The 122,262-nt window shown below is 42.4% G+C and overlaps 7 protein-coding genes and 1 long non-coding RNA gene across 12 annotated transcripts; 4 read left to right on the forward strand and 4 right to left on the reverse strand.

Annotated features, from left to right (window-relative positions):
• Nucleotides 1-15,425: 15,425 nt before the first annotated feature.
• On the reverse strand, nucleotides 15,426-21,000 carry prdm13 (PR domain containing 13). Its single transcript, XM_069140348.1, has 4 exons — nucleotides 20,833-21,000; nucleotides 19,278-19,409; nucleotides 19,029-19,149; nucleotides 15,426-16,912 (listed from the first exon to the last, which is right to left on the reverse strand). Exons 1-4 carry the CDS (start codon nucleotides 20,998-21,000, stop codon nucleotides 15,426-15,428), a joined length of 1,908 nt encoding a protein of 635 aa, XP_068996449.1.
• Nucleotides 21,001-27,715: 6,715 nt separating this feature from the next.
• Nucleotides 27,716-31,568, reverse strand: LOC138192741 (glial fibrillary acidic protein). Its single transcript, XM_069140362.1, has 12 exons — nucleotides 31,345-31,568; nucleotides 31,062-31,215; nucleotides 30,768-30,917; nucleotides 30,154-30,273; nucleotides 29,958-30,053; nucleotides 29,743-29,877; nucleotides 29,528-29,638; nucleotides 29,334-29,444; nucleotides 29,067-29,191; nucleotides 28,360-28,976; nucleotides 28,032-28,074; nucleotides 27,716-27,809 (listed from the first exon to the last, which is right to left on the reverse strand). Exons 1-12 carry the CDS (start codon nucleotides 31,566-31,568, stop codon nucleotides 27,716-27,718), a joined length of 1,980 nt encoding a protein of 659 aa, XP_068996463.1.
• A 2,313-nt stretch (nucleotides 31,569-33,881) lies between these two features.
• Nucleotides 33,882-36,072, reverse strand: tstd3 (thiosulfate sulfurtransferase like domain containing 3). The gene is made up of 4 exons (XM_069140373.1): nucleotides 35,810-36,072; nucleotides 35,544-35,711; nucleotides 34,971-35,130; nucleotides 33,882-34,473 (listed from the first exon to the last, which is right to left on the reverse strand). Exons 1-4 carry the CDS (start codon nucleotides 35,946-35,948, stop codon nucleotides 34,419-34,421), a joined length of 522 nt encoding a protein of 173 aa, XP_068996474.1. The 5' UTR covers nucleotides 35,949-36,072; the 3' UTR covers nucleotides 33,882-34,418.
• Nucleotides 36,073-36,718: 646 nt separating this feature from the next.
• On the forward strand, nucleotides 36,719-71,859 carry usp45 (ubiquitin specific peptidase 45). 4 transcript variants are annotated; one of them, XM_069143400.1, is made up of 18 exons: nucleotides 36,719-37,011; nucleotides 38,248-38,358; nucleotides 38,649-38,818; nucleotides 39,607-39,707; nucleotides 40,130-40,230; nucleotides 50,433-50,584; nucleotides 51,952-52,047; nucleotides 52,823-52,953; nucleotides 60,009-60,096; nucleotides 63,040-63,121; nucleotides 63,611-63,702; nucleotides 64,389-64,445; nucleotides 64,662-64,793; nucleotides 66,109-66,769; nucleotides 68,494-68,591; nucleotides 68,737-68,823; nucleotides 69,041-69,185; nucleotides 69,852-71,859. In XM_069143400.1, the coding sequence occupies exons 2-18, from the start codon at nucleotides 38,256-38,258 to the stop codon at nucleotides 69,980-69,982; spliced, it is 2,427 nt and encodes an 808-aa protein (XP_068999501.1). In that variant the 5' UTR covers nucleotides 36,719-37,011; nucleotides 38,248-38,255; the 3' UTR covers nucleotides 69,983-71,859. The 4 variants fall into 4 exon arrangements, with proteins under 4 accessions (XP_068999501.1, XP_068999502.1, XP_068999504.1 ...); XM_069143401.1 differs by having other exon boundaries at nucleotides 50,436-50,584; XM_069143403.1 differs by lacking the exons at nucleotides 36,719-37,011; nucleotides 38,248-38,358; nucleotides 38,649-38,818; nucleotides 39,607-39,707 and having other exon boundaries at nucleotides 39,712-40,230; nucleotides 50,433-50,495.
• Nucleotides 71,860-71,937: 78 nt separating this feature from the next.
• LOC138194564 (uncharacterized) lies at nucleotides 71,938-77,205 on the reverse strand. Its single transcript, XR_011177932.1, has 5 exons — nucleotides 77,045-77,205; nucleotides 74,402-74,477; nucleotides 73,758-74,293; nucleotides 73,412-73,638; nucleotides 71,938-72,205 (listed from the first exon to the last, which is right to left on the reverse strand). It is a non-coding gene; the product is annotated as an uncharacterized lncRNA (long non-coding RNA).
• Nucleotides 77,206-77,215: 10 nt separating this feature from the next.
• Nucleotides 77,216-84,237, forward strand: pnisr (PNN-interacting serine/arginine-rich protein). Of its 2 annotated transcripts, XM_069143398.1 has the most exons (11): nucleotides 77,216-77,303; nucleotides 77,407-77,583; nucleotides 78,130-78,365; nucleotides 78,737-78,899; nucleotides 80,004-80,194; nucleotides 80,378-80,518; nucleotides 80,635-80,734; nucleotides 81,324-81,377; nucleotides 81,752-81,946; nucleotides 82,119-83,238; nucleotides 83,826-84,237. In XM_069143398.1, the coding sequence occupies exons 1-11, from the start codon at nucleotides 77,216-77,218 to the stop codon at nucleotides 83,857-83,859; spliced, it is 2,499 nt and encodes an 832-aa protein (XP_068999499.1). In that variant the 3' UTR covers nucleotides 83,860-84,237. The 2 variants fall into 2 exon arrangements, with proteins under 2 accessions (XP_068999499.1, XP_068999500.1); XM_069143399.1 differs by lacking the exons at nucleotides 80,378-80,518; nucleotides 80,635-80,734; nucleotides 81,324-81,377; ... (1 more) ...; nucleotides 82,119-83,238; nucleotides 83,826-84,237 and having other exon boundaries at nucleotides 78,130-78,301; nucleotides 80,004-80,094.
• Nucleotides 84,238-85,137: 900 nt separating this feature from the next.
• Nucleotides 85,138-94,243, forward strand: coq3 (coenzyme Q3 methyltransferase). The gene is made up of 6 exons (XM_069143405.1): nucleotides 85,138-85,408; nucleotides 87,708-87,845; nucleotides 89,636-89,735; nucleotides 91,452-91,718; nucleotides 92,459-92,618; nucleotides 93,851-94,243. Exons 1-6 carry the CDS (start codon nucleotides 85,236-85,238, stop codon nucleotides 94,021-94,023), a joined length of 1,011 nt encoding a protein of 336 aa, XP_068999506.1. The 5' UTR covers nucleotides 85,138-85,235; the 3' UTR covers nucleotides 94,024-94,243.
• A 2,563-nt stretch (nucleotides 94,244-96,806) lies between these two features.
• faxcb (failed axon connections homolog, metaxin like GST domain containing b) lies at nucleotides 96,807-116,113 on the forward strand. Its single transcript, XM_069143406.1, has 6 exons — nucleotides 96,807-97,320; nucleotides 102,975-103,110; nucleotides 104,124-104,320; nucleotides 110,086-110,303; nucleotides 112,147-112,263; nucleotides 112,740-116,113. Exons 1-6 carry the CDS (start codon nucleotides 97,061-97,063, stop codon nucleotides 113,069-113,071), a joined length of 1,260 nt encoding a protein of 419 aa, XP_068999507.1. The 5' UTR covers nucleotides 96,807-97,060; the 3' UTR covers nucleotides 113,072-116,113.
• The last annotated feature ends 6,149 nt before the right edge of the window (nucleotides 116,114-122,262 follow it).

The raw sequence follows: 122,262 nt of genomic DNA on the forward strand, positions 1-122,262 counted from the left end.
TACAGTTTAGCTCCAGTATCACAGGGCCTGTAGTCTCTCACAGCGTGCATTTGTCATCACTGTTCACTAGGTGCAGACTCAAAATGACCTCTGTCTCCACAGACTCCAATTCAAATTCTGTAATGAAATACAAAGTCTAAAGTTTTTTTTTCACGAGTGATTTTGGTGTCATTCACTAAATTCACTCTTCCTAACCCAACCTGGTATCACAGCAAACCAAACGTGTAACTCTCACATCCTAACAGCCCCAAACATAGTTATCTTGTGTTTTGCTTCAGTGGATGGGTTTGTCAATTTCACGCTAAAGTGCAAAGAGTTGTTGCAGCCAGATGCTGCACCTGAATTAACCAAGAGTGTAGAACTTTGATATTACTGTCAAAAACCACCTTGCGTTTTTCACAAGCACAATCATCTACAATTGTTTACTCGCATAAAAATTATGTTTGAACACTGCTGGCAAACAAAACCTCTTCAATTCTGATTAAAATTTCCCAAATAACTGAAATTAGAGCAAAGTACAGAAATGATACACTGAAATTGCAACTGTTCCCACTAAAACCCATCTTTTCCAATGCGTAGTCCTGAAAGCTCAATGGAAGGCGACTTCAGAAAATAGAGACACAAGCAGACAAAACAGGAGTGGACTGACTAACCCTCTTCACCAATCGTGCAGAATTTGGAAAGAATGCTGCAAAGTGTGAAAAGTAAACCAAATACCTTTTATACAGTACAATCAGTTTTTAAATGCTGTGCATGTGCTGGCCGATTGGTGAGGCTGTTGGTGAGTGTTTTATCTGTTTGTTTGTTTTTTCTTAGGTTGCACTGTGTTGAGCTCTCAGGGCCATCTTATATATGGTTTTCAATGCAGAAGAGCTTAAGAAATTCAATGTGAAACAAAGGTTCACAGCTGAAGTGTTTGCTTTGACTAAAAGTTAAACCTCTGCTGTGATTTTCATTGTGTAATGTAAACTTGGCACACGTAGTGCAGAACAACCCAGCCGTGAATGCCCTTGGGGATTGAAGGGAAAGGTTTGCCTTCAGAGACCTTGCCCAGCATGCTGAATGGTAATGACTAGTGCATTAGCAGTCGCCTGGTTGTTTAGTAGGCTGAGGGTAATGAGGAAATCAATGGACCGCATTCAACACATCTTTAGAGCTTTTCCAGCACTGGAGCTTATTCATCCTCAGCTCTGTGAGCTTCTTCTCGGCAGTCACGTGCCAAACACACAACAAAGAGCAAGTTAAGTTGAAGTACCTCGGTCGAGTCGCGCTTCAGTCCTGACGACTAGGATGAGAAGTTTGTAAACTGTCTCTCTCGTATAGACCGGCCTGAGCAGCTTATCGATTGTAGCTTGTAGCAGCCTGTGGGCTTCAATTAAATCCAGCTATTTACCCGCTAGTGAGTCGATGAGTGCTAAACCTGCTACTTTAATGCCTGTCTGTTTATATCCACTTACAAGCACAGTGTGGTCCATAATGTTTCAGTTCAACCTCACAATGTTACAATTTTTAATCAGCCATTAATGTGTGATGGGTTTAAGAGAAACCTGTGTTTCAGTTTGACTTTTTACTTACTTGAATAAAAGGATGTATCTCTGTAAAGTCTTCTCTGAAAGAAATAGATACATTTAAATGTAAACTTATTTTTCTTTATACTATGAATGAGGTCAGAAGATTGTTATCTGTCTGTTAAATATGAGGCCACCTTCAAGACAGCTAACGTAGCATAAAGGCCGGATTTTATTGCTTTTCAGTGGTTTGTCTCTTTGTGCATGCTGTGCGCGAGGCGTCTTCTGAGGATGTACAAGGTGCCTTTTGTTTTGGGCACCAAAAAGGCACATGGTTGGGGTTAAGAAAAGATCATAATTTGAGTTGTTTAAAAGAAATCCATGTTGACCTAGTGTCTTTCATGGACTCAAACACCGCTCTCCCGGGTAAAAGGTCTGGATTTCTTCTATCCAACCACCTTCGACCTCCCCTCCATACATGGACTTTACATCACTTTGTGGTTCCAACAGCCTCGTCATAGTGCATAAGACATAAGGTACCTTGTGTGCATCTCCCTGGAAATGAGAGCAGGCTGATCTTTCCATGGTTTGTGGAAAATGCTTTGTTTACTTGTTTACCTTTATACGTCACTCAGCTGTGTGGACTGAAAGCAGACTGACTCTCCTCAATAAATCTAGTTATTTTTTTACCTAGCATCTAGCATTAGCATTTCTCTCATCCAGTCATTCAGAATCTCAGTTCATCCACCTGTTCTAAAATGATCTTTACTGAGGGAAGCTAAATTGTCACATTACAGAAATACAGATATATTTTATTAACGAATATTAAGAGGGCGATTTAAATGAAGTGATGTCATTTATCCTGTAACTTCCTCATTCTTTCTGACATCAATATGAAAGATATCATACTGAAACTGACATTCACATCTGCAGCACTGGATAATGTTCCATTAATTTAACTTTTCAGAAATGTTGACATGCTGCCTGCATTTTCCTGGTTTTGCTGTCTTGTTGCTGTAACCCCTTTCCCTGGTTGTATTTAGCTCTTGTCAAGAAAGAGAACGCTTACATAAGTGCATGTTGCACAGACTGCGACCTGAGATTCTTTGTTGTCATTGCACCTGAAATGTTTTTGCTTCATGTCTGTATGTGTATCTGCAGTCCTTCCGTCCTGTTGGTGTGTGTTTCATTACTCACGAGTGTGGATGAATTTAAATGTTTTTCTCTTTTGGTTTTTCCTCATTTCTCTGACAATGGAGAAAACAGGATGAACTATTTTGAGACAAAGGTCTTAAATTGGGTCCAACTGCTCCTTTATTGTTCAGATTCATCACGTGATTCATATGAATGAACAGGATACCTTTTTGTGTACTTGGCTTTGTGTGTCCTCCATGTTGTGTCATCAGTAGGTTTACCTGCTCCAGGAGAGGCAGCTGCCAGCAGGTGAACTACCACTTCACATCCACTTTGTCAGACGTCCATCACTACCGGAGGACCTCCTGATTGCACGATGCGGATGATTCGTATGAATACCAACCCCCAGAGAGCCTCTTTTTATTGGACTTAGTTACAGTATTTAGTCTGATATACCTATAATATCTGAATTTATTTACCATTACCTGTCATTATTGAGCGCATTTGAACTGCCTGTATTTCTAACTTGGATATGAATAGACTCCTGAGCTCACAGACCTGACTGCTTGATGTGACACCCTAAACAAAAGGCATTATAGTTTTCAGAAACCTGTGCAAATGAAAATTCATCCTCATTATTCATGACATCAAACGGGGCTGAGGCCCGGACGAGGCTCATTTGCAGCTGAATATGGGAGGCAGCGGAGACGGTGGCCTGTTTAGCATGTGTTTGTGTTGCAGAGGTGGTGGAGGGATGGAAGAGGAGAGGGTACCAGCGGGCCACAGCTGGTGTGACACAGTCTAAACCTTCTACCTGCTGCCATCACAACTGACAGGCCGAGCCACGATCGGGGACTAATGGTCTCTCTGAGTGAAGTTGAGGCGGTGGACTCGGCCCACACACCGACCTCGTTACCTTCATGTCTGCTTGTTTGTCCAACTGAGCCAAAGCTGTCAGCTTCTTTATTTTGCTGTATACTTCGTGTATGTCCATCTGTCCACCTTTCTGACTTCAACTTGTCTCCCTGTGCCTCGTTGTATAACTCTGTTCAGTTATGTGCGTGCATGCCAACATGCGTTTACATCCTCTCGTGCTCCTTCTTGCTTTTCTTCTTGTATGTGTGTGTTTCATCTCTCTCCACGGCTCTGTGAAACCAGCTGCGTGTGTTTACTCTACCTGGTTTACCTGCTCCAGGAAAGCAGGCAGCCAGCAGCAGCTCAGTCACTTCACATCCACTCTGACAGACTCCAATCATCGCCAGGAGGACAGCTCGTCTGCTGCATTATTTACAGGCACGAGGCGTACATCTTGGTAGTGTGTAAGTGTTTGCGTGTATGTTGTGTGCACATGAAGCCATTTGTTCCATTTCTTCTGAGCGCTGTCTGACCAGTTGTGCATGTTAGCTCTACCTGCATTCATTTCCTGGTCTACCTGCTCCAGGAGAGCAGGCTGCCAGCAGCACAGCAGTCAGGCAGCATTACCTGTGTCGGGTTTAAAACCGGCTCCGAGACTGAGACAGGCTCTCGCTTTCTTCTTCTCCGAGACATGTTTTTGTTTTACCAACCATGTTTGATAAAAAAAAAAAAAAACAAGTTAAGTGAAATATTCAGTTCTGTATCAAAGACAAATTTAGTGCTTAACGCTTGAAAAAAGCTTCAGCAGTGTTTTTTTTTTTAATTTTTATGTACAGTTTAGTGAACACGAAACGTGGATTGTGGCCTTGAAATAACAACATTGTAACATCCCATAATGTCTATTAGCTCTTCTTTCCCTTTTGTCTGCGCTTCATTGTTAGAATGGTAGGTGCTGCTGTAATGTGAAAAAAGCATTAATGGTACTGAAAAATAACTTTTGTTCCTATTTCCCCTCAAATTCAGATATGGCAGATACTGTAAACTCTGATGAGGGGTTCCTCAAGGTTGATTTTTGTTATCTATTTAGTTACAGACCTTCACCTGTCATCACAGCTCAAATCACTGATTAGAAAGCCAAAATAAGGTGCAATTGAGGACATGAACTTATCCATTTAATTTGTTGTATAAGATTATAGGATTTTCATTTTGTTTTTGATCAATCTTCCCTGAGTATTTATTGCTGTCATGTATTCCATTAATTGGCCACCATTCCCACGCTGGATTTAAATGGTATGCATATGGGAGTCACAAGAAATGAATCGAACATGCTGGTCGAATTTTTCTTTTCATCATCCTTAGTTTTACAGGTGTTTGGACGTAAATCTAAGTTTTGTCCTGATGGTGGCGCTACAAGAAATAACGTTCACCAATGGTATTACAATTTCTCCTGAGGGGAACTTGAATCTCAGTATCATTACATTCCATCCAGTAGTTGAGACATTTAACCAAGTCATTTGCTGATAGCAGAGGAAAGTCGAGGTCTGTTGAAAAGGCCAGGCTCACTTGGACTATTCCGGCACACCCCCTCGGAGTGGTACGTTCCGTCACTCCGGTGTGAGCCTGCAGACCTGCGCAGGGCAGCTTTCCTCTGCCAAAGTTAGAAGTTGTAGTCATTAATGTGCGTTACTGCGTTTGACAAATTCATGTGTGCGTCCGTTGATCTGCAAGTAATACAATCGCGCATACGTCCTTACGGTCACTCTTCCGGTTGTACGTCTTAATCTTATTTTGTCGCAGCCTGTAATGTTAAATGTCAGCGCGATGTCAGCATGCACTCGTTCAGCCCACGTGGCTGATTGAACACACTGCGTGCTTTTCTTCATGGCTCTGTCGAGATCTTGTCCCGACAATGTCCACAGTGAAGATACCCACTAATGTGTTCCTGTGTATTGCTGTTTCAAGTACACTGGCTGTGTTGTATTTCATGAAGTGTTGTAAGCACCTTGTGTTGGTTTATCCTTCATAGCGTGAGTGTCCCTGCAGAATACGATCCGCTTCATAAGATAGTCGGTCTCGTGTTAACACCACTGTGTGTGTTAACACCACTGTGTTAACATGTTGTGCACAGCTGGTGACGGGTTACAATCAATCTATTCTTTATTGAGTTGCATTATTGTTAAGTTGTGTATTCTTCTTCTGTTTTCAGCAACCACACAAACACAGACGCGCATATGAACGCCAACAAACCCCTCCGTTCTGTACATGATCATCTAATTTTGAATAAAAGTTCTTTCACTGGAACCTCTGGACTCGGGGAGTGATTTGACCGGTCGCTTCAGTGGTGGGCTGCGATCTTCCGGTACCCCAGTTCATAAGAGAGGCCACAGTCTCTTCTTTTTAAGGTCAATCGGCCTCATTATCTGGGGATCATAAAAATCTGACCAGAAAGTCAATCAATCTAATAGTTGCCGAGATATTTCATTTTAAATCAAAGTGGAGAGCTGACTAACCGATTGGGAGGCTGGCAGTACCGTCCTTAGAGCCACAGTAGTAGCATGGCTGGACATTAAAGGGTAAACCAATGTTGTACTGTAAACATTGCTGTCTCCGTCTTCCAAGAAAATCTCTCCCTCTTAATTTCAAATGTGTAACCTGTGAGTCCCAACAGTGGTGTCAGTCAAAATGGAGAGGATGTTTTTTGTACCTCAAGAAGCGTTCTGAAGCTTGGTGAGTGTCTGACCGCGGCTCTCATTGGAGAGGGCATGGTGAACTTCTCACAGTGCCACAGTGAGTTGCTCTACGGGACCGCAGTCGACAGCTGCCCTCGATATAGGAAGCCTCGACCAAAAGTCCAGGCTGTGGTCCGAGCTGCTACTGAAGAGCGTCTCTGTCTGTTGATGTGAAAATTTGATCTTTTCAGGATTTAGAATCGGTGCATTACAAATATTCATTCGAAAGATTCGTTCACCGAGTCATTGACCAGAGCTGTGACGGCGTTGTCCCAGTTGTTCAACTGAAACATGACCAAATGGTGTAGTTTCCATGATCCCTGGCGTCCAGAGCCGGAAGTGCTGTCAATTTGACAATCAATGTTTACAGGTTATAATTCATTTAAAAAAAATTTTAAAAGAAGTATATTCTTGCTGAATATCAGAGGTGATCGATGGTTTTAGTAACGTTCAAGTCATTTAACTGATCTACAGTACGGTCTTACTCTTGAACATGTGCCTGATTGCGTCAGTTTTAGCCGCTGACTGTTACCCAGACATAACGTTCACGTTGTGGTATGTTCAGCGAACGAATGGTTTAACATCCACCGTTCCCTTGCAGTGAGAGGATGGTCTCCTCTACACTCGCATGGAAAACCTAGCATTTGAAGTTTGTGCTTATCGGGAAATTCCATATCTTGAAGGTGTGCGCGTTTATGTTCGTAGGGTTCAGTAAGAGGAATCACTCGAGGAATTAGGCCGTCGATTATCTTGTGCTAACTTCCCACAACTTTAGCTGTTAGCTCAGAGTACAGAAGGACCTCCACATGGATGTATTCCCGCTAATCGATGACTTGCATCCATAGACTGTATATGAAGGTGTACTGAGCTTTCGGGTCTGAAAAATTAGGCTGATGCAGAAATGCCCTAAAGTGCAATAATGCCGGGTGCCACTAGGGGTTGGCTCCATAGACTCAAGTCATTTCGGTTTTGCTGGCTAAAGTCACTCCTTCTTAATCATTTTCTGGCCGTCCATCTGAAAATGATCCCGTCATTATTTATAAAATTTGCTTCAAAAAAAAAAAAAGTGTTTTTGGGGGCGTGTCTGTTTGATTGACAGGGCTGTGTTGCAGTCAGGTTCCAGCTCCAGGTGGGCAGGACGTAGTATCGCCGGGTTTCCAATCAGATCAGTCAGATCCACCGTTGGCTCTCCCCCGGCTCGTCCAAATATGGTCACTTCCTGCTCCGAACTAGCAAGATGGCACCGTGAAAAATCTGAACTTGAGGCTTCATAACAGCCGTTCACAAACCAACGGGTGACGTCACTGTTGGTGGCCGCTTGCATCATTTACTCAGTGAGTGAATGTATCGTAAAATGTTGATGAAACCGAACTGAGGAAGGAACAGGAAGTGGTTGAGTTTGTTCCCCAAAAAGATCAGTTGAATGAAACGTATGCAAACTGAAAACTATCACCATCAGACTTTATAGAAACATTTTAAATTGGCATCTGTAGACATACTCATAGAATCTCGAGTTTTTTTTAAGCATAGAAAATGTACTTTTAATGTTCTTTGGCACTTCCTTCAAGTTGTATCAGAAGCAGCTGAATAAAGGTTACATTAACGTATGAGACTCTGATCATAACATCAGCCATCTTTTAGGATCATTCAACCATTTAAACCATTCAAACATGGGGTTAATTCTGAGAGATACAGGCTGCCACGTTTTCACTCCAATAATTGATGTTTCTGAAAAATAAATTAACCATCTTGACAATCCGAGTGTAAGCGAAGTTCTGCATTATCCAAACTTTATGTTTTACCTTTTGTTCATGTTTTCAAGGGTGTTTGTTGAATAGTGCAACGAGATTTCATTCAGAAGTTCGTCTTTAAAAGACTTCTCGGTTGAACACTTTCAATTTAACAAATTCTTCAACGAAACATTTGCCTTTCAGCTTTCCAGTGCAAACTTAACAATGCAATGCGTACAGTGGGCTATGTATGTTAATTTTACCTTAATAAAGAGATAAATACAGTGGGTACGGAAAGTATTCAGACCCCTTTACATTTTTCACTCTTTGTTTCATTGCAGCCATTTGCTAAAATCAAAAAAAGTTCATTTTATTTCTCATTAATGTACACTCAGCACCCCATCTTGACAGAAAAAAACAAATGTAGAAATTTGTGCAAATTTATTAAAAAAGAAAAACTGAAATATCACATGGTCATAAGTATTCAGACCCTTTGCTGTGACACTCATATTTAACTCACATGCTGTCCATTTCTTCTGATCCTCCTTGAGATGGTTCTACTCCTTCATTGGAGTCCAGCTGTGTTTAATTAAACTGATTGGACTTGATTAGGAAAGGCACACACCTGTCTATATAAGACCTTACAGCTCACAGTGCATGTCAGAGCAAATGAGAATCATGAGGTCGAAGGAATTGTCCAAGGAGCTCAGAGACAGAATTGTGGCAAGGCACAGATCTGGCCAAGGTTACAAAATAATTTCTGCAGCACTCAAGGTTCCTAAGAGCACAGTGGCCTCCATAATCCTTAAATGGAAGAAGTTTGGGACGACCAGAACTCTTCCTAGACCTGGCCGTCCAGCCAAACTGAGCAATCGTGGGAGAAGAGCCTTGGTGAGAGAGGTAAAGAAGAACCCAAAGATCACTGTGGCTGAGCTCCAGAGATGCAGTAGGGAGATGGGAGAAAGTTCCACAAAGTCAACTATCACTGCAGCCCTCCACCAGTCGGGGCTTTATGGCAGAGTGGCCCGACGGAAGCCTCTCCTCAGTGCAAGACATATGAAAGCCCGCATAGAGTTTGTCAAAAAACACATGAAGGACTCCCAGACTATGAGAAATAAGATTCTCTGGTCTGATGAGACCAAGATTGAACTTGTTGGCGTTAATTCTAAGCGGTATGTGTGGAGAAAACCAGGCACTGCTCATCACCTGCCCAATACAATCCCAACAGTGAAACATGGTGGTGGCAGCATCATGCTATGGGGGTGTTTTTCAGCTGCAGGGACAGGACGACTGGTTGCAATTGAAGGAAAGATGGATGCGGCCAAGTACAGAGATATCCTGGAAGAAAACCTCTTCCAGAGTGCTCTGGACCTCAGACTGGGCCGAAGGTTCACCTTCCAACAAGACAATGACCCTAAGCACACAGCTAAAATAACAAAGGAGTGGCTTCGGAACAACTCTGTGACCATTCTTGACTGGCCCAGCCAGAACCCTGACCTAAACCCAATTGAGCATCTCTGGAGAGACCTGAACATGGCTGTCCACCAACGTTCACCATCCAACCTGACGGAACTGGAGAGGATCTGCAAGGAAGAATGGCAGAGGATCCCCAAATCCAGGTGTGAAAAGCTTGTTGCATCATTCCCAAGAAGACTCATGGCTGTACTCGCTCAAAAGGGTGCTTCTACTCAATACTGAGCAAAGGGTCTGAATACTTATGACCATGTGATATTTCAGTTTTTCTTTTTTAATAAATTTGCACAAATTTCTACATTTCTGTTTTTTTCTGTCAAGATGGGGTGCTGAGTATACATTAATGAGAAATAAAATGAACTTTTTTGATTTTAGCAAATGGCTGCAATGAAACAAAGAGTGAAAAATTTAAAGGGGTCTGAATACTTTCCGTACCCACTGTAAATGGCACAACACCAGTGACCCACAACTATTTGTCCCTGTACCTCCTTAATATATAAATATATCCAGTCCAACATTACCTTTTTCTCTCTTATGATTTCAGCTTTTGTGTCCGTGCTGTAATCATACTCATTTTTTTTTTTTTTTTTTTTTTTTCCTGTACACGTGCCAAGAACTATAGATTGGGTTACGTATAATGATTGGCTCTCAGTTTAGAATAGCTTTGTATTCAGCCTGTTGCATTGAAAGAATATCTTAAAAACTGCCGCAAAAGTTTTTATTTTGAAGTCATTAAAGACCATTTAAAATTGATTTCTTAAAAATCGTACATAACTGGGGACCTCTTTCTGACCTCGTCATAGCACTGAATGATATTTTTTAGTTAAAAATGGCAATGTGAAGTTGAAACATCCACTACCTTTATCATGTGTCAGTCATTGCTTGGTCAGTGGAAGCAGGAGGTTGAAAAGGATTCCTGTGATCAAGGATACCCGCACCAGGCTTTAGAAGAGACTCCGTCGTAGCCTGGAAACAAGTCGACCCTGATGTGGTGGTTTGCCTGCCGGTGAAGTCAGGTTTTGGATCAAACTCTAGGCTGAGAGTCAAACTCCCTCATTCAAACTCTTTTTTCCCCCCAATGTTCCCACTAATGAACGGCACTAATTGATTGAAAACGCTGGTGGGAGGGGATGAGCAAGCAGGGTGTTGCAGTGTGAGAGAGTGAAGGGGGTTTGAACGCAAACAAAGTCTGGATCTGATCCAGACTGATGCGGGGGCCCGGAGTGGAGAGCCCGGAGTATTGTGCGCCGAGGGGAGAATATAATACAGAGTACAGTGAACACAAGGGAGCAGACGCATAAAGGGACAGTCAGCTCCGACCGTCTAAAGCCACACCCCTGCTGAGTGTGAAAACACTTTGTGGTAAATTACAATAATTCCTGTGGGTTCATTTGTGGCCAATTAAAATGCGAATGCATGTTTGGTATAGATTCTGGTGAATGATTTCATGTGCACCACACTGCCCCTTTGTTCCTCTTGTCTTAAACTCAGAATATGCTAGGGAATAAATTCAGTGCGAGGCACTAAGACGGTCAATGCATCGCATTAAATTCAACTGCAAAGCACAACACTTCTTTTTAAAAGATAATTCCTTGCAGCCAATGCTAGCTTGGGTTTCAAATCACTGAGCTCCCCTTTTGGGGAAAAGTGAGGTCACCATCCCTTTGGAAAAATCCCATTTGATCACTTGTATGTGCCGTCACATTCTTTCTGATGCTATCCAAAGCTTGTGACCAGTAGGTGGACAAAGATCAACCAACAAATCAAATGCTTAGCTTTGTTGTTCAGTTGTATCTGTACCATTGCAGGGACCTGACTCTCACTCAACCCCACCAACCATTTCAACCTCACTAATGGGAAACCCTCAAGAAATCCAGCACTGCTGCACTTTAGGCAGCTTTTAGCTGGATGGAAAAAGCCAAGATTTTCTGAGAGAGAGTCAAAGCTCAAATCCATTGAAAGCCAAACACGCTGCTTGAATCGGTGTAGTACTCGCCAATATGGAGTACCAACACATTCGATTTCTACTCAGCTTGTTAGTTGTAAGTATTCATGGTGTAGTTACTGGGAGAGATAAACAGGCCCGTTTCTTGTTCAAACAGCCTCCAAATGAGGCAAAAGTGGGAAACTGTATGTGTGTATAGTTTACTTTGAAAATCAGCCTAAGTGGTCCATACATAGCCCAACAGCTATCTGGTGGGAAGTTGTTGGTGATTTGTGCACATAAAATACTGCATTACTTAGTAATGTGTTGAATTAATATTATTACTTTTACAGTCATGTGAACTGAGAGGGATTAAATATTGAAATTCAGTCACTGATGGACATTTTCCTTTCTGCGTTTGTAGAGGATATTTAATTAATTAGCGACACCAGTGCGGCCTTCACATTTTTAACATTTTCACCATCTTTACATTTGATTTTTTTGCTTTAAGTCTTATTAAATACCTTTTTTTTTTACTTCTCCGAGATCATTTTTTGAGAACCAAGGTACAGTTACATTTCACTGTACCAAGACTCTTCATTTTTTTTGTATGGTATACTTTATATTCAGGTACATTATACTAACTGAATCCATACATCAATCCATTAGTGTTGATTTAAATTACCAAGTATGAATTGTCCTATTGAATATGTGAGAGAGATGAGATTTCCAACCCAGACAGACAGAACAGTGAAGGGGAATCAAGTCTCCTCTTGTCAGAGTTGAAGTGTTTTTCTTGTGTCACCACCGTCCTAACATTAAACAGAAGTGGCAGGGACAGAGGCGACGCTCTATAGGCAGATTTTTTTTTTTTAAATTCTAACAAAGTGGCTTCAGGGTGGATCCATCCTTTACTGCCTTTAAATCATATAAAAACGAAGCAGTAATTTTTCTGCAGCCAACTGAAAACCACTGGCTTTCTGCTCTTATTTCCCTGCTGTACTTCTTTGTCGACCACAGCCGAGGAGGACTGTGTGCAGAACAAAGGTTGTGTAGTGGAAGGAACTCTGTTGCATCTACTGGTCTGGTGTACAACAGGGGTGTCTCTTAATACTTTGGCCTGCACTGCTTTAGAGTTCAGATTTGGCCAGATTATATCCACATCTGGGATGTCTCAGAAATGGCTGCAGCCGTCTCCGAAGTGGAGGTTTGACGGGCCGGGGGAGCGTGAGTGTGTGAAGAGCAGCCAGGGGAGGACAGGGATAACAAGCCTGTTGGAGTCCACCACATCCAAATAGAAGGTGGCAACCCCCTCACCCCTCCACCCCCACCCTCACCCGAAGCCTCAGAAAGGTCAGGCTTTGATAATGAAATAGATCTGCAAAACCTTGTGGGAATACACATGTAGAAACACGTAATGCCGGCATTTAAGAGATACAAATTCCTCGGCACCAACTGGGAATTTTCAATATTCATATTTCAGATTGTATTTAAATAGCTTCTCAGGATTTTTCCTTCAGAGATGAGTTTCTATATGATTTTGTGCAAACTCCTCTGAAGAGGATGTATTTCTATAATTTTCAGTAAAGCTGCACTCACCCAAAGATGTGACTGTGACAGACCATGGGTTACATTTGGTTTGAGTTCAGCTCACTCACAAAAAATAAAAGCAAATTGTTCTCGAACCAAGTTTTTTCTTTTTTTCATATATATTTGACCGTACAAAAGTCCAAATTAATTACTTGTACTTTACATAATTGTTTCAATTTTTCCACTTTTGCTCCAATATATTCTTAAATATTGTACATTTTACACAGTTGCATTTACCTGACAGCTGTAGCCATTTTTAGTATTTCTGTATTTTGGATATAAAATATATGATGAGCTTGTAAAATATATAAAATAGTTTAGTTGTAATATGTAAGGTGAGATACAGGACCAGGTATTTTGCTATTTTCAGTACCATTTGCAAATAATACTCATACCTTTACTAATTGCAGGAGGTGATTGTGTAACAGTGTTTCATATTCTTTTCTAAAGTTCTTCCATTCAAGTTCCAAATTACTTCACTTTAAATCGAGTAACTAAAACCAGTAACTTTAGATGCCCCTTATTTGTGCACCAGTGTTGGCAGAACTGGTTTCAGACACTGAAAATATTCTACCGATCTAATAGCTTTCCTCAAACTGGAGTCTTACATAATTTTTTTTATTTTTTTATGATTCGTGTGACTTTTAATTAATTTCGTGTTGTTTTGTTTGCTGGTTGTGAATGTGTATTGTTCTGTTGGTCTTCCTTCGAAGGGGTCTTTATCTCAATGACATTTTAGGATTAGATCAAATTTAAAGTAATTTTTCAAATTGAATTGTAGTGTGGAGGTCCTATTTTTAACTTTTTCCTCGATCACCAGCAGAATGTCGAAAAATGTTCACTTGATGAAATGGGTTTTATCAATTTAACCACGTAACAGACAGGAACCAACACTGTCACTTCCGTTATTTATTTATTTGTTTATTTTAAACAATGAGGAACAGAAAAAGACATTGCTGTCAGCTGTATTAACGTTGTTCTTCATGGCAACAGGCCGGTCGGACTGAGCATCAATATGGATTTATTGACGCTCCATAACTCGAGGATTTCCACTCAGTTAGAAGGCCTGCAAAAATATTTAATTCTAATATTTACAAAAATATTTATTGATTAATGCTGATCAGTTCAACTTCTGTCAAATAGACCTGTAATCGTTTTTTACGTGGAAATATTTGGGTGGGTTAGAGAACTGTCACCACGTGGACATAGAGAACCAAACAACTTTTATTTTGGATGTTTTAAATTAAATTTATTCAAAAACCAACGACTCAATTGACAGGAGTAAAATATTGTCCTCCCAGACAATATCACTTATAAACAAACATACAACACTTCTCCACTGAAATGTGAAATATCATAATTTACAACTTCTTTACATAACTGCAATCAATACATCTTCTTTCTCTAGAAATAATTCCTTAAATAAACTGGACGCTGCTGGCTGCTTCTTTAAGAGCAGCATGCCTCGGCAAGAAAGTGCAAATTTAGTGTGGTACTCAGTGAGGCGCAAATAGGTGTGTGTGTGTGTGGGGGGGGGGGGGGGGGGGGGGGGGGGGGGGGTTTCATTATAATAGTGTTTGCAGCAGTTTTGTGGAGATGAAATGCCCATTGCTGTTTTTAAAGTGCAACCGACCGTTTAGAGGGGAATATGGGGATTTTATTCACAATAAAAATAAAATAAAATGCGAAAGAATCGCGGTTTTTTTTTTTTAAGCTCATAATTTCCCAGAATGTGTTCATATCTAGTCTGATGGAATGTAGTGCTTTTATATCATTTTAGGGGGGGGGGGGGGGGGGGGGTATGACTTTAGTTAAATAGCTTGTAAAATCCCTTATCCTCTCTCAGGGGTAGACATATTACAAAAGATAGTGTTACCTTTTCCCACTGCAAACAATATCTAACTTAAAACGTCGTTTAGTCTCATATTCAGCCATGACAGCTTTTGTTTTTGTTCTGAGGTTGGATCATTGTTTTTCTTGTGGGTTTTGTAGAAATGTCTTTTTGAAACGCAGCAAATGAAGACAATTTCTCCGTTTGCATCAAAAAGAATCTGAAAACAATTGTGGTGATTTGCTTTTTTGAAACAAATTAAAATGTCTGCAACATAACCGGCTGACTAGCTCATTTGTTATTATTATTTTTGTTTTATGGTGAACGTCCCAAAACGCAAAGGCCACATTTGTTTTCTTTTTACTCATCGGGAAAAAGTGTTCTTGAGCAAGACACTGAACGTTTTACTTTCAATTACTGATACTGAGAATATGAATCATATTTCTTTATGTCAACGTCTTTTTTGTCTGAATATATTTTTGAAAAGCTTTTTTTGGAGGCCATATAACAATATTGTGAATCATGATTTCGTTCAGAGATTTTGGGTCTAAAATTTAAAAAAATGCAAGACTTCATACAATACTAAATGACACGTTTTGCTGTGTATAGCGTTTAAAGACAATGAGCAGTCTCTGTTGACATGAAAACATCTCAGTCATTGTTCTTGTTCGACTCCTGGTCGCTCTGGTCGTCGGTGAAGCACACGTCCACGTCGCTGTCGTTGTCGCTCTTTTGCTCCGCGTCCTCAAACAGGCCGCCCGGTTTGTCTTCCAGCTTCTTGACGGTCTGTCCGGGGTGTCTGGACTTGACGTGCCTCTCCAGGTCCCGCCTCCGCACCAGCACCTTCCCGCAGAAGTCGCACCTGTAGGGCGTGTTCCCCTCGGCGTGGAGCCGGATGTGTTTGTTCAGGTTGCTGGGGTCTCCGAAGGGCCTGAAGCACACCTTGCACTTGAGCGGCTTGTAACCTGTGTGAGTCCTCATGTGGATTTTCAGGCCGTATTTCCTCGAGTACAGCTTGCCGCAGTAGAGACAAAGGTGTCCCTTTTTGGGTTTCCCTGACCCGGCGTTGCTGGCGCTCCCAGCGGGCATGGAGTCCAGCCTCGTCCGGTTCTTCTCCGCGGCGATTTCAGACAGCTGTTGTGTATGCATAGCGATCTCCCGGTCAATGTTTGTGATTGAGCCCAAGTCTTGGCTCAGTGAAGGCGCGCCAAAGTAGGACATGGACTCTGGGTACTTGAGGAGGTTGCTGAAGTGGAATTTCAGCGGATAGTAGGGTGAGCTATACAAAAGCTCCCCATTGTAGACAGTAAAGGGCATCAGAGGGATGTTACAGTCTCCACCGTAAGTCTTGACGCCGTCAAAGTGAGGGAGAGAGAACCTTTCAAAATGGAGTCCTGGGGGCATCTGGGGGTAGCGGGACGGAGACAGGCCGGAATGCATCCGACTCTCTACGTGCTTAAAAGCTGAGGTCTCCTCCACGTGAGGCAGCAGCGGGAAACCTCGGATAGCGTTTGTGCACGGCACCATCGGAGATGTGGAGTCCATAATTGCAGGTGCACACTTGGGAGGGTGGCTCCCTCCTCCGTTTAGGCCCTCGCCCACGTTGCGAATTGGTTTCATGTTCCCTATGAGTTTGCTGAATCCGAGGCCGCTCAGCTTCCCGTTGGCCTCCTCTCTGGAGGTGTCTGCGCCCGGGACTTTGGAGACGCCGGTTGGTTTGAAGGCAGAGCGCACGCCCGGGTGGAAGCCCATGCTGCTCAACACCGAGGATGTGGTTCCCAGGCCGAGGAGGTGTCCCTGGTTTCTGGCGGAGGTAACGCTCATGTCAAGGGCCCTGTCCTGCTCCTCAGAGGTGCTTTTCTTTGTCAGCGTTTTGTTTAAAAACGGCGAGGACGACACTGTCCGCCTGCCAGAGTCCGATATGGAGGAGTTACTGTGACCGCTCCTCGGAGAGGTGGAGGTGTTGGGAATGTCTCCAGATTTTGGTGACCTGCTGAAGGTCTCGGTGCCTCTGGCCTGCTCACTGCTCACAAACCCCCGCCCGTTGCTCAGAGCGCAGTGGAAGTGGACGTGGGCCTTGAGTGTGTTCGGGTATTTGAATATTCTCCAACAGTACCAGCAGATGTAACGCTCCTCACCTGTAGAGACAAAACACGAACATTACATTAATAATGAGACAAACATGGATCAATAAGTCATGCAACACTCCGTGAAGCATGAGAATACATTGAAATTAGCACTTTATTTATTTTTTTTTAGCGTAAAACGCCGGGTTCGTGCGTAAAATGTAAATAACAGTTCCGGTGACCTGTAGAAAAAAAAGACCTGTGAGCACCACACAGACAAGTAACCTCCCACCCCTAACATACACACACATACACAGAGAATATGTATTAAAAAAAAAAAAAAAAAAAATTAAAACATAATTATTCCGTAATTCACAGTTTCATTGGAAATAAGGGACTCTCATATTTAAACGGACCGATGTCCTTTAATAACAGGTTGTCATCAGTCACTGCTGCACATCACTTGCAATTTAAAATCAGGCCAAATTGATACGATCCGTGTTCTAAGATGTGGTGCCAAATGGTAACAGACACATGGAGCCATCCCAATGACCCCCAGTCGGGCACTCAGAGGTTAATATAGATGTAATGATTTTGTAATCCTCATACTGGCCGTTGTTTATGCTCACCATCTAAAGGCCAAACGCCCTGCCCAATCTGGCGCTCAGAAACCAATGCATTGAATGCGGGACTTTTGCTCTCTGCGCTCTTTCTCGTGGAAGTGACAGCAGCTGCTGCTTGAAATCGCAAGTCTCCAGAAACAATGGTGCTGGCCCATCTGTTGACGCCTAATAATGGGAGGGAGCGTATGTTCAGGAGCGCACACGGTGTGTTGGGCCGGAGAATCAGGGCAATATACACCCCACATAAAAGTTAGCATTCATTAGGCCACAATACCTTAACGCACCCACCTAATTTACCGTGAAGCACTTGTTTTTGAATTTATTTGCTTTTGAATACATGAATATTAATGACCCGATGACATTTGTTAACCTCCGTCTCGCGACTGAATCACCAGCCTCTTCTTCTTCACGCTCGCCGAGACTCGTCAGTATCTGCTTTTAATTGCTTTTTTTATTCTGGTTAATGCACCGTAATTACTTCATCACAATTCGATTTTTTTTTTTCTATCAAAGCTTAAGAAACTATTATTTGAAGCTGCGCGGTTTTGCTTTACAAATCATTAATAATCCCTCACAGTTCGAAAAAAAAATATTACAAAAAAAAAAAAAATCAACGTCTGTTGAGGGAAATTCCTGCAAATAATCTGTTGATAATCTTTTTAATAAACGGATTAGTTCCTGCTCAGATGCTGTTTTACCAAGATTAGACATTAATCCCCAAGCGCAAACACCAAATGATCTTCACAACCCAAACAAATGGATTAAAAGTCCGAACATAGACTGATGACAAAACTCACTCAAACAAGAAATCATCAAATAGAAACTGATATCTCTGCTAATTAATATTCAGATTTTACTTTAGTGCTTTAATTTTGCTTTATGTTTTATTTATTTTCTTGTCAATTAGATTTAATTTGTAAAAAAAAATATCAAGTCAAATTATATTTTCAGTTCGAGCTGTTGTCCACTGTTTTGTCTTCATCAGTTCTTCATCACTTTCAAACGGATCAACGCCGCTGCAGTTCAAACTCTTTCCGACCTGAAATATTTCCATATCCTTCAGGTAATTTCATTATTTTCTTTCTCCCCAAACGAAATTATTCTAAAATGTATTTTATTTTTTTAACGAAAACTCTTTTGCAGAATAAATTATTCATTTATTTACATGTATATACATAAATAAATAAAAAGCCTAAATAGGCTGCCTGAGGAAAAAACAAAAACAACATCCAATTGATTTCCATCTCTGCGCAATGAAGCAGGGCCATCACGGGTATTGGCAGTCATTTAACTGTCATCTCTCTGTGTGAAGCGGGGGGGCCACAGTTGGTATTTGTTGCATCACATAAAAATTAAAAGTAAAATAGAAGTAGAAAAATGAAAAATAATTTGAGATAAAACCGCTCTTGTTATTATTATTATTAGAAATAATTGAAAATATGAAATGCTCCACATCATCATTCCCACCGGGTTTTTTTTTTGTTGTTGTTTTTTTTTTTATCCACAAGCGCTCACAGACCGTTAAACTTCCCCCACCCTGCACCATTATTAGCAGTCTCATTTACCTTTCTCGTCGTGCGTGGGGGTGGCCGTGGTGGGGATGTCGTACCACTGGGCCAGAGCGTTGGAGTACCAGACACTGAGCTCCTCTCCTGCTTGGATTTCTCTCAGCACGCGGTAAAAAATCTCCAAATAGAAACATGGGGAAAAAAACGACTTTAACTGACGTATTCAAATACAACGAAAGAAAAGTGACATTGAGAAACTTCACGAGGCCTGACTAGTGTGATGTGATGGGAAGGGGGAGCATTCACCTGTCCGCCAGGTAAGTCCGACACAGCCTCCAGGTTTTGCTCTTGACTGTTCCTAGCGGCGCGGATGAATCCGATCCAGTCTGGCACGGGACAGCCTGACTCATCCACGAACTCCCCCCTCACGAGGCGGATCTGAGCCAGAGAAGGAAACATGATGATGGGAATATGAACACTAAAGGCTCCCCAGACAAACAAAAACAAGCACATGCTTAAATGAACACCGGAATGAACAGCTGCCTCTTTCAAATACGTTTTACACTTTCCCCTCTGAACCTGTTTACTCAGCCTTTATTTTGTGTTTATATTTATTTATTTGTTCATTTATGTTTTACTTATCAAATATTCTGGCAAGTATGATCACCATATGACTGTGTTTTATCTGTATAGTACCTGGAGGTGCTGCGGCCACGCATGACCAAAACGCGCTTAATGTGTCTTTATCCGCTCTGCTGATAATTTACTAAAGAGAATGACACACGGGCCTAATTGAGTTGATATGAGAAACGAATTTGAGGAGTGTCAGAGCGTTTCTAAACTGTTCAAGGACATTAAAGATCGAAGCGTGACATTTGACACAGAGATTGCACCTGATGATCGTCGGCAGCCCCGGGGCCACGCATTTAGACGCATCAATCACACGCGCTGACAGCTTCAACAATAACAGGGTGCAGTTATAGATGCACTTATGGAGACACAACTTGTTCGATCCTGTGCGTGTAAAAATAAATGTTTGCATGTTGGATTTGTTAAATTTCGTTTTTTATTATTAGCCTTTTTTTTTCCTTCTACTTTTTTTTTTTTTTTGGCGGTTCTAAACTTTAAATATCAAATTTTGCACCACGCTGCAGGTAATCTAAATAATCCCTGTCCTATAACATGAATGGAAATTGTTCAGTTCGATCTTTTAGCACGTTTGTTGTTATAAATATTTTTTTCTTGGCCTCGGGATGCGGCTGCAGCCTCAGTGGCATCTTTCTGTGGCCGGATTACATTAAAATTAAACGGCTCATCGGGATAACAGGCCCGCCAGGCAGTGAAATGTGAGGCGGCTGAGGGCATGAAATCCCACACAGCAGACCCGGGCCGCCCATTAGGCCGGTTAAGTAGAAGCACAGACTGACAAGTCGGCCACTAATGGAGCTCAATTATTTCTAACTTGACAGGCCACACCAATTAATAACTCAGGGCCCGATGGAGTTTGACAGTGCAGCTTTGAAAATCCAAATCCAGATAATGTATTTGTATTATTATTGCACCTGCATGTATTTAAAAAGATTCCAAAGTAATGGGTTCAATAAGAGACGTACACTTTTCTTTGGGGAAAAAAAAAGGGTTAAATGCATTTAAAATAGTTCAAATTCCTAACGTGGTTTCGGAATAACTGAATTCATAATGAAAACATAGAAGTTAACAAATTTAGTTAATCAAACTAAATGCACCATCACTTTTAAAATATTTCAAAATAAGACGCATTTTTCAGCTTTTTAAAAACATAAAATCATCCCATAATTTCTAGGCAAACGTTTTGTTTTTAGTTTGAATATCCTAAACTTACTTTTTTCTTGGGTCCAACTTCCTTACGGTCCGACACGTACTTCCCCAGTTTGAAGATGCCCGGTACCGGTCCTAGCCGGAGCCCGGCCGGGATGCTGCAGTCCGCAAACACACTGACGGTGGTGGACGCCCGGGTGGCTTGCATGGCGTGGGGTGAGATCAGAACCATGAAGACTGATGGAGTCCGAGTGGGAGAGCGCGCAGGGAAGAGGAGGAAGAGGAGGAGGAAGAGAGGATGAGGACAGGCCGATATCCGCCCTCGAAGTGACGCGGTGGCGTTATGCTCTCCGGCTTTTCTAGTGAAGGAGCAGGGGAAGGTAGCGCCCCCCCCCCCCCATACACCCTCCCACCCCCCTTCCCTCGCGCTCCACCCTCCAGCCTCCACCCGACCTCTCTATCTGAGGATGCAAGTGTGTGAGTGTGTGCAGCCACGGGAAGAGGGGAGGGTGTTGCAGAGAGGTGATGCTGTGCTATAAGGTAGTTTAAAGGGGGAGAAGAGGGGAGGAGGGGGTCCTGAGTTTGCAGCAGCAGTGCGTGTGTGTGTGTGTGTGTGTGTGTGTGTGTGTGTGTGTGTGTGTGTGTGTGTGTGTGTGTGTGTGTGTGTGTGTGTGTGAATGAGTGTGAGAGAGTTGGGCTCTCTCAGCAGCTGTGCAGAGAGGGAAAACGGGCCGGCCTGGTCACATGGAGACTTTCCCTCACCCCACCGCATAATGAATTGCTCCAAAACGGTCAAGAGACACAAAGGGCCAGGCGACCTTCCCATCCCCGAAATCCAATTTGTCAAGGGCAGAGAAAAGAGGGTGCAGAATCAAAGGTCCAGAGCGGCCATTAATCCTCAGCATGTGGCTTTGTCCTCCAGACAGTTCCGATATTTTAACTGACAAATCCACTGTATAATTTATCCATAAATCCTCACCCTTTTCCATTCTTCCCTTTCACGCAGGTTTTTTGGAAAACAGTGGCTACTTTAAATCTACTTGGCTGGCAGTCTTTAGGTTTCGGACACTTCAAAGGGCTTTCTTCTCCCTCCTCCTTTGTGGCCGTAGTTTAACAAAAGGAGCAGGAAAGTTTAGAGGACTTGTTAACTTCTATTGACTCTCGGCGTGTGCCGGGTTGAGATCAGGCAGGTACTGAAAAGGGGGAACCAGCAGCAGGAGAGAGAGAGAGAGAAAATAATCATCACCATCTTCCCAGGGCACACACACACACACACACACACACACACACACACTAAGACACACATACACACTTGTGGGTTTCTTGTCTCATCTTGCAGTATTCAACACACGTTTATTCTTCTTGGAAAAAAGGAAAAAAAACACAAAATCATTGTATAATATATTTTTTTATAAATGCATAATTCATATTTAATTTATATTTCTTTTTTAGATTTAAAATTAATAACCAAAAACTTTATTAATAGTAGGCAAAAATTACAACAGCAGCAGTCATCTTTATGTTATGTTGCCAATTTGAGGAGAAAAACATGTCAACATTTTTTTATTTGATATTGTCTCTATAAGTTTATGATCAGATAGAAAAAAAGTCATATTGATTGAAGGTGTTTGACTGATTGATTTAAGTGAAATGATTGACAGATTGATTGATTAATTAATTGGGGGATTGTTGGATTTGCAGGGTTTTTTAAATTATTATTATTATAACTAGTGCCCTATGAACAGCATGTATCTCCAGAAGTTTGCATAAGTGCAGAAAGGCAGCCCTGCATTGTTTTAAGTTTTGGGCCAGTTTTCTGGTTGTATAATGGCTTTTTGTTTTTGTAACTTCAGAAGTCAAAGGAGGGGGATCATTTCACCTGCTCATGTATCTGAAAGATATTCATATAAATTAAACTGTAGGCTGTCAATAGCTAATGCAATCAGTCAAATGCAAAGCGGGATCTTTATTGGATTCATGACATTAGACCAACTCTAACACCGTTCATATTAATTACATATTACATATAGGCTATGTTACTTCAGATCACATCAACAACAACAGAACCTACATTCCCCACATATTTGAGGCTCCATGATATTCCAGTGATGGGAGATATGAGAGAAAACTGCAGGATGAGGCTTCTGTGCAGCAGGTTGTTTCAAGTCATTGGAGGCTTTTGATGCTGTGGTGATGAGTCTGAACAGAGAAAGAGAAGAAGAACCTGTGGACGATCAGTCCAGACCATGAACATGTTGACCTCTGACCTCTCCACTGTGACCTCTGTGTGTGTGTGTGTGTGTGTGTGTGTGTGTGTGTGTGTGTGTGTGTGTCTGAATCTGAATCATGGCACGTTGCTTACAATTTGTGAGTCAGAAATCTCCCTGGAACAAGTAGTTATGATAAACATTTGAGAAAAATTAAAGGTAGCACACCTGTATATGTTATTTGATGAACTTTCAAAATAAAAGAATGAATCAAACAAGAATAAAGGAGTTTAAAACAAAAAAGAAAATACAAATCAGTTAAAATGAACGCATTCATTATTTTTTGGAAGACTTATGTTTCCCCAAAGAAACATTAAACAATTCAGGTACTAAAAATCTCTCTCTCTCTCTCTCTCTCTCTCTCTCTCTCTCTCTCTCTCTCTCTCTCTCTCTCTCTCTCTGCAGGCATCCCATGTTGCTCCTCTCACTCCCTCTCTTGCCTCTCTCGTCCCAGCGCTCCTCCACAGTCCGCCCAAAGAGCCTGAACGACACGCGAACAATCTCATCAATAGGCGCAATGTTTGCGCCCGGCTGTGCGGAGGGGTTATTTATTAACGCCTCGCCATTCGCGACTGGTTCCCATCCACCCCTGCGCTGCTTTAAAGTCCCGCACTTCTCCACAGTGAAATTAATTATTCTCAGAGGAAAGGAGGGGAGGGAGGGAGGGGGGGGTAAATAAGAGAGGCGAAGACGTTTCCTTTCTGTTTGCGGAGAAGTCCCCGCTCCACTGTGCGCTCTGAAGCCCTGAAGAGCGAAGTGAAAAGGCTCGGTGCCAGAATGAAGGCAGTGTTGGAAGCAAATGGGATGGAAAATTAAATGAAATTAAATGGCTTGACCGGCGGTATTGTCCCTCCTCCTTTAGAAAAAAGAAAAAAGAAAAGACACATTAATTACATGCTTGGATCTTTATTCCGGGACAATATTGCGGAGTCAATCAACAGCATTCCGCAAGTGCGCTTCTCTTAAACCAACGCCTCATCTCTTTAGTGAACTTAAATAACGACCTGAGAAGAATCGGAGCTTGGAAAAGGAGGGAGACGTTTTTATGGGCGGCTCTGCCTGACTCTTGCCAGCCTTTTTTGGATTTTAACTGTCTAAACGGTGGGGCTCTCTGATTTAACTGGTTGGCCATTAATGAGCCATGAATATAGAGGAACAACCTGTCAGCAAAGCAACGCGGTAAATACAGAGAGCAATGCCCCACCAGGGATCTCCATTCATGCGCCCTGACTATACTTCAGGGGTGCCAAGGGTTCACCACCACCTCTCCTGGACTGGTTTCAATGGCCTACCATTTAAGAGCCCTCCGAGCTCGAAGAAAACACATTTTTTATGTCGACCCATAAACTTTGTTTGGGTCTATTCAGCAGAGCCCAATCATTGTCCCACTTAGCAATGTGGCCTATTTCTCACAGATTCCCACGTTTTAGAAATGACTTTGTGTTTGTCTAGATCCATTTATTTCTCTTCCTCCTGTACCTCTCACATCATTTGGTCACACTTCTTTTAATCAAAAAAAGGAAACTTAAATCCTCATGCTTGTGGTTTTCTGTGAAACAATAAGAACTTATTATTATTCCTTTCAGATCTGAGCCCGGGAGAAAAAAAAAGCCTTAGAGAGGCCTGTTTATCTTGTTCTGGCTTCTCTTTTCTTTATTTTAAAACAACCCCCAGTCATATTCAAGGTATTTTACTCTCTGAGAATTGTGGGGAAAGATGCAAGCTGCACCGTGACCAGCTGCCTTGATGCGGGTGGGACATTAGCGAGGCGTTTGAATAGTAATTATGCTTGTATGGGACTCCCACCAGATGACATGATTGGGATTTTAACCCAGACTAATATTCAAATTCGCATTAGAGAGGAGCAGAATAAACGGCACCTGATTCAACGCTGTTCATGCGTGATTTCATTCCAAACGCTTTCTCTCTTTTTTCCCCCCGCGAAGTGGGCTGCACCGTTTTGGTATTCAAAGTCTCAACAAAGTTTTTGCGTCGGGCTTTTTCAGGCCACATTTCCCTGACTTAAACTCACTTTGTCTCGCATGAGGAGGCGCGGATAAAAGCGTGTGAAGTTGCGTGAATTGATATGTTTCGGTGTACCTTATAAATTCATACCTTTTCTCACTCGAGCGCCTCAGAAAGAAAGTGTCAGTCAGGCCGATTCTCTCTGCTGTCCAACGCATTTAGCAGGAGATCTATTTGAGGAGTTCATTCCTAAGCAAATGTATGCAGGCAGGGCTGTGCGTGAATGGAGCAGCGTGTCAGCCGACCCTAATTGGGATTTAGCCACCCAAAGCATATGCACAAAGTGACAGAAAATCACAGATTCCAAAGAAAGTCACAACTTTTGCCCTTCTTGGTGAATATAAGGAGGTCTTTCCCGCGGCTCGAAGAGAAACTGCATTTTTCTTATAGGATGAAGGTTAGTGACCCATTTGGCGAAACGGGTTGTTTCTGCGAACTAAAAGTGTGAGCAAAACAACTATAATGGCAAAGAGCACGTTTAAAGACATGCAACCTTGACTTGCCTGTGTGGTTGAATATGACGAGATGTTGTAGTCATGGTTATTATCTGAACAACTGTGTGAATAATTTAATAGCTTTGCTCCGTTTAATTTATATTTTAAAATAGTAAAAATGTATAATTTTTTGAACGGGATTTTGTCTTTTTTTTCTGGTCATATTGCAATAATAATAATAATAATAATGGTCATTTTTTTATATATATATAAATTTCCGTTTCCTTTTTTATTTTCAGAATTTTTTTTATTTTGAAAGGATGTATTTTGCCACGTCATTGATTGTGACAGTGAATGTAGCATTATGTATGAAATTTAAAACATTTTGCGTTTTATTTATTTAATTAAGACACACTCGCCTTTTCCATTGCGTCAGTTTGAAGACGAAGCACCATGGAGAGCTCCGCGGTCCACACGAGACACAGACACAGACACAGACGCGCACTCCTTTGCCTTTTAATTATATCGTTAGTAAATTCCATCCCTTCATAATGCCGAGATGAACGTCTCATTTAACCCCCTGGACTTAAACTTTAACGTAAAGCTGCTTGTTTATACCTCTTTCAGGTCGGGTGCACATTTGTAATTCGCCGTTGTAAAATGTAATCTGATGATAGGAGCGTCTCGCGGCTCCTCATTATATCTCCGATTGACAGTTCTGGGTTCAAACTAATTGTCTCCAGAGAGCTCGGGTGGGATGAGCTTGTGGAAATGATGTCCGGGACAAATATTGATTATTTTAATGTGAAGTCTCTGCATAACAATCACACAAATTATTTAATATTGCAGTGATAGGGTTTCAAGATTTTGGTCCAAGGGAGATGCAATGGCTTAACAATAAAGTGGATTTGAGGTGATTATAATTTCTTGTTTTTAATTTGTTTTTGCTTGATTTTCCTTTTTTTTTTTTTTTTTTTTTTTTTTTACTTGAATGGCAACAGTGAATTTGTGTAATTGTAGTTGAAAAACAAGTTGTATCTGTATTGAAATGTGACTGAATCATATTTATTATATTTATTTCTGACTAACCTAATTTTATTAATTTCTTTTCTATTACTCATTTAAATACCCCACAGATACTCAGAGTAGGTGATGCTTTTGTGTTGTTGCATATTTTATATTTCAAGTTCCTTTGTCAAAATTAAATGGTGTCACCTATAGAGTATAATCCAGCTGAATAGTTGTCTAAAATTGGAATAAAATAGTGCAAGAGAAGCTAGAAATATTAAATAAACAAAAATCTTGAACAAAAGCAAAACACTTCAAAGTTCCACTGTATTCAGTGAACTGAAAGCTTTTCTTCATGCAATGATCTTTTGTTGACTTCAGTTAGATGTGTCCTATTATAATAATAATGGCACAGTAATATTATTGCTGCCATAACGGCACTGGTCCTGCTCCGGCCTTTGTTGCAGTTTCTGTCAGAGGATCGGTGTGTAGCATGTCTCCACTCTTTGCCCCAGAGCAGGACACTGATTGTGTTTGGCATCTGCTGGCCAGATCCAATCTCTCCCAATCAGCAGCAGGAGGAAAAGGTGTGGATGTGGATGGAATGAGGACAGGAAACGGCTGTGTGCCGTCACTGTGCTGCAGGACAAAATTTGACAGACGGATTTTCTTAGCCCCCCAGAAAGTGTCAGAGCTACCACCTCGGCCCTCAGGTGACTCTATCCCTCTCTCTCTTGCTGTTCCCTCCCAAATTTCCTTTAGCTTTTTTCATTCTTTATCATTTCAAGCCAAAGCCGTGAGCATATGCAACATCTCTCTCAGCTGAGCAAAAATGGACTTTTACCAGCATGAAAATAGTATCTGGTCACATTCCCTGCCCTCAAACAACCCCCCCACCCCCACCCCCACCCCTCCCCCAAATGACATCAAATAAAAGAAAGACAGTGTAATTGAATGCTGATAGCTTTATTTGCAGCAAGTAGGGGGAGTGTAGGCAAACAAAAGTTGAGAGAAGATGTTGAGTGTTCCTGGTGAGGCATATTGTAACCCTATGATCTGAAGGTTTCACTCTGAAGCAAAGGGTCATTCATGGTCCTCTTGTCCAGGGCAAAGGCCGAAGGTCAGTGTCCAGACATGGGGCTTGGTCAGTGCAAAGCTCACAGGGGCGTGGAGGTTTAAGGAAGAGAAGAGGTCACTTGGGAATTCATGTTTCTTATTCTTCGTCAGAGTCATCGGCAGCACCGGTGATGGTGTAGGTCTGTTCTTGGTGGTCCATCTCGAGCACATCATCCTCATTTTTAACGGTTCTGTAGGGGTGGAAAAAAAAGGACAGGGCTGAAGTGAAGAAAAGATCACTTCATTTAGGTAAGCTAGCACTAACCCTAACTCTGTCACCAAGCAGATTAAAACAGTTGAAGTCATTACCTCTTATTTAAGGGCATGTTTGGTTATACGTTCTGAGACTGAATGCTGCAATTAAAAGAAGCTCTGCTCCAAAAAATATAAAAGATACCCAATGGTACCTTTACCTAATGAGTACCGTCCTTCGCTCCGTCAGCTCCACAGCCTGCTCTGCAAAAGCATCGGTGTTGCCATCATATCCATCGGATCCATATCCAATTCCGCCACCACTCATGTCACCCTTTTCTCCACCTATTTTCCTCAGTCCACCTGCACCTGACAGAGCAAGACCTGCATCATCACCGCCTTTACCCTCAATACCTCCAGTGCCTCCAGGACCCATGCCACCAACTTTACTTCCATCTCCACTAATTCCTCCACCAACTCCATCCCCCTTCCCTTCACCTACACCACCATATCCTGCACCAAATCCGTTGGCAGTACCGCCCACGCCACCTACACCGGCAGCGTCACCACCTGCACCCATTCCAACACCAGCGACACTGCTGTCACCCGTGCCGCCAGCACTGAATCCCAAGTTTCCCACACCTCCAGCTCCAGTTCCCAAACCTCTGGCATCAGTACCTAAAGCTCCAACAGCTTTACCTACACCACCAGCACCAGTACCCACTCCCCCAACACCAGTATCAATGCCTCCATAATCCAAACCGTCAGCACCCACTCCTCCACTGCCACGACCAGTTCCAACACCTCCGCCTACACCCCCCGCTCCCAATCCATGACCACCAGTCATGTCGGCCCCACCTGCCCTACCAGCAGGACTGTTCCTGTCATTGATACCTTCAGCACCCATTCTTCCAGTCAGGCCTCCGGTGCCTGGACCGTCTCCCATAACGCCTCCAACCATGCCCCCACCCATTCCTAATCCAAACCCCATGCCTCCAACACCTCCACTACTACCGCCAATCAATCCGCCACCCATTCCACCTACACCGCCCATGCCTCCTCCGCTGAAGCTCATCCCAGCATCAGTGGTGCTCATGCTGCAGCTGGTAAGTGACAAGGTTTGCATCATGCCAGAGAGCCGCAGGTCCTCTCCCTCAATCAGTTTTCTGCAAAGAAAACCAACAAAATGATCATTTTTATCACTATTAATTCCAATACATGTCAATAAGTCAGTTATCAGGTAGTTTGTCCTTTACCTGTAAGTAGTGATCTCAATCTCCAGAGCCATCTTGATATTCAGAAGATCCTGGTATTCACGCAGGTGCAGTGCAATTTTCTCCTTGGTGGATTTCAGCTCAAGCTGCAGGGCCTCAATCCGAGCCTATTAGGTGAACAGAGTTATGAAATGAATGTGCTGTTGTGGTGGCTTTGTGTGTGCATGCGTGAAAGTGAAAGTATGTCTTCATGACTGACTCTGGTGTGATCAGGTGTGCACCCTGGGACAACACGAGCACAGTGTTTACCTGCAGGTCTTCCAGTTCCTTCCTGTACTTTTCTTGTGTCTCTCGGATCTGAACTTCAAGAGCTTCGTTCTTGGTTCTCAGGGTGTCCAAGTCGCGTTCTTTGTTTTGGATCTGGGATTATTTTAGCATGATTATAGGCATTCTGTATGAATTCTCGATCAGTCTTGATTTTGTAATTTACTTTTCATACTCACATCCTTTTTGGCACCTGCGATTTCTTCTCGAACACTTCGAACCTTATCAACGTGCCTTGTGGTCTTTTGGGTTAGATCTTCAAACTTGTTTTTATACCATGAATCCATTTCCTAACAATGAAGACAGTAAAATTGGCACTGATATAGATTTGATAAACACAGAGGACTGTATACTTTTATCATATGACAATTGTATTTGTGTGTGTGAGTGTTACCTGGAGATTTTTGGCTGCAATATCATCATACTGGGTTTGAATTTGTTTCAAGGCAGCGGCCAGATCAGGCAGAGTAAATGCACTTTCAGCTGAGGCGTGAGCTGAATAGATCTGTTTCATGAGCTCATCGATTTCCTAGACAAAAAGAGATCTTTAGTACCATCAAAAAAATAAATAAACTAAATATGTAATTCTTACATGAGGATGTTATCCACCTGCTGATGGATCCGTTTTAGGAATTCAATTTCAACTTCCAGCTGCTCCAGTTTCTTTTCCAAGGTTATGCGTGAGGAAGTGGCTTTGTCGACATCCTGAGGAACACACACAATCATTATCATGTGTGTTTATGCCTGATGATTATTTTGAAGGAGATGTACATGGAAGAGATATCGGCTAATTAATGGCACCCACTGGACGGAAGGCTTCGATGTCTAACTCAGCTTTCTTCCTCAGCTCCACTGCCTCCTCATATTTGATTTTGATTGCCTCAAGTTGAGCAGCTGTGGACTCCTTAGCCACGAAGGAAAGGTCCTGAAAACCAAGAAGCCATAAGTAACATGCTTGTCTATTAGATTTGAAGGTGAGTACCAGGGTGTGTGCAAAATGTAGATCAGCCTCTTTTGCATTTCATATTTTATTGTCATTCGTGTGTGTGTGTGTGTGTGTGTGTGTGTGTGTGTGTGTGTGTGTGTGTGTGTGTATGTGTGTGTATGTGTGTGTGTGCGTGTGTGTCTGTGTGTGTGTCTTGAAACGCATAATCAAGTCATTTCCCGTGTGCATAAAACGTAGCCGATGATGGCTGTACTCCATGAAACCTAAACAGACTGAGGCACCTCTCCAATTGCCTGCCAGAAATAAGCCCGTTACCAGGTAAAGAACCTCGTAAACACCAAGTTGACGTCTTGTATAGTTGCTTGGCTGAATCCTCTGCAGATTGGTCAGGTGTTAACTTCATGCCCTATTGAGTCTCTGAATTGTAAAAAAAAGGAAACAGGAGGCATGCAACTTGGAGAATTCTGTCTCACCCGCTGAACTCTCATCTGGTCAGCAATCTTTTTCAGCTCCTTCAGTTGTTCCTCATACAGCAGGCGCAGACCTGTTGGCTTCTGAAACCGGTTCTGGTACGCCTCGATCTCTGTTTCCAATAACTTGTTCTGCTGCTCGAGTGATCGGACCTGTGAGCACACAAAAACACGTCCTGAACCAGACACCACAATGTGCTGCCTGTCTGTGTGCTCATAGTGGTAAGAATAAGATACCCTCATTTTCTAAGGAGCATTTTTAGCCTGGTGTGACGATTGCATCTCACTGTGCCTTACCTTATTAATGTATACAGCCAGTCTGTCATTGAGGACAACCATCTCCTGCCTCTCGCTTGTGCGGGTGTTGAGAAAGTCATGGTTTTCAGCGGCAGCTACGTCCAGGTCTATGGCAGGCTCCCCACTAGGCCCAACACACACCATGGCTCCTGCACTCACACTGAAAACACACACTGATACACATTAACAGGAGAGCCTGAACAACATCACAAATTTGATGCAGTAGGAGATGCATATAGGAGTAAATGATCTTTCAACTGTCCTTATGAATCTGAGAGCTTACCCTGCTCCGACCATGCGAGACCTGCGTGCAGCAGAGACGGTCCTTCGCCCCACTGAGTCCACACACATGCTGCTGGCCCTGGCTCTGGAGGAGTAGCCGGTGGAGGCATGACGGGCCTCTCTCCTGGTGGGGGATGGGCTGGACACCCTGACCTGGTAGGACAAGCTGCTGCTGTCCTCAAAGTGACGGCGATAGGACGAGATCCTCTCCGGGCTGCGGCTCATGGCAGCTGTGTCTGTGTCGTCTCCGGTTGTCTGAAGGGAGATACTCAAGTTCTCTGTGGTTAACTTCTTTGCTTCACCTTCCTTTTTTGCACTCCCTGATTGTCAGCCCTGTCTCTGGTTTTATAGCCCCCATTGCCAGTCATACATCTGCTCAGTACATGACAGTCCAGTTAATGAGCAAACACCTGTGGAATCTCGAACCTCTGCACCAAAGCAGGCTTGACCTGCTGCTCAGATATCTGTCAGCAGCTTGTGAGGAGCAGAGCTAGTGGCTGAGATCATACATCTGCCACCAAAATACAGATCGTGATCATGTGTCAGTCTCCCTTTTATCAAATTCAAAATGTCTAAGTTACAGCACATCCACCACCTCAGTGTCCGGCACTGGGCAGCAGACAGACAAGCAGGCAGGCAGGAGGCAGGATCCAGTCATTCGGTGCAGCCAGTAGGTGCAGCTGTGATGTGATCTGCTCTGATGGGATGAAGGACTTTAATTGAATGCTAAGCAGAAGCTGGAGGGTGACCTGATGAGGCCGCGGCCTCAGAGGAACAAAGAGCCGTGGCAAGATTTGACATAAATTAGTACTTATTAGTCTGGTCTGTTTTCAACATATTAAAACTGGAGTATGCAGAGAAAAGAAAATGGAATTAAGTGCTTCAGAGGGAAAATAAGGAGGCAGAAGAGAAGGAGGGGGGGATTATAGTCTGGAGTTTACGGTTGATATGGCACAGTGATAAGAGGGCACAAAGCAGTGGTCCGGCCTGTTCAGGGCGATTCTTCATTGACGCCTGCAGGGTCACTTGGTCAGGGGTCAGACAGGGCTGCACTTTACTATTAATAGGGACCACCAGCAACATTAATCTTTACATAAAAATACTCAGATTCCATAGAAAACCAAAGAATACCACCAAAACATAGATTGCTACCCGTCCAAAGTCCTGATGATAAATGTTTTAGCACTTTTAAAATGTAAAATCCAGCTTTTAAAATTCTTTTATTTATCGTTCCCTTTGAGAACATGTCTTAATGGCTTAAATAAGCATCTATTCCTTTCCATTGACCTCATCTTGCAGCAGCGTGGGACTTCAGGGAGGAGGTGGAATTTCTGAGTCATGCGAACAATCATCTTTCCACTAACCAGCTCTTTTCATGTTGCAACCAAATAACATTGCTCATCATTGTGGCATTTCTATTATAAGACAGCTAACACCCTCATCTCCCATATTTCATCTCATGTAACTACTGACCCTTCTGTCTCATTTTTGTCCTTTAAATATTTTCGGACCATTTCTTAGGCCCTTCTTTTGACTTTATAAAAATCAAATAAATAAAACATAACACATGATAATACCTAAAATAAAATATAAAAGGCAAAATTATTTCTACAATTACCAGAAATACCACCGGTTAAGAAAAAGTCATAAAATAAAGGATATAGACATATACTCAAAAGGAAATGCTTTCCAAATACTACTTGTAAATTTTGATGATATGACCAAAAGTATTTATGTTGGCCTAAATATGGAAATCCCGTATTGTATGTGAACATATGAAACATTCAACCAGTTCAAACTCGTGTTTTAAACTGGTCTCAGGATTTATTTAAAGTCATGAATAACAATGTCAGGTATATTTTCAAAGGTGTTAAACAGGGCCTTGTTTATCCCACCAATGTTTCTATGGAGTGCTTTTATAGTCACAAATCTGCTTTTATAATTAAATATGAGTGCGAAGGAAACCCTTTTTTTTTTCTTTTTTTTTTTTACCAACTGTGAGAATACAGTTTGATATGAGCAGAAACAGTGTTAACACTTCTGATACAGTTTATGTACTCATCAGTCTGAGAATTCTCCAAGAGGTCAGTTTCCTTTTACTGACAGTGACTCAGTATCAACAAGCTGTCTCTAAGTTTTGGGATGAACTTGAGTCATTCCTAAAAATCTTGACCAAACTGAACAAGACAGAGATTAATATCTGTTGATTCTGTTTGGACTTTCAGCTCAAGCTGTAAAACAGGAGTTAAATAGGTAACAAGGTGCACATACTGTAGGAGAGGCATTCTTATCTGGTGAAAAAAAACATTTACTTTTACAGATGATGACGAGACCTGTTAATGTTCCCTGGAGGGTCGGTGGCAAATTAGACATGTCCCTTCAATACAGTAAATCATCTCAGTCCCAGTGGCTGTTGCCTCAGCAAGCCTCTCTATGCCTATTTACAGCTCTAATTATCCAAACAAATATCCTTTGCTGTAATTTTTTACACTTGACACTCTCCCCAAGTTGAAAAAAAAAAACCACACAAACTAAATATTAATGCTAATCAAAACTATTACTATTTATTTATTAAACGATGTTGGCAACAACTGACCTGACTGTTAAACGATTTCATATTTACAATACATCAACATGAAATGTTTAAACAGTTGATATTATACAATGGAGGACTTATTTATTCACAATCGTGCACAGTTATGAAGTCATTTGCATAGATAGTGTGGAAACAAAATCTTCAGCACTTTCTGTTTGGTAGTTTATAGGAATCACTGGTTATGTTTTAGCTTTTTAAGAAGCTGTAAATGTTTTGTAAGTAGTCGTCATCCTGAAACTAATTGACACGTATGCAGACGAGTTTATTGAGCCCTCTGGTTTCATTATTTCAGCTTCACATATGAGGACAGCTCAAAACTAAAATCACAGCTCATGAAGCCACAAAACAAGTGTAGGATCTTTCTAAAAACCCTTTACAAGACCGTTTGTTATGCACTCTCACTTCACAATCTGATCTCAAGCCATAAAAAAAGAACTTTATATGTATTTATATATACTCTCAGTTCCATTATTCCTGAATCAGTTCTGTTCATTCTTCACCCAGTCTTGCCATCCACCGGGGTAATGCTGAACACTGAAATGAGGAACAAAAGGAAGAAAGTGAATGAATGGTTGCTTAAACAAAAGTACATCTATGAAATTAGAATACTAATGTTTTAAGACTTTTGAAAATAATACAATACGACTGTGCTGCTAAAAACACAGGAACAAATATAGTTATTTCACGGTTACAACATTAGCATCCTACGCTGGGCAGCATTTTTATTTATACTTTTCAGTCAGATATGGAAAATGTAGTTTACTTTCCAAAGAGCAATGCATGATGGGAGACACAATTGGAGAGACTAAAGGTTGTCACATGATGAACTATAAACGTCAGATGTGAGGTTCAGTGAACCAGAGTTCTGCTAATCTAATATTTACCCAGACTAAAACAATTTTAACTTTAGCAAGAAACAGCTCAAGAATTAAAGTTTACATGACTTTCAGTGCTTGAGTAACTCGTGGATTTTAATGGTGACATGAGCACCAATCATTTTAACAGACATACGCCAAGGAAACATGTCTCACTCTTTGTATCCCAGCGAGGTGGCCGTGTTGAGTGCGTTCTTGCTCCTGATCCCCGCAAGACAAGTGAACACAATGTTATCTGTCTGCTGGGGCATTTCACCGTTGTACTTTTCTTTGAAGTCCTCTGGACACAGCTGGAGGGCAGTGTCCACTTGTCCCACTGTAAAAGCCAAAGAAACACACAGGTCAAGTGGTAAATATATATATACTGTACTGTATGTACTGTGCATTTTTATATTTAATATATATATATATATATATATATATATATATATATATATTTTACTGTTATTTTATTGCTTTCCTGCATCTATAAATGCTGCTGTACTGAAAAGATTAATAAAGTAACTACCTACCTAAATATGTGCTATTAGATAAAACACAAAACATGAATGGGTTGTAAGGAACTGCTGTAAGTGGTCAAAGTTGTGTAGTGTAATATTTTGACAACAAAAGCAGGATCACCTAAGGCATGTTCCTCATCAAGGAAAACAACTACGGTTCACCACGTTAGTGTAACATTGAAACAAGAGGGTCTAAATCCAACTCCGCACCGGGCAGGACACCACTCACAGGGCACGTTGATGGAGCCGGGGATGACGCCGTACTCCCGGAGCTCCCAGGGCTCCCGGACATCGATAACTGCGCCTTTCCGGGCAGTCAGGAGCTGCTTCAGCTGCTCGTAACTCACGTCTGTGCTCGGCGCCTCTGAGCTGAACCTGCGGAGCACCAACTCTGTGTCTGTGAAAGAAAAAAAACAAAAACAAAAAACACGTGTGTTTGAACCGGTATGAACCGTTTCAAAAACATGACAGTAAGTCGCTCAAAGTAAAACTGACTTCGGCAACCGGGGCTCATGTTGACAAAGGTGGACACATGGCTGCGTCCTCCCGGGAAGGTAGTCCCAGGAAGGACAGTGCTGTCCCATAAGAGCCGCGGGACAGTACCGGTAAATCTCCAGCACCTCCTGAGAGCCATTTGTGACTATAACACACTTTATATTAAGACGCCTTCCACACAAGCCCGTTATTATTATTATTATTATTATTATTGTTACGCAGCGACACCGCCTGCTCGAAGAAGTCACGTTCCTCGCCGTCAATAGCCGTCTGCGCATGCGTAGAAGTACGGATAACTTAAAGGGCAAAAATACTTATTCCGCAAACGTCTTCTTTTCTAACCCAAAACATGATGAACTTCATATTTCAAAGGTTGAATAATTGTCAATATAATAAGCGATATGTTCCCTAATTCGCTCAAACAAATGTAGCAGGGCATCGTTTTGGCAAAAACGCAATTTATGATGCGTTCATAAGAAAGACGCGAAGGTGAAAGCCAGGTGTTGAGCCAGATGTTGAGCCAGGTGTTGAGCCACAGATTTATTGAGCGTTCTCACAACACATCTGGATTATTACCTCAGTTATGTTTGTCTGTGGGCCAAAGGAAGATATTTTGAACTATACCATCCGATTTAACGAGTCGTATAATGACGGTGAAGGATGAGATTTGAAAGTGTTGATGACACGTGATACATCTGTTGGCACCCGCTCTCCGTCTTCGACATTTTACCAAAACGTCAATATGTCGTCTCTGTATACAGAATATAATAACAAAGTGAGCACTTTGTAGCTGCGTGTGTTACATTAAAACCCCGAAAATGCTCTTGAATGTCTCAGCACCGGTGATGCTGTGTAACGAGCGTTGAGATTTACAGTCGGACGTGAACGCAGCATTAGGCCCAACCGAGCTGCCGTACTGCGTCACAGGTCGACTGGTGTTGCTACTTCATGCTACCGAGAGCTTGACAAACATTTCTAGAAAGGCAAAAGGCTTCGCCGTCGATTTACCAAGATCCTTCTTCTGTTTGCTGCCGGGACTTGCGCATCTTTCTGTGAAACGCCCCTAAACACCTGCGCGCGTTGTCGGATAAAACACACCTGTTATGTTGTATTTATTCTGACACGCTAATGTGGCTAGCTGGTTTGCCAGCCAGGAAGAGTTGACATCTCGCTGTTGGCTTCTCACCAGCTGACTCGAAGAGGTGCGTTCAAACGGATTATTGTTTTATATTTGGACAGATCCTTTATTTAAAACACGCATCCGTTGTTACGGTGTCGTTCATAAACAGCACGCGGGCCTTTGGCGCTCACCTGAGCGGGTCTGTCGGGGCGCGAGGCCTCGTCGCCGTGTTGCTGCTCATCTGTCGGTCTCATGGCCTCTTTCACTTTAATGCTGTGTTTCGTATTCACTGACAGACTTTGCGCTTTTTAAGTATTGTGACGCGCAGCTTCCCCGTTTTCTGAAATAATTTGTGCTCAATTCTCCTTTGCGGTGGTTTAGAAATGATCATCTTGTCTTGTCATGAGAGACTTTCAGTTTTTGGTCGTGTTTAAGTACCAGATTTAAAGTGAACAGTGTGGAAACGGTTTTTTAAAAACGACACCCCTGTTTTAGGGCACATCATTTAAGGGATATCATCTAAACCCGGCGTTGAGTTTTGAGCAGTGGTGGAAGAAGTGTTCAGATCCTGTAAACGCGCCTGTACAGCAATGTAAAAACACTTCACTGCATGACAAACCCTGTTTAAATGAAAATAAATACAAAAGTATTATCAACAACATGTCGTCAAGGTGTTAAACTAGTGGAGTAGAGAGAACTTTCCCTCCGACACGTCGTGGACCGGAAACCTGAAGTAACATAAAATGAAAAAAAGTACATAAGTAAATGTACTTAGTTACTTTCCACCACTAGTTTTAAAGGACAAACGGGGGGAATGTTTCGTAACTGGCCAAAAGACGAGACCGAGGAGTGCAGACCTCCCAATAAAACATGTAACCAGGGAAGATTACATCAAGTATCTGCTCATGTGATGTTGACCTCAGGCAGTCATGCATTGCATAGAGTTAAAAATGAAGTTTCAGGACAACTTTGAACTATTTAAATAGACTGTAGGTTAATCAAATTTGCTAAAAAAAAAAAAAGAAGAAGTAGTTTTCGGTTTATAGGAGCTACAGTTTCGACACAGTTATGTGGTGTGCATGTAAACACACTGATAGCACATTAAACTGACTGACATTTTAGATCCGCTGCGCTCTAGTACAAAGGCAACACAAAACATGTGTTTTTGTACAAATATTTATGGACTACACTACCTAATTGTCAAAGTGCTACAATAAGTAAAATGATAATGGCAGTCAGAGACAAGCAAAGTTATGTTGTGATTTGATTGCGTGAAGGAAAACCTTTCAGCCTACTTGTCCTCCATCCTCCCTTTCAGAGCTCCAGATGCGGCTAAAGGACCCCTTCTCTTTGAAAGCCGCCGATATGACCAAGCGGACTAATAAACCGAGGAAACCTCGAGATGAGGAGTCATCAGATGAAGTCAGTGGTAAGTGACTGAAACGGCACACGTTACCAGACTGTTAACGTTGAGGTGGTGGGTTTTGATTTGGTAAAGTCCTGTCCTGCACAGAGTATAGTGAGTGGGGTTAACTGTGTAGTTGTGCCCAACAAGCAAGAGACATATTTATGGTGCTCGCAGTTTAAGATATTCACCGAATTCATCATGTAATACAGTTCATCCACTGGCTGTTCCCATCATCGGAAACAAAACATATTTCAACTGAACAGTGATTTCTTTGGAAGGTGTCATTACAATATACACTGTCTTTCGACCAGGACTGACTTGTCAGCATGTGAGTAAAGCAGTTGACCTGAGCTCAGTGAAGAAGTCAGTCCTCTCCAGCGTGTGGCTGATCTGCTCCGAGTGCCTGAAGGAGAGGACCATGATCGACGGAGAGCCGGCAGCATCCCACGACGTCCTGGTGTGCCTGAAGTGTGGTTTTCAGGTGAGGTTTTCTTTCCTAATGTTAAACAGAGCAAACATGATGCACAGCACACACCGGGGCTGAGCTGTGTATACTGAATAATACAATATGGACACACAGGGACGCCTGAATTAATAACTTGGAGCCACAGCCTTTTTGATAGACAAGCCATTTTAATTCTGTTATGTGTATGAACTTGGCCATTTATTTACTTTCATGTACATGTGAAAAGAATCAATAGAGTTCAGCACTGCATCAGACACCAAGACATTTAGTGTGAATGTTAGCGGCACCCTCCTTCTAATACATGTTAATCAGTAATGTTACAAACAGGCAAATGCACATCTTGTTTCTTTTATTTGAAAGAACTAAAGCTTTCACACTGCTGTTCTGGTTGTGGGTGTTTGAGAGAGAACAAATGCATTTAGAATAAATTCTGTTATTTATTTTTTGCCACAAATTTGCTTAGATTAGATTACTACCTTTAGAAATAGTGCAAAAATCTTCCTCTTGTCATAACTTCTTATGATTTGAAATGTTTTTAATTCTCAAAGGTTGTTTTATGAAAATTGGACATGTTTTAAAGCAGCCCCCACTGTTTTATCTTCATCTATATCTACATATACAGTGCATTCTATATTGTCAACGTTCTTACAAATGACTAAGACATTATTTTGCAGCTCTGACACATAAATTTGGCTTCATTAAGGTGTGAAGGAGCCGCTCTCTTTAAACGTGTTTCCTGAATGTGCTTCATGTCTGTTAGCAAATATTTTGAACCACTGATGTTTAACTGAACTGTCTTCCAGGCATGCAACCAGTCAGGGATCCAGCACGCTGTCAAGCATCACCAGGCTTTACACCAAGAGTCGCACTGCATCACAATCAGCCTCAGCACGTGGAAGGCCTGGTGAGAAACCTCAGAAGTTTATTGTGAACCGTTGTGAAAAACGCTTGGACTGCACACAGTGGGTTACTGTTTGTCACTGTGCGATGACATGCCTCAAGATGCTGCAAGTGTGTGATCTTACCAAGAGAACAATAGGCGGCGGCAGCCTCCCTGATCTTGGCTACTACAATTTTCTGGGCCGTTTGCTTCCAAATCTACACATTCTTTTTCATAATTTTAGGCTTATAAATTAAAGCTCTTCTGACCTGATCTTAAATGCTTTTTTGCTCCGTTCTAATTTATAGGTGGTTTTCCACTTCCGGCAAGTATTTCTGCTGCCAAACAATGGCTCCTTTCAGCATTAGTTTCTTCAGAGTTCTTATGTTCAAAAGTAACGTAAAGCTTTTCTGTGTCTGTCTATGATGCTCTTCTTTTTGTGACAGGTGTTTCGAATGTAATGAGGAGCTCTCTCCTCACTGCAACAAGAAGGCTTTGGCGCAGACCCTGGACTTTTTACAAAAGCACTCTGTCAAGGCAACATCAGGTAAAGTGTTTCGAAACACGCTGACCTACTGATGCTGAATTAAGCTTAAAGGAGACAAAACCACACAGACTCGCTGCAGTTTCAGTTCTCACAAAGCTGAAGTCAATTCAGCATTCAGCCTTTGTTTAATTTGGCAACTCCTCCTTCAGTTGAATGCAGACAACCGCTAATGTATTAATGGTACTTATTTGTGTTTAAGGAGCTACGCTGAGTGAGTCTCCAACAAGGTTTTTTGTGCTTTTGTACCAGAGTTTTAACAGACATGCACACAACACAGAGAGAATTGTGTAGTCTACTTTTCACTGGAAGCACAATTAGACCTTGAATCAATACAACTTCTTTCGTGGCTGTCGGACCCATAACGGTTCAACAAAGTGTTATTCAGATGAATTGACTGACCTGGTCAGAAAAGTTCAAATGAGTTCTTGTCAGTGATCCACCGACATTCCAGGAGTCGACTGCAGTACAGCTGCTCCCCCTGGTGGTCGTGGTCTTCTGAAGCCCTCAATATTCACCTGTTAGTCTCAGTGAATAGACACCAAACATGAGCATTATTAGGTAACACTGCAGTGAAACGGGTGAAGTCACTCTGTGTTTAAATGCATATGTTTGCAACTATGTCTGCTTTTTACTGAGCTGCTTTGGCTTCATTGTTTCATGGCTTCTGTAGGTCACAAAATGGAACGAAAGTCTGACTATCGCTATGACGTATAATTCAGTCTACTCACCAGAAAAAGGGCCAAGAACTGGAGTTTGACGAGAGTTTGAGTTGTATCGCTGTATATTATGTTTATACTGATATTGCACAGTCTGACTTCCTACTTTCAGTCTTGCGTCCTTTCACCTCACTCAGGCCACCTGAGCCCTGCTCACACAGTCAGTCAACCATATACATTCAACCTCCACACTTACATGCACCTTCTGTTCCTGCCTCCCCGCACCTCTCCTGCTTTGCTCTGGCATGCCGAGAACCCATCCGACGGACTGTCGCTGATCGGGGGGGGTGGGGATCATCGTGTATGGTTTCACTGGCCGTCACAGCATAGCCCCCTGCCCGGTGCCCAGTTGTTAGTGGCCAGAGGCCAGCCGGCCCGGCCCGGGCAAACTGGTCCCCCATCTCGGCCGTGGCTGCAGAGTTGCGGGGATGATGCTGCAGTAATCCCCCACCCTCACCCCCACCTTGCACATCGCATGACTGCACATATTAGAGGAATTAAGCGCTTGAGCGATGCTTCCCGGCTGGGTTCCCTGAAGAACAAGAGCAGCTGCGTGGGGTTCAGCCTCTGCTCTGTCGTTCTTTGTTTTTCCATCGCTATCTGTTTCTGTCCCTTGCTTCCTCTGTCAAGCCGCTGTATGTCTCACCACCTCTGGGCCTGTGTGCTGCACTAGTGGGAGCCAGGGTCCTCAACAAGTCAGAGCGACTGGATCCTAACAGCTGGAGCGCACTAACTCTCAGAGGACACACGCACGCACACACATACACACACACACACACACACACACACACACACACACACACACATGACACATAATGTTGAAAATAACTTTCAAGTCAGGCAAATACCCCATTTTCTTCCAGGCTGCACTAAACACTTGGTCTTTTGCAAAAATAGTTTCAGTCATAAAGTTAGCTGAAGTCTCATGGCACAATGTATTCTTTGCGGCACAGAGCACAAGCTCTTCGTCACACAATGAATCTGAATGACTTTTATTTTTCAAGTACATTACAAACCTGGGAAGTTTCACATTCTTTGAGTACTTTGAGAGTGATTTTTAGTTTTGTGCTACTCGGCTACACTCAGTCATACAGAGTTTTTAGGACAAACTTGGGCCCAGAAGAAATGAACAGAAGTATTCAGAACTTAGACGGACGGTTGGTTGACAGATTTACACCATTTTACTGTTATTCTTCCTTTCATTTTTTGTTCTCCCAGCGATGGTGCTTCTTCATCTCAGTATGCAGTGCTTGTAGAGACAGTCATGCTTTCCAGTGTTTATGAGCCAGTTAAGCAAAGACGGTGGTTGGGCAATTTGTGTGTTGTTCTATATGTTTACATGTTTGTGGAGGAGCCCTTTAGTGTGCACGGTGCCAGGCGGCGGTCTATTGTTGGTGAGGATTGATTGGCCACGCTGGGCAGTGGTTTCCAGCAGCTTTCCTGCCACTTTGACTCTTTAAATGACCTGTCAACCTTTCCCGCCACTCAATTGTTCCACACTGGTTGGCCAAATGGGTATGGAAGCAGGCAGCCATTGTTGCAGCAAAAATAGATGGTTGTTGCCTGTTGAGGAGCTTGTGAAATTGCATTTCAGTGTGAAGGTCAGGTTTTCACAAGAAGCTGCTGTTGTACTCTGTTTTTCCTATAGACCTCAAGCACAAAAGAGCCCCAGCAAGGATTTTTTTCAAAATCTACAATAATTTTGTACAACAACAGCTCAGGGAAGAAAGAAAGTCGATTAACTGTGCTCTCTCACCATCAAGGCCTTCAGCTCAAGTGCCAGAGTCCCAGCAAAAAACGAATCGACCTCAGGGAGCTAGACTCCAGCTTGTAACACAGCTGGGGAGTCTTTGTGGAGCAAAATTAAATGTTGGTTCTGAATAGGCATGAGGGCTTATTTCTCATTGGAGTCTGTCTATTCCACCATGTTTCATGGTAGTGATTGTTATCCGTCATTATCTCGATATAATTGTGTTGCTAAAATATGTGTATTACCACACTATGTGTGTTATTGTATTCAGTGTATTCTTGTAGTCTTTTTTTTTTGCATTCTTCTGCAACATAATCAAAACATTTTGTTATGGGTATATTATAAAGTTTGACTGCCAGTGTCTTTGTTATATTCAGACACTTTTAATATTTAGACCCAACAATTTGAAACAAAGGCTCTATCTATGCTTTTCATGTTCTGTTGAATATATCTGAGGGATATAGATAAGAAAATTTAAAAAAAGCACCTGAGCTAAATTAGTGGGTGGCAAAGCTTGTACATATATCTCAATATTTTAAGCTCTTTGAAAATATGCGCGCTCTAAACATTGAAATATACAAATATTTTTTGCATATTCTCTTCAATGTCTTTACAAAGAGTGTAGAATTTTCTTTTAGTTAGAACATCGATTTATGACAGCAGACCCAGATGGCTCGTTTTAAACACCTCATGTTTTCAGCAGAATGATGTTTTTAAAGGTAGAATTTCTAAAAACGTTCTAAAAATATTTTAACATTTTTTTAAAAATGTTTTTCATAACAGTCAGAATATTATGCCCAAATGTTTTCATTAGAAAGTTTTTTTTTTTTTTTAAATTTTTTTTTTAATGTTCCCAGAGTCTGATTATTTAGTGAAGTGCTTTTAAAATACTATACAAATGTTTTCTGGTAAATTAAAATATTTTTACGATTTATTTAGAAGGTTTTTAGCAAATTTTATTCAAAGAACATTCTGGGAATTGAAACGACAAAAAAGAATTTCCCAATGCAAACTTACATTGCATCATTTCTTTATGGGTATAAACATTCTTTTATTAGAATAGACTTTAATGTTAAAATTAATAATGTCAATTTTATGCAATATCCATATCCATTAAACAGAACTGGGTTTCTGGCAAAATGTTTTTATGAGTGTGCAAAGCACTGGTACAGGATAACTAACACTTGAAATAATAAAAGTGAGCTGTCAGTCACGGCATGAAGCACATCCGTTGTTTTCCAGCTTCCACCTTAACTTGTAGAATGATTCTTTTGCTCAGTTACCTCTGTCCTAAAACAACAAAACTCAATGACACATCGTCATAAACACACTTCTCCGACAACAACGTGCAGAGTGAAGTCGCATAAATTTGGCGGCATCTCTTCTCTGTGTCGCACACACAAACACCTCCAGTAAGTCCGTGCTCATCCACAACACAACCAGCAAAGAATCAGCACATTAAAGTTGCATCAACTTTTGAATCCTGCTGGAAAAAAATTCCATCAGGAATTACATGCCTGTCATTTCACCTTGCTATGTATCGATATTTGAATTAAAATTGTGAAAGAATGAAACTCAAAACAGTTTTATGTCACCAGTTTATAGTAATGCTTGTTGGTCACATTAAATGTTCCAGTTCTGTTAGTACGACTACATATCAAAGTAAAGTACCGAAACAAGCAAATATGGGTTTTGGCTGAAATGACCTTGAAAATGTTTGAAAAAGTTAAAAACCAAACATGAAGTTTTTATTTTTTCAAATACTTATTCCTGGGAATTGTATCACATGCTTGCATGAGGAATATTTACGTTGTTTTTGTACCATGGCTGTTTGTCCATGAGGACATCCACTTTGGTCCATTTTTTTTTCCTGGACTCATTTCATTGAGAATGATAATTCCCATGACTTCCTTTGAGAGAGCTCGGGCAAACATATAGAGCCTGATTTACTAAGATATTAAATACAGGGTACTAAATTGCGTGTTTATTCTAAAAGTTTGCACATTTATTTTGCACTGTTTTGCGGGTGATTTGCTAAAAGTAATTGCATCTTTGATATCAGTTGGAAATCGCTGCATTTAAGTGAGATATTTGTTAAAGTGATTCCAGCCGTTCTGACAGAACAACCGCAAAAAGAAAAGGAAATCTGATCCCACTGAAATGAATAAATATCAATATAACAAGAACAAAACACTATATAGAAGATTATCAGATATTAGGTGTGTGAAAAAAAAAAAAAAAAAAGGTCTTATTAAAATGTCAGTAAATAAAAGAGGAGGGACGGTGGATGAGATCCTCTAACAAACACCGATCAGCAGGTTCAGATCTTTCTGTGATGAGCAGGTGACTTTTCATTCAGTGTCTCGCGAGTGCTCGTGAACTTTATGAAGCTACCTGTGAATTCTGCGGGACACATTCAGGACCTGTGACATCACACCTGAATAACAGGACTGGGTGGGATATCCAAGCAGAGATACACTGGAACGACCCAGAGACAGGAAAATGCTGAGTCGGAAGAAGTTTTTTAATTGCTGATATTTCGTGGCTCCTCCTTGTTGTTGGCTTTAAATCATCATTCAGTTCGTTCAATAACTCGGAAATGTCAACGCTGGACAAACGATACGTCTGAATAATTTAATTTAAATTTAATAATTTAAGCCTCAGAAATGTTTACAGGTGGAAAACACGTTCTCCATATATTCTTTGGTTTCTCTGCGTCTCCTTCTCACCACAATAAGAGCAGCAGTTTCTCCAGATTTGCGCACCTGATTAATACGTTCCTATCAGTCGTACTAAAACACACAACAATCACTTCTCCTGTTTCTATTTTCAGGTTTAGTAAATATCGTTGCGGGTGTATGCAGTTGCATTATTTGCAGTATTTTGCACCTTCAAGCAGAAACGCCCAATATTACATATGCATTCAGGCAAATACGCAAAATGGACAACGTTTGTTAAATCGCACATTTGAAAGACACAATCGTCACTGAACGTCGTTAGTAGATCTGCTTGGACATTTTTTTGCGGGCGATGTGGAGTTTGCACGTGATTTTATACACTTGACCTTCAGTCAATCAGGCTCATAGTGTTGTAGGATTACTGCACCTTTATTCACTTGGTCTCCTGATCCTAGAATTTGGGAACCGTGTTCCTCAGTTTACTGTCAGTTTAGCTTTGCCGAGTCAGTAGCCAGTAAGATGCTTGTCCCCTGGTGGTGCTTTCATGGAGGTAATCAAGAGTGATTCTGTCTTTATTCCCACCACCGCACATGAAAGTAGGCCAGATTGTGTGTGTGTGTGTGTGTGTGTGTGTGTGTGTGTGTGTGTGTGTGTGTGTGTGTGTGTGTGTGTGTGTGTGTGTGTGTGTAAAAAAACGTGGCACTGGGTTCTTTTGGCCTCAGATGGCAAGGAAACAGGCTTTTCATGCCCTGCAGTCACAACAAATTAGTGAATTAATAAGACATTTGGTGTTGCCCGGCCTTCCTCTTGACTGCCTGCTCTGCATGAAGTGAGCCGGCCTTGGCCCTCCACACTGCTGCACTGTAACTGAACATGGATGCATGGAGGAAGTCCACTGGCCATATGATTTGACAGTCTCTCAGCCCAACTGTGAACCGCATTCAGAAGGCTTAAAAAGGCCTTTTGAAAATCTAGTTTTGCAGTCTATTTGTTTTAGTCTTAATTATATCGGTGTCATTTTTACATTAAGTAGCTCTCAGACTGAAAAACGCCATTGTGGTAGATTTGATGCACGTGTAAGAAAGCAGAAAATATTAGTGTAAAACAAACTTGAATATGTTTTGTTCATTGAATTGTTTCATGAGCTTGGATTCGCCTGCGTAGTCTGGTGTTAGCCTTCTTCAGCTTGACAAAAATGTCAAAAGAAGGCAGCACATGCGTGACAGAACCATCTAGTTTTCAAGAGACTTCATTAAAGCTCGCATGTCTCTTTCTTTCGCACGTACTCGTGCAATCCCTGTAAAAGTAAACAAGTGCCATGTTTCTTTGTGTATCTCTTGTGTGAAAAAGAGCAGGGAGTGCAGGAGGTGTTGGTGTACATGCGTGCATGTGGGCGAGCTTGAGCACCGTGATGCTTTCCTCTGCCCTGGGGAAAGACTCCACAGTGTCACTGCTGCCCATACTCGGTGGCTGAGCAAGGAGGGCCAGGTGGTGGTGCCGAGTGCAGCACAGTCAAGCGTGGACGCAGCGCATGCTGACATTTGCCTTCGCTGACTGCTGCAGGGAGAGAAAAAATCTGCTTTTCCATATGCTTGTGCTCGTTGCAACCCTTCCCTCCACCCACTGCTCCCCCCACACTGCCCTCTTCTGCCCCCCCGCCCCTCCAGTCTCAACCAGATGGCTCCCTGAACATTGTTTACCTTGGGTGACGGTCCCAGATGCAGAGTGTGTCCATCGGCATCCCCGTTCCGCCCGTTTAGATTCCTCATTCCTCTGCTCTCTCTTAGCTCGAGTGCCAGTCGCAGCTCTTACACTCAAGTTGCATGAAGTCTGTTGATTTTTTTTTTTTTTCTTCCCATTCACAAACACCACAACAAGGAGACACACTTATTTACACACTGTTCCTGTCTTTCAATTACTTTTCCTTTCGCTTAGTTGTCCACACTTGTGTAAACATTTCTTTTCACACCTTTCCAGCGTCGCACCAAAGCACAGTTTGTTTTTCACGATGGGGGCTGCAGTCTTCGCCTATCTCCGCTTGTTTTCCGTGCATTGTGTGTGTTGACATATGGGCGCTCCCTTATGGCTGCATAGTGAAGATGAAAATAGGCCTCCAGATGTTGCCAGCACGGAGGGCCAGATGTATTTAGCACCACTGGGTGGAGCGCCTCAACAACATGTCGTCCCAACAAGCTGAACCTCAGCCGGGCCTTCTTCAACCCAAAGACACAGGACAAGCTTAAACATGATTATTTCATTTCTCATATCGGCACTGGCCACTTTTCTGTTAAAGCAATATCTATTAAAAGTAGCACTGTTAATGCAGCCAAGAAAATATGAGGAAAGGAGACTATGTAGGTAGATAGGTAGGTAGTTACTTTATTAATCCCCAAGGGGAAATTTTTACTACGTGTGTGTTCAAGGAGTTGTGTTTTTCTTCTCAAATTAAAAGAGAAGTTGCCCTTTTCCTTAAACTCCTTTTTATTAGAATTTGATTTAGCATAAAATGCTAATTATCAGGCTATGGGTAAGAAGTCCAAGGTTCACATTCCAGCGACTCTGACCAGTCCTTGGCCTCGAGGAGGAAATGCTCGCTGGGTAGCGGCCAGCAGCGTGCTTACCCATCGCTGTAGGTTGAATAGCTTTTTCAATAAATGCGTTGTGCACAAGGAGTGGTTCTATAAATTGAATATGTGCGAAGGCAAGGCCATTTGTGTGTTGAGGAAATGAACGGTGAGAGTAAAGGTGCTGGTTCTTATAAAGGTGTGCGGTTTCGTTGAATTTCTTTGGTTTGAACAGAAGTGGGTTCAGTCTCGTGACCTCACTCCATGCCTGCTCTCTTGACTGACTTATATGGATAAAGTGTTAATGGACCAAACTCTTTTTGGGTTTCCTAGCATTTATGGGATTTCTCTTCAGCCTGCAGGCCTTAGGGTCCCTCCCATCAGTCGCTGCAAGAATTTACCATTTTGTACTGACATTTCTTATTATCAGCTGGTGACAGAGGAAGCTCTAATTTTATTTTCTATGCAGGACAAAAATCATTGAATTATTTAATAAATTGATAGAATTGTAAATGTACAATATTTTTTTGTCAACAAAAATTCTTCCTTTAATTTATATCTATTTGTATATGTTTTTGGTCATGTAGTTGTGACAGTCTATTGACTGCATGTTGGTTTATTCAAGGATGCTTCAGCAGCCAAGACTGACTGCTGCTGAAAAGAATTCATTTCCCAATTGTGAACATGGATGCCTTTCATAATATAATGTGAAAGACATATGTCAAATTGTCATAACGGGCATGAAGAAATCCACTGTTTTGGCTGTTTATGAACCCCAGCTGAAATATTGGTGCAGCCTTCATCATCACAGGAAAAATGTTCCCGCTTACTTCTACTCTAATCTGGCAAAACAAGCAAATATGCTAAAATGTTCTGCTGTAAAGTAGCTCTTATCTCGAAATATCTGCAAAATTATTTTCTTCTCGGCATCAAAAGTAGAAATTCAAGTTAGAAACTCAATCTAAAACCTTCATGACAGACTTTAGAACAAATCCCAAATATCTGTTTAATAGGCAAAAACATGATAAGAGAGAAACAAACTCTTACAGGTCATACAATTGCTGAAAGTAATGATAAGATAACTTGATAAGATGAATTGCATACTTAATTAAAACACAATTCTTTCCAACCAATCCGGAAATATAAATCAAAAGTAATATCCTTGGTATATATTTGAGCCATTCATGTGCCACTTAGTATTTAGCTCTTGGTACAGCAATTTGATGGTTGTGAGAGGTGTATGAATACAGTATTAATGCTTCAGAGTAAACACAAGATGACTGAGCTGCTTTCCTGCTCCTGGAGCTCCTGTTCAGCCCCACAACCTTTTACTTCAATATGAATTTTATTTACAGTATGTAGCACCAAATCACAACATAACTCATCTCAGAGAAAGTATTATAGTAAGGACCTTCCAACATTAGAGAGATGATCCGGACAGATTAACAATTCCCACACGAGCGACAGTTGGAAGAACTTTTTTTTTACTTTTTTCTACCCAATGAGATAAAGCACTTGTTGTTTTTCCAATCACTAAAGCAGATTAATGGCAGTTGAGTAGAACGGTTTTACTTCTGTCCATCTTCTTTCTCCTACCAGTTGCTTGTGTCTCTTTCTGTGTTTATGATATCTATGAAAAAATCTCAGTGAGTTCTTGTTAATTTTGACATTGAGATTAGAGAGATTATGCATCGCTATACTGAGCCTGTCATCCATTATGAAGCGATGGGCTTTTTAAACATCACCCTGAACGAACACCTCTGGGCCCCATGTTGCAGACACACAATTACATATTTATATATTTATGATTATTAGCACGAGGCAGTCCAGTAGAGTCGTCTTACAGTAAATCAATAGTTCGCAACACGGTATTATTGTTTGTCCATCATGGTGTTAGTGTTAGCCTCGTTAGCTGCTGTCACATCATCAGCTCGCACAGCTCTAGTCTGTCCCCAGCAGTCTGCATGATACTGTTAGATTGTGACCATCTGTGTCTTAGTTTCTGTTGAAGGTTAGTTTTCATTGGTGATCAGGAGGAACAGCTGGCTCTGGAGAGCCATCTCTCCAACCCCAGCCCCCCCTCCTCCCTCACTAACCAGCGGAAACTTCTACAGCTGTCATCTGCTTTCCCCAAATGACCCAGCTCTCCTTCCAGCTGCCGTCCCAGCACCCTGCTCCCAGCCTCAGCCTTGTTCCAAGGCTAAGCCCTTTTTTTGTTGTTTTTTTTCCCCCCAGTATTCTGATACAATCCCAATTAAAGACTTGCGGAAATTTGTCCGGCAGCAAGGCTGACTTCCACTCTCTGTCTCAGACCTGCCACCATCTCAGCTGCAGCTTCAAGTCTTGGTATCAACCTCAAAGTAAAAGTCAAATCAGGGTTTAGAAGTGGGATTTTTTTTTTGTCAGTTTCAGAGACCCACACATTGTTACTCTGACTTACTTACAGGCTGTATCTCTTCAAACATACATCTACCTGCTTTTTTATGTGTTTCAGCAGCATCTCCCAAGATCATCAAGCTGCGAGAGGAGCCATCCGATTATGCTGACCTGCCCAGAGGCAAGAATCCAGTCATCAACAGCACTTTGGTTCCTGTTAAGGGAATCAATAACCTTGGTAACACTTGCTTCTTCAATGCTGTAATGCAGGTGTGTATTGCTATTACTGCTGTTAATAGTTTTTTTTCTCTAAATCTTACACAAAGGTGTGTTTGTGTATTTTCTGGTCAGAGTTCAAGAATAATAACAATAATAATAAAAAAATGTTTGCATGAACAGAACACCACTTTTTTTTTTATTGTGCATCATGACATGTGGTATGGTTGTATTATATACTGTTTACATGATGTATTACTTGTTGCTGGATTTCTCAATGTAAACAGCCTGCTTGCAAATCCTTGCTTTATCTCCAGAGACCCTTGTTAGCCTAATGAATCACAAGGATGTTTATTCTAACATGACAGTACAAATATGTGTGTCATCACCATGTGTAAATACTCAAGTGCTGCTTCTTATGTGTCTGTCCTATAGTAAACCAGATTGCCGTCTTACAATGGCTGTGGGTATATACAGGTCATTTTGTATCTTATACTCAATGCAGCAGTAAATGCAGTGCTGGCTTGGACACATTCACCTGCCCGTACACGAGTGGCACTCAATTGGTGCAGAGCATGTTCACAACACAACACAGCTATAGAGCCTCCTCAGTCTTTCTCTGGTCATGTCATGGTGACTGCAAACTGACATGCCTCTTCAACAATGAAGCTGTTTTTTTCTGCCATTTTGTTAATCACCCTCAGGGTCTTCCTCGCTGATTGAAATTCGAGTGAGCGCGCTTTACATGCTTTTCTCTCCCTCTCGCTGTCTGTTTGTATTGTCTCCTTGAAAATTGCAATCTTTCTGGTGAAAACACATAATTGTCAGAGGATGAGCTGTGTCTGCGTTCACAATGCCAGCTCCATTGTGTGTTTTCCATAGCAACAGTCTTTATTGCCAGGATGTGACAAAACAAATATCTCTTGAAAGGGAAGGGAAAGATGCTTCTCTAACGTGAAGGGACAATGACTGCTTCAGGCTACCTCCACGCCAAGGATCTTCTCCACATTTCAAACTCACAGATCATAGATCATTTTGAAAGCCTCTTTCAGTATAATGAACTCAGCGCAAGTTTCCCGAATCCTACTAAAATGGAGATAACATTTTACAAGGGTATTTTAATTGACCGCTTTGAATTGCCACAAGCTAAGTGTAGATACATTTTCATATCTTTGACAGATCTTCGCTTTGGTTGCTGTCTTTTTCTCATCCACAAAATTGTTGTTTGTCCTTGATGAAATGTAATATCTGTGCATGTGATTAATTTGATCCTCTGGTTTTATGAATGGATTTCAGCTGGTTAAAATCAGATGATCTAATGTGTCTGATCAATACCTTTTACGTATTACCGTTCAGTTCATAGATGGATTGAAAAGATGAGTATAATTAAACGGTCTCAAATAATTCTGTTGTCCACACAGAACCTGTCCCAGACACACATGCTCATCGACCTCATCCAGGAAGTGAAGGAGAAAGGGTACAAGCTCAGGATCTGCCCTCCTGTCGATACCAATCTGGTACTGTTTATTCTCCTCCTTCAGAGAGTCTTCTGAAAGGACCAGTGTGGGATTTAGGAGGATCTATTGACAGAAATCAAATATAACATTCATTAGTGTGTAATCATCTGAAACTAAGAATAGTTGTGTTTTCGTTACCTTACAATGAGCCCTTCGTAGGTTTCCTTAACGAAACCCACCACGTTTCTACATTAGCCCAGAATAGTCAAACCAAACGGTGGCGTTGGAGTTTCATGGTCACCGTAGATTCTTTTACCCGCTTAGAGGGGCAGTGGAGGGGTGTTCAGTTGGTTGCAATTTGCAACCTCACCACTAGCTGCCACTAAATCCTCCATACTGCTCCTGATAATCAAACGAATAACAATAAATTCCTTTTGCTTTTGAAATAAATATTCATATATGTTGCATCAAATAAATGATATGTGACAATAGAAATCAAAAAACAGAATAAATGATCTGAAAAGTGGTCAAATGTAAAATGCCTTCTTAGGTATTTTAGACATCTTGGATTCTAATTTTAGAGCTTCAGCATGTTTCAGACGTTAAAGTGAAAACCGTTGTGTGAATGTTTTTGTGTGATTTAGCAACTGGAATCCTAATTCAGATAAGTAAATAAACCACATTGTTCTATGTCAGTTATTTTATATACCTTGTTGGCACATAAAAGAAGATCAGCCTCAATCCTACTTTGTTATCATGTTAACTTCCAGGATTCCTGACAGAAATTAAAGTTTGGGAACAAGAGTTATTTCCTTTTTGTCTTTTCACCTTCCAGAGTCAGCTGACGGTAGCGCTGCCCAGTCCAGACCCTCTGACGGCGGCCATGTTTGTCTTCCTCCAGAGCATGAAAGAGCCCGGGAAAGGCCCCGTCAATCCCAAAATCCTCTTCAACCAGCTCTGCCAGAAGTAAGATGTCACCCTTCATACCAACTGTTACTTCCTTCACCCTACCTCGGCCCTCCCCCTTGGGGGCCCACATGTGGGAACTAGGTTGGTTTAAGACCTATCAAAATGAGTCGCTCAAAGAAACCTGAGGAAGTAAACTAAGTCTGTTGTTGTTGTGGAACTGAAACAGAAATTACAGGTTGGATAATACCAGAAGCACATTTCTCAGTTGAATAGAAAATATTTTTTGCGTCCAAAACTTGTTTTTTTTTTCTATTTTCAGTTTTAAAACGGCAAACTGCTCATTGTTTTGTGAAAACCTCTATAGAGATCATACGAGGAGCGATCAAAAAGTTCTTAGACTCCTCCTGTTGTGCATGAATGTAGAGCAGCACTGTCAACATGCGTGTTGTCATGTTGGAGAACCAAAGTGCTGTTATGTCACAGTTCAGATCGTTAGCGGGGAATGTTTTCCCTCCGATGCCGCTGAACATCACAGTAGAAGTCGATAGAAGTATTGACAGTCTGACCCTGTGGAGATAAATTCACCTGCACAACCCTGAAAATGTCAAAGAAAACCCACCTGGTTGCGCTCCTGACATGAAACGCCTTCTTCGGTTTTGGACAGTGAAGTTTTGCCCCTTTTTAAACGTGAATGAACCAATGTTGTAGATTTTATGAGGCATTTTAAGAGTCTCTGTTGCCAATTTTCCAAGTTTAACCAAAAATGTTATGCGATCTCTCTGTTCAAGTCCATGGTGAAATTGCAAATACCAGTAGTCACAATAGTGTGTAATTCAGACACTGATATTGATCACGAGACGTAACTTTGAATACTTGCTCATGAAGGTTATTATTACCCCCTGCTCTGTGCACATCACGGTTTGACTGCCCCCCGTAGACTATTTCATAAACACCAGGAAGTTAGAACAGCTATTTTTTTTTTTTTTAACTCTTGTGTGCTTTCAGACTTCAGGCTCCTGCAAATATTTGAGCTCTGGTTCAGTGAAATCACTAAACTGTGCAACATTTTTTTAGTATTGCAGTTATCCATCACCTCTGCAGCACTTTACAATGCAGGAGCCACAGCTTTCAGCTGTGCTTTCATCCCCTTACTGCAGTGGTGAACACTCATAACCAGCCAGACCCAGGTAGCACCTGGTCCCAGCTGAGTGCCTTTCACACACTCTAACCTCAACATACACAAAATACACCAAAGGCACTGTTCCTCATCAAATGTCGAGCAGCAGCTCGCCATTTGTAGCTCCTCTGCTACTTGCTACGCTGCTGTGCCACCTGTGTCGTATTTGATCCAGAGCAAGGTCGAACAGACTGTGTGACAGGCCGACACACACGCTGACTTCAGTGAACCGAACAGTTGTTTAGTTTCCTTTTATGAGCAGTGTGAATATTTGGTTGTCTGACTTCTTGTTTGAGCATGGTACACTGCTGGTTGGGTCCAGCCTGTTGGTGTGTATTGGGGCGGGTCTTTCACTGCTTAGTAGTGCAGGTGGGTGACCAGGGCATTTGACGTTGGATGACTGGCTGCATCTCTGGTGCGTCTTTGACAGTTATTCTGGTACCCAGCTTTCATCAGACAGGCCTTTGTGTGTGTGTGTGTGTGTGTGTGTGTGTGTGTGTGTGTGTGTGTGTGTGTGTGCGCACGCGCCACCTCACCTGGCACCTCCTCAGCCTGCAACACACATGCAGGCAATTGTGCATTCAGACAGCAAGTATATGCACACACCTTTATGCACTCATACATGTTTAATTTCACATAGGGCTAATCTATTCCACTGACATGCATTTCAAAAAAGGTTTATGACTTTAAGCTTCAGTACACATTATCCAAACACAATGCTTGTAAATCAACTTCAATTAAGGCCACTGAGTCATTGTTTTTTATGTCCTTGTTTGAAAAAAATGCAGACATGCTCATATCAATTTAAACATTGTTTTCAGTGCTTCAGAATGGTTACAAAGGAAACATTTTCTCTTTAAAATGTCTGACTTATTAAAAAGATAGTCCCCTTCTGTATAGAGCGGCAATAATTTGTACAATGAACTTGTGTTGTTGTTATTTAACCTTTCTGAGTTTTGTTGCATTGTTAAATCAGGGAATGTAGTTGGGACGTGCAGTGGAAAGTTGTGCTGAAGAAATTTGATTTAGTACAAAGTGGTACATGGTCTGAAAAGATTTTGTACCTTTGGATTAGCAGATAGACATACAATCAGTTAGAAACAATTTAATAATTGATTAGTTAAATAAGTTTTGGAGAAAATATGCCATGAAAGAACACAAACATCCTGCACACACTAAATCGTAATGTTTTTGCAGTTACACCAATTGTCAGGTCAATAGCACATCATGCACCACTTGACAGGTTTTGCCAAAAATTCAAAAGTGTTGAATCTTTCCTGTGACCTTTTTAATTTATTAAAAAGAGCTCCTGATTCCAATAAGTGGTTTGCAGTGAGCTGAGCACCAAGAAGGAAGAAATACAGACAATATCAAATTTTATAAACAATTCTCACACCAAAAATTTGGGGTCAGTATATGTACAGCATACAACCTACTTTATAAGTATAAAAGTACCAGATTTGTTACAAGCAAAACTGTCAGTAATACTTCGCTGGTCCAGTCGGGGTTTTTTTTTTTTGTTTTTTTTTAATGTTTTTCTAGGTTTTATATCGTTGTAAATTGAATGTCTTTGAGAGTGAACTTTTTGTACAACAAAAGAAGCAATCTTTCAGAAGTCACTTTGGGTTCTAGATGCTTTTGATGTCCTTTTTTAAACAATTTTCTAACTATACATGGACTGACATTTAATCAGTCAATCAAAAAAAAAGTTTAGATAGATAATTCAAATATTCGCTTATGGTAGCCTGTATGGACATGATAGTTATAGATATGCGTTTACACCCACACACAGAAACACATTGTCTCCTCCTTGACTACTGGTGCTGACTATGTCTCTCTAAAGATGCTGTTAAATCTCACTTGTTGGTACAATTTTGATGAAACTTTTTCATGAGACCACACTTAAGGATTCTGATTGGCATTGAAGACCCAATCAAGATATGTCACTGGGAGCTCTCGACCCTCAGAGAGAGTCGGTCTGTCCTTGACCTGCGAGGACTGACGGCGCTCTTCCATTTGTCTTTTGACTGTGTGTCGTGTGTGTGTGTGTGTTCACATGCATTTGACCTCAACCAGCTGAGTACCCCACAGCCTGCCTCCTCGTCCTGCTGCCAACGGAAGGGGTCTGGTCTGTGCTCGGACCAGTGCCAAGCTGTGCGTGTCGGACGGTCAGCACCACACTGTGTATCTGGTGCCAGAGAGGGTCGCAGCTTGTACCCAGTGTACTACAAAGCCGGTTAGTGGCTAGTCAGCAGTCAGTGGCAAGACAGGGAAAAATAAAGGCTCTAATATTTATCTACTTTTTTCTGGGCACCTGGACTCTGAGGGTCAAATGGATTTGAAAGCACCATTTTACTGACAGTATATCATTATTATTACTTGTACAAGTGTAATGCGATGCACTCTCGATGCATATCCAATACATAAGCTTGGAGTAAAAGGCCACGCTGAGGCATTCATCTACACCTGCTTCTTTCAAGGACTGACTCACATTTCAGGATCGCCACTGGACTTGTATTGGAAAAAAAATGAAAAGTATGATGACTTTTTTCTCCATCGATGTACTGTGTATAAATGTCCACATACCCACATTCTTCAAATATTGTTCATAAATAAGCCGTGTGAGAAGCCTTTTATCCTTGATAGAAACAGCACAGGATAACAACGGATTCCATCTAAGGCTGGCATCCAAGTCACACACACACACCTACACACATACAGTACACGCACATGAAAAGAAGAAGCAGATATTCATAGGTGGTATGAAAGAGTAATACAAATATTGGCATGTGCACATATTCTGAGGACTACAGTTCAGGGATTGAACATCCATTCACTTTATAAAACTGACTTGTGTTAGTATCTGGAAACTGTGTTTCTAATTGTGATTGACATGGAGCCATCCAAATATGTCAGTACAACACCATATATCTTATTTATTCTTTTATACTGTACTTGTAGCAACATGTTAGTGACCATTAGCGAGGCTGCACACTCGGGCTGCCTGGTTTTCTTGTGGTGCAAATGGATTATATTAAGGCAAAATCTATTGGCTTCTGAAGATGCGATATAACAGCAATATTCTCACACTTTACCACTTAATGTCAAAAGACCTGTGCCGCCTGAGTGACAGGTGTTTTAAGTGTTGGTAAAGATAAATAATGCTTTACTTGCATCAATAGTTAAAGTAATGAAAATACAGTTTGGATTCCACCAAATACAAATTCTTTGTCCTCTATTAATTTAAACAAAAATATTAGTGACAGAGTTTCCTGTATTTTGCACATAAAGATTTTTTTTAAAGGCAGCTATGTCTAGCACAGGCCTGTTTTCATACTACAAACATTTTTATGAACATATTGTCGATAATTGAGTCACATTTCTGTGTTTCATTGTTGTGTGCGAGTAAAGGCTTAATGAATTTATGATGTGAACTGTGGTGCATTGTGTTGCTCGTGTGTGTGTGTGTGTGTGTGTGTGTGTGTGTGTGTGTGTGTGTGTGTGTGTGTGTGATGGGGGGGGGCTTGTGTGGCCTTGTGTCTGGTACTAACTCATCCGGCTATTAATTGTGTTAGCACCGCAGCTGTTTGCATTGGCCAGATTGAGAGCAGCGCTACAGGGCCCTTCTGCTTCTCTCCACTGGGATGAGCTTCCAGACCTCCTCATTCCCACTGATCCATCCATGCTTTTCCCTTTTTCTCCGTCCCGCTCGGTCTCTTCTTCTTTTTCTCACTCCGTTCCTTCTCTCCCTTTTGTTTTATATTTCTCTCTCTCTTAGTTGATTGACAGGCTGTTAAGCGCAACAAGAGGGAAACATTCCTTTACTTGCTATTATCTTTGTGGGCTGGCAAATAAATGACATATGTGCTCTCTACCATCCCCCCCCCCCCAACCTTCCCTGAATGTCTGCACAGAAAGGCATAAGAGACCGTGTGTGTGTGTGTGTGTGTGTGTGTGTGTGTGTGTGTGTGTGTGTGTGTGTGGGGAGTGTGTGTGTGTGTGTGGGGGGGGGGGGGGGGGGGGGAGTGTGATAGACCTACTGGTTAGGACCTGTGTTGAGGGCAGGTGTCTGACCATTTCTCCCAGACATGGACATCCACTCTTGGCCACATGTGAAGTATGCCTCAGAGATCATTCCACAAATTAGAGTGATGAATGAAATTAATTGTATCAATTGACCACTGTGTCCAGATTGTGTCTATACTTTAATTCTTGAAAAAAATAAATATATAACTGTATCCATATTATTAGTGTGCAGTCTGCTGTGTCAAAGAATTAGTGTATTTGTATTTTTTCGCTTGTCAAACCAAGAAAGATGAAATTTTAAATAACCAGAAATCTGTTTATACTTGACCATAAGGATTTTAAGCCCCAGCAAGTGTCCTACACTATTGTATTATAGGAGTTAGCCCCCCCACCTCTCTCCCTACGAACATGCTCAGTATTTGTCGGACAGCTCCTCTGACCAGAAATGTGGCCTCTGTGCGTGTCATGCCTGTCGGACCAACCTGTCCTTTGGTTATGTGGCTGGCTCGGCCCAACAGGTTGCAGTGGCTCCAGCCTCGGCTGCCCATCTGCCCCTGGCATCTGTCCTCACATCTGCCTCTCCGTGAACGGCCAGGGGACGGACTCAAGGAGAGACTCCCCTCTAACCGCTCTGGCACTGATGTCCAGGGAGGAGGTGGAGGTCCTCTCTTACTTTGCCAAAAAAATGCTCAACAAGAAGTGGAGATCCGTCAGCCAGCATGGTAGAGTGGTGACTGGGCTACGGATAACAAGTGTTTTTATTTTCTTTGGAGCATTTTGGCTTTAAAATTTTAATTCCCTCTGTATTCCACAAGGAAAACCAACTGAACAAACATTGCATACATTTTCATTGTGAATTCACTATTTATAATGTCCTGACATTATAAATGATTGTGCAATCATTCTAATCAAATTAAATAGTTACAGACTAAATTTCTATATTTATGGACAGGATCCGATATCCATATTTCTCATGTTGTGCATTGTTAGAATATTGAACACTTGCTGGCATGCACGATTAGCTGATGTTTGTAGATTTTGTTTTCTTTTAGCAAAGGCAATGTTAAAATATAGTTTGATTTCATATATGAACTGTATTTTTTGTACCTGACTTCATAAATAGATGAACAAATTATGTAAGTGGAGACCAATATGTTGAGTAAATTAAGCCATGAGGATACGGACAGCGAAAAGGATTTGATGGTTATGAGGCTAAAGATGCATTAAATAAGCAGCTTGTGTGAAGTTGATTTCACACATTGACTCGGAGTTTAGCAGGAAACTGATGTTCTGCCTGATAAGAATTTAAGCAGGTGAAACTGGTAGCTGTTTCAGTCGCCTCCAGTGGTGCTGCATGTATAATAAAGTAGGTTGTATAGTGTACAGAGTGGCTCGGCCTTAACCTCAGTATCTTTAGTCAATAGTTTAACTTGCCTTTGTTAAGTCTACAACATGATGGATGGGCAGATGGATTTATCAGGAATAAAAAGTGATATAAATATGAGAATGAAAAATATTATATGTACCACTAAACTGTAGGATGACACTGAAAGTTGCAAAAAGGTGTTGACAAAAGACAAAAGTTGATTTCTCATTTCATCATCTTTCTCTAGATTTCAGTTTTTTTGTGTCCTGCTTTTCTTTGTTTGTGTGGTTTTGTGTTTTTTCTTTATGTTAGAGATCCACTCCGACCTTAATGTTCTTTGACTATTCTCCTTTCTTTTACTTTCTTTTCATAAGTTTCTTTCACTGTTGTTCTTGACTGTCAAGTTTATTTATCTAACGCATTTATACACAACAAAAGTTGATTAAAGTTCTGTACAACTTCAGATAGAATTAAAACAAATCGAATAGACATGAAAACAATGAAATTGTAAACTGTGTTTTCATGGTGCTTTTTTTTTCTCAGGGCTCCACGTTTCAAGGGCTATCAACAACAAGACAGTCAGGAGCTTCTGCACTACTTACTGGACTCCATACGAGTAGAGGAAACTAAAGTGAGTTTACGTACATCACCTACACACATGTATTCGACGGTTGTTTGAAGGTCCCATATTTTGAATTTTTCTGGTGTTTTATGTGAAGTATTTAGATCCATAAAAAGATTAATTTTATGGTTTTAACTACCAAAAACTCAAGTCTTTAAGGCACTTTGATATCAAATACACTCTCTTCTGATTGGCTGATTTTTGTTTCCTAAACGATGCATGCTCCAGCCAACCACAGGTTTTCTTCAGTCTTGTAGCTTTCTAGCTCCGTGACTGAGTTTTCTTTCACATAAAAGGTTGAACTGTGGGCTGTGCTGAGGGCAGACTTATGATATGACCATTAGTTTATGACATCGCAAACTTACCAAAGTGCAAACACCCGAGTTGCTGAATATGGGCGAGCGTTTAGATTTTTTTTTTTCATGGTATGTCCGTAGCAGTTAGACCTCCAGAATACATTTGTTGTCGGATCTTTTGTCAAGTTCTTTCAAAGATTGTTTTAATTTTAGTTTTTCTTAACAGAACGGTACTTTAAATACCCACAAAGTACTCCTTCATACTTCTGGTGTTTTTTAGATGTGTCTATATATGCGTTTCCAACATTTAATAGAAGAAATTGTGCAAAACTTGGGGACACTCTATAGTAAAGCTTGAGGCAATGGGTTTAGTTTTTATAATACTGGTAGTTTCATTAACAGTCACAATAGTTTTATGTTAATCACTATACAGTATGTCAATATGCTAATGTTCTAAGCTAAGATTAATATAATACCTACTAAAGATCAGCATTTCAGCATCAATATTCCCGCATATAATTCGAAGCACACAAGCCTTAGTGCAGACTATTAGAGCTGCGATAGCATCTGATTTAACAAATTGCATTTTGTTTTTTAATTTTGCTTGAATACTGAACTGAATACCTTTTGTGTTTTATGAACTATACTGAACACTTGAATATGATGAAGAAGCAACGATGGTGGTTCACTCACGCATGCTAAAAATATTTGCAATTCTGTGCTTTTCTTGAAAGCCATTGATCTGAGCACACGGTGAAGGCATTTTTGTCGCTGGCATTTGTTGCCAGTCATATTGACCCTCCACTTGTACAATATATTTAATGCTTTAATCCAGTTAAGATTTTGAAATACATTCTCTGTCATAATGTGAAATGCTAGCCATGTTTTTGGGGTTGATCTGTGCACTCACATAACCCCATGTCAATATTAATGTTGGATATCCAGTTTTCGTGTTTAAACCTTATGGTGCCGTGTTTTTGGCAAGTATCGTGACCCCCACCCCATCTCAGAGCAATTAGGAGACCCCGCAGCAGCCCTTTGATGGACCGAGCTGGCCCCCGTGGCCCCACCAGTGGCAACGTGAACCAAGGAGGAGAAGTTAGCGGGTGTGTTTAGTGGTCAGCCCCGGGCCCAGGAGGGGCCACAGGCTGAGCTCCTGGCTCCCATTCAAACTTGTGAACACTGACAGTTGTGCCACTTAGGGAACTTGCAAGTGGCACGACCGGCACCATTGTGTGATCTTGGGAAACCCACAGCTGCTAAATGAGCTCCAGGGCCGTCCCATTGTGCTTGAGGGTCGCCCACGGCCCCCTCCTGTGCACACGCACACACACACACACACACACACACACACACACACACACACACACACACACACACACACACACACACTCATCAGCCTGTCTCCCAATCCAATCAAGGAGGTAAAGAGGGAGGGGTTACAGCCTCCTCTGTTCATTCAGTCAGAAACTCATATAAAAGCACATTCAGAGATACAGTGGCATCTTAGTCCGGCATTGTTGAATATTTTTCAAATGAATACTTACATCATACCACTTACTAACTTTTCTTATAAAGACAAAAACACTTGTATTATTAATCTGTCTTTTTACACAGGAAAAGCATCACTGCTATGGTTAATCCATACCTGGAATAAACCTTTTCATCTCATATTTACTGTGTGTGAACAAGCACATACATGAAGTACAAATAGTGTACACACACTAACTTGTGTGTGTGTGTGTGTGTGTGTGTGTGTGTGTGTGTGTCAGAGAGACTGGTATTTTTGCAATGGGTGAGGCCAACCTTTCAGAGGCCTTTAAGTGTTTGTGTTGATTGGCCATTAGTATCAGAGATCTGAATATGCTAATTTGGCCCCAGTCAATTATCACCAATTAGCTGAGACAGTAGGTATTACTCTCTCAGGGCATGGACTGTCCTTCTTCACCCTGTCTTCATTTTAATTTCCACCCCTGCACCCTTGTACCAGCAACCCGCTTCACGCCCCCTGATCCCTCCTCCCCATGACCCATCCCGTGTGGGACAGTGCACATTGTTACTTTGGGGTGAGAGAGGGAGCATGGGGGGCTACTGGTAATTAATTAGTAGGAGAGCCACAGCCAGGTCTGACTGTGCTGACTAAGTGGGGTGCAGACTGGCCGGGTTGGGATTACCAGGGCTTTTTGACCTAAATAGCCAGTCCAGTGCGTGGGTCCCGGGACAATGGGGGCCGACTGGTCTCGACTCAGACATAGGCCATGGCCAATTATCTATTGATTGGTGCTTTACTGTGGCTGTGCCTCTTCACAGCCCTCTCACCAACCATGTCACCTTCAATAAGAGCACCCCATGAAAAACCTATACACACACAAACATGCACACGTAATTAAAGAGCTTCATGTGTTAACATTTTTAGACAAGCACAATAATTATTTTACACTAATGATGCTTATATTGGGTCTACCTGTCAAACTCAGCTGCAGGCTAGATTGTGATATATCACTAATGGATGTAATAAAGACAAATAAAAATAAAAAATAACAAGAAAAAAAAACCAAGTGAATTTTAGTTACAGAATTTATATAATTAATGTGAATTAATGAATGTCACTTTAAATTTAATTTGTTGTATTATTTTGTGGGGTTTTTTTGTGCAGAGAGTGAAAGCAGGAATTCTGAAGTCTTTCAACAATCCCACAGAGAAGACTGCCGATGAGGAGACCAAACGCCAAGTCAAAGGTTGGTATGAACGCTGCACCAGGCAGAAAGCCAAGATCAATAGTCCCATCTGGTGGCAGTTAATGGAAATACAGCTCAGTCAGTCATCAGCCAGAGGAGGAGAAAGCAGTGAACTCTTTGTTGGATGAACCCTCTCGTTGCACGTACAAATTTTAATATTATCAATGCTAATCATTTGATTCTGTTGATGACTCTACTTCCTGATTTTACTTGTCCATGTTTTGCCTTTTACGCTTTGAAATTAGATCATCTTGACAGTAAATATCACTGCAGTTTAAGAAAAAATAGTCCTGCATCTGAGAGGTGTGGTTAATGACATTTTTTGACAGCTCTCAATGTGCTCCACTAAATTATTTTAAATCACACCACTCACCATTTTATGGCTAAGTTATAGTGTTTAATAATCAGATTTTTAAAGTGAAACTCAGTTTGTAAATGAACATAATTCACATGTATGATTAATTGAAAACTGTCTCTTTTTCTCTTCAGCGTACGGAAAAGAAGGTGTGAAGATGAACTTCGTCGATCGCATCTTTGTAGGCGAGCTCACCAACACCATTATGTGTGAAGAGTGTGAGCATGTAAGTGTGTGTGGCTGAACTAAACCAAAGGATCTGAATAGTCATTGTGAACAAACCAAGCGTAGCTCCGTGGGTTGTCCTCGGTGAAACTGATCACAGGTCAAACATTTACTCTTTCGTCAACCAACCAACCAACCCAGACAGAAGTTTCTTTTTAATAATGTAACCCAGTAAAGATCTGTTGTGAAATACTTTCCACTATTATTGTTTCATTTTATTGATTAAAACACAGCAGATTGTAGCACAGTTTCCAGCAGCACTGGTATTTTTCATTGCAGTCTTAAACTGGCAGATATTTGTCACTAAGCTGAATGTCTGACTTTGATGGCCACAACCAAAGAATGATCCTGCACTGAGAAATAGGCCAGAGATAATGGAAGAGAAGTCAATGGGGAAAAAAACAAATGAAAATCACTTCAAGGACCAGCTCAAACACCAACTGCTCACAGCCGGCATTTACAGTATAATGTGGGCGCTTAGTTTAACAAAGTAAATACCACTAAAGGAATATCCTTGAAGGAGGAAGGCACCAGGTGTGAAGCTGCAGAGGAAAAAGCACAGAGACGCAGTCATTTCACAGATCTCCTCTCCTGCACTTGCAGAAAATCTGTGGTAGATTTTGACGACTGAGGAAGAGGATGAAGATGTATATTATGACACTGACGTGTTTGTTAATTCTCTTTCAGATCTCCACAGTAAAGGAGGCCTTTATAGACATCTCATTACCGATCATAGAAGAGAGGGTGAGCTGCTCCAAAATACAATCACTGTGAAAAATTTTGAGATGATGATTCATTCTTTGATACAGTTAAACGAATACTGCAGTTTTTTTCATCGATTGCCAAGGCGGTGTTACATTTGTTTGCATGTTGAATTGTTTCAGCAGATTAAGTCGATCAGCACTTGACCCGGAGCTTTATACGAGTCCACTGATGATGCTTTGTTTTTGTTCTGCTCAGATATCGAAACCTTCCAACCCTGGTAGGCTGGGGAAGGGCAGCCGGGAGCAGGACACCCATACAGCTCACAATGACCAGGTCCTCTCAGCTGCTCAGTCCGCCAACAGAAACACCAGGAAGCTGAGCGGACAGGTAAGAGAGCTGTGTCATAAGAAAGTGATATTCTTTTAACTGTTTATGCTTTTTGCTGAACATAATTTTCTGTTGTTATAGTTTTCTATTAGTCTTCTTTGTCTGAAAACCGATTGACATAAACACGTATCTGCAAACCCCCAGCCACACATTCATTCATTTCACATCAGTTTCTGTTTTTCTCCTCCTTTGTGCAAATTCAGAAGAAGACAAAGTCGGGCTCTTTAGATTCTATAAAGATCAATGCAATGTAGTCCGTAATGTCAAATTCAACATGGTGTGAAAATAATAAATATCATCCTGGAGACCTAAAGGAACCTGAAAATATTCACATTTAAGAAGCTGGAATCAAATAATTTTAGCATGTTTACATCAAAAAATGACTAAATAAAAATAGTTGGTGATTCTTTTTCAATCAGGTCATTTATTAATTGAATAATATTTGCAGCTCTAATTCAACCCCTAAAATATTTCATGTAGATGACATGTCCAAGCCAGTTTTGACTCTGTTCAAGTTAAAGCTGTACCCTCATAGATCGAGCACCAAAGCTGACACAGTATTTGGCCTGTGGCGGTCTGCGTTAAGGTCCACAGTTTATTTTATACAGTTTATAATGTGGAGGATTGTTTACTGCAGTGTGTCACCAAACTGTCTGTCTGTCTTTGTCTTACATTAGTGTGGGCGGTGAACAATAACATTTCTATTCCAGTGTCAGACTCCTGCTTTACTTACAGAGCTAGTGTCGCTCTTTTAGCCTGCAAAAAGCTTCCTACAATCCAATGTGCCACTTAAACATGGTCTCTCTAAACACAGTATTTAAATTAGAGTTTAGTTTTACTGACATATTGAAATGCTCTGTGTATGAAAACAAAATGTCATTTCTCAATCATTGACCACAGCGCTGATAGAATAGAAATTTAAAGACAGTAAAGGCAACAAGCAAAGTAATGTCATTTTTGAAAGATCACAAGTGTAAACGCGACACAGTATTAAGATAAAGAGCAGCAGTCTTGTATCAGAAGAAGTCTGAAAATCAATGTGCACAAGATATTTAGGTAAGCAATACTGTAAACAAATGATTATGGCTTATACATGCATATAGTGCTGTGGGTTTAAAGGCACGGAGGGTTAAAGTATCATGTGAGGTCATAAATGAAGTGAATACACGACTGTGGTATTGGGAGGGCTTTTATTCACATTTTAAGATATGCAAAAAAAGAGTTAGAAGAACGTCAGGGTCAAGGTCCGACAGGTAAAACTGGCAGTCTGCATCTCTGAAGGGAGATGAAATGTGCTTGTCGGTCTTTTCCATAGAAGCAGCAGAGCAGGAGGTCCTCCAGCTCCGTGGAGGAGAAGGGAGCAGGCTGTGGTCCGGAGCGACCGGAGGATGAGGGCGTCGCCGGTGGATCAGCGCGAGGCGTCTCAGTTTGTAAGATGGCGGCTGCCGGCAGCCTCTCGGATGGCAGCGAAAGAGACTCGACTGCTCAAGACAGCAGTAACGACGCTGACAGTGAGGCCTCCGAGAGCGAGTGGGCCCCACGCACCTCCTCCTCCTGCCACGGTCACATGTCCACCCCGTCGTCCGCCTCCACCCTCACTCCTTCCCCTACGCCCATCTCCACCTCCTCTCCCTCGTCATCATCCTCCAACAGGCAAGGTGGCGCTGTAGAGCAGCTAGTTACTGCAGTATCTAAAGTCAACCTGGGCTTCAGCTCCGGGGACTGCTCCGCCTCCATACACTGTTCTCAAGAGGAGCAGGGAGACACACAAACCCGAGATAATCTCCACCACCAACACCACCAGGGGGCGTTCCAGGCCCTGTCCCACAGCTACACACCCAGCTCCAAAGAGTGCTCCATCCAGTCCTGCCTGCACCAGTTCACCTCTGTGGAGCTGCTGATGGGCAACAACAAGCTGCTGTGTGAGAGCTGCACCGAGCGCAGGCAGAAGCAGCTGCGCAAGAGCAGCTCAGCAGGTGAGACAAAAGAACATCTGGAACCACGGAGCAGAAAGCTTCGAGGAACAAACCAGTGCTGTCTACCTGCTAATGATTAAGATGGTGCGTTTTCATTACAAAGTTGTGATGAAATGTTCAAGTGTATTATATGTATGCTGATGATACAGTCCTCTTAGCAGCTCACTGCAGCATGCCCTCTCTGATTGGCAATTGCTTTTAAATGCAAACAAAACTATGGCTATACTGTTTGCACCCAGTAATACCAAGGTTCCTTCTCTCTATTAACACCCTTCAATCAATCAATCAATCAAACTTTATTCATATAGCACTTTTCAAACAGGTTAGTGCAGTTCAAAGTGCTTAACAGATGATTGACAGGCCAATAATAAGACAGACAGGTAGACTTGTAGTAACAATGTAGAAAAACGTTAAAAAAAAAAAATAATAATAATAATTTGAAACCACTGAACACCTTGAAGGTGTTGGTATTGAGTCTGCACATTCCTCTACGTTAAAACTCAGAAACTCTGGTTACGTCTGGTTCCAGGCGTTTACCTTCTTTCAGCTTCACTCTGGTGATTAGAATCTGGTGCCATTTACAAATGTGTTTGTCCCTTTACTAACTCCATCCACTGTTTCATGCTGCTTTGAGATACATTTCATCCCTGCACATTGTACACTTTGGTCAGATGGTCCTCACTTGCTGTGTGCAGCCTGCAGCACTAGCATCCATTAATACAGGAGCCCATTCTGGCAGACTGCCCATCACATGCTGTTAATTTGTATTTGTACAAAATACCTACGATCTCTGGCAACACTGAAAGGCACCTGTGCAGCCTGAGGCTGGAAAAGTGGGTCTAATTCGTCAGTGATTATGGTCATGGAATAATCAGCAGGCAATGTGGTGTCTCTCATCTCTCCGACAAGTTTTAAACATGATACAATGCTAGTTAAGTTTGTCACATTTTCTGTGTACATTCAACCTCCTCTGTGACATCTGTTATTACTCTGTACAGCTTGTAATGTCTTGTGCTGTATTATATAGTATATATGTAAGCGACATGCACTTAAAGTGTATCTTTACTGCCTTCTTAGCCAAGTTAACAATGAAAAAGAGATATTGTCTCTGGGTTTTTCACCTTTTAATGTACATTTTATTATTAGATCACAGGTTGACTAAAGGAACGCCTTGCAGAGATTCTACACACAAAATCCACCTTTTCATTTTCCAACATCTGTTGATGGCTTCACAGTTGGCTTTACAAAGTCACTAGTTTTGTACTACATAAAACACCTTGGATGTAGGCAGCTTCAATTCATCCCAGTTACAATATATGTGAACAAACAGCCGTTTATTTTCTGGGGGGAAAAAAGGATCAAAACATCCATAGAAACGTCTTGGTCTGCTGTTGCAGCCTTGTCCGCTCGTCTGCTCTCTGAATGTTCTCTCAATGCTCAGCAGTCATATTGCTGCTGGTATGGTTTCCATATACAGCGAGCATCTCAGTCCTTGACGGAGACCTGACATCAGCTCTCACAAACTTCTTGCTGGTGTCTTTTTTTGTTGTTGTTGTCTCCAAGCACACAGGGGCACCGAAGTTATGAAGCCATTTTTCATCTGTTTTAGTCTAAATTGCTCAAACCTTTCTTATGACCAGAATTCATGACTTTGATCGTATGAATGTAGCAGAATGAACATTTAAACCTGATATTTCTGTGTTTTCTTTTGTTCGCATGCGTAGACAAGAAGGTGGAGAAGATTTACACCAGCGCCAGGAAGCAGATACTGATCTCTTTGCTGCCTCCTGTCATCACGTTGCATCTGAAACGCTTCCACCAGGTAGGCAGCCACAGCCTCCACCTAATGAAACAAACATTCAGTCGTCATATTTAGCGATTGAATATGTATCTCAATCAGTGACACGATGAGGTTTGTCAGCCTTAATGCTGAGTATACTTATGTTCTTTTGTTTCTGTACGTTAAGGCGGGGATGAACCTACGAAAAGTGAACCGTCATGTTGACTTCCCTCTGATCCTGGATCTGGCACCGTTCTGTTCTGCATCTTGCAAGGTATCATGTCATCACTTCTTCTGCTGGGATCAAAATCAACCAAAGTGAACTCAAGTGAAAAATATTCCGTCTTTGGGTTTTTAACAACTTTCCTGCATTTACTGATATTTGACTTTGTTATGAATGTCGGTTGGTACTTGTCTTGTCGACCTGCATCTCCGTACTTCCTTGGCTAGTTTCCCTTTTTGTTAGTCTTTTTCTCCTCATGTTTTGCTAGAACCTGGCAGCCGACGAGCGTGTCCTCTACAGCCTTTATGGGATTGTCGAACACAGCGGCTCAATGCGCGGGGGCCACTACACCGCGTATGTAAAAGTGCGCACTCCCCAAAGGAAAACAGAACAGCACCACAAGAACCTGTCAGGTCAGGGGTCGGCTGTCTTGCGCTCTTTTAAGACCATTTATTGATTTTCTTTTTTTTGTGTGTGTGTGTGTGTGTGTGTGTGTGTCTCTGCGTTTGTGAGGTTCATGAGGGCGGTTGGTATTTGGGCAATAAAGGCCGGACTCCCTGTAACCTTGAAGATGTTCTTTGCAAAGGACAGGATGAATAGAGCTCTTTGTGTTCTATAGAGCCCTGTTTCCTCTTTTTCTTTTTCTCCTCTTTTCAAGGAGAGGGTCCACATTTACAGAACATGACTGAAATGTAGTTGAAAAACTCAAGGAAGCAGTTGTCCTTGGTGCTAACAAGCTTATGTGAGACATGGACATGATTACGATACCACATCGTTATAATGACATCTGATAGAATACTTCGAGCATGTACTACTATTTTGCCTTTTTAACATCTACGTTAGATTAAAGTCCTTTCTGCTAAGTTACTTAGTTAAGTGCAACATTCTTAGTTGAATCAGATCAGGTATGTCCAGCTCTTGGACATGTTTGCCTACAGTAGGTGTTACAGTAGCCAGTCCCCAGTAGATGAGTACAGAACGATGCTTTCCTCTTGCCTATTCTTTATTTCAATACTTTTTCATGACGCCCGCACAGGATGAACTTTGTGCCTCATTATGCCGACTGTGTGTGTTTTTAGGTGCGAGGGAGGCCAGCAGCAGCTGCCAGGGCCAGTGGGTGTACATCAGTGATACCACCGTTCAGACGGTACCGGAGTCAAGGGTACTCAACTCTCAGGCATACCTGCTCTTCTACGAGGAGATGCTGTAATGTGACCAGCGAAAGTACTTTTCCCGACACATCTGTTTTGCTTAGTGTTGTTTTTGACGAAGCCTGTACGCCTCCTCTAACTGTACCCGAGTGGCTGCTGGCAAGAAAAGGGAACGACTTCATTACGTACTTGTATTACTTAAACTGGCCCCTCTAAATATCTTGGATATCTAAAAGATTTTAAATGTATTTTCTGCTTTACAGCCCAGATTTAGTTTATTTTTCCCATTTTTAAAATCCTCTCCTTTAAAAAGAAATCAGGAGGAAAGAGTGTTACTGAACACGAGCTGTTGAAGATTTACGGTCGATCTCGGTCACGTGCCCGAGACATAAACTGCATGATGGAGTTTGAACAATAACTAAATGGAAACGAGAAGAATTATCGCATGCTGAACTGCACCATGCACTGAAGAGTTGATGTCAATTGTGTGTATGAGTGTGTGCGCACACATGTATGAGAGAAGGAGTGAGTGAGAGACAGGCGAATGTAGTTTGGAGGTGCTATGTGGAACATTTTCACATCAGTAAACCACAGAGTTTGTCACATAGTTGTATCAGTTAACACTCTGGACCATCATGAAATCAGACCCCTCACTAAAGATTTAACATTTTGATGCAATGATTCAGATTTGGTGAGCGTGTTATTGATGATAGATTTGAAGAGAAAAATGAATTTGCACGTGCTCATCGTCCACATAAAGACATGGACACTGATCATGAAGACGAGAAGAATATAATTCGGAGTTTATCAGAATTATGTCGTACATGTTTGTACACGCCGTCATAAAACCAGTGTCCACTGTTACATTGTGGCCACTAGCTGTTTCAGACTTGGCCCCATTTCTTTATGACAATACTGTAGTAAAACCCGGTGGTTGATATTTCCATACTGATTGAAACTGCTGCACAAAGCACCTTTTAAGGAGTAGAACAACCCTTATTTTACAGCCTACTTTCAAATGGATTGTTTTCTTCACATCAGAATGTATAAATGTCTGACTATCAGTGAAATGTATTTGCCAAAGAAGAGTTTTGCAGCTGCGAGTCCGAGCAGAGTTGACTTCGTCTAGAGCTTCTTTACCATGCGTTCTCTCAAGTTTTAGTTTTACAGTGTCGTCGCGCAAACAGACCGACTCCATGTTTATCGAATCAACAAAGCACCTCGTCTGCCTTCATTGTATTTCGGCTCTACCGTAACTGCAGGCCAACACAGACCCGTTACCATGTCCGACAAAGAGTCCCCACCGCAGCAGACTTACTTTTAAATCTCTGATGCCATCAGTAAGGTCGAGCAACAAAACGATATTCAAAAAAACTAAAAGTCTTTATGCCTATAGAGAGAACCATCTTTGCTGTAACATGCATGGGTTAATGTTCTAATGAATGTATCGCCTACTCCAGATGAGCTATTTGTCTTTTTTTTCTATTAAGGTATTTTAGATGAATCTATTTTCATTTTTCCTGCTTGTTGGACATTTGCCAAAACAGTAGAAAGAAGATGTTTAACATTATGCATCAGAGACCAGAGGTTTATTACTTTCTTTTGAAACTAGGACAAATCCAGTGCCTCTGCTTTGGGAGTCAGAAATGTGGTTAGAAGGAAACATATGCAGAGACAAATGTAAAGAGGGATGTGTGGGGTTTATTTATATACAGTACAAGTTACTGTAAGGAAAACAATATAGAACTTATGTAATTGTACATAGTAGACACAATACAAACTCATGGTGCTTCAGGCGTGCAGGGGTTTTGTTTTTTTTCCTCTAGATGGATTTTTGTTCCCAGAAATTGACATTTAATTTCAGTTATGCACAAATAAAAAGTTGAGATGAAAATAAAACATACTGTATCAAAATAAATCTAATTTATGAACTGTATGTTCCACAGGAGTCTTATCTTTATTTTTTGGCCTCTCTACTCGTAGAAGAGAAATCACAATGGGTTTAGTGTTTTCTGCGTTGGAACTGATGTCATCCTGTTTTTACTCGGAGGGAGACGTCGCCGTCGACCGTCTCCCTCGGCTGTCACCGCGGATCCAACGGTGCCATATTCAACCCATCCTGGCCCGTTATCGGCCCTGACGGGTGCAAAGCAGCGCTGCTTCAGAACATGTCGCGAGCTGGTGAAGAGGAGGTGGGTGTGGAATCAGGAAAAGGGCAACGTCCAAAACCATCGCCGTCCACGTCCTCTCGTTCCCACGCGCAGTGACATCCCGGTCGTGGGCTGCAACGTTAAAACAGGTTGTCAAGCCGCCACCAACGAAAAGAGCAAATCTTTTCTGAAGTGGATTTGTCTATTTTTAAAGTGGGAAGGGCGGGGGATGGCGTTTGGCTGGAGGACATGCTGCTGCAGCCTTTGATGTGATTTAATCTCACTTAATGAAAGGCACCCCCCCACCCCCCCTCCTCCCCGAATGAGACCGTTGTAAGAAAGTAATAAGGTGCTGCTGGAATGCTCATCTACCAGCAGTGGAGGTTAAATCTTCCTGCTCTCACCATGCGAGCTGCTGTCGCTGTCAGCCTCACCTACTTCCACACCACACTCATTAATACACAACACATTTTCTCATGTCTCCACGGTGGAACCTTTTCACGGTGTGTACACATCAGCAGTACAGTCCAACACCAACATAGCACATGAACAGCACCTGCACATAACCTTTTATCAAAGAGAGATATGCGTTCTAAATATATTTCAGACAGGCTTTAGGAAAATGGGGACAACTGGTGAGACGTATAAAGCCACTGGACACCAGGTACTTCAGCTCATAATATAAAAGAAGCAGCGGCCTTTTGGCAGAAGTCTCACCCATCACGATATAATACTGGACTATCACTGATTGTAGTTTGTGTCATTTCTGGCCCCCAATAAAGATGTTTTTGTCTTAAATTTTGTCTTAATTCGCACGTCGACACATGTTCATGCTTGGTAAATGGCAGATGCACCTTATGTGCCCCGAAAGGCCCAAGTTCACTGTAGGAAATACTTTCATCATCAGCGAACGTTTATCAGGCGTCACACAACTTCCAGTGGAGCTACAAAAAAAAGGCTTTTTACAATGTCTTCACATACACAGTGTAGTCCTCAACACCTGGATGAAGACCAACTTATAATTCATTTTCTTGTCTGAAAACACACAAATGTTGAATTTACTCTCCTAGAAATACTTTTGGAAAATAACAAATACATTTATTGAAAAGTCAACCAACTAACTGATCAACAGAATCTCTGTCTCACACATCCTTTGTTAAACACTTTGTTACTCTGTTCTGCACTAGGTTACGGGGAAATAATGAAACAGCCTAGTAGCACACAGTATATTGGGGTCATTTGGAGGCCCAACAACAGAATCTTGCCCCCAAGGCCAAATTTTGAAGTTAGTTACAATCTGCTAAATTGCATATTCTATATTTGTCTTGATGAACTTACTGAGCTGGGTAAGACCGACGGGCTGAAAAGGGGCCCCGGTTCTTCTTTTAATCTGGCCCCTGATGGAACCCATGGTCTAATATATATATCTGTACAAATTATGTTTTACAGAAAGAAGAATGATGGAAAAGGACAAGATTTCATTGTGTGTCCTGTTCAGGTAGGAAGCAGAAGCGGATGTTTTTCTGCAGACAACTGAAGCAGCAGCAGAATCCACTCCATCACCTCTGTAAAAAGAAAAAGAGGAGAGCCTGAACTCACCACAGCAGAAGTAACAGTCACTCACAGTAGGAATGGACCTGACGCCTCAGGCACAGGTAAATTCCAATAACACTGTGTAGCCTACCTGCTGTGGTGTTGAGGGAATCCTCCGCCTCCACTGGCTGCTCTGTGATGACATCAGGAGGCGCTGGAGTTGCAGCCGCAGCAGAACTGTCCGGCTGCTCGCTGCTGTTTGGTTCTGTGTGAGTCGGAGGCTCAAACAGCACACAGATTTCTCTCCCTGCAACGTCAGCGAAGGCGTTCAGGATCTCTGCTGCAAAGCAGTTGAGCTTCTCCACCAGGATGTCTTCTCTACAGTCTGACCTGTTCCCGGATGGACAGGACCATGTTGTCTCTGGTGGAGCGGGAGAAGGTGACCTGATGGAGCGTGGTGGACAGAGCAGAGACCTCTACGGCTTTAGTGACTCCATTTTACTGAGCTGCTTGGAGGGCATGTCGAAGGAGGTGTTTGGAGGAGGCAACCAGACGTCCTGCAGGACTTTGGGAACCACCTCCATCACCACCTCCCGTGGGCCGAGCAGTTTGAAGCCGGGGGCCTCCTGCTGCTGCTCCGTCAGGCTCCTGGCACATTTCTCAGCCTGGCCGATGATCTTTGGATGTCTGTTGGTTACAGTCAGTCAGAGTTTGTTTTAAAACACCTTAGAATGACAGTGTGACATCTCAACCAAAGGACTTTAACTGATTATAAATGTGTCAGACATAACTCACATAGACTGAGGAGGGATGGACTTCTGGCCTCAAACTCAACATCCCTCATTTTCACACTGGTGTGCACCGCCCACACCTGGAACAAGGAGTGATGTGTGGTGAGCAGACTGGATGTAAAATCAAGTTTCTTGTGACAAACTCCAAACTAGTTTTCAGGATTAATAAAGTGTCTGTCTGTCTGTCTGTCTATCTATCTTATTCTAAACCACTATTCAGTAAGCATTTAAATACACTTGTGTCATTTGATACCAAGCAACACAATGCAAATACTGTGATTTGGTTGTTACAGGTGATTATTATAAAGGCTTAGACTATAATGACACAAATGAAATATGTTAACACTTTATCATTCTTTTAATTCTAATAAAGTACTTTTCTTTATTATTTTTATAGTTTTTTAAATTATGTATTTCAGTATTTTATTTCAATTCTTTAATTCGTTTTTCTCTGTAGGAACCATGTGTGAGTTGCAAAAATGTATTTCTCTGTAGCAACTTCTGCTGCTGTGGTCCTTGTGTTAAAATCCTATATAATGTTGACACAGATTGACTGAGACAGTAGACATACTTAAGTGTTTGTAGTTCTGTTGACACCTGTGGCTGACACACACTAGCAGAAGACATGCATGTCCTTGTGCACGGTGCTCCACGTCCACAGACACGTTATTATTATGCAACAATTCATACAAAATAACAATGGATTCTGGTTTCATATTCCTTCCTCAATATTTAATAAAAGTGGTGGATTGAAATCGAACATCCATCAACACGTCCTCCTGTACTGGAAACTGAGAAGCACAGTTTTGCTCCACACAGCTCACCGATCTGGAACAACAGATGGATTTTGTTGAAAGGAAAATCTTTGTTCTATCATGAGTGGATGGAGAGAGGAGTCTGGTCCATTTTACATTTGATGGGTTCAAGAGGGAATGTTCTGGAGTACAATTCAGGATAAATTCAATGTGAAGTGTACAGAAAAACAATACCCAGTAGTTATCAAGGCAATTCCACCAGCGATGCTGATTATAGTGAAAGGCGTGCTAATTTATGGTGTGTTAGCTCCACAAATTACTTCACTTTATATTTATGATCTGAAAAAGGAGAAAAGGTGCACTAACAAAAGGTTGAAGATGTGCCCTGACATCTAAACTCTTCCCGCTTACTTTGAAAACGAGAAATCTTTTACCAGATTATCCTAAAGAGATCAGGACCAGACTGAGAACCATATTCCTCAATCTCCCTATTTCACCAAAAGCTAAGGAAACTCAATTTAAAATGATAAATGGCAGCAATCCTTTGTAATGAGTTCATGAGACAAAGTTTCAACATTGAAAAAAAAATAACAGCATATTTTGTGATTCTGATATTGAAACTTAAGAACATTTGTTATTTGTTTGCCATTATACCAGATCCTTTTGGGAATCTTTTTTAACCGGATAGATAAAAAGGACTCTGAATTACCCAAATTCATATCTAATGAGATTAAATTTGGAGTTATGTTGCAAAACAGACAAGGGAAACGCTGTATAACCTAATAGCCTAATAATGACAGCTAAACAATTAATTCCCAGATTCATTCATGTCAGACCACTCTTCTTAATGAATGAGTTAATTTGAAGAAAGCTTTGAAATTCAGGTAAACCAGCAGGCAAACATGCAGACACTGCTTCCTGAATACACCTCTGACGTCTTTTGTTATTTTTCAAAATGTAATTATTGTTGTTGTTGTTCTTTTAATTTAGGATATTTATTTTCAGTTGATTCTACTGACTTGTATTTAAAAAAAATAAATGCAATAGCTCAGTTGATACTTTTATAATGTAGTCTATTGTTTCTACCTGAAATTTTGTATGCGACCAATTTGATTTAAATAAAGGTTTAAAAAAAATGTGATGGACTGAAAACTGAGCAAGATCAGGTAATATAAATATAATATAAATACTTCGCTCTATTAAATACTACCTGTGTATCTGCTGGCGGTATAAGCAATCAACGTGTTTACAACAAGCAGGTTTAATATTGATGCTTTATTAATTTCGTTTTAAGCCTTAAAACATTGACGGTTCGTTTCAGTGTAAAAAACACGAGGACCACGAATCCAACACGTGAATGCGGTGTCCACATATTTTAACTCCAAGTCGGACGACGTGGTGGTTCTCCATTTCACGAACCTGCAGCTCCATCAGGAACCAAACAACAAGGGGTCTGAATCGCGACATTTCCGACGCGCCGTGAAGGCAGCGCCGCCTCGCTCTCACTTCCTCCTCCAGCAGCCATTTTGATTTGGGACCGCATCGCCGGAGAGAAACTGTCTTGTGAAAGGTGGGCACGATGTTACTCAAAGCACGGCCTCGATGTGAATTCCTGTCGCGCTTCCCCCCCGCCACCACCCACCACCAACCTCCTCGGCACGTAAAGTTCACACGTAAAGACGTGATCGTTCCGTAATCTGAGATAATCTGAGCTGCGTATCTTCCAGTTTTCACATTTAGCTTCGCTCGCGTTAGCTCGCGTTAGCTCGGCGGAGCTTCCTTTGCTCGTCAACGCGTGACCCGCGGCGGCCTCGGCGGTTACGGTTTCACCGGCCCCGGAGTTATTTCGGTCGCATACGTCAGTATTGGCACAAAGTCCCGCGTTTACGTACATGTCCGTCCGCGTCCATTATTAACGGAAGAAACGGCCTCCGGCTGCAAACATCCAGCGGCGGCGTCGTCTTCTTGCGCGGAGACGCGTCGCGTCGGCTCGGGACGCGCTGATGGTGCAAAGTGAAATTAAATGTGCTGGTGTGGGTATTCTAGGCGTGAACTGAGGAGTGATGTGGGACCAGGGAGGACAGCCCTGGCCGCAGTGGCCCCTGAGCCAGCAGCAGTGGATGCAGTCCTTCCAGCACCAGCAGGATCCAGGTCAGTGAACGCCGCACCGCTAAAACAACCGTCCTCTTAAATAAACGCGCTGCCCGGGACAGGGCCGGTAACCGGAGTGTGACTCTGACGGTCTCTCGGACAGGTCAAGTGGACTGGGCGGCCCTGGCCCAGGCGTGGATAGCCCAAAAGGAATCGACGGGAGCGGAGCAGCAGAACTTGCAGCCCAATGGCCAGGACATCCCGGGCCTTGAGCCGGTTGGACAGAGTAACCATGGCAACTTCCAGGGAGAACCAGCATTTGGCAGAATGTGGCAGCCAGGTAGGTACCGACCAAAGCCTGAGACCAAAGCCTGAGACCAAAGCCTGAGACCAAAGCCTGAGACCAAAGCCTGAGACCAAAGCCTGAGACCATCTCATGCCTTTGACCCCTTTCCTCCCCACACACTTTTTCCCCAAGCGATTCTGTTTTCACCTCATTTCTGCTCTTTCAAGGATGGAGGATATCTTTATTCTGCCCGGTCACAGCTTCAGTTTTCTGCTGTGATTATACGTCGGACACTTCAATGTTCACTCGGCCGCTCTGCGGGGCGTACTGCTGACCGGGGCCCGGTTAATTGTGATGACGTTAAAGTCGACCATTTCTTCCTAAAAGTAGTCCCGTTGGTCGTGCTGGTTAAAGCTGCTCCGGTAGTTTCAGGACGAACCCGACGTTACGCTCAGTAGGATGTAATGACTGCAGACAAGTACCGAAGGAGCGAACTCGTATATCGTGCAGTGAGTTTGGGTCTGGAGACACCGGGCTTATCGTCGGTGGGTTAAAGTCCATATTGCTTTGCTTTTTGTTTAATTTTTATGTCATTAACAGAATGGGGAATGCACGGACAGCCCCCTCCCCCTCCACCCCCCGACCCGGCCTGGATACCTCCAGGGTCCGGACCAATGGACGTGGTGAACCCCAGCGAGGACAGCAACAGCCAGGACAGCGTGGAGTTCAACTCTGAAGCCCACCATGGGGTTTACCCCCAGAACAGCCATGGGTATGGGGCACAGCCCGACAGCTACGCCATGGCCCCCATGGCCATGAACCAGTTTGATTATCAGGTATGCAGATGCTACAGTAAAAACTGTTGAAGTGTTTCGGTTTTAGTGTGACAACCAAGTAACACAAGAAGGACCAATCCATAGAAACTGTGCCGGGTCCCAGCATCTAGGTGCTTCAGTCATTGCTTTCTTGATGCTGTGCAGAGGAAAGTGTTGGCTTATTGAGGATCCAGCATGGTTTGGTATTACTTTATTAGCTGATTTGATTTTTGTATTTTTTCCTTATTTTATTAGCCCAGTCAGGAGTGATGGATGAATGTCAGCTAAAATGCTCTGGGGAGAGACGGCAACATCCCCACGCTCAGTGATTGCCACAAACCTTCTGCACTTTGAACGACCTTTAATTTTCATTCTGTGCTGTCTCTCCACAGCATGGAGCTGCTTCATCCTTCGGCCCCTCACCCACCGGCTTCCACTCCCAATACTGGCAGGGTCCCCCTCAGAACAGACGAGATACCAGACCGCCGGGCTTCAGAGAACGGCCCAGATCTCCCATCCAGCTCCCTGTCAAACCCGAGGCCCCGGCACCACTCGGTGAGTCACCACACCTGCAGGTCTCTAAAGGCTGAGAGGGCCTTAAATAAAGCATTAAAATGTCTTTAAAAAAAACCCCTCTAATGAACACCCAGTTTAACTGTTAACATGTCTGTGTGATGTTTTTGATGTGCTAGAAAATATATAATGAGCGAAATAGGCAGTCAATGTAATGGCTGGACATTTCATCTTTGAACTATAGCATCCTAATGTCAGTCTCAAATCACTGATTCAGACAGACGTGGTTTCATGCGTCATATACCGAAGGAACCAATCCCGTCACCTTGCAGGGTTGAGCTCTCCTTGTCATTGAGCTGCAGGTCCGTCACCATCACAGTGATTTCATTGTCTTTTACGGTTCATTTTATGCCACTATTATAACATAAGCTAATTTGGAGTTTATAAAAAAAAAAAAATCTGTGTTCTCCCTTTAGGTTTTGTGCAGGTGTAACATAAGTAACCACTTACATTTACAAAGCCCATCATTGAAAGATACAAAGAACTTACTAACAACGACAGGAACCAGCAATCAAAATAAACAGTGTATGACGGTGCTAAAAATTCACCACCCGTATTCCATAGTAGACGAAGGAGGCGGCACGAGATGACATCATTAAAAGAGTCAAACCTCAAATGACGTGGAGAATAAATGGAAATATGACTTTCCTATTACTTTCATCCAACTGATAAATGGAAATGATTGAAACAATTATGCAGAATATTTGCGATCAGGTGATTATGTAATAATTGTTACCGGTCTAGGTGGGCGGAGATAGAGGCGGGAACTATTTGTACATTCAAAGACCTGAATGAAGGCAAAGTTGAACATTTACACCAGTTTGAGGCATTTGTCTTTTTTTTAAAGGTTTAATCAATGCCAGGAGAAGAACTTTAAGTTTAACGTGGTGAACCCGACAGGAAGCATGTGGAAACTGTAGACACGATATATTTCAATCAATCAATGGACATAATAGATAACTGTAGCCTTCATGTTCCTGCTATAAAAGTCATGACATTTTATTTTATGTGGTATTTAAAAGGTCTTGAAAAGTATTAAATGTATTCTTTTGATTTGATCATTTTGATCCTGGATTTCAACTTCAGATGCGGTGAAAAGACGCACGCTACCTGCATGGATCCGCGAGGGCCTTGAAAAGATGGACAGGGAGAAGCAGAAGAAGCTGGAGCGAGAGCGAATGGAGAAGGAGCGCGCCGAAATGGCAAAAGACGACCGCAAAGAGCACGAGGCGGACGAGGAGGGTGACGGGCCGCGAGTGCCCCGCAAGAGCAAATTTGTAAGCATCAATTCCTGACCTTGACTGCAGAATAGTTCCCTTTGAGAGACAGGTTGCACTTTGTGTGCCGTGTTACTGATGAAAGGACGTTTACAGTCAGGTTTGTGGCAGCGATTGCCTCGACAGATGCACATTGTGCTGTTTTGATGATTGAAACTCAGTCTACGCTTCTGTCTGCATCAGGACAGTGATGATGAGGGGAATGAGGACAATGACGAAGAAGAAAAGGTTTCGGTGAAGAAGGAGTTTTCTGTCCGGAGTCCGTCACCTCCTGCAGAAGACAGTGAACCCGAAATGACGGAGGAGGAGAAAGAATTCCAGCTGGTCAGTTTTATTATTCATGTTATGTCCCCTGCAAACAGACTGAGTAGATGTGGATGTTTCTCAGTAGGACTCATGGAAACATTTGGATGTTTGGGGTTATTTTTTCCCGTTTTTAGATGATCATCACAAAAACGCTTCTGACCGAGATCCTGCTGGAGGTCACTAATGAAGAGATCCTGCATGTGGCCAGAGAGACTCACAGGAAAGCCACTCGAGGTCTGCTCTTGTTTTTTATCCAGTTTATGCACCATCCATGCCTGTCACCAAGACATTATATTTAAATCCGGAGAGAATCCATCGTAATCTCTGAATTACTCACTTATGCCCCGTAACCAAGGGCGATTGAGCAGCAAACGTGGGAGTATGTCTGATATGAGTTTTCAACCATTCTCTGCTAATGCATCAGAAGGAAAGAGCAGAGCGATGCTTTTCACAAACCGTATTTGGTATTGAGGGTCCTGCTGAATGGCTTTATGACTGAATGAAGTCTCTGCATTGACTCTGACCAGCACTCACCTGCAGAGTCAGCGACTCCTCCATTCAAGTGACTGTGCATTAGTACAGATTGGTTCTTTCCCTCGTGTCCGACTGTTTAACTTGGATTGTGTGACAGAAGTTTGTTTGTTAACCCTCTCTCTCTTCTCTATTTCTTTTGTTTTTTATTTTTATTTTTTTTTTGTTCACACTGGCAGATCTCGTGAATAGTGCTTTTTCTGTGACCCTCTTCTCTAGCGACTCTCTTGCCTTTGAGAAAATGGCAGTATGTGTTTTAACATGTTGTTCCTGTTGTTGATGTGAATCAAAGCTCCTGCAAAACAGCTGGCACAGTCAAGTGCACTGGCTTCTCTGACTGGTCTCAGTGAGTATCCCTTTTTCTGTCACTGGGGGGGAGGGGACGGGAATACTTTGAATTTTAGTGGGAACGTGGGGAAAGCCGTTGGCACAAGACATGAGACCCAGATATATTTGATTTAAAGCAAAAGTGGCATCTGATTTTGATATTAGAAGCATGCTCTGGAATACTAAGTATTTACATGAGTGTTTAAGGGCTGTTTGTATTCTCTCTGTTTTTAAGAGGTTTATTAGTGTGAAGTACAGTAGTTATAGAGGATGAAGGGCCTTTCTTGGGGACCTTGGGTTTGGGGTTGAGTGGTTTCATGAGTGGAACCTGATTGTGAGAACGGATCTTGGTCCCTTCCAACTCTCAACAACCCGTGGGCTCTGTTGTGGCAGGCGGGCTCGGTGACTATGGTTCAGATGAGAGCGAGGATGAGGACGGCCGCAGCGTCCGAGGATCTGAATCCTCCGACACGGACGAGGAAGAGCTGCGCCACCGCATCCGCGAGAAGCAGGACGCCTTCCGCCGCAAAGAGCGGGAGATGCAGCAGCTGCAAGAAAAACAAGCACAAGAGGCTCTGCTTGCACGCGGTAAGACTTCCGTCAATGACCTTTCAAAACCCGGAAAACACTTTTAATTTCCAAAGTCTGATTTAAAAATGCTCAAATTTCAGTGTTAGTATGACAGTTCTTCAGTGTGTTGAAAGCACCGGACGTTTCCTGTTTTTACTTTTAACCCGAGTCTTGTTGTCTGTTTGTACAGAGGAGATGGCGAAGGAGAGATTGAGCAGAGAAAGGGGGGAATATGATGAGGCTCAGTTAGAAAATCCACACAAACAGGAAGTGAAAGAGAGGGAGGCCGAGCCCGTGGTAGACAGGCGTAGGTCCCGTAGCGACAGGGAGGGCAGTGAGGTCAAGCACTCGGCCAGAGGGAAGGAGCGTTCAGGGAGGGGCGGCAGCGATTCACCCGCCAACGGTCACAGCAGCAGCTCCCGCTCCACCTCCAGCCACAGCAGCAGTCGTTCCTCGTCCTCGTCCTCGTCCTCCTCGGCCTCTTCTCGTAGTTCCTCTCGGTCTTCTTCCCCGCGAAGGAAGAGGAGGCGCAGCCGCTCGACGTCCCATAAGGCCCGGCGCCGCAGCCGCAGCCACAGCTCCCACAGGCACCGCAGCGAGAAGGGCAGGGACAGGAGGAGGAGCAGCGCAGAGCGAACGGGCCGCCACAAGAAAGAGCGCAGTGATTCCAGGGAGCACAGGAGTCGCAGGAGCAGATCCAGATCCCGAGACAGAGACAGAGACAGGGCCAGAGCCCGAGACAGCCGCAGTCGCAGCAGAGACAGAGAGAGGGACAAGGACAGGGACAAGGAGAGGAAAAGGAGCCGAGAGCGAAGGGACAGCAGCCACGGTCGCAGCGGCAAACACAAGCAAAAGGCCTCCAGCAAAGACAGAGAGAGGAGGAGGGAGAGGAGTCGAAGCCACGAGAAAGATAAGAAGAAGAAGGATAGAGACCGGGATAAGGAGAGAGAGAAAGAGTTAGATAAAAAGAAAGAGAAGCCAAAGGCCAAAGAGAAGGAGAAGGAGAAGGACAAAGGGAGCTCTGTAGTTACAGAGGAGAACGGCAAATCAAAGAGGAGGAAAGAGAGCGACTCGTGCACAGACTCCCAGAGCGACAGACGCTCTCGACAGGATAGCAAAGCCAGCAGAAGGGGCTCCGCCAAAGCTAGCAAGAAGCGCTCAGACTCTGACTCCAGTAGGTCCCCCTCCCCCGAAGTTAGCAAGGAAAAGAAATCTAAGAAATCCAAACGTAGTCGCTCAAGGTCGACGGAAAAATCTCACAAGTCTGGTAAGAAGGCAAGCCGCAAACACAAGTCTAAGTCGCGATCAAGGTAGTATTCGTTTTTTTCCTCTTCTTTTACCTACTGAATGTTCTCATTGTCTGTCTCATTGTGATTTCTCTGGAGTCTTTTGAATTGATCTCTTTTCAGTAACTGAGGGAAACATGTTGACTGAGTGTTGTAATGCAGCCACACGTGCTTAACTCTGACGCAATAAAGAGCTTTAATCCTTCATGACGGTTCTACCTGTCTAATGCAAATTTACCACGAATGGATTTCTGACGAGTTTCATTTAGTCTTCATGTTGCCACCCGCTGCCTGAATAGATCTTCAGCTTCTGCTTTGTAGCACCTTGTTAAAATGTGAAACTGCTTCCTGCCAAAAGTAGGAGGAGAAAATGTCTCAGTGAAACAAACAAATGCATTTGTGGCTTTGCACTTTGCTCCTCAGTGTAGATTTGCTTCTGTAGAGTTTTTTATGAAAGTCATGTTCAGTATTTTCTAATGGGGCAGTGTGTTTGGTGGGAGGGGGGGGAGGGAGGGAGGGGGGGGGGGGTGTTTCTGCATGTTTGTGTTGTGCAGTCTGCAGTGGAGAGTGATCAGTGCCGTGTTAATGTCGTGTCCACGCCTCTCTTTCAGGTCAACGTCCCCCTCCCGTCGTAGCAGACGCTGAGGAGCACAGTTAACGTCCCGATCTGTGCACTTTACCATTTTAAATTCCATGAGTTGAACAGGCTTGTCTCATTATAGAGGCAGTTGTGTAGGTGAAAGCGCCCCCCACCCCCACCCCTCCTCCCCCACCCACACACACACACACACACCCTCCTCCACCCCCTCATACATTTCTGTCATTGTAAATATGATGTTATTTTTAAAGTGTGACTGAAGAACAAGGCATTTTTGAATGGTAGGAGTTTTCATTTGTATCATTATCCAAAGTTTAATAAGACACTAAAAGCTCCAGTTGTATCATTTTAAATCGTAACAGGATTAACATTTTTTTTCCAAATATTATTGTAAGATGTCCAATAAAACTGTTTGTTCCTTGCAAGGCCTCACTAGCTCTCTGATTTTATTGCCCAAGGTATCAGCACATTGTTTCTTAATACTTAAAGGAAACATTATTATTATTATTATTATTTTTTATTTATTGAAAAAGAAAAGTTCTGTTTAATATGCCTCAAAGTTATTAGCCTGCAATAACTGAGTACACGACAGCCACAAACACCGATGAAATCAAATGAGTAAATTAAAAAACAAGTGAGTGAACATTATATAACTTAACTGCTGGATTAATTAGAGGTAACCGATACTCATCCACCAAGAAGTGAGTCTTTAGTGTAACTAGGCTACTATTGGGTATAATGTCACTTTGATGTCTTAGAAATTGGTTGTTAATAAGAATAAACTTTGTGTACAGCACCTTCAATACATACAATGAAGCTCCAAGTGTTACAGGAGAAGGTGAAAACAAAAATTGCACAAATTAAATGAAAAGATGAAAGTTGTGGTTTGTGACACTTCACCTTGCATCCAACACCTGCCTTTCAAAATGAAGGGTGATGGAGAAACGCACGAGCGCGTCCTAAATAACAAACTGGCAAAATACAGACGAAAATCAATAGCTGCAGCAAAGGGGTCACGAGGGAAGACTAACTATGGAGTGGGTGGATGGGAGGATTAAGGGAGGAAATAAACAAGAGCAGGTTTTAAATACTAGAGAACAGTACAGTTCACTTTTTACAGGAGGAATTTTTTTTTTAATTTTTTTTTTTTATCAGAAACTGTCGAGTTAGTGCTTGTTAGTTTCAGGACATACAAGAATGGAAATAAATGGACCATTAGAATAAATCCTGATCTCGCTGGTTCTGTAGGAGTTCTCTATGTCCGGTAGGTGGCAGCAGAGCGACTCTAAAGAACGACGGCTGCAGCTAAACAACCCGGAGAAGAAGAAGAAGAAGAAGAAGAAGAACCACGGGTTTCGTCGTAGAAGAAGAAAACCGTGTGGGTCAAACAGGTTCCTGTCCCGCAGCGGAGCGGCGCTGCGACATGTACTCCAACAAGTTTGGCCGCATCATGTTCGGGCTGTGCTGCCGTAACCCGGCCGCAGTCTACGGTGTGGTCCAGAGGGCGGCGGGTCGGAGCGGGTCCAGCTGGACTGCGGTGTGTAAACAGCGGACACTGCGGAGGAGCGCCGGTCCGGAGGTGGAGCGACGACACGGGTAGCTACACGAGCAAGGAGCCCCTCGGGTGGCGGTACCCGCCCGGCCCTCAGCGCCCTGTGGCGGGGTTAACAGGGTCTGGGAGCCGCGGGGTTACTGCGGGCGTCAGAAGGCAGCATTTATGACAACTAACAAAGTTTAAACCCGAATTGGTCAAATAAACATGCTTCGACATGTGTTCCAGTGAACGGCCCCAACAACAGATGTTATCAATCAGAACATGCACATGTGGCTGCAGCTGTTCTGATTGAGAACATCTGTTGTTGGGGCCGTTCACTGGAACACATGTCGAAGACCACATACAGATGAATTATAAACAAGATCCCTGTACAGACAAGTGACAAACTAAAGAAAAACCTTGGTCACACACACACACACACACACACACACACACACACACACAGTTAAAAAAAGCACAGGTCTATTAATGATGGCTCGGCCTCATTAAGTGTCTCAGTGAACTAATATGCACAGAAGCAGGACCTCCTCTAAATGGGATGCAGCCTCCGTTAATACACACACACGCTTTACCTACAAATTCAGGTCAAAAACTCTGTTGTGAAAAAGGTCTGCAGTGTTTCCGTAGGAGCATTTACATATCTTTGGGAAAGACATTATTATATTTGGTGATCGTGATGCTTTGGAACCAGATGTGAGGGAAAGTAAAGGTGCAACACTTCCTCAGGGGACTGAGATGTCAGGATCACACTTCAACCCCTCAGGATGAACGTGAGTTTAGCGTTTACTGGTGCAAAAACCAAATTCAGGCAAAGACACTGTACTGAAGAGATGCGGAGAAAAAGTTATATGATCAGATGAGTCTTCCTTCATCATATTCTCGACAAGTGGGCGGTTGCATGTCGGGTGTACACCAAGAGGACGGCACAGGCCTGGATGACCCCTTCAGTGAGAGGATCTGGTCTCTGTTATGCTGTAAGAGGTGTTTTTCTGCCATTGTTCTGGTCCCCTTAGAAGGAGGGATCAATGCAAATCAATCCAAAAGTGTTCTGACTGATCGCTTTTATCCTGTGATGAAACATTTCCATCCTGATGACAGTGCATCTATCCATAGGGTGTGAAGGGGCACTGAATGGTTGCAGTATGAAAATGATGAGAATCATAAATCAAGGTGCTGATTTATATGAATGGACATGTTGGAGACTAATCTGTGTTGCTCTTGAACTGCACTGGGACATGCTGAGAGATGTTCTGACTATTTTGTCTCTTTCCATTTCAGTGAATTGTGTGACAAATTATTCTGAATGACAATTTAAATAAATGAACACCTCTCAATAACATAAAATAACAACTGAACAGTATCATCTTTATGAAGGGAGGATCAGTTGCTGGACTGTTGTATTTCACTCAATGCGTCACCTGTCAGTGGGTTTAATGTCATGGCTGATCGATGTATGTATCAAACTATAATCTATTCTAAACAAGTTATAGATATATTTTAAACAGTATTTAAAGAAACTACTTCAGTGAAGAACTTCAGTTATGGATAAGTACAAAAAAAAAAAATCTAACCAACATCATAAAACATTTTTTCACCTGTCAGTAAAATTCAAAAGCAGCGCAAACTCCATCCTCCAAACTCACCCAACAGAATCCACTCTAACACAGTTTCACCTTGATGGAAGGAGGATTTAAAGCAGGACTGTTGCATTAAACTGCATTCGTTTGAGCGAGCTGTTTCCTACGAACTAGGAACTGAGTGAAAATCAAATAACTTCACACATTTCTTCCAAAAGTCCCATTCAAATGTCAGTAATGGAGACATTTTGTTGATTTCATTTTTAATGAATTGACTGAGTCTAACCGTGTGAATGAGTTTTCAGTCTCATGTCCAAAGACAGACAGCAGACCTGCTTCAACAAACGCTTGAATTCAGCAGGATTTTTCCCTCCAACTGTGGCTCGTGGGTTTCTGCTCTACAATATCATACGCTTCTGTTGAAAGGATCTCACGATGTTAAATTCTCTCAGTCGGCTTTTGTCGCGATTTCGCGCGACATGAATACAATTCAATTTCAAAAATTGAATATAAAAGAGTAAAAAATGCACAATAGAGTGATATATTTGACTGATTAAATTAAAATTGTTGTAAATGCTCTGTTAATTAACTATGTCATTATATTTACTGAATGGACTTTAAAATGCGTGCAGCAGTTAAACAACCAGTTTCACTGTGCGTAGTTTGTCCCCTTTGTTAAAGCTTGTCAGTTAGGCATGGCTGCTTATGTTGGAATTTATTTTCATTTACTGTTGTAAATATTTGAATCTCTTTCCACGTGCAGTGCACGGTCAGCCTCCCAGTCCACAGTGGACCCCGATGAGGTGAGGAGGTTCCAGTCGCTGGCCGGCAAGTGGTGGGATGAGCAGGGAGAATTTGCAGCTCTTCACGCCATGAACGACCTGAGGGTGCCTTTTATACGGTGAGTGTTTGTGCAGGACGTGCGTCTCGGTCGTGTTTTTGCAAAGCCAAGATGTGACGCCTGAGTCGCTGTCGACGAAGCTGATTGATCAGCTGAGGCGTCAACAAATGACCCGCAGGAGACGCGGCTGTGTGGCGTTGTCGAGCAGCGAACACATCAGAGGTACACCGAAGTAACGGAAACAGAGAGTGAAAGGTTTCCTCCGTACATCAGCCCGTTTGCAGCCGACAGCGTCTCAGCGGCCGCGGCGCTGCATATCTGCACGTTCTCGGGGCTGCAGCTGTTTTGATTGATGAGATCTGTTGTTGGGGCCCTCCGCTGTAATCAGGACAGCGCCCATCCAGCCAAGGGCCCGTCGCTGCTGCCCCCCCCCCCTCTCCTCTGTGGTCCTGTTGGTGGTGGTGATGATGATGATGATGATGATGGTGATGATGGTGATGTGTGTCTGTGGTGACAGTGTGACAGATCGAGTGCCACTGGATGTCTGAGTGAGGCTGATTCGCCTGATAAGTCTCTGCCCTCAGGCAGCGTCTAAATGAGACGCAGCAGCGCCGCCGCTGTTGCTGGGATACACTGAATCCTGCTGTGGTGATTTATTTCCTTTATTGTTTCAGTTAATCTCTGATGCACTTCAGTTCAATGATATTTAAATGCAGCACACAGACTTTTGATTTCTCAGTCGACAGATGCTTTGTGTGCAAGACGAGTGATACAATAGATCATTTCTGATTTATCTTCATTTTCACAGTTTAAATGATCAAAACTTAAAATGCTGTATTCCTGATTTGGCCTGAAGATATAACACAATACAACAACATGAAAATGTGTCTTAAATTAGATGAAACTCGGACAGTAAGCTAGTCAGAGCATCATCATCGTAAATGTTCTTTGTCGCATATTAAAATGCTTATTATCAGTTACTATTTTTAATTTTTAATCTAAACAGGATATGCAATTATCATGTCCTTTTTTTTTTTATAAGAACATATAAATTGAAATGAGCCAAACATTTTTAGACTTTTTGGACTACTGAAATCAAATTTTTTTTAATTTAATATTTAGTTTTACCAGAGTATGATTTTAAGATCATACAATCAAAAAAGGCGACATTTGAAGAAACAGATCCAAATCTTAATACAATGTAAAATACACTGAGCTTGCCATCAGAAATTTTTTGTTTTGATTTTGTTTTTGCCAAATATAATTTTAAATGAAAGAGAATTTCTTCCTTTTTTTTTTTTTTTTTTTTTTCAACCAAACCAGCGGCCTGATAGTTAAATCCGTGATAACGAAGGTCACGTGCTGATGGCTGAATCTTTGACTCTGATGACGCTTAAGTAGCTTTTGTCGGCCTGTTTCTGCATCGTGGGGGCGTGAGGAGGTAGTTAGGTGGACGCATGAATGCTCGCGCACCGCTGCAGAGCTTTTAATGAGGATGACGCATAACCAGATCTTCTCCTGTTCTGCATGTTTCCTGCCCGAGGCGGACGGCTGTCAGGCAGCGTGTGAGGGAGGGATGGAAGGAACAGAGGATAATTCATGGTTGTGAGCAGGCTGACACTGTAGCTCGGGGTGATTTGGGGCACGTTGTGACAGTGGATGCTCTAAGAAAACGTGGAGACTCCCAAACTGCTCTTTATGTCGAACTGTGGAGGTTTACGACCTCGTATCTGCCCACGGTCTTTTCTCGGTGAGAGTTAAGCCTGTGACTGTGACAGCACGGATGAATGCTGGAGAGTATCAGGAAGACATTTTAATTTGAAATTTTGACTGCTCATTTACCTGCACAGGGATAATCTGCTGAACGTGCACAGAGCGCGGCATCCCGGGAAACCACTGGCAGGACTGAGAATCCTGGATGTCGGCTGTGGAGGAGGCCTGCTCACAGAGGTGAATGTGTGCATGTGTGTGAGAAAGATACAAACAGGGCGAACAAGGTCAGACGTTCAACAGTGTCTTGCCTGCTGTATATTATCCGTCCGGTCCCAATTGTTTGAATTGCCACCTTTCACTTCACATTGATCTTTTCTTTCCCGTTTCAGATTTGTACATTTGTGCTTTCAGTGCGTTTTCAGTCCTCTCGCATGCACACATCACGGTGCCTGAACAAACATTTGACCGTCAGCCCGGTTCTCGGTCTGCTTTGACGTGACTGGTCGCAGCGGGGTGGATCGGACAGTCGGTCGTTTACACTTGTTTATGTGTTTGTTAGCGTTGATAGGTGGGCAGCCGGGACGGACCTTTCATTTGAACTGAGGACATACCAGCTGCACTACGTGATCTGGGAAGACAAAATCGGGTCCTGTACTTATGTGGCTCTGTCACACAGGCTGTCGCACCGAGACACAGACAGTCACAGTAAAACCGCCAGAACGTGTCTGTTAGGATCGGGACTGTTGTTGTATGTCTGCGCGGCTTGTCTTTATAAGTCCTTCCATCAGAAGGGATCATCTGTGGGAGGACGGATGTCCCCCTCTGGGCAAAGAAATGCAGCTCTCCAAACAGGCGTGTATGTTTAGCTTTTGTCCAGAGGAGGGCGCCATAGTTCGATTAATGTTTCATTAATCAACCGTCATCAAAACGTTGTATATTCACAGCCTATTTAGTACCTTTACACATTATTTTGAAAGTCTAGCATGGCACGAGACTAAAAGCAATGTTTAGTGCAATTTGTAAGGAGTGAAGTTTCTGCTGAGATGTTACGGCGGTGAATGATGGAGGTCGGGTCATATCTGCAGACCGTTGTCAGGGATGGTTTGGGACGCAGGGTTGACTAGTACTGCTGTGTGTTTATATCTGTCTCATACAGATATGTACAGTGGGGATATAAATGCTTGTTTTGTATTTCATTACTGGGATGAAGTTATTTTGGGAAAATCTCTTGCAGCACATTGGAACATTTTTGATACAGTCTTCAACATTGATGTTCTGCAAGGTGGCGTAAACCAGTGAAGAGGTGATTTGACTTTGTTGTCATGGACTATTGGTGAAGGCAATAAACAGAAGTAAATGAAAGCTACTTCGAAGACAATAGTGACCCAACTTTGGGGGCCCAAATCTGCACCCCAATGACTTTAATACAAGTCTTGTAAAGATCCCAGTCAACATGACTTTGTTCCAACAAATATAATCATTAAAGTGCATCTCAAACACAAGTAGACAGCCGTCTCATACACACAAATGTGGTTTATTCTTAAATAATATACTGAAGTCAGCATGTTACCAGTGTTTTTTTTTCTCATTGGGGGACAAATGCTGCCAGTGCTTTGGTCCAAGAGTTGATCCTGAGATGCATCTTGGATGTGAGATGAACTGTTGTGTTTTGACATGATTACATTTGAGTAACGGAGTAAAATGTTGAACTGGGAGAGTGACAAGTTGCAAACAACCTCTTTATTACAGAGAGCAGAAGGGTTTATGGGTAATGTAGTCTGAGGACCAGCAGCGGCATTAATGTGATGACTGCTGTCTTATTTGTTAAACGCAATCTAACCAATGTGATGTGATAACTTGAATAATAATACTGTATTGGTCTGTGTTGTTTAAAAGCGTTTGATGTGCTGTGCAGCCGATCCAGTCCTGACTGTCCTCCTCCTCCGTCTCCAGCCTCTGGGTCGGCTGGGAGCTAACATGTTGGGCGTAGATCCGGTAGAGGACAGCATCGGCACCGCCCAGCTGCATTGCTCCTACGATCCGGACCTCCGTGACCGGGTGTCCTACCGGACCGTCACCCTGGAGGAGCTCTCAGCGGAGGGCGAGGGAGAGCCGGGGGGGCAGAGAGCCGCCCTGTTCGACGCGGTCGTGGCGTCCGAGGTCGTGGAGCATCTGGCCGACCTGGAAACGTTCGCCTTCTGCTGCAGCCACGTGCTGAAGGTGTGTCTCCTTACAGTGTGTGTCGGTTTTCTTTCCCTCCAGCTGTTTGCTCAGATATTTCTGTATCAGCACAGTGAGAGTTCATCTGAGCGGCTCCGGATGTGCAGACGGGGACTTGGTTGTGTTTGCGTCTGTGGTGCGTCACAGGGAGTCAGTTAGCATGTGGGCCGTTTGCAGTGAGCGTCGAAAGGCTTCAGGGAAAGCTGTGCATCAACACTGCAGTCAGGATGGTAATCTCCTGGGTCAGTGGGCCACAGGAGCGGAGAGGACAGGAAACAAACACGGGCCTAATCTTCACTAACCGCCTCTGCTTTTGGATGAGGGACGACCGGACCGTCTCTCTCTGTCCCACATGCTGCTCTTTTACTAAAAAACTCCTTTTAAATGTGCGTTGCTGCAGGGGACACGTGGAGGGAGGTATTTCTGCCAAGTCTTTCTTCTCGTTTGGATTCATTCTGTAGAAGAGCTGCACTCTCATGCTTTTATTTTCTGTCCCTCTCCCTCCCCTCCTGTGAACCTCGAGGTTTGGCTCCGTTGCGTCCTGGTCTCGTGCACTGGACTCTGTCCACTAAAGGCTTTAATACCACAAATACCCTCGAGACTCCGGAAGCGGTGCACTTCACTTGTGTAAAGCGCCTGCATAAAACACGTTGACAGAAGTAGTATAATCCAGGACAACTTCTATGGCAGATCTTTTATATTTCACAAACTAAACCTTTACCGTTTGTCTTCACGTGCAGCCGGGCGGCTCGCTCTTCATCACCACTATAAATAAAACCAACCTGTCGTACGCGCTGGGGATCATCGTAGCCGAGCAGCTGCTGCACATCGTTCCCAGCGGGACGCACGACTGGGAAAAGTTCATCAGCCCAGAGGAGCTGGAGCGCCTCCTGGAGTCCAGTAAGTTCACATGTTCACACAGATAATGCTTTGTCATGTGAATGATAAACAGCACAATCATATCCTTACATCCTTTTCTTTGGTTTGTAAGGCTTTGTTTCAAAAGTGACGGACATAAAACCTACACTTTTCATATTACAACAGATTATTGAAAGAAGTCAAAGAACAATTTGTTAAAATGTTCATTTTGAAGAATTGTTTTCGCCAGTCGAGACGTTCAGGTTCACTCTCGCAACCTCGAGCGGTTTCTGAGCTCCTCTGAGCTTTTTGCTTCTGTAACATTTTCCCTCACCGTGAGCTCATGTTTCACTTCAGCAGGAAATCCTGCACCATCATGTCAAGATGTCCTTTGTGCAGTAAAACACTTGTAATGTCACAAAAGAATAAAAAAAAAAAAAACTTATATTTTTTTTTTACAGAAATTGAAAAAGATGGAATTTATAACTAAAAGATTTTTCTAAGTTCCCACAAGTTTGACTAAAATGACCACTTTACATGCTGTATTGAACTATTTACCTTCTTACAACCCGTCTGTGCTCTCCGTCCTCTCGTCCGTCCTCTCGTCCGTCCTCCAGCCGGCAGTTCAGTGGAAGATTCTCTGAATGGTTGTCACATGACTGTTGGTGTCAGCTGAGTGATTCAAGGCTTCCCAGTTGCAATGAGAAGTGTAGCCGGGTTTTGGGTGTTATGCAGATTTTTGGATCATGTAAACACTTTTTAATTTTGCGGGTGAAATTTTAAATTACACATGAAGAAAAAAGGAGTTATGATGAAATCACGATTTTAAACTTAGATTTTATTATTTTTCCTGACAGAAGTGTTCAGTGCACATGATTAGTTCAAGGACGGTCTAAAATTGGAACAACCCACAATAATTTCTATTTGTACTGTTTCTGGCTCATGAATGGAGTCTTTGTCATGTCTTTCAAACCTGCTGGCGGTTTGTTGGCTTCAGAGGATCAAGTGTGAGTATCATGAGGGAATGTCATCATTTATGTGGACCGTCTCTGGCTCTAAATTTTGGTTGAATTTAGCTCCCCTCATTTTAGCTGAACCGTGGCAAATTTGTGGGAAATGTTTCTCTATACACAAGTTTCAGTTCTTTACACAATTGAGCTTCAGAGTTCAGTATTTAAACCTGTTGTTCTATTTTTATCCCCCCCCCCCAAAAAAAAATCTCCTCCAAAATAAAAAAAAACAAAACCAAGAGTTTGCCCTCTCTCCTTTATCAGATGGTTTCTCAGTGCAGTCTGTCCAAGGGATGCTGTACAACCCAGTGTCGGGAGCCTGGAGCTGGACGAACAGCACCGCCATCAACTACGCCCTCCACGCTGTCAAACTGAGAGAGCAGAGCGAGGACAGCCGCCCCGGCCCAGAGGAGCCCGCTGCAGCCGCACACGGCTGAACCGCGCCACGACACAACAAGTCAGAAAATCAAATCGCAGTTCCGATACGTGGAGTCCTGACGTCCCATTGGCCTGCTGTGACGCAGCCTAGACACGGAGTTTATTCAAGGAAAGGGACAAACAGCCTGGAGACAGAAATAGAGCGGTACTGAAGCTGCTGAACCTCACAGTCACACTGCACTATGCTATTTGGGTGTTTAATAAATGTCTGGTGTTTGATGAGCTGTGTGCAGCGACGTGCGTGTTCACCCTCTGATGGTGTCGGGTCTGTGGTTTCAGCATCAGTTTGGTACTTTTACGCTGAATATTTTTCAGTTTGTCACGTCCGCCATTAAATTTCACCTTTCATCAGCTGCATTTCTGAAGGCTGAATGTAGGACAGTGGAAAAAAATCTCCCTCATTTGGCCCTGGCTGCTAACAAAAATAAAATTTCCTGTTTTCCATTTTTAGACGCTAAAGCCTGTATAAGTTGAGTCCAGGCAGGGGAGGGGGCAGCCGCTTCCTCTGGGATTATAATGGGTCTCATGTGGAAGTATTATATAATACAAATCTCTGCTCATGGCAGGAATAAGTCACGCTTCCATGGTGTTCTTAAAGAGACCAATGACATGGTAGTAAAATCCTCTTTTTCTTTGATACTGCAGCAACACTCTGGGATTCCTCAATACTGAGCATCACTTATTTCACTTCCAGAAATGATTACGGTCTATAAAACCGAAGATTATAACCAATGTTTAAAGTTCAAATAATCCAGGGACGTGGTTCAACTTTGACCTCCTGCCCGTGTCATATTCCCCCGTTGCCTCACCTGCCCTTAATAACGACAACTCCTGCACCAATGCGCGCTCCCTGAAGCCGCGGGATTGCGCACCTAAATTGCAGTAGCCATGGCTGCGGGGAGGGCTGTGGTACACATCACCGGGAAGGAGATTAAATGGACATCGTTAGTTCATCAAGTCCTCTTAAATCCAGCGTCGGTCAGTGAGTGAGTGAGCAGAGCAGGCCGCCGCCGCCGCCGGAGACGCGCCTGTAAGCTCCAGGATCTTCTCGCTCTTCAGCTTGTTTCCATCCGGCCCTCGGCATGCTCGACCAACACGTCCCAAACTCACCTGCTGGATTAACGCGTCAGGATGAATTTCTTTTTACACTTCCGAAGTTGTTCCAGAGTGAGTACTTTCCTGTCCGCCTTTGATTACATTAGCTACTTATTCACGTGTAAGTAAATACATTTCAGTCTACACCTACAGCACAAGAGACCTGTTCCCTTAATTTAACTTCATTAAATTGGCACCGACGGGTATAACTTTGTCTTCCGCGTCACCGATGCATTTCATTCCGATTACAGTTATTTTACATGAATGCATCACAGAAAAAGTAACTTTATAGATGCTATTAGTTGTGTGCCGTGTTGAACTCGTGAAGGTAAACAAGTCAAAGCTGCAGAGATAATCAGACGACCAGAGTGATCAATGTCAGACTCCCCTAATTCGCCTCCAGACACTTTTAATGTCCGGCGTGAAGCTCAGGGGGATTTGTCGTCATGGCTTATTGGCCAATCGGCTGCGAGTTCATCACCGCGAGCCACTGGTTTCACCGGGATGCAGGGGCTCGTCAGGGGGGGGTGACTCCTCCACCGGAGAAAGACAAAAGGCCGGTTGCGTCAAGACGTCAGAGTTTTTCCACATCAACACCGGACGTTGCAGAAATGTGCCTTAGAAATAAAAGCACGGTCTTCTTTTTTGTTCCAACCGACAGACCATTTTACTTTGGTCTATTGGCTATTAGGTGATATATTTTACGTATAATATATGCAAATATAAACGTATAAAGTAAAATCTTTAAATATCTGGTAAAGTGCAAGTAAAAGAATCTTAAATCAAGGACCGTTTAATAGCTCTTGACAGACCCTGTTTTAGTTTATTTACTTGTATCTAATTAAACTACCATTTCCACAGCCAAGTATGAAGAGGTGTTTTTAGAGGCCAAGTATATTTGACCAAATTTGTATTGGACTCAAAAAAACTGAATAGGACAGGATGATACAAAGTATATGATGTAAGATAAGAAAATATTTAGATTAGTTTGGAAATGATAAACATAGCACTGAGCCTGGGTGTTTAGGATGTCAGAACAACTGAAACAGCATCTTTCAGCCATTTGGACAAAACGAATGAGAGAAGAGACAAAGGACATAAATAACTATTGCAGTGGCAAAGGATTTGTCAGTAAATTAACTTAAAAAACAACTGCCTTAATGACAAATTTAGCTTTTTTTTCTAGTCATTTTCTTAACAAAAATGCAGCCTTCGAGATGTGATGATCTGACGCTTTTTTTTCTTGGAGATAAAACGTTTGTTTGGTCAGACAAAAAAAAGCCATTTGATGATGTCAGTGTTGGCTTTTGCTTCAGAAATGCCTATTTATGAACAAAACTGTTCATGGAGAATATTATTGTCTCATTAGGTGAAAATGAAAGTACTTGGAGGTTAAACAACATTAAAGAAGATTACAGTCAGTGTAGAAGCTAATGTTCAGTCATTAGGGGATGTGTAGGAAAACTGGAGTGACTGACAGTTAGTGTAGCACCATACAGCCTGTGTGTTAGTAATTTATACACTAATTCAGTAGTGCAATATATATATATATATAAATATATATAAATATATATATAAACATAAATATATAAATATATATATAAATATAAATATATATATTTATTGAAAGCGTGAAACCGTGTACAATCCTCAAAAAACACTGCACAAACCTTAGCGTTGACATTTATTTTGAAATGTGAAACCGGAAGTCACGGTGCTGCGTGTCTGCTGCGCTTGATAATGTTGTCTGAAACCTGCAAAGGAAAGCGAAGCATCATCCCGGCGAGGGGAGGGATCCGATATGTTTACTCCTTCTTGTTTTCTGGAGAATTATTAGCCACACTACCGCCATGCCGTAGACACACCGCCGGGCGTTTCGATGAAGCCTAACGGGGACCGCAGCAGGGAGGAAGCCGGGTGGCTGTAACCGAGGGAGGGAGGATGTACTGGGCTGCTGGCTTCGCCTCCTCCCGGCCGTGTGTAGTTGAACTCGGGCGGAATCACAGCCTGCCGCTCGGGCTGTGCGGCTCCGAGCAGCAGCAGTCTTTGTATGGCTATATCATCGCCTTTCCTCTACAGGACTACGGAGGCATCATGTCGGTTCTGGGCTCGGACTCCTGGTGGAAGAAGACCCTGTACATCACCGGGGGGGCCCTGCTGGCTGCTGCAGCCTACCTACTGCATGAGCTGCTCGCCATCAGGTAGGAACACACCCTGCCCGTCTGTTTATCCCCTCCAGGTTCATTTTTATTTCGCCTCCAGATCTGCGGGTGTAATTTGTCATCCCACCTGCAGACAGTGTCTGAGAAGTGTCGTTGCAGCCGGCTGCGCTAAAAAACCCTTGAATGGATAGAGGAGTGTGTCCATAGGATGTCGTTTCTCCGCAGATCTCGCGGTGGTTGCTGAGATTTCACTCCCTGTTTTCCTCCTTCCAAGGACATGACACTAGGTGGAGATTAAATAAAGAAAGAAACGGAGTCACGCGTCTGCCCGTGTGCCAGCTCCGTCGGCACCTGAGCGTGTATGAACGAAGCGCTCCTCGGGCGCTGCGGCGTCAGTCCGACCTTTAACGAACTCTGCGGTGAGACACACAGCAGCTGTCAACAAACACCAGAAGAATATACGACTTCATTTGCGGCTCCATCTTCTAATGAATAAGATGCAGTCGGAACACAGGGCTATTGTCAGAGCAAAGAATGCGTGCCTGTCAAAGGAGGGATTATTTTTGGACCAGGCCAGTGCCGGGGAGGAAGTACATCCTGTTACAGTGGCCTGGTAGTTTTGCGCTTTCACTCCCCCCCCCCCCACCTCCCCCACGATAAGCTGCGTAACCTTGCATTTCGTGCAGGAGCGCTGCTGATGGATCACGTGCAGGCTACTGAGGCCGGACCCGCAGCTCTGCCGGCCTCATCTGTTCCTGCCATGTGATGCGGTGCTGGCACTGGCAGCAGCTCTGCCGCTGTAGTCTGCTATTGCTCTCAGTGAGAGATCGGTCATGTGCAGGGGGGGTTCTTCTTCAGGGAGATTTAAGCACCATATTTTATTTGACAAAGACAGACATGAAAGATAGAGGGATGGGATGCACAGGGCAGATCAGGAATAATGATAACGTGTACGTTTCTCTTGCGACGGCACTTTGGAAAGGTTTCAGCACCACATCACGGTGGACAGCGACTTAGCGAGTCCCTTCTGTGTACACGATGTATACTGGTGGGGGGGGGGGGGGGGGGGACTGTCTTGTAACTATTAGCTGACCATTATGAGGAAAAACATTTTATCACTGTAAAAAATCAAATCAATTATTTTTTTTCTTCTGACCTTATTGAAATAATTCCCATAAAGCCAGTAACACAGACCTTTGCCACAGACTGTGTTTGGACATTTGGTGAAGGTGACAAAAAGCAGAAGTTACAATAAAGTATGCTATTTCACTAAAAAGGAAACATTTTATGCTTGATGATGCAAGTTATGTCATTCACTGTTTTGGATGAGGATGGAAGGTAAAGTAAACTGAGCAGGATGGAGCAGCATGCAGCGGTTGATTATTTTTCTGGATAAATCAAATGTATTCAGACCAGCCACCAAAACTAAACAAAACAAAGCAAAGCCCTTCAGGCAATATCAGGGAATGTAGTTTGTGGCATGTTAAATTTTTAGTTGCCATTCATCAAAATGTAATATTTTCCATGAAGTATTCTTTTTATATCCTGAGTGGTTTTATTCTCCTGCTCATCAACAATAACTTCAGTCGAGATGCTCCTGTCGCTGCTAATGAAGGTAAACATGCCAGGGAAATACACATTTCAAGAGCTTTGTCTACAAAACAATGACTTCAAAGAGTATGTGTTTAGAGTAGACAACAGAAAAGCTAAAAGTAAAGTTTATAAAAATACTATTGATTTATCAGAGAAGGGATCCTCTGCAGCCACACCAACGGTAGGAAGCATGAAGCCGACAGGAGCATCAGCTTGGAGTCAAGTCCCCATCACGTCTCTACTGCAGCCTAGTGGGGCAGAAATGGTCGAATAAGCATCGACTATTTTGCTTAGTTTGTTGTTTAGGCAGTTAAAAACATTTTTGTTTTGTACTAAAATAGCCTGCTAACTTCAAATAATAAATAAAGCTCTCAAATTGATGGGAATAAAAATAATGTGGCTGTGGTTTTTTTCTGATCAGCACAAAGGCGGACTGTTTTCTTTTCATTGTAGTTCATGGAAATCCAACTTTTAAGTCAGTGAATGTCAGGGAAAAGTCAGGGAACCTGCACCTGCTATCTCGGACAAATCAGGGAGTTTGTGTCTTTTTGACCCAGCTGGAATCAGTCAGTCCTCATTTAGAGTGACTCTCAATCCTTAGTTGTTGTTTTACAGAAATATTAATCAAATTTACTTCTCAAGAGGCAGAATCAAGACAAACATGTTGTTTGTGAATTTGATAAACAAATACACCTTCTTTGGATGTGAGTAATGTTAATCCCCCAGACAGACGTCCTAAAGGGGAAAGTAAACACCTTCCTTAAAGGGTCAGGCAGGTCAAGGAATTAAAATCCTCCTACAGAAATTCCGTGTGAGCAGAAACACAAGTGAACAAGTGTTTCTAAAACGTCACATGTGCTCGGCTCATATAAATGTTGATTAAGTGAGCAAGAGGAATGTGCACCTCCTTGTCAGCATTAATACCAACATAGAGTCATAATATGAATGAAGGAAGTAGGCTTCATTACATTCACAGAGAAATGTGCCATCTATTATCCTTCAAGATTTACTTGTGTTAGTGCTCATTTACGCCCCAGAGAGCTAAAACCCCATAATAAAGCCTATTATAAGAAAACTAACAGGAATACAAACAGACTCTGGGATTTGAAAGGTGTAAATCTGTGTACAAAACACTGTAAACACTAATCTCTTTATAAAAATCTATATTTAAACTTATTGTGGTCCTTAAGTCTCAGAGACCTCAAAGAGAAGTAAAGTGTCACTTTTTGCAGCAGACTTCTGAAGACATGTCTTCACTTTATTTTAAGCAATTCTCCAAAACTGTGGATAAATCCTGAAGTATCAAACAGTGTTTATTATTATTACTAGGAGCTGTTAAAACAATGTTCAGGGTCTTTATGACCCCCCCCCCCTCCTCCACACACACACACACACACACACACACACACACACACACACACACACACACACACACACAAATCCAGTATGTAGGTGTTTTTCTGCTTGTTGGGGGTCAAGTGAATAGCATTACTGGATTTACTTTGAATAAATGGAAACAACTTCTGTTGCATTAATCACCACAATATGGCATCAAGAGCAGCAGATGGTGTAATAAAGTGACTCATTTACTAAATCAAAAGGCAGTCTTGGTGCTAAATTGCTTTTTAACATTGAGTCGAGGCTTGCCAGTGTGGCTACTTGGCCTATATATTATTCATAAAATAATGTTCAGTAAAAAGGAGGGCAGATGTGTCCAGACTGCTGTACAGCTACATGAAGTTATTCACATATAAATGATAAAAGAGAGTCTCCGCATCCCAAACAAGTCTGTGTGTCTGCCTGGAAAATGAGGCCTCTCATCTGCTGACTACAGGTTTTACGTTATAGACAAAACCTCTATTACTCCTTAATTTCATTTAGCTGCTTAGACATGCAGTTTATTCCTGTTTTATTGTCAGGAAATGGAAATAAATGCACAAATGAACGTCAGGAAAACAGTGGAGCAAATCAAATTGGATTTTTATGCCATTTAATACCCTTCTTGATGCGTTACTCCTTTTCTTGTTTCAAATGAGGGCTTTCATCATAATTGTCATATTAGATGTCATTAATTCACTCTTGTTTAGTACATTTTTGGCCTGGTAATAATAACTATACCGGGATGTGTTGACAACTCTTTTCGTAAGTGCACTCTAACTCCTCATTAAGAGTTTTCAGGCAGCAGGCAGCACAGTACTGTAGGAGGGGAAATGTCCACCTTTGTGTTTGCTTCAAACTGGAGCAGTGTGATGACTCATTAAGTCAATAATTTCAGTCCCAACGGAAGCTGGTGATACTGACCTGCTGATGCGGAGGAGCAGTATCAAGAATATTCTTCACACTCACAGATTTCAAACTCCTACATAGCCCATCTTTTTCTAATTTGAAAAGACCGTTTTCCTTAACAACAATTAGAATCAATATGGTAATAATATATTGGGAGTCTGGAATAATTTTGGTTACCTAAACTGAGCCTGGTCAGGGAGACAAAAAGAGCGATAAAATGACATTTACTGAAATCACAAAACACCCTTTACTTTGCTGAACATCACAGATTGACTTGGTTGATTTTTTTTTTTTCAACCTGTACAACAAAATGTAGGTCGGGACAAACTAATTCTGTAAAACTTTGTGAGCCAAGTGAGTCACTGCTAATAAAACAATGTGCATGTTGGTGGGTGGTATTTGTTTAAAGAAAACAGAGCTCAGGGACACGGGGACTTACTGCTGTGTCACCGTGCTGTAATGAAGTACAGGTGTGACCTGTTCCTCCCAGGAAGGTTTGTTAGAGAGCAGCAGGGCCTGTTTTCTGTTCAGATATTGAGTTACGTTTAGTATTTAAGACCGACTGACCTAGAAAACGGGTGTAACGCCGGCCTCTCTCTGTCAGACTGGTTTACAATTGAACTCTTTCAGGAAAGGATACTGCCGCTGTCTTTTAAGTTAGCATCAATGCTCTCTTCTATTTACTCTTGTTACCGCTGCTGGTGTCTGTCTAAACACCGTTGGTAGGGTTGAAGGCATCGCAGCGTTGCTGCAGCTAACAGTGGAAGCACGACACCCACAGTGAGAACATCTACTTTAGCAGATTTAAACTTGTTTTGTGACATGACAGAGTTTATTTTTGCATCCTTATGCCACTGTTTTATAGTTTAGTGATGATCAAATAATTCCCATTGAGGAAACATCATTTCCACTGTGTTTTTATTAGCTTGGACAGCAGAGAGATGCATTTTACATTTATATGATTTATGTTAAAACAATACTAGGTCAAAACCTAGTATTTGTTTGATCCATGTATGAAACCTTAGATGGCTTTTAATTTGAAACATGAGATTTTAATTTGATATGGATACAGGAAGTCACAGCAGTCGGCTAACCGACGGTGTAACGTTATCATTTAGTCACTCAAGCTATGTCCTAATTCACATACTTAGACTTGTGAGTGCACAAGTGTGTTCACACTGTCATGTATGGAAACATGCTGTGCACTATGGGTCACTCATAACGGTCAAAAAAATGAAGTATGGATGTTGGCCATTTCTCCTCCTCACGGGTCGCCGTTATGGCTACATCACAGAAAGGGACGGACCACCAACCTGTTTTCAAAGTGGGATGTTGCAGACCACTTATTTTACCTCCAAATACAAATTGTAGACGTTCACATAAAAGTGTTTAGTTTTCACTAAGTACCGCTGTGCTGCCGTTGAACAGAAGACATCAGTATATTTATCGTGTGCATGAAACAGAGGGAATGAAAGCATGTTCGGTTTTAAGTAAAATACCCAAAGAAAGCCAGCAGATATGCTGATGGGTGATGCGTTCAAATGTTACAGTCGCTGTTCGGTAAACAGCGTGCGATTTGAGACAACACTGCCCTGTTGACGTTCACACACCAAGTGAGTGTACAACATGTAAGAAACAGCCTCAGTCAGTGACAGACCTTCTCATTTGCAGTGCTGGCACCACTGTTCAGCCATTGAGTTACATCGTATACCACAGACCTTGGGAAATGATCTGTGATTAGATATAAACTACAGTACAACACAGCATTGTTTATTTACTAACGGTTGTGTTTTCTCCATCTGTGCTCCGTGTAGGAAGGAGCAGGAGTTGGACTCCAAAGATGCCATCATCCTCCATCAGTTCTCCAGGCCAAAGAACGGCGTTCCCAGCCTCTCACCCTTCTGCCTCAAAATAGAGACGTACCTGCGCATGGTGGACCTGCCCTACCAGGTGATAACAGTGGGCGGGGCTTAAAGACTCATTGCTATGGTGATTCTGCACAGGTCATTCTCTTCTCCTGGTTGAACTAGAGTTTCTGTCAGTTGGTCGTTTGTCTCCTCAGCCATCAAAACCAGCTCTGATAGTATTTTTTCAAAGGAACACTGATGCTCCTGCCAGGAATGTATAACACATTTATCTGAGTGACAAAAATCTTAAAAAAGCTCTGGACTAATGACAAGTTGGAAAACACACAGTCTTCTTCACTGCAGTTCACGGCTGCTGAAATATGAAATTCACAGAGAATTACTTTTTTGATCTTTCATTACAAAAACCCAGAGAGATATTTGTTACTGACCATCCACAGCATATCAAAATGTTTGTACAGCAGCCTTGAAACGGAGCTCTGTCCACCTGTGATCCTTTGTCACTGGTTGTGCAGATTTGCTGTTTAATTAATGAGTATTATTTGTCCTTCTTCAGATTAAGTCATTTCCATGTATTTTTTCCCCCCATTTTATCATATGTTCCATCATGTGTTAAACATGGAATTTTTTTTTTTATTTTTTATTTTTTTTTTTACTGTAAACCTGATTTACAAGTGACAGTTTAAGAAAGAAAGGCCAAAATCCAAGCAACAAAGGCCCAGATATTCTGACTTTTAGTTGCTGTTGGAAGACCAACACCCAGAGCTGCTGGTTCCCAAACCTCCTATTATATAAGTCAGTAGAATCTTTTGTTAGCTTCACCCTGCCTGGTAGACAACCACATGTTCAGGATTCCTATTGGAAATGTGTACGATGACATCAAACAACAGGCTGATGTCGAGTAAAGTAAACCTTTTGTGTAAAATCATTAATTTCATTCAAGAAATTATGGCCCTTAAATTGGGTGGGAGAATGAGCAAAAGGCAAAACACAACAACATTTGTAACATAACCCTAAAATAATGTGTACTTTTTATTTAGTTCAGTAAAAGTACACAGAGTCCAACATCTTCTCACATGGAGTTGTTTCCCCCTGCAGAACTACTTCGATGGGAAGCTGTCACCGCAGGGAAAGATGCCCTGGATCGAGTACAACTACGAGGAGGCGTCCGGGTCCGAGTTCATCGTGGACTTCCTGGAGGAGAAGCTGGGGGTCAACCTGAACATGAACCTCACCCCGCAGGAGAGAGCCGTGTCCCGAGCCATCACCAAAATGGTCGAGGAGCACCTCTACTGGTAAGGGACTCATCTTACGTCAACTCCAACGGCGGTGCACGAGCTACAGCCGTGTCAGTTACAGCCTGTGTGATCCTGGTGCTTTAAATAGATAAACACAGTTCTGAAGGCACGTTTAGATGACTGTAAAGGCTGAAACATTCGTTTTTTTTCTATAATTTGATGTAAAGGTTGAACTGTAGGGCTAAAATTCTGCATTTGCTGACCCGGTTATGTAAGTTTATATGTCCATATCCATATTTGAATACATATTTGAATACCCAAGCTTAGCTTTAAACCGTATCAGGAACCGCCTACACTGATCTCCTTAACAAACAATAATGTCTCAATCGTATGAACGGCTGAAAAAGAGACGCTGAGTCTTAAAATCTTCATTCTATTTTTTTATTTAAGTATTATATACGCAGCCTTGAAACCTAAGCTGACACTGACCCCCCCACTGCTGCTGTGTTAGCCGCCGTCCTTCGCAGTGGTGAGTCACTCCTGTACCTCTGGGCTAGAAACATGCTGCTGCTAGGAAATTGTTTTTCACCACTCCTCCAACAGGCTGAGAGTGTTTTCCATTACCTAAAAGCTCTATCCGTCTTCCTCTATCCCCCCTCCCCCTCTCCCATCCCCTCCCCCCTCTCTCTCACACACACACACACACACACACACACACACACACACACACACACACACACACACACACACACTCTGATCTAACTTTGTTTGATCCAGTGTATGTGGCCCATTGTCCTCTATTTAATCTTTGAACTAAACCTTTAGGTTTTTGTCGTCACATACAAACCTGACGGTCAGAAAACACTTGACAGTGATTATGTAACATGTAACATCACTGTATTATTTTAGTGTGTTGTAAACGGGGAACTCCATCAGGTTCCTCCAAAGCAGCTGAAGGTCACTCATGTAACCTACATTATCCCTCCCCCTTCCCCTCCCCCTGGCTCTCCATCCTCTGCTGCACCCTGCTGCCATAGTTAGACACACATGTAGACCAATTGATTGCATTATTTATGTCGGGGAAGGGCGATGTGGCAGCTTCTTGCTCTTTGTGGGGTGAGACAACAGCAAGCAGCAGCTTGCCAGATATGTTTACGTCATACACACGAGTCCTCCTGATCGATCTGGCTATACAAAAAAAGAAGAGAGGAAACTGTGGCAGCTGAGCTCTGATGCTTTCTGACCATTTCTGTCTGAGCAGTTTATTGAATTAGTTCTTTGGTGGTCAACAGAGGAAATATCTTTTCAAAGTGTATTACATGATCAATAACTCTTCTTACAGCTGCGCTAATCAATATTTATATAAGAACACAATCAGCCTAATAACTGGTCAATAAATTAGTTTGCAAACATGAACATAAAGACTGATATCGGAGTATGTTTTTGACCACAAACCCTGCTGTCAGCAGAACCTTGTTTCTGGCAGCAGCTGGCAGCTGCTTTCACTGAAGCATCCCAACTGTCTGCTGTCTGGAGCCGAGCGGGCAGCAGTTAGTGACTGGCATTGAGCTGCTGGAGAGGCCGATGTTTCCCTCAGGAGTTAGTGGAAGGCAAACATTCCCAAAAAACAAAAAAAACCAACTGCTAATTCAGGATGTTTAAATGTGCACATTAGCCATAAGATCATTATAAGGTGATGACATGGAGGTTTTGTGTTTGCAGCTTGTTGCACCGCCACTATCTGGCCGGATTTAGATTACTGCTTTAAATGAAAAAATACCAACACTGGTTATGAAATACACACGAGAGCCATGAAGCTGCTGTTATCAGTTAATGATGTTGTAAATGTTTACAAATGAGTTATCACGTTTGAACTTGCTCCTTTATCTTTTTTATTTTATTTCACTTTATTAATCCCCGAGGGGAAATTTCTTTGCTACAGCAGGGGGGCTCTCAGGGGGGAGCTGCTGCAGCAGGCTGCCACTAGCGCGGCGCCAGGTAACCTGACCTGAGGTGCATGTTTTTGGATGATGGGAGGAAGCCGGAGAACCCGGAGAGAACCCACGCAAGCACAGGGAGAACATGCAAACTCCACACAGAAAGGCCCAGGACTGGATTTGAACCCGGAACCTTTTTGCTGTGAGGCGACAATGCTAACCACTGCACCACCGTGCTGCTCTAAACAGTAGTTATATTAGGTTTAACTGTTACCCAAGAAACAACCACTACTGCTTGTGATTTTCATATTATCAGCTTGTTAAACTTATTTTATGGTATCTTTACTGCATACCTTTTTAGCCTCAGCTTAGACTCTAACATCACTTCATCATCAGAGGTTGAAGAAGTATTCAGGTCCTTTACTTCATTAAAAGTACTAATACCACACTGTCAAAATACTTTTCTACAAGTTATAGTCCTGCATTCAGAAGCTTACTGAAGTAAAAGTATGTAAGTATTAGCAACAAAGTGTATTTAAATGATCACAAATAAAAGTAGATATTATGCAGTAAATGCTGCCTGTCACTGTTTTAATGTTATAATAATGTTTTTGAAATAATATTTCAAATAGTAAAGTACAAGTGCCTTGAATTTGTACTTAAGTACAGTACTTGAGTAAATGTACTTAGTTACATTCCACCACTGCTGACTATTTCAAGTGTTGACTCTCAAATCACTTTTTAGTTTTGATCTGAAAGAAGAAGTCTGAAAGAAGAAGTCTGACTAAATCCAACAGTCAGCTTCTTCCTATTGTCTTTGAAGCTCTATAAACACGCACTCCTTCAGTCGTTTGAAACTTCTTTCACATCTTCATATATTTCTTTTGAATATTTTCCTCAGTTTTTCTATTGAAATCAATGAGTGGGAAGATCCAGTTTTGCTTAAATCTTTTACAACATTGAGGTAAAACTGGATCTTACATAAAGATCTATAAAGTCACAGTAACATTTTATCATCCTGATTTGCTCTCAAGGAATCTGATCGTGAGTGTGTCCTCCCAAAGCTGACATTAAACATCTCCTGTTCACGACTTTAAGCTTGACTCCACCATATCTCTCTCCCCTCTGATCACCAGCTCTGTCAAAGTCATGAGGTTTATTTTTTCTGCTCTGGAAACAAAGCACAGTACTGTATATCCTCTTGGGATGTCACATGATCTACCAGGAAGCAGTGAGTGGCCAGTGGACACTCCCAGATGTAATGTAGGCCAGATGCTTGAATTCAATATCTATCGATCGATCGGTCATACGCAAAGACTTCTTTACTGTCTCATCATGGATCGTGGGTTAGTCACTAACAGCAGAAATATGGCATCAGACTTCCAGGTTTTCAGATAAGCTAAGAGGGAGAAACTCAGTCTGGTGTGAGACAGTGTGCGAGGATGCAGCAGCTTAATCTTGTTAGTATCTACACGCACCGGGAGCTTGGCTGCAAAAACACAGCAGAGACATCAGCGACTACACCAAATATCAGGGAGCGTTATTCACTTTATCCTGTTTATTTATGAGGTCAATCCTCGTAAAACATTAGTCTGTTATTGTTTTTTCTTTATGAAACCTGAAGTGGTCACAGTGGAGGAGATTCAGATGAGCATGAGCAGAGTCGAAGAGGGATTTTAAGGCTTTGAGCAGCACTTGTTTGCACATAAACCAAAATAAACCTCATGGATCTGTGAGTCCACCGCTAAGACAAATCTGTTGTTGACGTCAGGAGCGGGCCAGGTTTCCTTATGTTAGTTTACCCCAAGCCAGAGGGAATCTACAAACTGCTGTTTCTCCTCACCGTGTTTATGTGTCATGACTGACTGAGTTCCAGCGCACCAATAAATGTACGCTTTTGGTAATTAGTTATTAATCCAGATTTGCGGTTGAATCTTCTGGCCTGTCACCTGTTCTCCTTCAGCCTGTTCGTGTGTGAGAGGCAGGGACGGACTCCCAGCATTCACTCGTGTACATTACAAGACGCTGACAGTTTGAGGGGCTGAATATATGATGCTGTGTCCTGGCAGGCTCTCTGCTCAGAGAGCCGGGGAGCTGATAGACGAGCAGTGGGACAGAAGTGCTGGTGCACTTTTATTGATTAGGATGAGGTTAATTGTCAATAGACATAAAGCTTTGCTGGTAATATGATGCACAGGCCGAACGTCTGATCAACCTTATTGTTGAGACGACTCTAAATCAGTCACTATAGCTTAGATTCATGAAGTGCGTACATATCATGTAGAGGTTGTTTTTTTTTAAGAATTGGAATGTCTGTGAGGACCATAATTTATTAAAAGACGATATGAGAAGAGTCAATCATTATATCCTGTTCAACGTGTTGTACACCAGCATTTTCACTTTGGTGAAGTTATGACACTTCTCTTACTGGAGTTTTTAGTTTTACTTTTAGAAATTTAGATTTTTTTTTTTTTTTTAAAGGATACCAATGTTTGATTTTAAAAAACTGGAGGCGTATGGTTTATAATGGGACATATTACTAATGTCTGTTAACAGGACCAAAATTCTGGAAACGTTGCACACGTGAAATTTCAGGATCCAAAAACGTTGATATAGATTTTTGCCTCGCTGGTGCAGTTTTAGTCGAGAAGGGTCTAACTGCTGACCTCACATTTGGAGAATCCAGGTTTGCGATTCAATGGAAGGAGAGCAGGGTTTTCAGATGTACGGTGTGTCAGAGTGTCAAAACCAAATGGGCTGCGACTACAACTTTTATTAGTTTTACTCCTTTTGGCTCAGAATAAAATGATATTTCTGTAAAAGGAACTTGTCAGAAGTGAAATAAAACCCCAATACCTTCACAAGTTACTGGACAGATAGGTGTTCATCTTCAGTGTTCGATAAAGACGTTTGTAAGTAGCAGTGGGATCTAACCTAATGCTAACGTTAGCGTTAATCAGCTAATCAGTGCATGTTTAACGTTGGTTGTATATGGCAATTTGTTTTTGTTAAAATGCAGTGACTCTAGTTATATCATTTTATATAACATGTTTTTCATCTCTATATTTCATGTATTTATTTATTTTTTGTTTCTTTTTGATGGCGTTATGAGTTCAGGCACCCATAATTCTCTTCGATCACACAATGAGAAGTTCATATTTCGAGTTTTATTCCAGATGTGTTTCACATGGTTTTAAAGTAATGCCATTAACTTGAGCTTCTTCAACAGGTTAACATCAGCTGCACTTTATCTAACCACAACCAGGTTCTATATTTTCGCTGCAGAGTATTTCTATCACGCCGAATGAACTGCAAGAAATATATTTTTTTAATAGAAATTAATTTATAGTTTTTAAATCTGGTCAAAAGAAAAAAACAATAGCCACTAAAGGGAGTGATGCACTTCACGTCTGGGGAACGTTCTCTGGCTCACAGACCCTGAAGTCCCCCCGATGTGAGGTCATCTTATTTCTGTCTGCTGATGTTAATGTCAGAAAACTCCACCATCAGCACCGTGCACAGCGTCACTCCAGTGGCTTCCAGGTTGATCACACTGTATCTGTGTCGTGGAGATGCTGCTGCTGGTGATGTACAACCTAGGGGGGGTTGGTGAAACTCTTAGAAAGTGCTCCATCTTAAGATGTGCTTGAATTGATGGCTAAAAGCCTCATTTACAAACATGATTCATTCTAATGGCTGCCGGTCAACATTTGGGACAGTTTTTAATCGAGACCTGGGAAAGTCCAGCAGGAACTGACTCCAGGTGTTGCTGTGACTCGTTGTTGGTTGAAAGAAGTAGCTTAAAGTCGCAGCAGCTCCCGTCCCCGACCCATTTGATTCATCTAACGTGAACCTGAAGTTAACTGCATTGTGTGTTCCTTCAAGGACGATAGCATACTGCCAGTGGGTGGACAATCTGGAGGAAACACAGAAGCTGCTGGCGATGAGCGGGCCTCTGAGTGAAACACTGAAGTGGCTGCTGAGCCACCTGAACGGCAGCATGGTGCGTAGGGAGATGTACGGCCACGGCATCGGACGCTTCTCCAAGGAGGAGGTCTACGCGCTGATGGAGAAGGACATGAGGACGCTGGCCACTCTGCTGGGTAGGAGGACGACTGCATGTGTCGATACCTATTCCACATCAAAATGTCATGTCTGAAGGACCAGCCTAACTCTGTTAACAGAGGAAGCTGATTTTCTTTATTGGGGATAATAGGATTACGTTCATTCTCACAACAAATCTGCAGCCATTAAAAGGAGGGTTTTTTATTTATTTTGTTTTCTAGAAACACAGGGCAGTCTCAGATGTACTCACAGAATCAGTTTGATGGAGGGACAGATGTGGAAATAATAATAATTAAAAAAAATAATAAAAAAAAAAAAATCGGATTTAAATCAGTTTTAATAAATTCCAGCACCAGAATGTCCATGTTGATATTAGAGAAGAAGAAAACAGACCATAAAATTAACAGGGGAAATTGTTTTATGCCAGGCTAATGTGGCCTGAAAAGAAATTTTATACAACTTGTTCACATTCCTCACAGACAACAGACCAAAGATTTAGTTGTATATGTGGCTTCAAAATATAAACTCACCACCTCCCTGTTTGCACTTGAATTTCACACAGACGTTAATGAAAACAGGGACATTTCTGGACATCAGCCACTGGGATGATGTACCAGACTGTTCAGGTGGAAACAGAAAGTCAGATGGAGGAAAGATGAGCGCTTTGTATCGATCTGTTTGTGCCATTTCAACAAAGGATCACTTGTAAAATGGAAAGTAATTCCCAGTGTGAAAGGATCAGTACATACACCCTGTTCAGCTTTTCCTTTTAATATCTGCTACACCAAGGAGCAGAAATGTACATCTAAAACTTTTCCATCTTGAGGGTGAAATTAGTTTACTATAAAGTGTGTTCTCTGAAAGTGCAGGGAAGCACTTAACAAATCCAACTACGCGTACTTGGCCTCACTGTAGAGTTTTGCTTTTCCTTATTGATTATGATTACAAATTACAAAAAAATAAATAAATCTGCGATAGTGGTCTTTGTTAAGAGTACTGTGTTAAAGCAGGAAATCAAAGATTGTAGACTCGTTCCATTAATTTAAAAAGGTGCACATAATGAACATAAATATCATCATATTTTATTCAGAAGAAAATAACTTTCCAAATACAACAATACAAACTGGCCTGACGCTAACAGCTGGCTAACCTAACATCAACGTGAGAGAGCATGGAAGTTAATTATCAGCCTCGAAGAGAAGCTGCCAAATATTTAGCAAAATCAGCAAAAGTAGCCCGTTAAATAGTAATGGGTACATTTACTGTTCACCAGCCAAATGGGTATTTAATAGATGAGCAGTTGAAATAATGACCTAAAAACACCGGATGAAGAGGTGAGATCGTTAGCGTGGAGATAAATGACTCAAATGGTAACTAAAGCTAATAGACACATAGTTGTACAAAATAAGATGACAGTAATAGATTAATAAAGCTAAAAGTCATCGTTGGCAGGTTTAGTTGGTTGACCAGGCTGCTCAAGCTGATGAAGCTGGTTTCCCGACAGACATGTAGTCGTGTCATGCCGGAGAATCAAAGGTGTGTTCATGATTATTAATGATCGGAGGAGGTTTTATTACTGAACATGGTTGAAAGATTCAGCTTCTGCCCTTTCCAGAGGGTGATAGTGGTATGAAATTCAGTTGTATGTAAAGACTTAATAATACGCTTTGCTGTTATTTAACATCCAGTTCAAAATGAACTGCTTGATATGAAGTATCTGAGTTCATCTGACAGCTGTGGGGATACATCAGGCCTGGGTTTTGTCAAATTATGTTGTTTTTTTATTTGTTTTTATTGCCAGTTAACCATTTTTAGCATATTTTCATATTGATGTGGAATTTAAAAAAATGTAAACTGGTGTGTTTGCTCTCTGTCCTGTAGGGGATAAGAAGTACTTCATGGGCTCCAAGATGTCGACTTTAGATGCGACAGTGTTCGGACATCTGGCTCAGGCCATGTGGACTCTTCCTGGAACACGACCAGAACAACTCATCAAAGGTCAGTGGATCGGTTCAGATCCACACTCAGTCATGGCGGTGTTACACTCTTGTTCAGCATGAGAGCTATTATTCCCTTTCACACGCAGTGTGTTGGCATATTTTCCATGAGCACTCAGTTTCCCTGCTGCTTTGTTGTGGGCGTATTATTCTGTTGTAGCCACTAGATGGCAGCGATGCTCCACTGCGGTGTCGCTGACAGGCTTTGAAGGTCTGCTTCAACGTCGGCGTTGTGAGAACCGGGAACACTTCATTCTCTTATCTTTTCAGAGAACAGTATCAGAGCTTGTAATGTTACAAATTAGCATTCTGTGTTTTAATACATGATTCGTGATCAAAGTGCTCTTGGTAATGGGACACGACAGAAAGGCTGTCATCAGGACTGTATTAGACACACATTAGCAGTAAGCCTCTGTGATACCTCCTGCTGGTTTTTAGCTGTGTCTGTAAAAGCTCTCCCATGCGATGTCTCCACAGGAGAGCTGATCAACCTGGCCATGTTCTGCGAGCGCATGCGGAGGCGGTTCTGGCCCGAGTGGTTTGTGGAGGTGGATGATCTTTACTACGACGGAGACAGTGAGAGCAGCGGCGACGGCTCCCCGACGGGCCCGCTGGACTTTGGCCTCTTCTCCAGGACTGACACTCTGGAAGACAGCGACGGCAGCAGCCACTCAGCCGCGCACACGCACACACACACACACACACACTCACACTCCCCCGACCACTCGCTCTTTGACTCGGACGTGGGCACGGGGTCGGAAAATGACATTCAGCTTAAAGAGGAGTTAATGCCCGACCTGGAGGTTTGACCTGCGACTGGCTTCCAGACTGAGACTGACAGTCGGCGCTACAGGCTGCTGTTTAGGTTATATTTCACGAATCTGACTGGAACAACCTGTCCAGACGACGGCTGAAGAAACTCTTCCAGCTCCTCCACCTGCAGTACCCAGCATGTTACAGCGTGTCCTGATGGACAGACTGGGTATTTAGAAGCAGGGGATGCAAACTGAAACCTCATAATAATACACATGCTACTGTACGGTGTGTCCCCTCCTGTAACGTCTGAACTGTCCCCGCGGCAGTTCCTCTTTGCCTTATTTGTCTCGTCCTAAGATGCAGAAGCTGGTGTGGAAGGTTAACACAAAGGAAACGTCTCATCTGGTGGGGAAAAGAAGTGCGGCGACGGCGGAGCAGCATTGCAGACAAGACAGGTGGCACTTCACTTCCTATGAAATGGTGAAACTAATCACCACTCTGCCATGCGTCAAAACGCACAAACCCGTTCTAACAGGTGGAGACTGATCATGTGGCTAAAAAGGGAACAGCTGCTGTGTCTCTGCTGTTAACCATCCATGTGGGGAAGTGTAAACACAGATGACAATGAGTGCCAGTCCATGCCCGAGATCAATCCTCATGTCATTTCCTGTATGTATGTGGGAGGAATCTGTATAAAAACGAAATGATATGAGTCTCCATCAGACTACAACCCTCGATCTGCTTGTTGGCCTATTGACTAGAAATCAGGAGGAAAGATGAGTATATTCGTGCCTGTTTCATTTACCGGGCTATCTCAACTATTTCTTCCCAGAAAGTAATTCTCTGCTTGCACTTTGTCATAGTTTAGCTTGGAGTTTTTGGTAATTAATTTCATCATCCAAAAGTCTTATTAAAGAGCTGTAGTTCTTAAATGTGGCCACTAGATGGAGTCGGCAGTCGGCATGACGTCTCCCGTTCTGTAATGTCAAAGTCATTCCAGTCCGACAACCTGCAGTTCATTTAACGCAAACAAATGACTTTTACTTCATCCCTAAACTTCAATAATGTGGTTCCCATTCATCGGTGACCTGTGGGTGTGTGTGTAGGTGTCATGTACGAGTGCATGCATACTTGCATTACTTGCATACTGCAGCTGAGCGCAGCAACAAATCAGCCTTGGTGCTCAGTGTCTAAAGAAATGGATGAAACTTCTGTTGTGATATCATTTATTGTCAGTGCCACTTAATTATTATTCTTTCTTACGTGTCAAATATTTATATATATTTTTTGTTGACCTTTCTTTTCTTATTGCTCTCAAAGAGAGATGTTATTTTGCACTAGTGGAAATTTCTTTTCACCTTATTTCGGTGGGAGAGGTCGGCTGCGGAGGCACACAATAGGCCAAATGAATGGGAAACACAGATGTAATGCAGGACGCTCAGAGTTCTCATCATGATTAATGCTGCGAGGGGGACCGTGCTGCTCATGCTGGCTGCGTGTACGTGAATGTTACTAGGTGTGAATGTCATTAATGAAGCAGTTGATGGAAAGGCTTGTGCAGACTGAGTCAGAATACCAAATCAAACTGAACTGAGTGTCGCGACAGTGAAAACGGGGACCAAAATGTCTCCGAAAATGTTTGCTTTTGTCTGTTGGTGGAATTGTGATGGCTGTGAAAAACAAATAGAGGAGAAACTTAAGGTAAAGAGTCAGTTCACCCAAATTACAAAACACATTTTCTCACATACATCTTGGGTATCGAGTCGTGCAGATGGTTTTGTTTTTATTTACGCAGGATTTTAGCCATATCCGTCTCTATGGCTTCTGCCTCGCTTCAGTACAGTGGAGGTGAATGGAGTTTCATTATTACACATTTTTTCCAAACCCTGCTACTCTGAATAAATCCAGGGAACACATTGTCAACAGGTTTTATATCCCCTGTTTCATCAGTTTATTTCGATTGGGGCAGTAAATATACATGTAAATCATGAATTTGAACACATGTTGATGTGAAATTTGATTTCTACGAAAAATTTGTAAGCTGACATTTGCATTTTAGACAACTTTGTCAAACATTCACTGAATTCTGATTTGAACAGATCATGACATGTTAAATATGACATATTTGAATACATTTTTTACCGTAGTTTAAATAAATAAAACGTGACTGCCCATCTTAGCAAAATGTTTATAAAACTACCAGGGATATTGAACAAGCTGTTTCGAAAGAATTATTTTAAAGTTGCTACTAATATTATTCTTATTAACAATGGGTCAAATGACTTGGTATGTGAAAGGAGTAGTAACGAACCCAAAGTGAATTATCCTCAGCTCTACGGAGAATTTTTGCGTCTTCCAGCTTGTTGTTTTAGTTCAATCTCAGTGCAAGTGTCATTTTCCGAACCAATTGTGAGCTTTTTAAAGTAAATATTGGACTTTATCAGAATGTTTACATTGCTCCGTATCTGACTGAGTGTTTGCTAACAAGGTAATAACATGGCAGCGTTGGGTTTACAGTCTATTGTAAAGCCCCCAAGTAGTCAGGAAAAAAAAAATATATATATATATATTCCATTCACTCCCATTGTACCAGAAATCTCAAAACCTGAACGAAGAGAACCAAGACTATCTGCATGTCTATACTGTTTGAGGTATCTGAGTAGATTTGATTTCTTGACGTTTGGGGGAAGAAAACGCTTCAAAGATCGAAGTCTTGAAAGGTGAGTTAATGATTTTGATCCAGATACTGGGACTCAGTACAAACAACCTTGGTCCATCATGTTGTCCTGTGGTTTGCATCCCAACCTGACCCGCCCTCGGCCCGGGTGGTGCTCTTTCCAGTCGTCTCATCCAGTCTGGGCGTCATATACAGTACAGTTGGACTGCTTTAATCAAGCCATATTAAAACTAGATGTCTTGTTATTGGAACCATGTCATAGCATTACTGCTGGTGTACTGTAAATATTGTATGTGTGACAAAGTGTACCATACTGTATGTAGAGCTGACTGACGGATCAAACTACCTTTGGCTGTGCAGTCATAATAACTGGAGCGACCGGATGATTTCAATAAAGAATAGCTGTGACAATTTTGAACGCGCTGTCGTTATGAGTTCAATCTGCATCTTTATCATGTGTCTTGGGTTAATAAAAAGGTGACGTGGCTTTAGTGAGCCGCACACTGTATTTTAGCGTGTTATCTTGCCATGTGTCTTGACTGTATTTTATGTGTGTGGTTTTGTGCTTTCAATCAGGCTAACAAGTCGCAATCATTCAGGTGCGGAGGGGGGCTGATTAAGAGTCTGCCAGCTGCTGGAGGCAAGACAGGAGGAGGAGAGAGGAGCAGGAGCTGGAAGAAGAAGACTTGGGCGGGAGGGTGAGGCCAAAAAAATCAGGGGGTGAAAAGAGAAAGTTGAGCCAGGGCAAAGAGGGACGTAACCAGGAGCAAAAAAGGAGAAGGAGGGATGAGGAAGAGGAGGGGTGGAGCAGGTGGTGGAGAGGAGAGAAGGGGTGAAGAGGCCAGGACTGAGGAGTGAAGGGATACTGGGAAGTCACTGGGGAGGAGGAGAGCAGAGAGGGGCATCAGGAGTTTTTGGAGGAGCAGGAATGGAGCAGAAAGAGGTAGAAGGGAAGGAATAGACTGAAGAGAGAGAGAGAAGTTGGAGTGGAGAGGAGAGGAGAGGAGGGGATGAGGCGGCTGGGCTAAGGGCCCGGGGAGGAGAAGCAAGGGCCACGGATCAGGAACCAAGCTCCCGGGGGACGGAGCAGGTGCAGGCTGTGAGCGAGGCCTTTGGGCCTGAAGGGGCTGCCAGAGCTTAAAACAATCTGCACTGCTCCTTTTTTAATTTGGCTCTGTGAACAGCCCACCCTCCACACCGACTATCTCTCCCTCTCTCTATGCTTAACAGATCAGCGATCCACAAAGAGGGGTAAACACACAGAGCAAAATTAAAATCGGAACTCCCCTGGCACGGCAAAACAAATTAGAGCAAACAAATTACAGAGAGTCAACACACAAACAGTGGAGCATCTGTGGCTCTCTGGACTACTGGAGCCGGTGGCTACCTCCCACACCACCACCACCATCACCACCACCACCACCACCAACGTATAGTACATGTTCACAACAAACTCTGTGTCAGTCCTGCACACTCAAAATACTCATTTCAAATAACTCATCCTCTGTATGGTGCTGTTGTGGGCATGCACTTTGTCTTATTTTGAAGGAGCTGCAGAGGGTTTGAAACCGACGTGTTGATTGAAAATGTATTTTCATGAGCATCCTGTGTCAGATGTAAATATATGTACAGTAGTCAGTAGTTTCAGTTTTCTCGGTTGTTCTGTCTTTCATCCACTCTAAGATTAATACATTTCTGTATTTTTGGACGATATGACTGTGCCACAATTCAGCTACATGAAAATGTTATCATGTAATAATGAGCATTGGGAACAGCGACCTTTTAAAATCAACCTTTTTTTTTTTTTTTTTGCTGGGGGTCAACAATCATAAAAATACGTAATTTGCTGAAGAGACACTGATACAACTTTTGTTCGGGATGGTTATTGACCACTTTGCTTCAGACTGAAAACAATTATTAGATGGATTTCTGAGACTTTTGTTACATTCATTGTTGTACTCCGTCAAGATTGATTACAATAACATCGGTGACCCCCTGATATTAATTATCGATTATTGAATTAATTAGTCATTGTTCACAAAGTAACATCAATATCTCGCTGTTAATGCATTAAGTTTTGTAAGTCAGATGTATTTCTTCTGTTACGTTGTGTAATTTTTTTCTTCTTTTTCTGCGTGTGAACTCAGTTGGTCTTGGCCGGCCCTCTCCCTCGGCCCCGTGGCCCCTCTGGCCCTCTGGCAGTGGCTGTGGCCTGTCCATCTGCCTCCTACTGCCTGGGTCTGGTGGGATAAGGGCCATGTAAGACCCCCCGCGCCCCTCTCAACTCTCCCCCGCACCAACCACCCTCACCAGCCCCCAGGCCAGCTGCTCAGGCCCCTGAATCTGCACAGCGCTGCCAGGTGGGCCCCAGGACATGCAGTTGGATCCCTTCATATGCACACACATACACGAATGAACACACAAACACGTGCACACTCTCACAATACCAACACATATGTTCAGTAAGCCTCTTTACAAATGGAAGCCCTGCAACACACACGGTTACATGGGTGGCCCACATGAAAAAAACCTCTTCTCACACACCAACACACGCCGTGTGTGTGTGCCAAGTTTTTAACACACAGCCTCTGCAGGCTCAGATGTTTCCCACAGCCCCCGATAATGGTCTGAGTTCACAGGGGTGGGACACCAACAGGTGGCGCTGTTTTCTTTACTAATTACAGCTTTATTTATTCATTGGCATGTAGACGCTTCCAGATGACTTTGGCTGGCCTGCTCATTCAAAGGATAAAAGCCAGAGTGTGTGTGTGTGTGTGTGTGTGTGTGTGTGTGTGTGTGTGTGTGTGTGAGTGTGTGTGAGTGAGTGTATGTTTTTCCAGGATTCTTCTCTCGTGGGCAGAAGCTCTCACCTACCTTCATAGTTTTCCAATATTTTTTGTGTTTTCATATGTACTTCATGTGAATATTTTCTGTCCTGGAACACAAGTAATTAAATTATTTAAGATATTGTATCATCTCTTTGTCTACCAGTGCCATCTCACAAGCCAATGACTCAAAAATAAACTTACAGGAAGCCAGTACATTTACAGATAATTGAGTGACAGGACAGAAACTGTTAATAGTAATAACATTTAAAATATGGTGTTCAACAAGAATCAGTACTTGGACCACTTTTTTTTTTTTTTATAAACACAAATCTATGTTCCTATATCTATTTTTGATCCCTCTCTTATATTCAGCCACATATCAAGAATGCCAGAATAAAACAACCTTTATTTCATTTACAAAGATTACAAAATCGTTTTTGTTGTGTTTTTCATATTAATATCAAGATTTCAGAAGTTTACATTACATTACAACTATACCTGTGTCTTTGCATTTTCAATCCAGAACTTACTTCAAAATCCTCTGTCTGACTTGCAAGACTAAAAATGGATGGTCCAGTCTTATTACTCCATATATTGTCCTCCATCAGTAATTTTACAGGGCTGGTCTTTACCCGACAAGCTCACCTTGTCTTGAACAAACTCTCACTGCAAATTCAGGAGGCAGGTGCTGTTGTTATTATCCAGTCTAGGATCTTTTTTTCCTCTTTGCTCTAATGCAACCCCGTCTCCTAGATATCTTCTAGAAGTCATGTTAATATATCACTAGTTTTCCTAATTATATTGTGCTGGAAACAAAAGTACATGCTGGATTATGTTCACAGGCCACAGGTTCACCTTCACTTTCTCTGATCTCAGTTGATTCGTAAACCGTCGAACATTGGAAACTTTTCCTTGTCAAGTTTCCTTGACTTCTCATGATCCTTGAAGACAGTGTGAGTCAGTGAGCCTCCTGATGTTGTGCTGTGTTGTAGCACAGAGACAGAGACAGCACCATGGACCAGACCCTATCATAGCTCCCCTTCTGTCGACCCATTATCTGTCTCCCCCGTGCTCTTCTTCCCTTCTCCCTCCTTTCCCTGCCCGCACCTTCCTCTGGATGTTATCTTCAGCCGCTTATGCCCTAATACCTCAATTGTTGTGCTCTAAAAACAATAATTAACAAACCCAAACGAGACTGAGGGGCGAATTTAACAGCTTTCTTCTGATGTGTTTTTTCCTCGCTTTTTTTTCCTCTTTATCTCCCCCTCCTTTTTTCATAAGAGCTAAGAGAGGTGGAGGGGGGATTCGGGGAGGTGTTGGCAAAGCCTCTTTCAACTCTCTGGTATTATAGAGGATTATTCTGTGCCGAGATCCTGGCTTGTGTGTCTGCCCCCATCCCCCCCCTCCCTCTTCCTGGTTGTGGCAGACACGCTAGGTAAACAGTTTGTGTCACACTTGATTGCGTTCGAGAAATTAAAAAACAGGAATCACAATAGGCCAGGGTTGGGGGATGAGGGCAGGGGGGGACACTGACACCATAAGACCCCGGCTCTTTGGGGACCACTGGTACGCCATGTGACAGAGCGGCCCTCGCAGCCACAACAATGCAAGACCTCGTCCTTCAGAGAACACTCCTTGCTCCCGGTCTCCGAGTCTATCTGCACTGAGCCATCTGCTCTCCTTCTCTCTCCTCTTCCTCCTCCTCCTCGTCCTCAATGACTCCTTTCAGAGAGACGGTGCGTTTGAATCTGGCTCCATTATTCAAGTGCTTACGAGCACAAACACTCTGCCAGGTTGGAGGTGTGTGAGTGTGTACATGTTTTCTAGACATATTCCCCTTGCGATTCACATACAGCTTGTGTCTATATACATAAAGACTACAACATCTGTGCCTGTCACCAAAATCTGTGCAAAAGTTGTAATACAGCAAGCCATTTATAGGAGACACTGAATAAAGCCCAGCTGAGGAAAATGTTGCTATAAAGCTTCTTGGCAAAATGTACTTCTCTCTGAGTGGTGAAATGCGGATCTTGTAGAGTGTGTGAAAACAGCTGGGGAGAGTATACCACTGAAATACACATCTCAGTGCTGAGGATTAGCACAGTGCAGTTAGGATGCAGCCCTACAGAGGGCAGTGGGATACTACAAAAGGAAACCGATACTAAACATGATTTCACAGTCAGAGTACAAAGGTGTCAAAGTGTACAGTACTTAAGACAGAGTTGTTTGTGAGGACCAGTTGTAGGTTGTACTTTTTTCCCTCACTCTCCTACACATTTAAGTTGTATTTCTTTTCTCTTTTTGTAAAGTGTGAAAATATTTTATTAATTTTGTCTTGTGTGCAGTTAGGACCAAACTTAATGTTTTCTAAATCAAGCTAAATAATAAAAGTAGTGAAAGGTCAAATAACTGCAAAAGCCACATTTTGAAACTGAATGCAAATTTGATCTTAAATCTAAAATGTGAACCCCTTAACTTAAAACAAAGCTGCAGCTAAAGCTTTTGGCTCTGAATTACTAACTCCATAGCTAAAACATTACAGTCCCCCCCACCCCCTCACTCTCCCACACATTTAAATTGTATTTTTCTCTTTTTGTAAAGTGTGAAAATCGTTTATCGAATGTGTCTTGTGTGCAATTATGACCAAATGTAATGTTGTTGTTGTGTAATTTTTAAATCAAATGTAAATTTAATCTTAAATCTGGAACTAACACTTAATTTAAAACAAAACTGCAGCTAAATCTAAGTGTAGTTAGACTACATTGAAAGTTTCAGCTCTGAACTACTGGCTAGGTAAAGCTGAAAATAAAGATATTTTTAAATATCTGCTGTAAATCTAAAAGCCATGACCAAAACTTTAAACTTCTAAACCTGCTAATGTTGCTAATTCTGTGCAAATGTTAAACAGTTTTAGGCAGACGGCAAAACCAGGTCACCTGCAGTGAAATAAGCCGTCTTCTGTCCTTCTTCTGAAAACTCTAAATTATTGTCTGTCCACCCAAAATGTTGTGGAGGAGGAAATGTGAATACAGTTCGATTCCAGTAAGACTTATTCATGTGTCACTAAAGAAAAAAAAAGTCCTAATCCTGATGCTTATGGAAAATTATATGAGATGTTCAACCTAAAACACTGCCGATAAACCACACCCCCTTATTATTAAACATTGCTTGAACAACTGGATTATAAACTATAAACTACTTTAAAACAATCAGAAATGAACAAAAATTATCAACAGAATGTGAAGAAATAACAGTTATGAAATCATGTAAGATACATTTGTTGTGTCATTGTGTTGCAGATATTTCTGTTGAAGTTGACCAGCGACATCCCGTCTCATTTCCAACGAAGAGGCGAGTTAATGTCGCGTCCAGTTGGCCTTCAGTCCAACACGAGAGACACTTCTTGCTGAGTAAAGAAATAAAGTTTGATGCTGAACTTGGAACATTTCTTCTAGACTGGTAAGTAAACAACTGTTAACGCAAACGTTGGCAATGTAGCAATTAAAAAACCTGGCCAATATATTGTCCATCTGATTTTATCGGCCGATATTGGCCTATCGCAGATTTATCAGTAATGGCGTAAATGTTGGCCAATATGCTTCAATATGAAAACTTTTTTTACTGAACATAATGCAGGTAAAGATGATAGAAGAAGATGGTTGGGAGGTGTGATGGAAATCGTGGAGATGAAGTGGAGAAGTTAAAGGTGACCCGTCTGGGTGACAACGCCGGGATGTTT

This window comes from Embiotoca jacksoni, unplaced genomic scaffold (genome assembly GCF_022577435.1).
Source record: "Embiotoca jacksoni isolate LCO1_2020_lvr unplaced genomic scaffold, fEmbJac1.0.p SCAF_11, whole genome shotgun sequence".
In the NCBI taxonomy this organism is placed as follows: domain Eukaryota; kingdom Metazoa; phylum Chordata; class Actinopteri; family Embiotocidae; genus Embiotoca; species Embiotoca jacksoni.

What these genes read in the sequence shown, in the direction of transcription:
- prdm13 (XM_069140348.1), bottom strand. Translation starts at nt 21,000, where the DNA reads ATGGTTCTGATCTCACCCCACGCCATGCAAGCCACCCGGGCGTCCACC. An exon ending in AAGTTGGACCCAAGAAAAAA is followed by an intron (nt 19,410 to 20,832) that starts GTAAGTTTAGGA and finishes TCTCTGGCTCAG; the next exon opens with ATCCGCCTCGTGAGGGGGGA. An exon ending in CGGACTTACCTGGCGGACAG is followed by an intron (nt 19,150 to 19,277) that starts GTGAATGCTCCC and finishes TTCTATTTGGAG; the next exon opens with ATTTTTTACCGCGTGCTGAG.
- LOC138192741 (XM_069140362.1), bottom strand. Translation starts at nt 31,568, where the DNA reads ATGAGCCGCAGCCCGGAGAGGATCTCGTCCTATCGCCGTCACTTTGAG. An exon ending in TAAAACGGATCCATCAGCAG is followed by an intron (nt 29,878 to 29,957) that starts GTGGATAACATC and finishes CTTTTTGTCTAG; the next exon opens with GAAATCGATGAGCTCATGAA. An exon ending in ATTGAGATCACTACTTACAG is followed by an intron (nt 28,977 to 29,066) that starts GTAAAGGACAAA and finishes TTTTCTTTGCAG; the next exon opens with AAAACTGATTGAGGGAGAGG.
- tstd3 (XM_069140373.1), bottom strand. Translation starts at nt 35,948, where the DNA reads ATGGCTCTCAGGAGGTGCTGGAGATTTACCGGTACTGTCCCGCGGCTC. An exon ending in CATGAGCCCCGGTTGCCGAA is followed by an intron (nt 35,712 to 35,809) that starts GTCAGTTTTACT and finishes TTTCTTTCACAG; the next exon opens with ACACAGAGTTGGTGCTCCGC. An exon ending in ACCTCGCTGGGATACAAAGA is followed by an intron (nt 34,474 to 34,970) that starts GTGAGACATGTT and finishes TCCTCATTTCAG; the next exon opens with TGTTCAGCATTACCCCGGTG.
- usp45 (XM_069143400.1), top strand. Translation starts at nt 38,256, where the DNA reads ATGCGGCTAAAGGACCCCTTCTCTTTGAAAGCCGCCGATATGACCAAG. An exon ending in CTCCTGTCGATACCAATCTG is followed by an intron (nt 52,048 to 52,822) that starts GTACTGTTTATT and finishes TTCACCTTCCAG; the next exon opens with AGTCAGCTGACGGTAGCGCT. An exon ending in CCAGGAAGCTGAGCGGACAG is followed by an intron (nt 64,794 to 66,108) that starts GTAAGAGAGCTG and finishes TCTTTTCCATAG; the next exon opens with AAGCAGCAGAGCAGGAGGTC.
- pnisr (XM_069143398.1), top strand. Translation starts at nt 77,216, where the DNA reads ATGTGGGACCAGGGAGGACAGCCCTGGCCGCAGTGGCCCCTGAGCCAG. An exon ending in TGGCAGAATGTGGCAGCCAG is followed by an intron (nt 77,584 to 78,129) that starts GTAGGTACCGAC and finishes TGTCATTAACAG; the next exon opens with AATGGGGAATGCACGGACAG. An exon ending in AGAGGCTCTGCTTGCACGCG is followed by an intron (nt 81,947 to 82,118) that starts GTAAGACTTCCG and finishes CTGTTTGTACAG; the next exon opens with AGGAGATGGCGAAGGAGAGA.
- coq3 (XM_069143405.1), top strand. Translation starts at nt 85,236, where the DNA reads ATGTACTCCAACAAGTTTGGCCGCATCATGTTCGGGCTGTGCTGCCGT. An exon ending in CTGAGGGTGCCTTTTATACG is followed by an intron (nt 87,846 to 89,635) that starts GTGAGTGTTTGT and finishes TTACCTGCACAG; the next exon opens with GGATAATCTGCTGAACGTGC. An exon ending in GAGGAGGCCTGCTCACAGAG is followed by an intron (nt 89,736 to 91,451) that starts GTGAATGTGTGC and finishes CTCCGTCTCCAG; the next exon opens with CCTCTGGGTCGGCTGGGAGC.
- faxcb (XM_069143406.1), top strand. Translation starts at nt 97,061, where the DNA reads ATGTACTGGGCTGCTGGCTTCGCCTCCTCCCGGCCGTGTGTAGTTGAA. An exon ending in TGGTGGACCTGCCCTACCAG is followed by an intron (nt 103,111 to 104,123) that starts GTGATAACAGTG and finishes TTCCCCCTGCAG; the next exon opens with AACTACTTCGATGGGAAGCT. An exon ending in ACCAGAACAACTCATCAAAG is followed by an intron (nt 112,264 to 112,739) that starts GTCAGTGGATCG and finishes ATGTCTCCACAG; the next exon opens with GAGAGCTGATCAACCTGGCC.